General features: G+C 41.3%; 5 protein-coding genes and 1 non-coding gene across 25 annotated transcripts in view; 3 read left to right on the forward strand and 3 right to left on the reverse strand.

Annotated features, from left to right (window-relative positions):
* Positions 1-3059, reverse strand: part of osbpl5 (oxysterol binding protein-like 5) — a 56771-nt gene extending 53712 nt beyond the window's left edge. For 4 of the 6 annotated variants that reach the window (XM_044191869.1, XM_044191867.1, XM_044191868.1 and 1 more), the window contains exon 1: positions 2860-3059. Coding sequence is in view for 2 of the 6 variants with exons in the window: in XM_044191863.1 (XP_044047798.1) it covers positions 2414-2453 (40 nt within the window). In the remaining 4 variants the exon portion in view is untranslated. Of the gene's footprint in view, positions 1-2413; positions 2469-2859 lie in introns of those variants that run through there. The other 2 variants (XM_044191864.1, XM_044191863.1) reach the window with 2 other exon arrangements.
* A 2297-nt stretch (positions 3060-5356) lies between these two features.
* LOC122874263 (receptor-type tyrosine-protein phosphatase eta-like) lies at positions 5357-38961 on the reverse strand. 8 transcript variants are annotated; one of them, XM_044191870.1, is made up of 31 exons: positions 38477-38954; positions 22445-22466; positions 22028-22222; positions 21513-21773; positions 21058-21318; positions 20603-20863; positions 19837-20097; positions 19352-19612; positions 18206-18478; positions 17735-17995; positions 16614-16868; positions 15689-15952; positions 15189-15449; positions 14843-15097; positions 13686-13955; positions 13323-13586; positions 12643-12918; positions 11991-12140; positions 11563-11764; positions 10912-11027; positions 10708-10795; positions 10578-10622; positions 10466-10474; positions 10245-10332; positions 9685-9775; positions 9311-9387; positions 8943-9077; positions 7911-8027; positions 7325-7485; positions 7029-7164; positions 5357-6934 (listed from the first exon to the last, which is right to left on the reverse strand). In XM_044191870.1, exons 1-31 carry the CDS (start codon positions 38540-38542, stop codon positions 6788-6790), a joined length of 5529 nt encoding a protein of 1842 aa, XP_044047805.1. In that variant the 5' UTR covers positions 38543-38954; the 3' UTR covers positions 5357-6787. The 8 variants fall into 8 exon arrangements, with proteins under 8 accessions (XP_044047805.1, XP_044047807.1, XP_044047808.1 ...); XM_044191872.1 differs by lacking the exon at positions 38477-38954 and adding an exon at positions 28123-28282; XM_044191873.1 differs by lacking the exon at positions 38477-38954 and adding an exon at positions 26838-26853.
* A 14726-nt stretch (positions 38962-53687) lies between these two features.
* ptpn5 (protein tyrosine phosphatase non-receptor type 5) lies at positions 53688-68837 on the forward strand. Of its 4 annotated transcripts, none has more exons than XM_044191880.1 (14): positions 53688-54205; positions 57649-57757; positions 58963-59236; positions 59887-60009; positions 60139-60234; positions 60530-60780; positions 60930-61122; positions 61608-61692; positions 62019-62098; positions 62279-62416; positions 62552-62662; positions 64583-64743; positions 65077-65190; positions 66352-68837. In XM_044191880.1, the coding sequence occupies exons 3-14, from the start codon at positions 58970-58972 to the stop codon at positions 66443-66445; spliced, it is 1713 nt and encodes a 570-aa protein (XP_044047815.1). In that variant the 5' UTR covers positions 53688-54205; positions 57649-57757; positions 58963-58969; the 3' UTR covers positions 66446-68837. The 4 variants fall into 4 exon arrangements, with proteins under 4 accessions (XP_044047815.1, XP_044047814.1, XP_044047816.1 ...); XM_044191879.1 differs by having other exon boundaries at positions 53688-54041; XM_044191881.1 differs by lacking the exon at positions 53688-54205 and adding an exon at positions 54684-57502.
* A 1625-nt stretch (positions 68838-70462) lies between these two features.
* Positions 70463-114037, forward strand: dusp8a (dual specificity phosphatase 8a). 5 transcript variants are annotated; one of them, XM_044191883.1, is made up of 7 exons: positions 70463-70749; positions 77016-77406; positions 87435-87573; positions 109037-109203; positions 109324-109483; positions 109828-109951; positions 110317-114037. In XM_044191883.1, the coding sequence occupies exons 2-7, from the start codon at positions 77170-77172 to the stop codon at positions 111566-111568; spliced, it is 2079 nt and encodes a 692-aa protein (XP_044047818.1). In that variant the 5' UTR covers positions 70463-70749; positions 77016-77169; the 3' UTR covers positions 111569-114037. The 5 variants fall into 5 exon arrangements, with proteins under 5 accessions (XP_044047818.1, XP_044047820.1, XP_044047821.1 ...); XM_044191885.1 differs by lacking the exon at positions 70463-70749 and adding an exon at positions 70857-71009; XM_044191886.1 differs by lacking the exon at positions 70463-70749 and adding an exon at positions 74575-74719.
* A 1281-nt stretch (positions 114038-115318) lies between these two features.
* Positions 115319-115389, reverse strand: trnag-gcc. The gene has a single exon. It is a non-coding gene; the product is annotated as a tRNA-Gly (tRNA).
* Positions 115390-126234: 10845 nt separating this feature from the next.
* mob2a (MOB kinase activator 2a) overlaps positions 126235-144179 on the forward strand; it is a 65495-nt gene continuing 47550 nt past the window's right edge. Inside the window, exon 1 of the mRNA XM_044191893.1 lies at positions 126235-126793. Coding sequence (XP_044047828.1) covers positions 126777-126793 — 17 coding nt within the window. The 5' untranslated portion in view covers positions 126235-126776. The remainder of the gene's footprint in view (positions 126794-144179) is intronic.

Genomic DNA, 144179 nt, shown 5'->3' on the forward strand with positions numbered 1-144179 from the left:
GAGACTGGAAATGAGGGGAGCAAGAGGAGAGATGATGTGTAACAAAGGTCCCCAGCTGGACTCAAACCAGGGACACTGCAATTACACAGTCAGTGTCTTAAAGCCCTAGGCCACCAGGACGCCCTTGGGTGGCTTCTCCTATGGAGTCAGATCTACAGTATGTGGTTGGACTTGTATTCCTCACAGCACAGCATGGAAGTTGGGACATCTGTTGCTGTGTCTTCCTGCTAGAAAAAGCAGTGATAAAAAAAACAGCACTAACCACCCACAGAAACAGCTCCTCACATTCTCACCACCCTTTTCTCTTTCGTTCATTCACGACTACTCTCTCCCCATTTGTCATTCACGGCAGGGCAAAGCCACAGTTCTAGTTGATAGGCTTAGGGACCAACACCATTAAATATTCCCCCCCTGATTAGTGCAAGGTAGATTGTCACATGGCATGACCAGGCTTTGGGTGTTAACAGATCAGCACAGAAAACCTACCATCATCATAAAAGCTAAGTTAGAAAAATGGAATAGATGTTGATTTGTTTGGTTATAGAGGATTAAGACACAATCTAATGAAGGGCATTAAACAGAGTATTTAAAGCAACACAGACTTGATCAAAACCACATATGCAAATAGGAGTAGAGCCTGTTGTTATTGATCTCATGACCTATTTCCAATGGCCATGCAGTATTAATGACCTTCAAATGCCTGATATGTTACCATCCCTGCTACTGACACCACTTGCAGTTTGACATTTTGCGGTCATTCAATATGAGATCAATTTTTTGTCCAGTACCAGTCTGACAGAGAATCCTAATACTGGATATCAGGCCTTTATTATTCTGTATAACCCACTCTGAAAGATTCAAGAGTCAACTGAAAGTGCATACAGATCAAAGAAAGACTGAGACAACAAAGTAAATAAGGACTTAGCAGAACTTTGACAAAAAGAGAAAGTGGGCAACAAGAGACAGACTGTTAAACTGTCTTTTCTCACTCTGCTGCAATTTCCCAAATATCACCCGACATTTCACTTTGAGCACTCTGGTAATCATTTCCTCTTGTGCTTAGATTGCCTTCACTTGAGATTATTTTTTCCAGTATTTTAAGCGACACATTCTAGTAACCCTTTTAACTATTAACTAAAGTGCACTTCTGTGTTATTCTTGTCTCTAGCAAAGCCTAACTCTGCATAATACCACACGATTAAAGATGATGAGCTCTTCTATCTTTGTCTGCACTGGGAATAGACAGAGATGGATGAGGCAAAGTGGCACTGTAAAATCTCCACATTTAGTCATTTTCTCATCAAGATAAAATATCACAAGTATAGCCTGACCCACACTGGATTTTTGAGGCTGAAACCAGGCTGAGAGTTTAACAAATCTGATAATGCTATGTTTGGTCGACAGTCTTTTTTTCCCATAAAGACATAACATAAACAAACATTTTTGATTGGGATCCCTTAAATTTAAGTTGTGACCTAGATATGTACTGAGCAGGTCTTAACTTAAAGAAGGTCAAGGCAACACCCCTACATAGCTGTGCGGCTGTGTGGTCCTCCACTTACTGTAATAAGGCACAAATCCTCATTTATGTTTTTTTATATTTTCAAAGACAGCTAAAAAAACAACAACTATTATCACTTCAATCAGAAGCTGCAACTTCTTAGTGCTCTCTGGTAGACAAGCTATGTAATGTTAACACTGTTTTTAAATTACCTCAAACATATTTTGGCATTTCCATACTGCAATTTCTTGTTTCTTATCAGCTGACATATACTCTAGTAGCAATATGTCTGCAACAAGCCAATATTGGCAGATTTATCGGTCTAGTTCTAATCACAAGAACACGTCATTTCTAGTCAAGAAAGGTAAACTCACATTATAAAAGGCTGTGTCATGAAAAGAATAAAATAGGTTGCATTTTGTATAAATCACTCAACATTACCTAACATGCTCTAAATATTAATTAACAGAGGTTTCTGCAGAAAAGACTGTTGACAGTCATAATGTACTGGTAGTGAACGCATGTTCAGGTTACAGCTTTGACATTACTCCAGCAACACTGGACTTAAACCATGCTGAAGAGGTCTTGGCCTGCACTGCATACAGTTGACATTTAAATGTCTACCTTCCTTTGAATCATCTACAGTGCCACATTGCATTATGTCTTAACGTTACATACTGCATGCAACACGTCTTTCCGACCATGTACTGAGTATTATTATTGATTTGAGTAATGGAGGTTGTTTGGAAGTACCATTAAATGCTATGGTTATTCCTCCGATGACTGCTCTGCCACCTTCGCTGTTATATAGGATACCGTTATCCATTTTTTATTGGTCCAATTTACCAATCCATTACACTTGAAGCAGGTGATAGCAGGAAGGTAACACGACTAAATATGAAGAAATCATACCGATGTACTTGCCCTTGTTTGTCACCGCCACCCTCGACATCGGCTAGGTTCATGGTTGCTATGCAAACGGGTGACAGCCAAGCCGCTGCCGCATGAGGCATGGTCTGCTAACGTGGTGGTGAGGGTTTACTATATGTAGCTAGCTTGTAACGTTAGCCGCACCCCAGCCAGACGACACAACAAGCACACACAGATAACGTTACTACCACCACTGAGCAAAATTCCTCCAAATATTGCAACGTTATGATGCTCAAAACTACCGTCTGGATCCTGGGAAAAGCAAATCCTCCTCATTCTACCAGTTCATGCTATCTGAGCTCCGCTAGCTAACGTAAGTTAGCACATAAAACATACGTTAGTTGAAGAAACACAAGAAACGTTCGCTCAAGATAGCAAGTTATCTTTTTGGCGTTGTATAGTAAGACAGCAGTTAAATGTAAACTTACTCTGTGTCGACCAGCGTGGCGCTCATACAGTTGTTCCCGAGCTTTCTTCCCAGTCCAACGTCATAGCACGGGGCTGTGTGAGACAGCTGGGTTGTGGGGAACAGCGGACGGTTTGAGTCGGCTGGAGGAGAAGTTGCTCCGTTTTAACATGGAGAGTGTGGAGTGGACTGGATCCTGCGGTTCATCTGGCTGCTGCTGCTGCTACACAGCAGGGAGCCCTGGCGACACCTGTGGCCACAGCAGCATACAACACCTGCTGCATGGTACTGTATTGCAGATATCAACCATGGTGGAAATGAAGTTTTTTTTGTTTGTTTGTTTTAAAGTAAAAGTACATAAATATTATCAGCAAAATATATGTCAAGTATCAAAAGTAAAAGTACTCATTAGTCAGTACAATGGCCCCTGTCAGTGTTACATATCATTTTATTGGAACATATAGCCTAAATAGCATTTTACTGTTGTAGCTGGTTGAGGTGGAGCCAAGTATTTTATGTATTGTTGGTTAGTTTAATCTATAACAATGCATCATATTTCATAAGCTTATCATATGTTTCATTTGAAAAATCTTAATGTGTAAAGTAATTAGTAACTTGACCTGTCAGATACATGTAATGGATTGAGAGGACAATATTTTTTCTGAAAAGTAGTGTAGTAGTAGTGGAAGAAAATGGATATACTTAAATAAGTATAAGTGCCTCAAAATTATATTTAAGTACAGTACTTGAGTAGTTGTACTTAGTTACTTCCCATCACTGTCTGCTAGAGCAAACAGCATCATACATTTTTCATTGTCACAATAAATATGTGAGCCCTATTGTTCACAGAGAAATGGCCAAGCATTTACAACTTGTCAAGATAAACTAATTGTTCAAAATGTCAACCCCTCCAACTAGAACAAGAAAACTTCAAGCTGTTTAGCCGAAGTGTTCTTCAGAAAGTATTGGACTTGGTAAAGTACAAGAACCTTAAAACTCCAGTTAAGAACAGTACTTGAGTAAATTTACCTAGTTACTTTTTACCTCTGGTATTTCATTGTTTCGGCTCTACTTCAGCACACTCCTTCTGATAGCAATTTGATGATGGGTATTTGTCCTTGTCTTTTTTATTTAATTTACTGGGCCTTTGTGTTTTGTCTTTTTACAAACTTAATGTCCATTATAGCGTTACTGACCTAAACATACTTTTCAAATGATGTTCAGCCAAGTGAGAGACAAGCATGCTAATACTGCACCACAGGCCAGATATCAACAGCTACATGTAGAATAGAGTCCCTGCAGTGTCAAGTCTGAAAGTCTTCATGCAGCTACAGTATAAACTTAACAGGTCTTAACTTAAAGAAGGTCAAGGCAACACCCCTACATAGCTGTGCGGCTGTGTGGTCCTCCACTTACTGTAATAAGGCACAAATCCTCATTTACGTTTTTTTATATTTTCAAAGACAGTTAAAAAAACAACAACTATTATCACTTCAATCAGAAGCTGAAATATCCTGGTGCAATCCATTATGGTGGATTTACTGTCACATAATTATTTGAGCTCATCATTAAATTTGGATCACCTATTTTAATTTTGTGATTGTGGATTGCTGTGATAACGGCTCCAGCTCTCTGTATACTGTTTATTGCAACTCAGAGCATAGGAAACTACAAAGAGGCATTAAAATGCCAAATCTATTTTTAGATCCAACTTTTGGATCTGAGAGACATGAAACAAGAATGATGAGGAGGAGTGGAGGGGAGAGATGGAGAAATGGGGGAAAGGGGGAGGATATACTGTATAAGACGTGTGAAATATCAAGGCTTATTGAAGCCTACATGTTGACTAAATCTTTTATTACCACCATGCCAGGAGTGCCCTGTATTGTGTGAAAATGATTGCCCTTAAAAACATATTGTACAAAATCCCCCGAGTGTAGGCCTGATGTGAGCTGTAAAATTAGAACTTTTTGAAGTCTCTGTGTAAAAGCTTTTTCCTCGTGAAGTAAGAAACAGAAATGGCATTATTTATTAATCCTTTGATGGTGCACTTAGCTTAAAACACTCTTGACAAAGGTCCAGAGGGGCCGAAACATTAGTATGATTAATAAATAGTGATGCTGAGCAAGAACAGTGTGCAGGATTTTCCAACGCACCTGCATCAAAAGCAGTTGGATGTGCGAATATTTTTTTTTTATCTCAGGGTGCACTTAGCTACCTGCAACCTCAAAGTTGCTCTGAATAATGCAGAGGTGTGCAAGCTCAGTCCTCCTCTGCAGCATGCAGCATATTCTGTTTGCTTCTTTTCATCTTTCCATTTGACTGAAACAATTCAGAAACTATTTGCATACAGGATTTATTAGCTATGCAGTGTTTAGTGTAGTTGTCACACATATTATGCATGGTATGTTTTTAATGATATTAGCTTGTGAGATGTTACACAACACAAAGACCAGCATATTCTGAGTGACATCAGTTTGGAGATTTGTAACATTATCAAAGATCATGATTGTAACAGATAACATTTTGGTTCATCTTTAATCCCATTTTGTTTTACAGACTGAAGGGCATACAAATATTAAATCCTTGCTCCTTTTACATCTTTGCATTGTAACAGCAAGCATCTCATAAAGCATCTCAAAAAACATGTGCTTTCAATCATTACAAGTACATTATGATGCAATAAAAATAAAACATGGACTTAAAAAATAAAAATATCTACAGACTAACCACACACATCAATTCACTTTAAAAACAAAAAAACGTACCTGCCTCATGCCCTTTAGAAACTGAAAATAAAGCTTGTGCTCCTCTGGTGATTTTAACGTCACAGGAAATGTCCATAGACAGACCAGATATGCAGCAGGAAGCGACATAATATTGCTGTTTCTCTGAGGAATGTACAATGTAGAGATGACAGACATTAACAAAACAATGGATGTGACCTCTAAGATCTTCAAAGTACACACTGGCACAGTATGGATTTTCTAAAAACATACCTCCCAGTAAAATGTTCAGTTTTCATTGTTTGAGTTCCTGAGGTTGTGTTTAATGCGACCCATCTCATCTCTTTAATCTCAAAACAATAATCAAAGTAAAACTGCAACAATCACATGCGGGCTGAATAGCAAAATGTTCCAAACAGTTTCACAAAGCACTGGCCAAAATGTAATCAGCGATACTGATAAAAATACATCTCTATAGTTTAAAAAAGTGGACAGTGTAGAAAGACAAATGCATCCAGTGCATTATTCACTACAGTGCATACAAGTACAAACGTCTCTACAACAAACAACAAAACTCCCTCAAGAAAAGGCATTGCACAGTTCAAACTGGCTTAAGAGGTGCAAAACAAATTGGTTGGATGATCTGACAAACTTCAATAAAATATGATATATTGAGAAACTTAATCTTAAGGTTCCTGTAGCAAGGTAATATCATAACATTTCCCTGTTTGTCTTTTTCAGTTTGAAACAAAAATAAAGGAGTGCCACCTATTGGTAATAAAGCATACAGGTTTGGAAAAGGCACACAGTATTCATACCAGCATTTCCAAGGCAATTCCAAGGTCCAAAGTTTTTCAAAAGTGCCTGTAATAATACCTATACAGCTTCCAACATATTACCTGAGCAAAAAACGTAATCATCAGTAAGTCGTATACAGTAGTAAACAAGCAGAAAAAAACAACAACTGAGCAATACAAAAATCTGCAGTTATAAGAGAGAATCCAATTTTATATTTGACCAAAGTTTACATATAGAGTATACTGTAATCCAAATATTCTTGGTCAGTGATGATGTCCACAGTTCCCTCCATCATCAAATATTGAACATTTTTAACAAATAAATACCACAAAATAGAGGTTTAAATCCAGAAAGCTACAACAAAAGCGTGACAGCCAGGTATAAAAAATAAATACAGCACAATCTGTTCCCTTTACAAATGTCTGCTCAGTTTCTTTTGGGGTAACCTTTTTTTGGTTCTACATTCTCGTAAATAGATAGTGCAGCCGTGTTTTGGTATATTAGATCCACATTGGTTCCAGTTCTTGATCTGATGATGTCCATGGAACACTGGTTTAAGAACACATACTGGTCCTGCAGGGACATCAAATGCAAACGTTCACTGAGCTTCAGCATTTTAAACAACATGTACAGTTAGAACAACAGTGTATAAGTGACTGTGTCCTACCTCTGTCTGCACCATAAGGGGCCGGTGCATGCGCAGATCATAGACAATGCCATACACGTCCACAATATTTTCCCTTTCAATCTGGAAGATCAAATGATCAATGGTAATGAAGGTACCTGTGCGACCCACTCCAGCACTGAGTGCAGACAATGTAGACACACAGACAAGGGAGGGAGGAGAGAAAGACAGAATACCAGATGAATTGATTTATTTATTTCCGAAACAGTTATATACAATTGAAGGCAAAAGTGTGTGTCAATGTGTGTGTGTGTGTGTGTGTGTGTGTTTTGTCGGACCTGCAGTGGACCACAGTAGGGGAGTGTCTGGAGTATTGGTTCATGTGCTCTCTGACCAAATGTCTGAAGCTGATGAGGAGCTCGGTGGTTTCTGGTACCCCGTGATCTGGCCAGGCTGTGAAGTGGAAGTGACGCACTGAACGGGTCTCTGCTGTTTTCACCTGGAGGACAAACACGCACACAAACTCAGAATAGTTGTGACTGAGAAATCAACACATATGAACATAAAAAAAATGTATGATGTGTATGATTTAATTAAATCACAGACAGAGGTTGTGATGCCATGAAAGACATTTTCACAATTATTGACAAGTTAGATCACAGTTCCTTGGCTCAGAAGATAACTGGATCAGTCCATAGGTGAAGTGCAAAGTATTTATGGTGTTGTATGATTACTGCACATTCATTAGATTTTTGGCAAGTATTGATATAGCTGTAGGAGTATGGCTAAAGTAGGGCTGTAGTGTTCCAAACTAAAGGTGTTAAATAAGCACTGATGGGTGATGACTTTTATTGACACACAGTGTTGATTTTTACCCTCCTTAAAAGATGTTTTCCTCGGCATATGCAACATCTTGCCACTTACATTTTTAATGTCAAAGTCCCTGATGGTCCAGTCTTCAAATGGTATGTCAGAGGTTGTTGTCACAGTGATGTTGTCAAAGCGCTTGGTGCCAGAATTCCAGTATTGTTCACATTTTACCTGGAAAAGAAAGACAATCGTTCAGTTGTGCAAATATTCGGAATTCATATTCAGAATATAGAAATGATCCATATTCAAGTTACATAATATTTAGAAGCACCAGTATTTACAGTTCAAGGAGTTCTAACATTTTAAGGCGAAAACTCTTGTTTTTTATTTTATGAGCTATTTTCTAACCAGCAAGGCTACACTTCCTCCTGGTGATTGTCACATCGTCTGTAGAGTGCAGCAGGAGGCTCATTAATAGCTGAGCCGTACACTGTACATACATAATGATGGACCACACTCTGAGATCACAGCAGAGTTAGGTGCCTTCAGATCATGGAGATATCGATATTTTAAATATAAATCATGTAAAGGGAAGAGTTTTACAGTGCTTTATATGTAATATAAAGCAGCTTGTGTCAATCAGATATACTGTTTATTTTAGTTTTTATTTAAAATGACTAATTTTAGCATACTTCTGTAAACATTAGTAGGTAAATTCTGGTTGAGCAATGCTCTGCTTATGCATTGACTTGACAATTTTTGCTTCAACCCATGTAAAATGTTTAAGAATAGACTGTGTGAGATGTATTATACTTCTGATATAATTTTTTCTATTATCTGGTCTAACTTTTCAGTGGTCAGACCATACATGTTTATGTTGTTCATTCCATGACTAGAGGTTAATCTTTTTACATTAATTAAGCAATTAATGTAATGCATTAACTAGCCACAACATCTTTACTTAAAGAAGGTAGACAAGTAGTAAGTAAAAACAAATAGGCAACAAATGTTGATGATAGTGCAAAATTGTTTTAACATGGAGGATGCATTCATGGAATATGTTACTGAAAACATTTAGGATGAGATATTCAGTGTTCAGGCATAACAGTATTTGCTGCTAGGCGTTGTGTTTGTGTTTCTACTCACTCGTCCCTGTTCATTGCAGCGTGTCAGCATGACCAGAGTCTGTACATTCATCTCCCAGATCATCCTCCAGAACTCGTTCACTGTGGTGGGCAAAGGACCCTGAGCTGCAATAAACTCCTTTCTGGAGTTGTAACCCTGCCAAAAAAAAAACATCAGCCCAGCCACAGAACACAAACATCCATCCTGTTCAGTTTTCTAGGAGATTTTCAAGTGTTTCAAACATCAATGTGGATGAAGGTGGAATAGTTTAAATAGTATGATGGCATTATGCAAAAGAATGAGCAGTTATGTTGTCCAGAAGGATGTTACTGATACTGATACTGAAGCAATGACTGAGGCAGAGAGCAGCAAAGAGTGTCAGTACGCACCGGCATGTAGTTAGCATTGATATAGTCGTCATATGGACTCCCATGGATAATAGAGAGTTTCACCCTAGAAGAGTCATCTAGGAGGCAAGAAAAGAGGGTAAATGAAATAAAAAAATTGCTATGTGTGGAAATGGTGTGGCTGCACTGACGCTCACTTTTCTGCAATATGAAAGAATTCAAATGAATTGAATAACTGCAGTGTATTTCCCTATACTGTGTTACTGCATTGAAAGATGTATGATCATTTTGATTCAATGTCTAATTCAAAATGGGATAATGGTAGTAGATACAGTATGAGAGGTAAAGATATAGTTTAAAGAATGAGGAGTGTTATTGTTGAAAGCAGCAGAGGTGGGTTTATTAAGGTGACTCACAGGGAAGCACGTTGTTGTAGCGGTTCTTGGGCTTGTTCTCCACAGTCAGAGCATGTGTTTTCGACTGACCTGTACCAACAAGCTTCAGGTCCTTTAAAAGAAAGAAAAAACATGTGATTGATGATTGATTGATGATTGGATGACTCGATGTATGCCCAAAATCTATGCATGTGCATGTGCAGTACAACAAAAAAAAACAATAATCATTTTTGTACCAGTCTTGGTTTATTTCTAAACATTCCACCGTTAAAGTGTCTGACGTGTCTGACATGTCTGAAGGAGATGAGCACAAATTACATAAAACCTCTTATTTATATTGTCAATTATGCTTTTTTTGCCTTTTTGTTTTCTACCGCAATTGAATCCTTGCAAGCTTCTCTATAAACTAATGCTGACTCTAACACACAAAATTAGATGATTCAATCTATCTAGAATAAACTGCATAATATATTGGACATTGTTTTGATATTAGTCCCAATGACAATTAAATATTTTTTAGCAATAACTGCCTGCTATGAATAGGCTATCAGGAGCCCTTGAATATTAAGCTTATGTTTCACCTCAAACTCTTCGGCAAAGCCACAGTTGGAGTCAGCTTTCTGCTTCCTGTAGTAAGCCTCGTAGTCCTCCACCCTCACAGCCACACTTCTGCTCAAATGGATACCAGAGGTCAGACATGAGTTTTGTTCAAAATTTCTGTACTTTTCAGTCTGTTCCTGTCATAATGTGTAACATTTGATAGATTTGATCGTACATCATGATATAAAGCATTTATACTTACACTTTGGCTCTGGGAAAAGAAAGAGGAAAAAGCAATGTTGACCCAGTTATAGAAACAGTTGTTGTCCATTTACTTTAAACTTATAATAACATGGTAAAAATGAAAACCTTACCTCATGGACTGAATCTGTATGTCTGGCGATTCTTTGTTGGATAATCTAGGATAAAAGTGCATAAATAGTGAGTTTAGAGATTAGTACTATACACACAGAGTCATTTTTATCAATGATGATGATGACAAACCTTTTCCAGTAGATAATGAAGCTGATGAGGATAATGAAGAGAACGCAAAAAATTCCCAATGTTGCTCCAATAGCAATGCCAGCATAAGCTAAAATGTTGACAATGATTACGACAGAAAGACAAAGAAAGAGGCCAGTGAGCATTTTCTCACATTATGGGAGCTTTTCGTGGCAAAATTAAAAAATGACTTTTTCAATATGGTACCTGGGTTGTTTGGGAGTTCAATAACACTAAAGACGCTTGTAATTGAGACCAGTGATTTTTGACCATTCACAAGGTTATTTTGCAGAACCAGACTGGTGAACAACACAATACCATACCTGCAGGATTAAACAAATCAGTTAAGAGATCATTTTTTTATACACATCTTACACTTATTTGTTCATACTCACTAAATATCTAGAAATAACTAATGCTGTAATATTTGCTGGATAATGTAATGATTTGTCAAAGTATGAATGCGGTGTCAATCTAGGTTAATGTATCTGCTTGTAAAACACAAGTAACTGGATTTTGTACTACAAGTTAAATGACGACGACTGACATCCTCCATAACGTAACCTGTTCAAATACAATTAAAATAAAATCATTATTTAACACACTGTGAATGTAAAAGCAATATTTACAGTAACACATTAGTCATTTTAATGACTGCTGATAACATACATTATTAGACCACATAAGAAGTAATAGTTGGTTGTTCATGTACTAATGATTTTACATAATACAGCAATAACCCATAAAGAAAGTAATCTTATTATATTTTCAAAAGTTATTCATAGACATGTTACTACTGTATATTATATGCTGCTGCACATCTATTTATACACTATATAATATGGTTAGTGTTCTTACTGGTATTTTCCACTGGCTTCCAGAGCACCATTAGTGTAGCCCTCCCATTTGGTTTCATCTCCTACTTCTATGCTCAGATGGTTTTCTCCACTGCGTGACTGGAAGGTGTTCTTTGTGACTGTTGCCAGGTATACATTAGTAGCCCCTGCCTTCCACAGATCATAAGTGTTCTCCAAGTAATTTGTCAAATTAGAAGTGCCATCTGGAGGGACAGGAATTACCGAAAACAGTAACTGGAATGAATAAATTAATTAATAATTGAAAGTTCTTGTCATGAGTCCAATTTATTTATCATGTGAAAAAATAAAGAAAACAGTAAGAAATACATATATTGATGTCATGCACAACAAATGGTCACTTCAGCGCTAATGGATTATGATAGCGTGACATAACACTCCCTGACATTAAGAAGAGAAAAAGAAACCAACCAAAGAGGTCCCTTTTCACTAGCACCCCAACATGTGTGATTGGCCCATTAGTGTTGTTCAGCAGGCTGGAGTCAATATGAAGGGAGAACCTGTTGTATAGCAATTTATTCACCACCACCAGTGACTGATAGTTATCTGGAATGGGTGGATCTGCGAAAAAATATGAAAGAGAAAAGATTCGATTTTGAGAGGTTTTGTACTCAGATATTGCAAATATATATATATATATATATATATATATATATATATATATATATATAACAACATTACAAAATAAACAGTACAGGATGTTTTGAACTTACTACCTTAACCATTCTGCGAATATATCAATTTCTACATTGATGGTTTCTTTTTTTTAATGATGCCCACCATCCATGCTAAACAACACAAGGCAACCTGTTGTACTTGTACCGGAGATACTGTCAACCACAGATCAATCAAGGAAACTAACCACAGATACAGCATATGAATTAAATGGCATGAGCATCTGAAATGATTGGACGTCTTTGAGCATTCATCTGCAAAAAGGTTCTCTTTAGTAACAGACATATAAAACTTGCTGTATGTTTCTCACACTTATGTTTGAACATATTATCAGTGTTTACATTCTACAATTATGTAATTATAATGTTAACAAAGCATAATGTCCTACTTGTGATGCCTGTACTGCAGAGAAGAGACACAGGAGTGCTGGAGTGTCCACAGCTCTGAGTCTTCACAGTCAGATTGTATTCAGTATAGTGACGAAGGTATGAGACATTATGACCACAACAGGTGCTTGATGATGACAAGTGGATGAACTTGTCATCATTTATTACAGTGAACTGGAAGTCAGAGTAATTGCCAGTGGGCTTGGTCCAGGACAGGATGATTTCTGCGTCTGTTGTGTTCGGACCTGTACATTGAATGTTTTTCACGGGGCTTGCATCTGCAGCATCGAACAGAAATCAATGTTAGGAAAAATACAACATGAATAAAAGTTATATAAAGGTATATTATTTTTAGTGTCTTAAGGTGATCTAAGTATTGGGAATACTGACCAAAAATATCATTGCTATTTAATTTATCGTGACTGACTTCCTTTCCATTACTTAAAAAATTGGGACCAGCTGTCATCAACCTAGGTTTGTTTAACTGTACAAAGGATTCCCTTTATGATCAACAAAAAGTTACTAAATACTTATTAGATAAAATCTTAAAACTCATAATGCAACATCAACCTAAAATCATTCCTAAAATAAGCTTGCTTTTCACAATTTTCACACATGCACAGCTGAATGACAAAATTATTTGAAAATTTCTGATTGCAATAAGTCTATATGAAATGAATACTTGTGCAGCTGGACATCCAACTTGGAGCACCCTGTGTTCCATCAGAGGTCTTTGTGGTGACACTAATGTTATAGTGACTGCCAGGAACCAGGTCTTCAATATTATACTCAGTTTCTTCAGTTATGGCATTATTAATAGACCCATTTAAGCTTTGCCAGGTCAAATTGTAACGATAGCTTTCCTTGTATTCGTCAGGTTTGTCCCACTTGACTGTGATGTTCTCCTCTTCTGTAGAAATGTTAAGATACTTCACACTGAACGGTCCTGATAGTTTGAGAGATGTAAATGTTATTAGATAGTAAAGCTGAAACAGTAAAGTGCTTGAGCTTGTACATTGCTTGGGTACAGAAATAAAACCCTTACTTGTGGTGACCATGTGGATCTGAACCTTCTCACTCTCAAAATCCATGGCACCCACTGTTGCCACAGAGATGTTGTAGGAAGTCCCAGAAAGCAGGGAAGCAAAAGTTTGACTGGTGTTTGTGGTAGTGATGTATGTGCCTCCTAGGTGTGATGTGAAAGTCAGCTGGTAGTGGAATGATGCACCGGTCATCAGAGGAGCTTCCTTCCACCTAATGTTGATGGAGCTGGTTGTCTTCGTCAGGATCTCAATCGGCCCGGGAGGGTTAGGGACTTGGAGGGGTGGAATTGCAGAATGTGAACAACAGAGTAACATCATTCTAAAAAATCTTCAATTGCTCACTAAAATATGAATGCTTAAAAGGGCCATACTGATAGTGTTGCATGTTTTCTATTACGTATAAAACACAGCAATGTTACATTACTGCAAGCCATTTTCCAAAGCATACCATAACTTTTTAGCTGTCCTCACTTCCACTTCACTACCGAATAAATATCAACTTGCAGAAATTTCAAATTAGCTTGAGACAGGTAAAACATCACAGTAAGCATTTCATTGCCTTTAATTTTTGGGAGAAGCTTTGTCACCAGCATGTGATGATGCAGGTGTGGGCACACCCTTTTTTAAAATAAAGGAAGCTCTGATATGTGAGATTTAAGAGTTGGCTGATGGTTGCTGAAGAGCAATCTTATTCATTCATGAAATGGCCACACAGTCACATTATCCTGTTTACTTTATCCATGTCTTTTTGTTTGTCCATTTGATTTGTCTAAAACACAGATCGTCAAGTAGCCACGTAGTGCTGTTCTCAACTGACAAAATATTACGATATAGTCATAGTATTTCTTTTGCCAGTCAATAGCAGCTGACTCTATTGAAAAATGTGTCAAAATATTTCAGCTGTGCTCACAACTGCAGCACCACATGGTGACACATGTAAATCTGATTGTAAAAAATAAAAGTACAATATTTCACTGTTGTGGATTCCCAATGTCACACAAGTTTCAAGTCAGGTAAATTGAATATAAAAACCATTGGATGCCTGGAAGATACGCAATCCTAAAAAGACAAAAAACTAAAAACATCTTAAAAACTTAACAGTATGCTTTGGAAAACTTCAACAATGATGTAAAGTATATGAAAACTTTATCACACTTACAAGTTGCATTAGTAATCAATCCAGATGATGCATTGAAGGGTCCACTATATGTGGTTACCACGGCAGAGTAAAGCCTTCCAGCGGACAGGTTCTTAAACAGACAGTAGGTATTGGTAGAGTTCAGCTCTGAAGCTGTGGAAGTGCTGTTTAGATAAACCTTATAATACTCCACTTTCCCAGGAGGTGTGGTCCATGACACCAGGACTGAACTATTGGAGCCCTGGCTGGAGATACTGGGTTGCACTGTCTCAGGCTCTGTTAATGTGTGGGGGAGGAAGGATTAAAGCTGATAAACCACACTCACAATTTGAAATAAAGAAACAGAAATGACAGGTAAGAGTCTTACTAGTGTACAGAGAGGTGCAGTTTTTTTGCCCTTCGATGCCATCTGCTGCCCTGACGAAAACACAGAAGGTGCAGTTGGTCCCAGGGGTGAGCTCTGAGATCTGCGTTTCTTCTCCTGCGAGGGTTTTGTTTTGGGAGCCACAGCCTGTAGTCTCAACCGTATATGTATATTCATTCTTGTACTCCAGCGGTTTCTTCCAAACCAGATATACAGCAGTTGTGTTTAATGTTTCAGCCTTCGACCATCTAATACTATATGGCCCTATAAACAGAGCACAAAGCGTTTCTTATGAATCAACATAAATCACATAATTTTCTTTCATATTCTGTTAATCTATCAAATAAGCAGCACACCCCTCAGTACAAAGGCTACAGAGACTAAACTCAACTTGTTTAATTGTTATTTACTTTGGTTGTTTTGCTCATTTAGTGTAGGAATTTAATACTGCCTCTACACTTGCCAGGTGTAGAGGCAGTATCTTGGATAGGATATATACATACGTGTAAAGTAGGACACTGTCACAGGAGCTGCCAGAGTGCCATCTGCTGTCTGTGTAGTGACAGTGAAGCTGTAGTTGCTCCCAGAGAGAAGTCCAGAGATTGTGCTTGTTGTGGTTTTAAAGACTTCCTTAGATAGAACAAAGGAGCCGTTGGAGGCCTGCAGCAGATATGAGTAGTGAGATTTGCTCTCTAGCTGCTCCCACACCAAGGTCACTGTATTTGTGGTGATTTGTGCCTGTCTCAGCATCGTAACATTATATGGTCCTGAGAAAATGAGACAGATGAGATACAGTGGATATACAGAACAGGTATTTGTTTTTACATGTCGGATTTGGGCAAAATAGTGTAAATAGTGTCTGTGGTTCGCCACAGGGGTTAACAGTTAACAGTTTTTACAAATAAGCATTTGGAAATCAATATGCTGTAGTAATTATGTGCTCAATTGTCACGTGGTGCTTCTGAATGGCCTTGATATGATAAAACCCATCCACCTGTCTCACAAAGTACCTTGTTAACTTTTTTGAACATTTAACTTTCTTACTTAATGCTAATTGAGAAATTGTATGTAAATATACAGTAGTACAGTACAAAGCCTTATCATTTTTGGCAAATACTTTTTCTTGCAAACATATACAAAATATCTCTTTGGAACCTGTCACTGTAACTATATGTAAAATAGTAATAATGATAACCAGTAACAGAGAAAAATATATAATATATATAAAGTATACCAGTAAACCAATAAGAGCATTACTCAAACATCACATTTGCAGATATATTCATAAATAAACTAGAAACCCATTCTAAAAACTGGTTGAAACAAGACTGAAATAGAAGTATAAAAGTATAAAAAATCCTGAAGTTTAGCTACTTGGGTCCACAATAATAACCCTGGTGTGATCGGGTGTGTGTTAATGACACTCACTGGTATAGTTTTCTGCTGTCACTTCTGTGCTCTTATAGTTCCCCACACTTACAGTAACAACAGAGATATTGTAGGGGCTTCCAGACTGGAGATTGTCCAGCAGGAACCAGTTGTTTTCAATCACAATTGAGCCTTTAAAACTGGACACACTGAAGTTGCACTGATTTTGGTCCATGTCCTCTGGAAAGGGCCAGGTAAAGTTGATGGACTGCACAGACTGAAACTCCACCATGATGGGACCAGGAGGATTGGGAACTGAACAGGAGAAGGAATACCATTTCATTAGTGCTCGATTCAAACACTACAGGCATTTGTAAAATAAGTATTTTAAAAATACATACAGTACATATATATTGTACATATAGTATGCACAGGTTTATAAGGCATGATGTCGATGTAACTCACAAGTGGCGTTGCAAACTTTCAAACCGTTACTTTCTAAACCTCCACTTTTGGTGACCACCACCACACAGTAAAGCACTCCTGGTTTCAGTTTGTGAAACGTAATGTTTCTAGTAGTGTTGCTCAGATCCTCCCTAATAATCAGCAGCGAGTCTTTGTACAGCAGGACAGTGTAGGAGGCCACCTGTCCAGAAGATAGTGTCCAGCTCACTGACATGCTATTTGTGCTTCCTATGGCTATGATGTCAGAAACGTCTTCAGGCTGAGAGAATTACTTCTGGGAGTTAATGTGACAGCACAGAGAAATCCTAAGATACATTTTCTAAAATTGTAATATTTCCACTTTCATTATCTGTGCAGTAACGTCACACCTCAAATTTGGCAAGTTATTCTCAAAGGGGAACTCCACCGATTTTACACATGAAGCTCAGTTTAATATGGAGGTTTCCATACCATGGCTAGACTTAGTATCACCATACACCCTCAAAGATATTCTGTTTTTCAGTCTTTCAAAACACTTTTGTTTGACTAACTTTGGACCAATTATTGTACATTCAGGTAATATATGGAAACAAGTTGACTTAATGAAAGTGCAATACTAAATTGCTGGCAAACCACTTTAAATAACTACTGATTTTGATTTTTGATAAGGTAAATTAATCTTTCTAGCCATCAACAACATATATAAAAAACACATTTTCAAAGCTTTGAAGACCTACTTGTGTAACTTGATGTGCTTTCCACTGTGGAAGTGACCCCTTCTACTACTGTAAATACATTAAAAGTGTAAAATCCTCCAGGGACCAGGTCGCAGAAGGTGTAAGCCTCAGTCTTAGTTGACTCTTTCTTAACCCCGGCATTACGGAGCGCTATCACCTGGTAGGAGTAGGAAGGCTTATAATCATTTGGTCTAAGCCAAGTCAGCTGGATGGCCGTTGTGTTCACAACTCCCACTGTGAGGTTGGTCACTGCATTGGGCACTGCAGCAAATACAGCAGGAAATGTTAATTAATAAGTAATTAAATAACATTTTCGTCACATTTATAATGTGTTATGTAATATACAGTGTTCTAAGGAGATCGCCAGACAAAACACTTGGTTGTTTTACAAATATAGCAAAAAGTACAAAAAGAATTTAATCACTCCAAGCGACACTTCGGAATCCTTTGGTGTCTCCCTGTTGTACTTACGGGTGAAAGTAGAATTATGGACAGCCACGCTCCTTAAATTTTGGGGTCCAACTGTTTCTACAGTTATATTGTAGGAAGTTCCAGAGGAAAGCGAAGACAGCTCTGTGTTATTGACTGAGGAGGTTTTATTTTGTACTTTGCCACCCATAGGCTGGTAGGTGATATGGTAGCTGATGTTTGGAGCACCCGCCATCAAATCAGGAGTCGCCCAAATCAGATGGAGCGAAGAGTTTGTCCTCTGACTGATGATGATGGGACCAGGAGGTGTGGGAACTAAGAGGTATGAATAACAGGTACAGGCACACACTAACTTATTACTTTATATTTTTCTATAATTGCTATGTCAAACAAAACAACAAAATATACACTCAGACTATAATTTGAGGTGCACTAGTACTGACGAATGGTTGGCAATTAAGTTTCTGTTGATCAAGTAATCGATCAATCAATTAACTGTTGCAGCTCCACATGCATCATAACTGTTTGTTGGTACTTCTGTTTTTAGCTGCCTTTTATGAACACCATTTCCACAAACCCAATGCAATCACGCTTAGTGAGAGCAACACTTTACTCCCCCTATTTAGCATTTATAAAACTATTAATACTAACTGGTTTATAATACACTATAATGTGGTTGTAAGCAAATTTAAGTGTTTATTAATGTACTTGTCAACAACTCTTAAGTTCTTCTGTGGGCACCCGTAAGTGGAGACTGGTGTATAAACAGATAATGAATGACAGTATAGTAAAAAAAACAAACAGTGGTAATAATATGAAATATGTCTTCATAAGAGAAGTTATAATTGTTGACAAATACTGAACATTAATAAACACATTCTGCTTACAACTACTTTATAGTGTGTTATAAACTAATTCTTAAATGTTTATATACTACTTGTAAATGAAAAATAGGGGACTTAAAGTAAAGTGTTACAAACGTCAGCAGCTTGGCAGACTGAGCCCAGTCAAGTGACGAGAAAAACTCATTGACAGATTGAGATTTGGATTGCACTGAGTTAGAGAAGTGACATCGGGATTTTCATTTTGAATTGAATTTTATCTTCTAGCTTTTCCTTTTTGTTTGCTGAATCTTGTAGGTTTTGCTTATTATCACAAAAAAAAGATTTTGTCAAAATATGGACCTACTTGTGAAGGTAGTTATTAAGGTTCCTTCTCCTTTGTTTGATTGTTTTACAGAAACAGCAGCCACTGTAATGTTGTACTGGAATCCAGGGATTAAATCTTTGATGGTAAATGAGGTTTCAGTCGTGGTGTTTTCAAAGGTCCCTCTTCCTGAAGCCCACTGAACTGTGTACGAGGTAGCATTGCCCTCTGGTTTAGTCCATTTCAGAGACACAGACGATGTTGTGACTTCAGTGACACTGAGATTCCTGACCACAGCAGGTTCTACGAATGCAAGAAAAACACAAGATGATAATATAATAATAATTCCTCGCTAGGCAAAGCAAAGCATTAAAGCACAGAACATGGTATAAGCACCATCATCAGCAAAAATGTTAGTTCTGAGCCAGAACCCTGATCCAGCACACACACCTCTATGTTAAGAGTTGAAATCATTGCAGAGAGTCTTCTCTGAAAGGTGTCCCCAGCACATTTAAGTGCTTACTTACTTGTGTATTGGGAAACAGTGGTACTCTCTCCTTCAGTGCGGTCATCATCTGCCACTGCAGTGACAGTTATATTGTACTTGACCCCAGCAGTCAGGTTATCAATGGTCTTAAATGTCTGAGACACATTTACAGTCTTCATTTTTTCTCCATCAGTCCACTGTACGCTATAGAAAGAGCTCTTTCCCTCTGGTTCAGTCCAGTTCAGAGACACAGAGGAAGTTGTAAAACCAGTGACAGTGAGATTCCTGACTACTTCAGGCTCTGTGGGAGCAGGATAAATACAGAAAAAGAAAGAAAATTAAAAGAAACTACTGACTGTGTCAAGTACAGAACCTACAACTGAGTGTGTTTCATGACAGGGGAGCACAGTTGCCCATCTAAAAAGCGACAAAAAGATGTTATTTAAAATGAAACAAAATGCTGTTAAATCTGTAGCACTGTGATGTGCCTGCTGATTTTAAAAATCCACTGTACGCTATAGAAAGAGATCTTTCCCTCTGGTTCAGTCCAGTTCAGAGACACAGAGGAAGTTGTAAAACCAGTGACAGTGAGATTCCTGACTACTTCAGGCTCTGTGAGTGACAGAGAGGTGAACGCAATGAAGAAAAGATGACAGTAAAACATAAGTTATCTATGACAAAGCACAGGAATAATACTACACAGGAAAACCACCAGGTCTTTACACTTTCCCCTGTCATATGGAGTTTGACATTAACAATATAACTGATCATCTTACAATGTCAGCCAAAATTAAAAGTGTACTTACTTGTGTACAGAGAAACAGCGGCTTTCGCTCCTTCAGTACGGCCATCATCTGAAACTGCAGTGACAGTTATATTGTACTTGACCCCAGCAGTCAGGTTATAAATGGTCTTAAATGTCTGAGACACATTTACAGTCTTTTTTATTTCTCCATCAGTCCACTGTACGCTATAGAAAGAGCTCTTTCCCTCTGGTTCAGTCCAGTTCAGAGACACAGAGGAAGTTGTAAAACCAGTGACAGTGAGATTCCTGACGACATCAGGCTCTGTGAGTGACAGAGAGGTGAAGACAATGAAGAAAAGATTACAGTAAAACATAAGTTATCTATGAGAAATCACAGGAATAATACTACACAGGAAAACCACCAGGTCTTCACACTTTCCCCTGTCATATGGAGTTTGACATTAACAATATAACTGATCATCTTACAATGTCAGCCAAAATTAAAAGTGTACTTACTTGTGTACAGAGAAACAGCGGCTTTCGCTCCTTCAGTACGGCCATCATCTGCCACTGCAGTGACAGTTACATTGTACTGCACTCCAGCAGTCAGGTTATCAATGGTCTTAAATGTCTGAGACACATTTACAGTCTTCATTTTTTCTCCATCAGTCCACTGTACGCTATAGAAAGAGCTCTTTCCCTCTGGTTCAGTCCAGTTCAGAGACACAGAGGAAGTTGTAAAACCAGTGACAGTGAGATTCCTGACTACTTCAGGCTCTGTGAGTGACAGAGAGGTGAACGCAATGAAGAAAAGATGACAGTAAAACATAAGTTATCTATGACAAAGCACAGGAATAATACTACACAGGAAAACCACCAGGTCTTTACACTTTCCCCTGTCATATGGAGTTTGACATTAACAATATAACTGATCATTTTACAATGTAAGCCAAATTTAAAAGTGTACTTACTTGTGTACAGAGAAACAGCGGCTTTCGCTCCTTCAGTACGGCCATCATCTGCCACTGCAGTGACAGTTACATTGTACTGCACTCCAGCAGTCAGGTTATCAATGGTCTTAAATGTCTGAGACACATTTACAGTCTTCATTTTTTCTCCATCAGTCCACTGTACGCTATAGAAAGAGCTCTTTCCCTCTGGTTCAGTCCAGTTCAGAGACACAGAGGAAGTTGTAAAACCAGTGACAGTGAGATTCCTGACTACTTCAGGCTCTGTGAATGAGAGAGAGGTCGGTGTTGGAAAGAATTAATATTTTATGCTCTCATCACTCATCATTAGTAGTATTATCTGTATATTTGATATCTCTGGTTTATTCATACTGAGAGCACTTTGTTTGCAATCATACAAACTACTGTCAGACATGCTGAATCTGCAGCAATGCTGTGGGTATTTTACTTTTACTTTTTTGTTGTAGACATGGTTAAGGTCTGGAATATAAATGATTCAACAATGAAAACAGACTTACTTGTTGTGGCCTCTTTGCAGCAGTTCAAACAATTAAGGACAATTTGATAGACTGTTCCAGGAATCAAACCATTTATCGAACCGATTCCAGAGGTATTGTTCCCAATGGATAAGGTGCAGTTTGGTCTAGATCCAATCATGATATTTGTTGTTGTTGTTGTTAATGTTTCTGTCTGATTGCTGTCACATTCATTATCTAAGATATAAAAACAAGAAAAAAAACAAGACCAACAAGGAGAATTGAGAAATGACAAATAGATTTTTTTGTAAGAAAAATTTGTGCAAAAAACTTCTTAGTGCCTATATTAAACACAAAATACGGCTTTGTGTGAGAACTTCTATTTCTTTAACTATATAGAGACAAATTAACAGAAATGTAGTACAAAAAACAAAATAAAGAAACAGCACGTGTACTCACTGGCACATTCTGCTTGGGAGATCTGTGGAGACGAGGACAGAGATAAGTAAAGTAAATGATGTTGCACCAGCAGAGGTCAGCATTGAGTTTAAAACAGCTCTAAACCATCAACTGTAAACACAACCAACAGTTCAGTGTCACAGAGCATCGGTAAATTTAGCAACAACAGATAGTACAAGCATGTTGAATTACAATTCTTAAACTATTGTTAAATAGGTAATGTTTCCTCGGTTTCTTAAACACCAGCCTTTTGTAACCCTAGGTCATAGATATAGGCACAGATATTGATATCTAGCCCTAGTTCTTTTTTAATTCATATTGTTAGCCCAAAAGTAGTCATAAATATATTAAGTCTAAACATACTGGAATCAGCCTGTAATATAACCACCATGTGTATGTTTTTAATTAGAAAATCTAAACTTCTAATAAATAATAATAAACTTGTATTTCATATAGCTATAAAGAGAGCTTTGGTTTATTCATCAAGGCACTTCCCTTTCACTTGTGCAAATGTTCAATATTATGAGATAAAGTCCCATTGTAACTGATGAAAAGATCATGTTTGAGTGCCAGTTAGTACAAACAAGGAAGTAGATTAAGAATAATCCCCAATGGTCAGGTATTACCTAAATATAATCATTCTGTGGCCTCAGGTAATGTTATGTGGGGGGCTGCTGTTGAAAACACTGTTCTTCCTCCTTGTAGGATTACATCTGGATGTCTCGTTGATCACAACAAACACTAATATCACACACTCACGCATGTGGATATATTCAACTTCATGTTCACACAACTCCAACTCTGTATTTCTACTGTGGTTATTATCTGTATCCTCCACAGCTCTGATTCCACATTACTTATTAGCTGAAACTTAAACAGCCCAGAGTCACTCACTAACATGTTGCCTTTCCATCTGTTTACCACAAAGCTAAATATTAAACACAGGACATCATAGCTCAAACCTGCATCATGCTCTCCCCCACAAAGGTTCCAGATAGGGTCAATCATTAACTCCGAACACCAACAGAATAGACTTTAGCAGTCCTGCATCACACATGATCTAATCAGGTTATACTTTAAAATGAAATGCAATATGACAATGTTGGGCTGTACAGGACACAGTGAGTATTATTAGGGAAAAAGCTGTACTCGCTCAGTATACAGCATCTCTGACTTGAGACCAGTTGAGCCTAGTCACATTCATACAAGTAAAACTAAACAACAGCAGTCTAATACAACAACCCTACAATTAATCCTACCATCATGAAGGTAATAATGTTCAGTTTTTGTTGAGGTGTTTATTCAACTGTATGATTGTTTTGGAAGCTGTAGTTTGTGGTGCTGTTGAATTGCACTGTGTTGTTGTACTTGTCCACCAAATTTTTATCATGAGTAATGAGTAATAAAAGTAATATTAGAAACACCGCTTTGTATTGACGCAATACAGTTCAACAAAACCACAAACCACAAAAATGACCATAATGTTGAATGTTGTAGGAACATTAAAAGTAAGGCTGCAACTAGCAATTGTTTTCATGATTAATTCATCTTCTAATTAATCTGTCAATGATTTTCTCGAGTAATTGACTAATAATTTTGTCTATAAAAAGTTCAGAAAATTGTGGAAAATGTCACATCATAGTTTCCTAGAGCCCAAGGTGACCTCCTCAAATGTCATGTTTTGTCTCACTAACAGTCCAAAAACCCTAAGATATTGAGTTTGTATGTTATAAAACAGAGAAAAACAGAAAATCATTAGTCATTAAATCATTAAATAATTGGCTGAAATGTTTGGTATTTTTGCTTAATGAATGATATGAACGATTAATCAGTTATTTTTCTGAAAATCGACTAATCGATTAATCAACTACTCATTTCAGCTCAAATTACAACTATCACAAAGGTAGGTTTTATTACACAGAGTTGTTATATTTAGTAGGAATAAAAAAACTAATTATTGTGACGGGATTAGTGCCTAAGTAGGATGTAAAAGATTTTAGAGAACGATTAGATATATTAAGCACTTTTCACACTTTATTCTATTTCTTGCATTAATATTATTAGATTAATAATTCTGTTTTGTTTTTTATTTCAGATACTGACTGGAAAACAAATCAGGAGCTTAGATTGTCTCCTTCCCATTGTGTTAGACTGCATTAGTTTTACCTGGGTTTACCTAATAAACTATAATAAGCAGCTGAATGTATTTTTTATGTAGAGAATAGGCCTAACAACTCAAAAATGGTCAGAACAGGAATCTGAGAAAGAAAAAGTCCATTCTGCATTAAATGTTGCCCCTTTTCGCCAACCGGAGACATGCCTTGCCGTAATTTTTCTTTGTAACAGTGACCCTTCCCTTCCTTCCAGTCCTCTATTCTTGTTTCTGAAGTACAACGGTGCCACACAGTGGTCCATGAGGAGTTCAAGGGTTCAGTAGTTTGAGAATCTGGTGAAGGGTGTTTACATAGTGTATGAGAAGGTTAGTACAATAGAAGATATTGTGTGTTGAGACACATTATCATCCATACAAGTATAACATACATCTCAGTGAAATATAATTCATATGTGTGTGTTTTTCCTTTTACGAAAGTCAGTATTTGATTCTCAAAAGCCTTTTTGAAACCTAAAACATGAACCAACCAACCAACCATTACTATTGGGGTTATGGGGAAAAAAATCCTGTCACTTCAGGTGGGTTTTGTAAATTAACAGAAGGAACAGCCTATATGAGGAAGTATACATCTGCATGACTGTACTTCTGCTGTTTGTGCAGTGTGTTACGTGCGTGAGCTCCACACTAATGTCCTGTCAGAGAGAGAGAGTGAATGGTTGTTTCTCACAATTTCTCACTAAACGTAATTTAGCGACACTTATACTTCCCCCCTATAGCAGATGGTTTTCAAGTGATGAAAGAGCATTCCCCACAGTGGTAAAGTTTCTTTGTGGCATTTTCAACATTTTACTGTAATCTATTTTCTGTTTTGTCTCTGCAAATCCAACATTTAGCAAATATTGCAAAGAAATACAAACATCATCATTACACTAATGTGGGTGAAGCTATTGAGTGAACAGAGACAAACGTTCCCTAAAATTATACAAATCTGCAGAGTGAAGAGTGACCTTGTGCCAACTTGGAGAGTGATAGAGATAGATAGATTGGAGAGTTCAAGTCTGTAATCTCAGATTTCAAAGAGCTAAATGACCTCTCAAAATTAAAAATACTCCTAGGAGAAGGAGACAGGGCAGATCTTGCTGCCCAATATATATCAACATGCCACAATCTGAGGGACAGTGAGTGACCTAGACAGACAGACACACACACACACACATTCATAAAAAGAAAATGTTGCAGTGTTTATGTAGTTTTCACTTATTTATATTTTTAACTGCAAGTCCACAATTCTTTTATTATTATTATAATTATGATCATTATTATTATTATCTTATCTTACTTATCCGTATATATTTTAATAGCACATTTCTTTTGTTTATGTAAATGTTTTTATTTTATTTCACACATGCTCTGGCAAAGTTAACATCTGTTTCCCATGCCAATAAAGCCCAGTTGAATTGAATTGAATTGATGACAGTTTGTGCTAAAATATACTTATAATGCTGTGGAGAACTGTATTTAGTCACTCAAATCCATCTGTACATAAAGAATAAGCCTGGTAATAACTATATTTTTCTTATTGTCAGCAAATCCACTGAAAAGACCAAAAACAAAAAAGAACTGATCCTACTAACAAGTATTTCCCATGTAGCGTATCCCTCTGTGTTATAGAGATCCTTTAGCCTGTGAACCAGACGGATCCCCTGAGCTCATGTTTCATTTGCTCTGGCAGATACGTCTGACCCCTCGCCATTCAAACAGATTTCCACCCATTCTGGATCTGGTCGGGCCAATCACAGGCGTTTATCTAATATGGGGTGGGTTTGATATGATGACTGACAGAGGAGCATTACCAGTCCAGATTTGAAATTACACGTCACACGTTTTGCTGCTCTGATTGGTTGATACAGCGCAAGGCACCAGGCTCACGAAACTCAGATCAAACTGTCAAACTAGGCAGTGCTGATCAAATATGAATCAAGATTCTGTTACTGCATTGTCTATTTCCTACCTCAAATGTTTTCAGAAACACATTTTAGTGTCCTGTTTAGCTGTAATTTGAGAAAGTTTGTGACCAGGCTGCCATTTTTTTCCTGCTTGAAAACGGAGCGCCCAACTTGCATATGTCGCTCAGCACGTTTCGTTGCTCTGATTGGTTGTAGGCTAGGTCTTTCCAATAGAGCTCAGCAGTGAGGTTCCGGAAGTGAAAATCCCATTAATATTCTGAATAGAGATTTTGATTATTAGCCATAATGTCATAACCATCCACTGTAGACTTACCACTTACACTTTACACTTTACTACCCACAAGTGTTAAAGCGACATCTCGGATTGGTGGAGCTAGCTGTTACCATGGAAATGTTTACCGCACCCATGACCGCACCTGCAAACATGCAAACGGCTAATGAGCTTTTTTTTTTACTTTCAATGGTTTATGTGATGCATATTTCCTTCACTCTTAAAATAATTATGTACGCAAACCTTTGCCTTTTCTTCCATTTTCCAATCTTCAAATGTTTTATGATCACGATTCATTTCGTAGTTGGTTGGCTTGGTTCCAGGCTTAAAGCTCTTTATACAAGGATTTTCTAAAACGTCAATGTCATGAATGAATGGAAAATCTAGTTCCAGAACCGGAGCCGTTAAAATAGTGGGTGTTCACTGCTGTATTGCGTCCACAGGCATTTTGCACTGCGCCCGTTGATAACGCTCCTTGAAAATCAAAAATTAACTGAGAGGTTCCAGACTAATATGCATTTGCAAATCTAGAAATCCATTGATGTCCAAAAACTATTGAAAACGCATACTGTTAAATCAGCCACACCTTTGTCATGGGGTTCATTGACAATCTAAAAATACGCCTTATCCTTTAAGTGAGATTTTTTGAAAGTATGTTCAAGCAAGTCACTGAAGTAGAGGCTGCATTAAAGTCTCCAACAGCTAACTGTCCCAGGCAGAGATACAGCCATGCTAATTCCCATCACCGGAAATGGGACTGCACCAGCTAAGAAACAAAAAAAGTTCATAATGTTAAGTTCTTTTAACTACCTAGTTTCTATTGACTAAGTTGGATTTAATGAATGTTAACCAGTAAAGCTCTTTGTGTCAAACTGTTACTGTTAGAAACAACAGGCAAAAAAGGAGGTTGCCGAAGCTTCACATGCTAACCTAACTAAACTTCAAAAACGTGACACTTTCAAAAGATAAAATGGTTATGATTTAAAATGGTTTAAATTAGTATTTGTAATGACAGAGGTCACTTGCCTTCATGACCCCACAGAAAATTATCACCAAGCTCGGCAGTTCTTGCCTTTAGCTAACCAACCCTGTCATTAGCTTAGTTTGGGTTTTATGGCCTGCTGAAAAAACATTTTCAGTTCAAAATATTGATAAACACAAGTGTGTATGTAGGCCTACTAAATGTCCAGCACCAAATGGCAGATAGACAAGCTAGACAGAAGGCTGAAGCTAACTAGAAAGTCAAACATGTAGCTGCTAAAGACCAAGATATTTTTTTTGGTGTGAACCAAAACATCCAAAGGAGAAGAGTAAATATTGGACTTACATTCATCTGGTGGTGAGTGAGCTTGTATTCCACAAATGGAAATAAAACACTAAAGGAGGTGGATGATTACAGTAATGTTCTTTGTTAAATTTGTGCTTTTCCTGCTATGGCAAGTTGAGATGCCATGAAAAGGTCTGTATGCTAGGCAGCGTGTCTGTCAGTTTGTTTTTGGATTCTTTTGTCCCCAAGTCACCAAAAGGTTTTCATGCAGTTTAGATCAAGAGTGTAGTGGGGGGAGACAAACAGTGGAGCTTACTGAGTCTATCTGACTTTAAAACATTAAGAGTCAATGTTTCAAGTTGGATCAGAGATTTTTTATTGGTAACCAGTTAACTACACAACAACTGATACTTTGATACTTGTACCTCAAATTTTAAGCCAACATGGATGAGAAGTCCTTGAGTGAATTTAAAGAGAACTCGGCAAACTCCATCTACTGATGAAGATCATGTGATATGATCAAAAGCTCCAGAACAGCTACCAATAGGACCTTGTGGTGAGATTGTTTTCTCAACTGCTGTTTCCGAGGTCAAGAATGAACTCTAAACCTCCACAACAGATATGTTTAGTATCTGGTAGGTGGATATATTTAGTAAGCTCTATTTAACAGTTTGTGTGGTGGAAGACATTTTAATTCAGTGGTACATAAACTTTGAATTTACGAACAGCTGTGGCTGGCTCCAGATAGAAAACCGCTTGCTGTCTGTGTCTGAACAGAATCTGACAAACTAAAACCTCTTCAAGCTCCACAAGAATATGATAAAGGTCACATACCATTATGTGAAAGCTGGGTCTTAATCTCATGTTTTACAAATATTCATGTCAAACTGACCTCTGGGGATGTGACTTTCTCTGAGCTATGATTCTCAAATGTTTTATTTCCCTTGGCACTCGTCCTAAGTATCCCTTATTTTCTCCTTACTAAACAAACAAAACAACGTCTCAAGCCATTACGCCTTGGCACTGACTCAGAGAGCAGAAATAATCCAAGCTCCCATTTGGGGAATACTGCCTTAGAAATACTGAAGTTCAAATAATGGATGTCATTTTTTTATGCATTCCACTGGGACTCAGCCCCACCCATGTGCACATCCTAGTCTCAGTCTCATGCTTTTGCAGGACCTTATAGGATCACTTGGATTATTGGGCAATTCAATATGGTTGTTATTTTTTCTAACTGATATGTGTTAGATATACTGTATGTTCTAATGTATGTATGTTCTTTATGTAAAACCACTAATAGTAGCAGCTTATTATAGTATTGAGTCTGAAGATATACAATTCTTAGAAGCTTTCACCATCACCATCAGACTTTCACTTGAGGAGCAATATTTATTTTTCATTGTGAAACCTACTTGGCTGGGACTTTGTCCTATGTAGTATATCACTGCCCTTTGACTGGGCCCATCTGCAGGAGGAGGAGGAAATGGCTGTACTGACCACTATATAAACATTACATCAACCCTAAAGGCAGCCCGCCTGCTACTCTCTGATTCCTTGCCTTTAAGCTGCTCCTGATAACACCCCAGTTCCTTCCTCCGTTATAACACTCAGACCCAAAAACAATCAAGAAATCACCTTAAAAGCTGTTTGCTCAGGGATCAGCCCATTTAACCTTAGCTCCTCATAATCTGATAATTTGGAACAAAAAACATGAAGAAAAAAGGAATGCATAACACGTAACATTCCTGCTTCTTGAATTACGCAAAGCTGCGTAATGTAAAAGAGTTGCTGGTGGTGCCCTTGTTGACTTGCTGAGTGGAGAAAGTGGATTCCTCTACAGTTGTAATTTCTGCAAAATCGTGTTATCTGATTCAACATTTCTGTGTGTGTGTGTGTGTTTGTGTGTCTTGATGATTAGCAACACAAAGCAAGCAAGGTTCACAAGGAAGAAATGCATAATGTTGTCGATAGTATTCTTCTCCTTTCCTTTATTGATTTTTCCTTTCCTTCTTCTATTTGACCTTTTCCGGAATAGCTTTTTGGGTGCATATGGACTGTGCTTGATTGACAGTTCTTTTAGCTCTGTTACTTGTTAGCTTTGTCACCTGTATCACTATTATTAGTTCATAAAGTTTGTTGTTGTCATGTGATTCCCAGCATAGCTTCACCGAACTTCAACCTGACTAGAGGTCTAACTGGGGGAGTAATTGAAATCACCTGTGTGGATGTGCAGGGCCATTAAACGTTTTGACATATATACTATTTCATCACTAATATTGCATATTTTCAACTAACATTTCTCCTTGTGTTTAACGATTTGAGTCAGCCACAGTCATAGTGAGATCACAGTGTGAGTAAACAAAATATTTCATAAAAGAAAATGACTTTTGTCTGCGTATTCAGCTTTAAAGACTGCTTGTGTGTGTCTGTATCTGTGTGTGTACATATAGTATATTCAAAAGCACATCACAAGCCAAATCCTCTCTACTAACTTTCCAATTCAAAATGCTAAAGTTCATCTCCTGATGCAAACATCACATATAATGTGTAGTGAGATTAATGAAAGTTGCAATTCTCACTTTCTTCTGTCAGCTTCTAATAAACTGGTAGCTTGTTCTCTATTTAAAGTTCATTGCCTCAGTAGCTCATGAGCGACCTACTCATTGTTTCTGTTCTAAGATAACTTCCTGGCACTTCCTGAACCCACCCAGAGACTCCTGATAACAGATGTGAACAACATAAAGGATTTTTAAGTTAAGCACTATGCTGTACTTCATATCTCCAGCTCATTAAGGTCAAATAAAGGACGACAAGAGCCACACGGCATTAGCTAATATATCAACGGTTGTCTCACTTAAACTGGTCTCGGTTTTCTTAAAGACATTTTAGAGCATTGCTGCTGCCAAAACATCCCTTGACAGACTGTACTGTTCCTTCCTCTGTAGTGTGCAATGTGTAATTCTCTCACGCCAATGTTGTATTGCAGGCTAATTTACATTCAGTCAGAGAGTTTATTAAAGGAATACACTTGATTTTAACTAAAAAGTAAATATCACAATTGGTCGTGTACAGTATTAAAGTTTGTTTGTAAGTGTATCAATGACTGATTCTGCCTTGCAACATTGAGATCTTTGCCTCCGATTAATTCACAATTTCAGGGGAACCCATGACCTTTGACCTCTCTTAAGCTACAAAGCTATGAGCAGTTGACACCACAGAGCACTACAAAAGAACCCATGCTGCAGTTTTAAAGGGTCAGTTCACCCACATAACAAAACCATTTTCTCATATACCTCCAGTGATCAGTACTTCTCTTTCAGTAGTCTATATTTATAAATAAAAAGGCCCAAACCATTGCTAATTAACCTATATTCAATACCACAACGCATGGGTCAAAATCTGGATCCTTAATGATCTGTGGACATTGGAGTTTTTTGAAAATGGTGATACTAGTATATACTACCCTATTAAGCAATGACTACTGATGAAGATAAAATATTAAATTAATGTACATTATAAACTACTTAACCCTAAGATCTAACTTATTATCTGCAGTGGCAGTTGTAACACTGATTTTGATGAAATAGGAGTTTTTAGGTACAGAAAATAAAAAAATAAAAAAGTCTTGGTTCCTGTAATTTGGACCACATCTACTGCTGATATATTATTTTTCTACATGATCCTTTTAGGGTGTGTGTTTTTTACATATTTTGCATTCTGTATTATATATGATACAGCATTTGCAAGTGATAGCATTTCTGTGAAAATACAAAACTTTGCAAGAGAAATTCAATATGAGTGTCCTCCTGTGAAATACTATAGGAACATGAATCATAAAAAAATGCCGAAAGCAATGTCTAAAAATATCCACTGCTTCCAAAAACTCCCCGCGCATGACGGCTTTAGCAAGTGTGAGTGTGTTTGTCTCCAGGTACAGTATCAGCCTCCCACACCACAGTCCTGCCGCTGCTATCGCGGGCCATCAGAGGCTATGGAAATGAGTGACGTACTATTTTCTGTCCTCAGCATTGTGCTGCGCTGTTCAGAGTGCTGAGCTGCTGGCTGCAGATACCCATCTGAGTATAACACACTTGCCATTAGAGCTTCCTCCTAACACTGCTGGCCATGCAACAGGAGGAACATGTGCATGAATGCATAAGTACCCACAGGCTCAGATTCTGGATACAGAGGGCTAGGCCATTACGCTAATCATAGAAGTGTGATCAGCATAAAAGTGTTAAAGTGGAGCGTGGGGTGTGATGCGTCTGCGGCAAAGGAAGAGCAGAGAAAGCATACTGTATGTTTTGTATTATTAACTGGCTTCTTTGTGCTGTAATTTAGGGTGGGATTACTGCCTTTAAATTATTAAAAAACTATAACTATACATGTCCTTTCCCTTTTAAAATATAGATTCTAAAGAACAATGTATGCTGGGATAGGCTCCTGTCCCATGTGACCCTGGACCATTGATAAAGATTAATTCATACATGTACTGAACATCTCTACATTGTCATCCTTGTGCTGTGCCTCTAGCATGGCAAAGAACAGCGTACTTTTAGTTTTTAAAACCAGAGATTTCAGCACCTGGTTGTCATTGGTATACTGAGAAATAACCCTATCAAACTGCCAAAGATAGCCTGTAATATGGTCATTTTGTACTATAATATGGTCATTTTGTACTATAATGGGGCATTAAAAATCTTACTTGAAGCACTCTAGCACTCAATCTGGAAATGCAGTGTGACCGTGTGATAGAGAGACAAGTGAAACGAGAAAAACAGTAATTTTTCATCCCCACTACAGCCTTGCCTAGCCATGATTTGCTCAGAGGCCACTGGTAAAATTATAGCTATCTGCTGACAATAAGGCCTTTGAGGCTGAGAGAGGAGCCTGTGTCTCATTTACATGGACTGGGGAACTGTGACTCTTTGTAATTCGTTTTGTAAATGCTGAGCTTCCAGTCGCAACCCTGGTCGAAGGCAGCATGTTTGGGGATGTTAATTTGAAACTGGACTGTCTTGATACAGTTGAAGGGGCGTTGGGAGTGGGTGGAGGGTGCAGCATTCCACAAAAGAGAACTTGACTTGTGACTTTTGCACTTTAGATCAATAATGGGATGCAAGACACAAGGAGGCTTATGCTTTCTAATTTGGATACAGTGAGAAGAATACATTTTGGAGAGGGACACTCGTGTTCAGATGCACATCACACATCATTAAGTCATCACACGTCATCCACATTTTACAGTAGTGCAAGGTATCAGAATAGCAGATAGCCAGAAAGACAGTGTTCATCACACAGAGCCCATAGCCACATACGGGACAGTTCTTGTAAGCGTCACATTTCTTTGTTCCAAGATGTTTCCCATAGATAGCAACGTCACCATTCTCTCATTTCTGCATGTTGCAAGGAGGCCACAGACAAAGATAGAGAAACAGACACAGTGGATGGGAACAGAGAAAGGCTGCATACCAAAACTAATGCAAAGTATTGTACTTTTCCTGGGTCATTTGCTAATGAGTGTCAAGCTTTGCATGCACTCTCTCTTGCCTATAAACCACGCTTTATTTTTTGGCCTATTTTTAATCCCTTTTCAAGCAATAATATAAATAACTGCGAATTTATGCATGTGTCAATCTACAAACTACAGTATGTACACTGTAGAAAAGTGGGGGAGGGGCATCAATTGCTAAAACAGCAACAAAAACAGATCAGTTCATCATGTTTTAACAAAAAACTTTTCTCCATAAGACTATTTTGCACATCTTTAGAAAAAGAAATTATTATATGTCGTTATAACGAGTAAATGATCAAGTCAAGGCTACAAGGCGCTATAACCTACTCCACCTCAGGTAAACTGACACTGACTTGTTAATGACAAATTAATTAAGTTTAATTTCATGTCAGGAATGACAAGGTGAGACTTTACTATCTGAACCACAGGCTGCACAACTGACCACATCAGATGGTTTTGTCTTAAAGGCCCTACAAACCCTGCACACGTGTTTTCAATTATTTTGCCTTATTATACCTCTTCAGAGACAGTAGTGTTATATGTGACTGATCAGCTGGAGGGACAAAAGGCTGCATGAATTATATTAAGTCCTGGATGAGGCTGATCTGTGATCAACTCCAATAGGTTTAACTGGACATGGAACAAGAGATAGAAATAATACTGTATCACTGTACAAACAATGACATCTTTTACAACACATTCATGACAGACAAGGAAGGCAATATAAGCCTAGTCGGCCTACGAGATACACAGACTACTGACAAGCATCATGGTGTTGACATGTTTATCAATCTCTGACAGCTGCATGAATATAAGGTCAAAAATCTAAAATTATCTTTTTTTAAAAGGGGAACTCAAATTTAAACTAAACAGAACACCTTACCAGAAACATTCACTTTAAACAGGTAGTTAACATACAGACTGTGTTAACATATTGACGTGTAGTTAGGTGGATTATTAACTTTATTAACGGTGGGAATACGACATGTACAGTATGGAAAATGTCAGTACGCAAAAACTTTCCATTAAGGGAAGCATAACATTTCCCCTTTTTCTACTGTAACTTCCTTTGTGCTTTTAGCCAGACTATGTTTCCAAATGTAGTTTTTTTTAAATCTGACTGCTAGAAACTAAATTTAACATCTGATTCATTCTAAAGACTACTGAGAATAATCCAGATGATGACCCAAATGCATACCTGTACTGTTTTCGAAAGCAAAGACATGTGGTTGTCCCTAAATTGCTCTGGTATTAAGTATAATTAATTAAGTTATGATTTACAACTCATCCTCTCTGGAAAAGAGAAGAATCACAATATGTTTGGTCCCTTTGAACTTTGGGTTTTGTGTTGCTCCGTATAGCCATCATCAACAACATCTGACCACTAAAAGATTCTCTCTCTCTCTCTCTCTCTCTCTCTCTCTCTCAATTCAATGTTCAAATCAATTGGGCTTTATTGGCATGGGAAACAGACGTTAACATTGCCAAAGCATGGGTGAAATAACAACATACCCCTGATCATAGCTTCAGGCTCCGGGACCTCAAATTTAAAGTGAAACAATACTGGATTCTTTTCTTACCTTAACAACATTTATTACAAAAGAAAATGGGTTCTCATAACAAGTAATAATTTCTTAACATTAAATGAGAACAAAACTCAAATCCTACTAGTCGGCTATAAAAGAAAAAGAGAAATGCTGTTTAATATTCTTGGGAAACTGACTCCCTGGATTAAATCTGAGGTTAGTCCTGTAACATTTAGAAGTGATTTTAAGGTCCTCCTCCTTACATACAAAGCCCTTAACGGGCTAGGACCAAGCTACATTGCTAACGCCCTTGTTAACTATATGACTTCAAGAACACTGCGATCATCTGCTGCTGGTTTATTGGAGGTTCCCAGAAAAAGCCGAAAGAAAATCGGGGATGCAGCCTTTGTCAATTTTGCCCCAAAGCTCTGGAACACACTACCTGTAGATATCAGGGAAGCCAGCTCGCTAAAATTTTTAAAAGAAAACAAAAAATGTATCTCTTCACTTTCACTTTCCTGATACAGGCCAGAAACTGCACTTTGCTTAGCACTTATGCAGTGCTGCACTTCTTTTAAAATGCTGTATTTTGTTATACATTCTATGTATTCTATTTTTTACTTTATTTTTATTATTATTCAGTGGTTTTATTTTCCAATTCTATGTATTCTATTTTCATCTTTATTTTATTTTTATTATTATTATCAAGTGGGTTTTATTTTCCAAGTCACACATTTTATCCTTTGTACACCTAAATATCCACCCAAACCCCCTCCCTTAGAGGTTATGCGGTATAAAACCATCATATCACTTAGAGAAAGGATAGTCTAGAAAGTGGTTGTTTTCTAGTTAGGACACACTCCACATTATTGATGCCACTAGAAAATCTATCTAGACAAAATACCTTGCACCGATCCCATTCCCTATATCGATATCTGTGCCAATACTATTTTGTGGATGCCGACATACTGTACATTAAAAACTGTTTCTTTTTCAATATAATACTCTGTCCTGTTCCTACCAGCCACCCAATGAGTTCCACTCAGTGAGGTTTACAGGTGTTAAATGTGGATATTGGGAGAGAAAAAGTTGAATCTGTGCATCCCTGAAAAGGACTTCCTGATGTAATGCACTTTGGCTATGGCCAAGTGTGTGGAGTAAAAGTCTAGAATCAGCCAATTGGCAGCACCAGACCTCATTAGGAACAGATTATTATACATTATATTGTACTCTTTTTGAACTTTTTAAACTTTTATTAGAACTTCTCACTGTAGTTATCAATACAATGCATCTACTAATTACTTTAAAATTACAAGAGGTCATGACACACACCTCTCTCTGTCTGTTGTATTCCATCAGACTGTAGTTGCACCTAATAAACTGGTAAGTTAGTGTGAGTCCCTGGTCAATAACTGCAACTGCTTGAATCTGTCGCTACGAGTCTCAAATGCTGTTTTTTCGCTCACAAATGACAAATGTTCTGCGTGCTCTCACTTTTGTACCACATATCTCAGTGAAATGTGGAGCAAAAGTGAGTTGTGAACCTGTAGATCCAGAGGCGGGCACTGTTCAGAGATCCCTTTTGGCCAATCAAAGGAGCTCGTTTGGACGCCTTTTGTCTATCGTTTTTTCCACCCAGTTTAAATGAAACCACGTCCACTTCCGTGTAGCTTGGAAAATAGCGACGTGGGGCCCTGAATTTGATGAATTTACTGTTTATCAGATTGCTGAGTAATGGGAAACGTTCATTCTGAAGGACTATGAGTTAACAATTTGATCAAGCATACAGGCTATATTATGTGTAGCTCTGGTTGTGTCTGTATTTTTGTTGACACCCGGCCTGTTCATTCTGTGTGGCATTCTGCAGCTGCATCTATATATTTATATATAGAGATTATATGTTATATTATATTAACATATAATGTCCAGTTATTCATTGTAATTATTCATTGATCCTAAGTGAATAACGCTTCATGCTGATTTTTACAATTGAAACTGATATTATACATTATGTGCAATAAACATTTTAGTGGAACTGCTCTACTGACAGCTGGAATTGTGTGCAGTCACAGTGTTAGCCTATTAAAAAAAAGAACTTCCACTCGCAAAAATAAGGACATGCAGAGGTTATATTCTGAGGCGACCTCATGCTGTGTAATATTTGAATGTGAAGGTAAAACCGTTGTTCCAAGAAATGACTGAAAGCGCATAAAAGCAGTTTAGATAGTCCTGAGTAACAAACTAATATCCCATCAGGATTTCTGACAGTAAACCTCTGCTAATTAATGACTTCACATTTTTTGATATGGGGTGCGTGAATGCGTTTTGCACCATATTCACTGCAGCAACTGTAGCAAAAATGTGAGCTTATGGGTTTCTTGATTTGTGATTCGTAGCATAGGACTTGTGCACCTGCAATAAAGAATGTGAGATGGTGTAACTGTTGTGATTGTGTTTGTGGGAGAGAAAAAAAATTCTACAAGTTTGCAACTCCTCCGTGACTTCAAATTTACTGATACACATGTGACTATTTTCTACAAATACAGATTCCACTGTGCTCAGTTGTTTTGCTCCAGTAATACCTTCATACCTGACCCCTTTGTGTTGGCCCCACACATCCACACATGCCATTCTCAACCTCTATCTGTCTCTGTCTCTGTCTCTCCAGAAAAACCAGTGGGACAAGGACAGGTGGGTCTGGTGTTCTGTTAGGTATCCATACATTTTAACACATTTCACACTACAGGCCAGGTCACTGGATACCAACCTGTGCAATCCTGAGTAAATAATTGACCAATAAAGAGATTCAAAATATAGAATAAGTATGGCATTAGAGTACTTGCATGAATTATTACAAAATAATTAAGTACCCAAAAAAAATTTTTTTTATTTTTTTTATTTTAATTTTTAATTCTATAAATAAATCCAACATCGTTAGACCTAATATATTCTCTCCACGTCTTCCAAAAAATAGCCCACCATTGTTAAACCTCGCCAGCTGAAGGTCGGTGTATTAATTACTTGCTGACATAAATTTAAATCCAATTAAAACTCTCAAAGGACCATCATTCATCTTATTGTGTGCCGTGACAGTCTCCAAACCTTCTTTGCTGACACCAGGATGAAATAGTTTTGGAATTTATATTTTTCATGAACTTTTCTCATGCAGTCTGCTGCACCAACTTTGGAGTAAGTAAATGACCTTACAGCATAGCAGCTACCTGCGCAACAGGTGCAGTCACACGCCTGTGGTAAAGAAAAAACTGACCTTCATCATCCAAACAAAGCGCCCTGTTGTCGTTTCCCATGAACCAAACTGTACCACCTGGTTTAATTCTGTGCTAAATGTAAATGAATGAAAGCCTTCTACCTTGAGCAAAGCGCAGAAGACCAGAAGAGTCCACAGTGAGACGCTGAAGCGCAGCAGTGGCTTCATGATGCCGCAAGCTTGGGGAAAAGATTCAAGTGACTTTTCTACCAGTTGAGTGCTTTCATGTCCAGACTTCTTTCTGGCTTGAAATGACAAACCCTTGAATTTATCTCTCAGTCCTAACGCACTCCGCCAAGCTATCGCTTCATCAGGAGAAATTGAGAGTGCGAAACTTTTTTGCGTTGCTGTTAACAGGGAGGAGCCGCGGCCGGGCGCGTCACTCGGGGAAGTTTTAGTTTGCCACTTCTCTCATCATCAGTTCACCCCCTTCTGCTTCTGTATCACCGCCGATGTGTCACAGCTTCAACCCGGCCGACATAGCCTGATCTGTGGACTATGAGGAGAAATGAAAAACAGTCATCCCACATTATTGCCATAGCTGGCCAAGCAGAGTAAAGGAATGCGTCAGCGGGGTCCCTTTACTAACACCGCACAAAGCCGAGCAGCCAATGCAAATGTTTGTTGGAAACTTCCCTGAAGTTACTGGCCTAGTTTCACTGCCACAAACAAGTGATGCCAGTAATGGCCAGGGGCGTAGCTAGGAATTATGGGCTCTTGATTAGGAGAGGGGACTTCAGGCAGAAGGACACAAACCAGCTATTTGAATGTTTGAAATGTTTGAGGCGAGGGTATTCAAATGGTTGCAAACTGCAAATTCACTGCTAGATGCCACTAATTCTTACACACCGCTTCTTTAAGTCAGTAATACACATACTGGATATTCCGCGTGCATGTTACCTGACTACCCACAACAAGGTGAAATAACGTCACAAATGTTGCACTAAGCTTTGCCATCTTTACTGTACTTTGAACCTACAAGAAATTCATGTGGCTTTATGGCTGCTACTTAGTTGAGCTGATTAGACCTCTTTTCAGGACTGTGTGTACAGATTGTGTTTGATTGATCTCCTCCTCCCTCTTTTAGCTTTGTTGCAAATGTTTTGAAGGGACAACTTATACCCAGTGTTGGACAATAATGCATTTCTTAGTAGCCTAATATGTTATAGTAATCTGATCACTACATAGAAATATAAAATATATCTTCAGGAAAGAGTAGTGTAAGGTGTAGTTCAATCTAGTTGAACTTTGGCGCAAGCGAAAGCCGTCGTGGTGCGGCCTGTGTAGACATCTGTAACTGTTCCGTTAGACGTGTGTGAGATGAGAAATGAAAAATGTGATTGCCTCCTGTATAGACACGCCATTGTTACAGGGAGTTATTTGGAGGAGTCTGGTGCATGTTAGCTTGGCGCAGGGGCTGGAGGTGTGGGGAGGCAGTTAGCCTCTACCGAAAGAAGAGAAATGCGTCTTGGTAACTCTAAAGTTGTCGTATTTATGTGTTGTGAATTCTTAACTGGCTTGCCAATCAGGAATCAGCTGGTTTTGTTCAGAGTTGGCGGGTATCTGACGGGCTGACGATAAGATAGCTGTTGATGGTCATGGAATATGTGACATGTGGGTGTGGAGTAACGAGAACTATAAGTATTCACTTTTGCTGTGGGGTAATTAGTAAAGTAATGTAATTACTTTTCCAATGAGTAATATGTAATGAGCAATTAATTACACTTTTAAAGAAACTTGCCCAACACCTTTATGATTTTTTTGGTGACTTCAGCAAACAGATAAAACCAATGGAAAAATGATGTAAAGGACACTGACGCCTACAGTTCTGCTGAAATAGTTTTAATTTTATTCAGAGTTCAGACTCATTTGCAGAACAGTAGTGCTGGAGCTGGTAAAGATTCAGTTTTCTATTAAAGGACTAAAAGGACACCTCAGTGTAGTTGAAGGGTGGTTTTGAACCTGCTCGCCTACATTTCTGCACTTCCTCTCTGTTCAGTAAAGAATCGGGAATAAAATAAAATATGGTAGTGTGTATGATATGGGCTAGTAATCTTTATCAGCTTTGCCACAGAGCGCTGTACAGGAAACAGCAAATAACAGACAGCTCTTGTGCATGGCTCTCTATAAAAACAGCAAGCAATCCACCTTGTGACAATATGTAGAAGAAAAGAATACCATTTTAAGCAATTGTGGTGATACTTCAATATTATAAATCAATACTTGAACATTAAACTGATCGAGTGCAACATGTCATTTAAAATGTATGGATTATGGCACTAAATATTCCAGCATCTCCTTCTTTCGCCCATTATTCTGTTTTTGTTTCTTGCCTTCATCTCCCATGCTTAATTCAGCTTTCGTAAGTACGTTTTTTGTTTTTGTTTGTTTTATTAAATTTATGAGTCTGTGTTAAAGCTTTAAATGTTCACACCATAGCCCCCCTCCAGCACTGCTCAAAAGTGAATTTAAAACTTCATCAGTCTTCAGTTTGGGTGTGCTGTTAATCTATCACTGCAGAGCCACAGCTGCTACAACAAGGAAGTGATTAACATGTTGAAAACACGATTATTACTTGAGCATTTGACACTTGGGACTAGCCTTCCATTTTCCCATCAGCATTTGCATTTTGAAGCTACATTTGAATTCCTTACATTTGACAATATTTAAGTCTCTGCATGATAGATGTTTAGCTCTTGGGAACGATGAAAGTGAACTTGTGTGATGCTGCACTTTCTTTAAACAACACACAACATGGCTGAATAGAAGTTTGATATGACTTTTTTTGTTTTAAGGAATGCCCTGTTCACATTCACAGAGTTGCACACGCTTACACCTGGAAGCTGCCCACTACAACCACAGCCTGACCTGACAGCCACAAAGTAGCTCGACTGGACCAGTTGGGGATTAAAGGGCTATGCTTTCAACAAACGACTAAATATTTACTAAAATATTTGCGTGAAGAAAGAAAAAAGAATTTGAGAGAGAAGTTCAAACCCTAGTTACTTTCTCACCTCGACACACCTGGCCAACCACTATGTGAAGTGGGCGTGGATGTTTGATTGTCGGTTTCAGAAAGTTGCTACATTTGTCGAACACGGCCCCCCAATTCTGTCATCGGAAACGTAGTGGTTGATAGCTATCTCCTCCTGCCAGAAGGAACTGGCCACCTTTTGGCATTAGTGTTTACAGCAGAGACTTGGATTAGCTGTAATAATACTTTGAAAGAGTTTTTATAGATGTTTTGATTCTTGGTCTCCACTGGAATCCATTCCAGCAGGCTGTATTCAAGTTGAGTACAACCTCTTTTAATATGCAAGCAACACACAATCACGAGCGCTTGATACTCAAAAGACAGATTTTGGGTAAAATATTGAATAAAATTGGAAAACCATTGTAATTACCAGTACTTTAAAGTAGCGGGACAGCTTATCTAGCTGTGAATTGCTCTGATGTGTTCATGCAACATTAACATCTCTTAATACATGTGTTGCATTGCTAAAGATGTGCTGTGTTGAGTGGGTGATTTTCTGACCTCTTAATAGTGCCCTGGAATGCCGAAGCTGCCACCGCTTTGTGACAGAGTTTTAAAATGGATGTTGTAAGAGGCCTACTGATGATGACTAATGGAGATAGAGATAATATGAACTGGTAACTGTGAGCCACCATTCCCAAGGAAACGTTATGTAGTCATCTGGGGATTGTTGCAGCATGTTTGTCTGCAGGCCTGCTCTCTCCATTTGTGCTTTTGTTGCCATATACAGTACATGTTTTTTTTTCTCTGTGTTTTTTCTAATGTTTGTTTCCTCCTATCTCCCCACCTTCCTCTGTCAAGAGATCAAGAGTCAAGTAGTTTCATGTGTGAGATGATGCTGCTAGTGTGCAGGCAGAGGTTTCTCGGAAGGAATGCTAATGTATGCTATCTGCCTGAATTCATAAACATGCACACATCATTTAGACCTTAGACCTCCGCCTGAGTGTATTGAAGTTACACTGTGGTCATACATACAGTGTTACTCATACAGCAGCAGCTGTATATTATATTGTTGTAAGCAGTGTGCTTTTATTCTACCCTGATTGCTTTAAGTCAAATAGTGCAGTACATCAACCTGAGACACATTACCCCACATTCAGCATAATATGGTCAATATCAATGCTTCATTTCCATGCTTTACAAGTCTACACTGCAAATTACTGGCATGATGTGGACGTTGTAAAGGACACAGAGTACAGGGCTTTTTCTAGTCTGTTCTAGTTGTAAATTTGTCTTCACAAGTTCCCTTTACACCACTGGTGTTTGTCTCAACATTTAGCAACATATGCAATATTTTTAAAACTTGATGACAAGCACATACATTGTGAACTTTACCTCCTTTCCCTGGAGAGTGTCAGAATTGGTTTTGCAAGTTTTTGTAAAAGAACTTAACTAAACATTCACTATTCACTAGGTTTGCTTTTGTTGACCTTTTGAACATTTGCAGAAACAAACACAGAGGTCTACTCTCCATGCCACTACACTATCAAGCTCTGGCAACCCTTGTTCCCACAGTACTCTCCAAAATGTCAATGGTCTATTTCAAATAATGGAGAGCATCATTTGTAACTGCCGCATCACAAACTCCACTCATCCTGGTGGCATTTTATCCTCACTTGTATCCCTCACTTCTGTCTCTTTCTCCTTTTCTCTTTTACTTTTTTTGTCCTCATTGTCATTTATTCATGCACTGATTAATGTAGAATTTAGATATGCATGAGATTGTGTTAATTCATGTACATTCCCAATAATTAATGAAGCACTACAGTCATGAAATAATAATTCTTCATGCATGGGTCCTTATAAAAGCACTGAAATACCTTCATAGCTGACATGTTGAATCTCCAGTATTAATATGGATGCAACCACTTTAAATAAACCAGAAATCAATAACTCTATTTAGGTAATATACTTAACAATTCTATAGCTGCTGGAAAGAGCTTTAGTGATGTATTTGAAACATTTAAATAAGGCAGAACCAGAATATGGTGAATTTACACTTTGCTGAACATCAGCATCTGCTAACATCAGCATGCTAACATGGTCACAGTGGCGATGCTGACATGCCGATGTTTTGCAGGTATAAAGTTTACAATGTTCACCATCTTACTTTAGCATGTCAGCACGGTAACGTTTCCTAATCTGCATTAAAGACAGAGTACAGCTGAGGCTGGTGGGATTAGTTTTGCAGGTATTTAGTCATAAACCAAAATACTGGACAAAAAAAAAAATCACCTGATGATGGCGCTAGATGAAAAGGATCGCCAAACTCAGTAGGATTCATCCTGTTGGGACCATGAATGTCTTTAAAAAATTTCATGGCAATCCATTCGGGTTGTTGTTGAGATTTTTAAGTCTGAACCAAAGTGGTAGACAGACCGACATTGCTATACCTAGAGCCACACTGCTGCTAGCATGGTTAAAAAGAGAGCAAGTGCTATCCATGTTAAAGGAAGTTCGACATTTTTGAAAATACTGTCATTCACTTTCTTGCTTATAGTTAGATGTGAAGATTAATATCACTTTCATATGAGTCCACTGAATATAAAGCTACGGCCAGCAGCTGGTTAGGTTAGTTTAGCACAAAGACTGGAAACAGGGAGACAGCAAGCCTGGCTCATCTAACTCTCAGCAAGCAAGACAATAAGTGTACTGTGTTTCTCAAAATGTTGAACTATTCCTTTAACGTTCAGCCAGGTAAAACAGCTATCAAGTTTGCATGACTGCTTTACTTGGAATAGGTGTACACGTTTGTCATGTTATCATGTTTGTATTTCATTTGCCCATAGCTCACAATGTGAAGTGCAAACACAGATACAACAGAAAATGCCGAATTGCCAAATGCAAATGAATGTTGTATTTGATCTTTTCCTGTATTTTACACCCCTGATTCTCCATTCTTATCCATAAATAAAGAAGTGCAAGCTCCAATGTGTGACGTTGACATACTCTAAACAAGACATAATGCAAATCAGACACAGTCATTACATTTCCATGAAGAGATGAGGTGCAGTTTTTATGTAAATTTTGTTTTCAGGTTACTTATAAACATCACAGCCAGTAACATTTTATGGGACAGTGTCTATAACCGCTGTTAAATTGTCTGAACAGACTCACTACCTGTTGATGGATTTTCATATTCATGGCCATTTTGCCATGTTAGATTCTGTATTGTAATAATCAAAGAACAAACAGAAAGAAAAGAAGGAAAGGGAGAAAAGAAAAGGGGCCTGATTAAAGTAGATGGTGTCATTATGATGATTGACTGTATATTTTGATTACACATTTTATCAGAGCAGCTGGAAAGAGCTTCAAAGAACATCACCAGCAGACAAAAAGTGACCCGGTTCAAGTTTAAACATCAGTCTAAAAAGGCTTTGAATGTTTGCTCTCCTTGAAAAAAGTTATAAGCAGGAAAGAAACCAAAGCATTTCTAGTTCCAGACCAAATAATAAAGACAATGGAGGAATTTCCTAATTAAGCCAGAATGGTTATATACATTGGCTGTCAGCCACAAACTCAAACTGAAGGTGATTATCAGAGATAAGTGTACCAGTTGAAGAATGCAGCAATCACTTCTGCAATAAGTAGAAGTGATTGCTGGCTGTAAAAGGTCACATACACAAAAAAATCAATATGAAGACATCTTTCACAAGCATCACTTTTTGTTGACCCAATACACATTTTATGTACATATAAGCTAGCACAGTTTTTAATAAGGGTAGTTCAAGAGGTCATTCACACAACATGAGAAAGAAGTAAGTTAAGTTTTCCTTTATGAGTCATCGATTATATATCTAAAGGTGCTGAGACAATCTCTTAACATCAGATACACAAACAGGTTTTTCTTGACTTTTATTCGCAGTTTGGGAGGATGTTTTTAAATTGTTCCAATCCAAGTGAAACCAACCTTTTCCTCAGCTATCATGTGTAATAACATGGTAATTCTCTGATATGAATGATCACCACCTTTGAAAATGGCCTGAAACTTGCAGGAATAAAGAAAAAAAAAAGATTCAGTGTTTGAAGTTTGCTCATACAATCTGCTGCCAATTGAGATAAGTTTTTACTTTGGTTCCAAGGGAAACACCCAAGGAAATAGCCAATTAATTCTCTTCTCTCCATATATACTACATGCTAGACTTATTCAATTACAAGTCCTAACACTTTGTGGCTTTGGTGACAGCACTGTTTAGAAACCTTTCAAAGTTTGTTGAAAAATGTTGCAATATAACCCATTCCTAGGGCAGATACAAGAGAGCAATGGAGGAGTAGCATAAGGTGGGATGAGCAAATAGCACCACAGCTGACTGCGATGTGCCCGAGACACTTGTCAATAAATGCATACAGTACAGTACTTCCTTTTAAGCATTAATATTTCCTTAGTGAGACAATGATTCTCAAAATTACCACAAAGATTCACATTAAAACAAGTGAAATTAAACATTGAGAAAATAACTTCTTGCTGAAAAAGTACACTTTGTATCAAGAGAGCATTTGGATAAGTTGCCATTTATGTTAGGGCACACAGAGATTCTGGACCCAAAAGCACGACTGACACCGAGATAGTTGGAATAATTAGTTTAAATTTATTGTAACCACGAGTAGACACCAGGTGTGTGGAGGGGAACGCCAGGAGCCGGTGGACCAGGGGGTGATGGCTGGCCTGCGAGTGGTTGGTAAGAGCAGGCAGGTGGAACAAGAACAGCAGGTTGAGGTGGAGGTGGAGCGGTGGAGAGTCCATGGTGAGGAGATGGTGGCTGAGGTGAGCCTGGACACAGGAATTCAAAGGGTTAGTCAGAGTCTTAGATATACAAACAACATACTCTATTGTAGATCATGGTTAGAGGCTGAAGAGTATAGATAAACAGACAATCTCGTGAAGTCTGGATGGAAGAGCAGGGTATATATACTGTCAGGTGTTGATTAGTGGATGGAGATCAGGTGAGTAACAGCAGGAATGTAGCAGGTGTGTCAGTTCTTGATTGGAGGTTCCTGGGAGACCATGCCCCGCCAGCCACACACACACACACACAGACAAACACAGAGGAAGAACCAAAAGGGCACAAACAGACACTAGGAGTGGTATGCACACACATACACACTTGTAGATCACAACTTTTTTTTACTCTATTATTTCCCCCTGAAGAACTGTCCATCAATCCTTTCCCTTTTTCATTTTCTCTTCTTCTCCACCTTGTAAACTCAGAATGGTTTATGCATCTCCGAATGTAGACGTAGACCTAGACAAAGTCTTTCCCCCCTCTATCTGCTTAGCTGCCTACTTCCCAAAAGGTCTTCTCTTTTTCTTACCTCTCTTTTTAAAGGTTTTGAATATTTCTAAATTCAACCCACTCTGTCCTTCAGTTGCAAGATGTTTAAATCTAGTCTTTAAGTCTGTACATATGTATTTGTAATGGTTTTTTTCTACTTTAGGTTGTTGGTAACTCAAAACTTCATAACTTTCAACTCTGACTGGCTTTAAGTAATAGCCAGGGAGGGAGGAGGGAGCTTCACTCTGGTTGTATTTTAATCAAGAGGCCACGACCCAGTCAGACAGGATCCATACTGTGAGTTATGGAGAGTTGTGAGGGAGCTTCCATGCATTCCATCCACTGCGTGCAGACTGCTTGTCATGGTTAAAATAACAGGGATTAACACGGCCGTATTTCTTTTATGGTCCCTGTCTGCAGGCTAAAATGTGAAATTCAGACCTATTTAACAACACAAACAGTACAGCACAGACATTAACACAGTTAATCATATCATCTCCAACAGTGAATCCCAACCACTGCTTCTGCAGTTACCACGGGGTACGTGGAAAAATAGAAATAAACACCTGATTGAGAGTGCATGAAAACTAGTTAACACGCTGGCAGAGAAGTCTCAACAGTTAGCTAAGAGTAAAAGTAAACAAAGCTGAAATATATAGCTAAATTAACATATAAACATTTGAAATGGTTTGCTAAAAGTGACAGATAAATAGTTGAAACAGTTAACGCTAAATGTATCGGACAAATGGTGGAAATATAGTTAAAGGTCAGGATTAAGTGGTTGAAAGGTCCAGCTTCTGTTACTTTTGATTGATCAAACTGACCTAAACTTTGGTTCAAATGTATGAAAACATTATTGCTTTATAAAAGTATTAGTGGTAAATAACATCCAGTTTAAAATCAATTCCAAATGAACATCTCTGGAACATGATGTTCTGACAGGACTGTGGGGGTATATGTCAGGTAAAAAAAAGTTGGGAACCACTGATCTGCAGTACTGTCCACGTTGCTGCTGTCCCATCACTGACCTCACTCCTCCTGATGCATCTGTACTTCTGCACGTCCCCACTCCCACCCACCCTCCCTCTTTCTGTCTTCTTCTCAATCTCACAAACCAAACATACTCTTCTAACTCTTAATTCCCCAGGACCACAGAGACTTTACACTTTACAGAAGCATGGATCACACCCCCTCTGTATGACAGTACACAGTAAAGGGTGTACAAGGGATGTTTCCCTTTAAATTTTGTTTAGATTTGGGGAAAACAGAAAGTTCCTAGTTATGCTTGTGCAAAGAAAATTGTTCACAGCAACTATCAGAGTAGGATATTCCTACTGCAACTCTGCTCTCCATCTCTCCATCTGCATGGCTGTCTCTTATTTGTTTATTTATGTTGAGAAAATGGTCATAATTGCTGCTATGACTCATCAACATGTGTGTTTACATCTTCACTGTCAGAGCTTGTTGTTTAGATTTGAACACTGGAGTAAACAGGGACTCCTAATCTAGCGTTTGAAACTGTCCAATCTGACATCTTGTCCCTCGATGGGATTGTACAATGTTGAAAAGAGGTTGCCACAACAGTGGGATGGTGAGGTTGCTGTGACAGAGCCCTGCAGCAAGGGCGGAGATGCACTGGAAAGACATTATCTCTGCACACTCCATTAAAAAGTCTATTAAAGACATCAGATTTGTCAGTATTTTCTTGCCAGCCTCGGATAGACTCATGCTCTTCTTTCTCTGTCAAAAAAAACCCCACATGCATTCATGACAGTAGGATACATATACTGCTCATTACCCACTTTCTATACACACTCTTGGTCTGAAAAGCACACAGACTCACACTCGCTCATTCACAGATAAACACAAACTATTGTGTCACTTCCAATACAACATCACATAAACAAAGGCAAACTGAGATCCTGTTATTAATCCACTCATGTCATCACACACACACACGTAACCACCCTGTGTTCTAGTTTTACTGTATATAACACAATAGTTTTGGGTCAGACAACTGATGATGTTTTATTGTCTTCCCTTCATAACTGTGACGGTCTAGTAAATACAAAAACATTTTACATAACGACACAGGAACCAGGAGGAGGTGTTTCTGACTACTTATGTCATTTTAGTTCAAGAAGAGAGTGCAAAGACCTCAAACAATTATTTTCCTGGTGAAGTCCTGAGAATGATCTCATTTGCTTTTAAAGGTTACATTTGATCATGAGGGCCACAAAATCTGGAGTGTTTTCCAAGACATGAGTGACGAGTAAATCAGGAACTAATTACTGAAGTGTCAAAGTTACTGAATAACTCTGAATCAAGGACTACATACAGTAATCATTCATCATAAGTTACTTAAGAGCAGATGTCTCGATACTGTATTAATGAACCAGTGTCTACTGTGGTAATGAACACTTTTAACTTTTAACCAATAACTTTCTTAAATTATTAGCACCGTCTTACATATTACTTATTATTTTGTCTCCACTTAAGCTCATCCTAACACACTGACCAGCAGCTACTACTGTGAATGGGATCATTACTTATTCAGGAACTACTTGTCAACTAATACATTAAAGGGGTACTACAGCAATTTAGTATTGCACTTCCATGAAGGTGAAGGACTCATATGAGACAGATTTAAAATAGAAATCAAAGAAGCAGAAGCCAAGATTTCCTGACTATTAGTCCCTATACAGATCAAGTGCCAAAAATGCTGGATCCTACATTTCCCATAATGCAATGAATAGCATCTGTTTGTTAGATCCTCCTTGCTTATAGAAGCCCCCATTAATAAACACATGCTATCTACATTTGTAGTCTTCAGGTCCAAACTGTGATACACATAAGGGGTTTTAGTCTCAGATTTTAGAAAGCTCTCTCCAGTGCAACTTTACTATACAACTGTTTCACAGGCTCAGTAGTACTTCCCATGACCAGATCAGTAAACTGATCATTAAATCTTTAATTAGTTTCTAATATGTTTCATTTCAACTCGCAAATAGACATGTATTTGTGTACCTTACTGTACCGTGTTACCATTTTATCAGTAACAATTTTCCCTTTAATTTTGATGCCTGATGTGTGTTTTGTTTGAACCTGTGACTGACTATATCTCACTACATTTTCATTTAGCACTGTTTCCCCACAGATCTAACACTCTGTACTATCACAGTGTGTCTACAGGAAACAAGCTGACTGCAGCAGCCTGCAGTCATCAGATGAACACTTAACAGCTCCCTGATTCTCTGCGATGCAAATGTGCAGCAAGATTAGCCTCCTGTCTGTGTTAGACTGTGTTTTATGGCTCCAGATAGGGAGGCTGGAAGCTGCCATCTTTATCTGGATGTGAGATGATGAGTCACAGTCAAATCTGAGATTGGCATCAGTTTAGTAACAGACAGGAAAGCTTCAAGCCCAATTAGCGTGTTAAAACTCACTACACTAAATATCACTTGGCTAAACACTCCAGAGGTATGTAGTAATGAGACAGATTTGGCTAGTCATTCATAAAGATACCAGCAGTGAGCAATTAGGACCACTAGATGCCTCCATTTGTTACCAGTGGAATGCTGCTCCTCCATCGTCTCATTGAAATACACTGAGATTTTTTTATTATTAACATTTATATTTTGACAAATTACAGTAATGGTGATTTTGATACAATAATTGCATATGTACTGTTTCTTATTTACTCGAATTTTACAGGAAGTAACTATTTTTAAAGTGCTGTTGCCTCCCCCTATGAAACTTATAAATTCATACACCACATGGCTGTGAAAAATGTGGTGTCAATGTGTATCGAGAAAATGATGTAACAGTTTGATGTTTCAGCGTAGCTTCTAGAGAACCAGATAGCTAAAGGCCACCGGATATCAGCCTCTTTTCCTGTATCATTAATTGGGTTAGATGCTGCTTTCACATTTACTGTTTACACTGTGTGACAGTGACCTTGTGTGTGTCTGTGTGTGTGTGTGTGTGTGTGTGTGTGTGTGTGTGTGTGTGTGTGGCAGTGAGGTCATATTAAAAAGGGATGAGGAGGAGAAGATAAGGAAGGACAGAGGAGTTCGTTTAGTTGATTGGAGAGGGGGATGGTGGGGACGTGTGGGAGAGATATATGGACGGAGAGGAGAGGACTCTGAAGTGGGTCATAAATAGTGAAGAAAGAGAGAGACAGAAAGTGTGTTCAATAAAATGAGATGTAGTTTAACAATGGACTGTGACTGATGGTGTAAATAATAAACAAAGAGATACATTTAAAAAATCAAAAATAGGATTTTTAAGGAGCTCAGTACAGTTTCAAGATGTTATGTGCACATCCACAAAACCTGAGCGGAATAGGTGCTGGATACCAAAACATTAACGCGAATGCAATAGAAAAATACCCATACACTGAAACCAGAGCTCCCTTAAGCTTTTATTAGCAATGTTTTAACCCAAAATCTTTGTGCATATTTGCCTGAGGAAGACCTATGTTGGGTATAGTCTGTACCATAAACATGAAGCTAGCACCAGCAGCCATTTAGCTTAGCTTAGTATGAAGACAGGGGCAAACAGCCAGCCTGCCTCTGTCCACAGACTACAAAATTTGCCTACCTGCACCTGTAACACCTTACATTTCGTTTGAAAAAGTGTAAAACAATACGTTTTTTTACAGGGGGTTATGTGCCAGACTATTTCTTGGCTGGGCGCAGGAACTGTGGATTTTGTTACCTTGGGACAGAGCCAGGCTAGCTGCTTCCCACCAGTTTTTGTGCTAAGCTAAGCTTACTGGCTGCTGGCGCTAGCTTCATATTTACCATGCAGATTTAGTGGTATCAATTCTCTCATCTAACTTTCAGCAAGAAAAGGATGTTTCCCAAAATGTCGAACTATTCCTTTAGGGTAGCTCTGATTCAGTGTGTGAGTACTTTTCTTTTTTGCATGCAGTGTCTGTTTTTTCCCAAACACATATTGAATTTTGTTTTGGTCTGAGAGTTTGTCATATTTTTGGTATATATGTTTTATTTTAATAAAGAACTTAGCTCTTCTGTTTTTATACAGCCTGCAGTGTAGCAGGAAGTTGTTAGCAGAACTGACATAGTCTGTCTTGCCAGGTTTCTCTGTGTCAACCAGTCTCAGTGGTCAGATTGCGGTCACTCGCTCTGTGTTTAGTTAATGTCTTAGCATGTTAATGCTAATTAGCATTGACGTTTACTTTGAGGTGCTTGCAGTGACTAACCCACAGAGAATTGTCACCTAACTCTACAGTTCCCCTCAGCTCTACGGAGCTTTTTAGTATCTTTCAGCTCATTGTTTTTCAGGCTGAAACTTCAGTGTTTGGTGCACTCTCATCAGCCCCATTTTGACACAGCAGGCACCAAAAAAGCTTTAAAATCCAGCTGCACACTACCTGCCCACCAAACACCAAAAACAGAGACTCGCCAGGTGACGACCAGAAACACAACTCCAAATTAATGCTAATGTTGGTCTGTGTCCATTCGATGTGTAAATAAGCAATCTTTTCTCCACATTAACTCAAAAGCTATATTTACAGCTATATTTACAGCTTGTTTCAGCTTGCCCCCAAGTGGCCAAATTCAGCTTTAAATGATTTGTTTGCAAAGATTTGAGCTATAGTATACTATGTATAGCCTACATGCTTTGGCAATGCTGTTTGGTCATGCCTCATAAAGAAAATGTGAATTTGAAAAAAAAAAATTGACATAATGTTTTCCACCCAGTATTTGTGTTGATCAGAGAGAGGCTGTTTTCTGCTGGTCAGTTCAGAGAGCTGACAGGGAAAAGCTACCATATGGCAAGACAGGAAGGAGGGAGAGAGAGAGAGCACAACACACTGAAGGGAGGAGTGACAAGAAATGACATGGGGTTGTAAGGAATGAGAGAGAGAATAGAGAGAGAGCAACAGAGGGGGAGGAGAGCGTAGGAAGGGAGAGGGACTGCGCGAGAGGATAAGCAAGAGCAGTGAGAGCAGGGGGTCGACAAAAACGATGGCGACTGGAAAAAGAGTAAAGAACTGGGTGATGATGTGTTTCTCACTCAAGATGAGTGTGAAACAGAGTGAGAGAGGGTGGAAGAGCCTACAACTTGGAAGCAGAGGAGGTGACAATGGGGGGTGTTCACTGCTCAGTGATGTGTTATGAGCCCCCTTCCCCACACACACACACACACAAACATGTCTTTGTCACTTAGGAGGACATCACATTCACTTACATTCACACATGGAGACTTACCCTAAAAGATAAGGCTAGAAATATGATATATTTTTCTTATTTTCAGCAAATCCCATGCCACCAATGCATTATTCTGTCTCTTAATACTCCGACTTCCCTACCCTGTCTGTGGCTCTCATCGCCAAACTTATTCGTTCCTACTGAAGTAGGACTAGTGACAAATAAAGATACTGTTTCATTTTAAAAATAGGCTAAATAATTTCCTAGAACAGCTGGGCACTGTAGTTTTTAGCAAGCATTTCTCTAACAGGAGTAAATTGTGCATTTGTTGGGACTATTTTCAGCTGCGTATTAATACATATTTGATGATCTAATGAGTATTTATGGCAGCAGGATGGTGTTTGTGGGATTGACTCAAAATAAACTACAATGCCCATGTTCATGGTAATGAAGGGACGTTTCACCCAGTGCAATGATGTGGCTCATTGATGTGTTTTTATTAGTTTTTGGGTAATAATTGAGGTTTATGGCACAGAGGAATAAGCTATACCAGGCTTTAGTGATGCAATACTTGTTAGTAGAATACGTTTGCTGTAGGTTTGTTGACAATAATTATAATATAGAATATCACCAGCCTTATCCTTTAACCCTAAAATGTAATCGTTTACCATGTGGGAACCATCTTTTGGAGGTGAGTCCCTGTAACATGACTGTATGAACAGATTCATGTGCCCACAATGTGATTAACACATACACACAAACACACACAGTGAGTCGCTCTCTCTCTCGCTCTCCCGCATGCTCTCTTGCTCTCTCTCTTTCTGGCTCAGTTGCCAAGGCTACCGTACAGCCTCTTGCTGCATATACCTAGACGAAGCTGCCGCCTGTGGATCTCTCTCTCCTCCAGGATACAAACAAAAGAAAACCCATCAGACTTTTATACCTCCATCTCTCTTTCACACACAGACACACACACCCACATTCGTAGATTCTGCCTCTCCTAACCTCACACACGTCCTCTGCCTCTCACTGTCGCTGTCTCCTTACATGCAAACACACTCCTTCTTCTCCCAGACAGAGGAGCAGTAAAGGGATTGGCGTGGTTCTTGGTTTTTGGCTCCTGGTCCTTGGCTCAAAGGGAGCAGAGCGCCAGATGGCGATGTGAAGACGGGCTCAGCCAGGTAAGAGGACTTATCCTAACCAGACTTAAGGCTGGGTGAGTGACTGTTCTAGCCCTCCTCTACTCCCTCTGTCTTTCCCCCCTGTGCGACATGAGATGAATACCAATTCCTCAGCAAAACCCCCACGGTTCGTATGGCTGCTGCGCTTCCCTGGCTGTAAAAAGGTAGGGATCTGTGATGTAGCATCTGTATGCATGTTTATTTTCAGATTATTAAAATTGATAATTTGCCAACAGGTTGGTTTTTTGATAGTGTTATAACTGTGTGTTTCCTCTCTCATGTATTATCATTCAAAGCTTGATTTCCTCTGTGTTGTATCACGTCTATGTGACAATGTGGGAGTTACCAGAGAGAGATGCAACAGTCCACCTCCCTGGGTGATTCATTACTAATCCATCCAGCTCTGCACTGTGTGGTCGCTCTAGCTCACCGTAGCCATGTACGTGATATGAATGGTGTTTTGTCTTAGTATGAATGACTGCCAGAGAATGGCATTCCTGCACTGGTGTTTTGATGCAGTGCAATCATGTAACACAATCCTTTGTCACTGCGAATCCAAATTTATCTCCAGCAGCCTGGAAATCAATTCGCTATGCAGCACATTTAAATTATTCATACAGTATAGCATAGGCTGAATTGTACGTTTATACTTTAATGAAATTTCTCTTTGAAATGCCCGTGGAGCTGCTGAGATTGTAGGAGTGTATGTAAACAATAGAGCTGACTGATTATCTGTCTCTGTGATATACAGGAGGAAGCTGCAGGCTTGCTGAGTATTTAATTTTAAGCTCATTGTGAGCTTATGTGTGGATTGATATCAAGATTTTATCAAGTGCAATGCGTGTGTGTGTGTGTGTGTGTGTGTGTGTGTGTGTGTGAGACAGAGAAAGGTTGATGAGCCAGGTCTTGGCCCTTGCGACTTTATCTCATGTTACCATCCCATCATCACTTTCAGTAAGAACTTTCTCTTACCTCGTCTCCCTGCCACATTCAGCACTTCAACGACAAGCTCGATACTTCACGTGCTTTTGATTCACCTGGAACAAGGAAATGCTGCTGTACCTGAGATATTGCTGTAATGATGGGGGCACATCAGACAAAGCAAAACAAATCCTTACCATTTAAAAAAAATAGAGTAGAAAAGTAGATGTGAACACATTATTTTTCCAGACAGAGACACTGGGAGCATCAGGAATGTCTATTAAAACACGAGCCAGCTGTCACCAAAAGAAAAGAAAAAATGAGACCCTTTTAATTCCCCTTGTTCCTGGTTGCAGGAAACGAGCTTTACACAGCTGTCAGCAGACCTGGCTCCGTGGTACTCCTGTGACAGAGGCCACAGGCTTATTGTATGGCTCCGTTTAGACCCAGCTGGATGTTGGGTGCTTTGAATGGATGCAGATCAATGGAAACACTACACACATACTCTATTTGAAGACTGAGGGGGTGGTGTTTGTAAGGACCCAAAGACAGTAGACCTTCAGTGAGGCTGCCAGGTTTGACTTATTTACCATGTATCCACTTTGCCTGGTTGTACATTTTTCTCAGAATACTGTGTATAAATAGTGGTTTTATTGCGTATTGGAGTTTAGTGATCATTAGACTGTGAATGGTGTTTTATTTAAGTTAAAATACTTCCCTGTACTAGAATATTCAGCTTGTTATTGCAACTTGGTATCGTCGTTCACGCTCTGATTTTGTGTCATTTTGAAGAACAACTTTAATTTGTGTTGTTATCTCCCCAACAATCAACAGGAACACTGTGTATAAGCTAGAAACAGACAGACAGCACTTTCTGAGTATTAATAACAACCATCATCATTGTTCAAACCTACAGAACTTTTAGTGTGGATCCGAGAGTTTTCAAAGATGCCAGATATGTACTTTAAATTAGGCTGAATTTTTGGAGAAACATGTATAAAATGATGCACAAGACATCTAGAATATTTCTATTTGAGGAAGGGTGTGGCCATAAAAACAAAGGAGTCATGGTTTGATGTGTTAACATCATATAACTTCAATGAAGAGCTGTAACAAGCCGAGACAAAATATACATGAAACAGACACTTATAGGTAATTTTAACTATCTCAAAGCTCAAAGGGGAAAAAAATATAAAAGGGTTAAAGGGTTGAATTCAGGGCCAAACTTAACATTGAGGACACTTACTTACTTACTTCTATGTTCTGATTCCAGTATTTTCTATTTACTATATATACATTCTGCTACCTTTAGGCCAATAAATAAAACATGTTTTAGTATTTTCCCAACAGAATTCCTGTCAGTGAGAAAAGGCATGTTGGGAAATGAAATACAGATAGTATCAGTGATACATTTTTAAAGAATTTGAGACTTTATTTTTGGTGTCTGGTCAAACATTTCTGAGGGGTGGGGGGACTCATGACCTCAGTATTTCTAAAATCCCAGCTACAGCCCTGGTTAAATGTACCAGACAATTCACCAAGCAAGCACTCAGCAGCCAAAGCAAGTGACTGAAAAACATGAATGTTTGACTCAAAGAATAAAACCAAAGCAAGGCAGAATCTTTTTAGACAAGCAGGAATATTTTCACTGCTCTCCTAGTGCAGATGTATGTTTGTGTTTTTCATTTTTCATGCGGTGTGTCTGCCAAAGTGTGTGTGTGTGCATGCTACAGTATGTTGGTTGCCACAGTTACCAAAACGCCAACCTCACTGCGTCATTGCTTCAGACAACCTTCAGACAAAAAAGAGTCGCTTTTCCTCCCATTCATCCCTCCATCCACTCATCCACCTGTCCATCCATTGTTTAAAAACGGAAGCAGTTTCTCTTATACAACAAAATCTATTTGTGTCTATATGTGTGTGTGTGTGTGTGTGTGTGTGTGTGCATGCGCGTGTGTATACTTTAAATGTGTGTGTACATTGTATATATGTATGCCCGTTGCCATGACTACGGGCCGGGCTAACTGGCGTCATCACTTCAAACCACCTTCGCAGCAAGCAAAGAGAGACAGAAAAGGACTCACAGAAGCTCCCCTCTGTTGAACACCTGCACTCTCTCTCACATGCACACACACACACACGCACACAAACAGACACACGCAGACATAGCGCCTGCTACTGGTGTGGTCTCATATTCCGCTGAGCTCACCTCATTCGTTCAACAGGGTCCAGTGGCACAGAAGGAGAGAAGGGGAGATGAGAGAGAGGAGAACAGAGAAGGCTCGACTTCATGCATACTGATTCGACTGGAGCAATCTGAATATATTTCTGAGGGTGTCTGCTTAGTCTGGCTCGAATCATCCCTGCCTCTTAGGGAGGGAGAGAGAGGCAGAGAACGAAAGACAGGGGAAGAAATATTGACAGTTTACTGTGTCACCTTACATCGCCATCCTCCGCTCATGAAAGCACAGCTGGGAGCTGACAAGGGTGCTACTCTACCAAACCTGTCTTAGCGTGACCAGTTGAGTTTGAGTCACAAGGTGTCTCTACTGTATATGTAACATTTTGGGACATGATTGGGAATGTGTTTAAGTGACCTGTAACCTGTTTTCTTTCTCTGTCCTCTATTTTTTAATTTTGAACACATGAGGTGTACAATGTTTGGCTGTTGTCTTCTGTCCCTCAGGTTTGACTCTGCCTTTTAATGGCTGACAACGGTTGGTTGCCACAGGATACAGGATTTACCTTGATCATGTGATCTGACTCCCTCCCCAGTGCCCTGCCATCTATCATAGGTAAGTCCCGTGACAGGCTGTATAGTTGTTATTTTTTTTGATATTCCAGTAAGCCAACTGGGAAATCATTTTCTTTTGCATTGTTGGTTTGATATTCATTGACAAAAACTCCAAACTCACTTGTGACAAATATAGCCATCAGCAACACATTCAGACAAAAGTGATATGTGCGCAAACAGTAGGCTACACCACCACTCTCACAGGCCCCCGCATTCACACATCCACACAAACCACGTGGCAGTAATCAGCCAGATGTACAAAACACCTTTATTAATGGTTGAAGGACAAAAGAGCAGGGTGGAAAAGGGCTTTGAATACACTGCTGACTGATACAGAGAGGCTGTGTGTGTGTGTGTGTGTGTTGTCAGTAGATGATAATGCTCAGGACGGATGAGAGGGATGAGAGCCACTCTGTTGCCAAGGCGACGGACAGGGCTGTAAACACGCTACCCCTGACTCATTTCTCCACAATAGAGCCTCTCTCTTTCAATCTCTCTCTCTCATTCTCTCTCACACAAACACACACACACATTCACACAATAGACTCCAATCTGAGGGAGACAAGAGGATCCGGAGATGAGAGACACTCCAAGCCGCTTAGCTATACATCTGAATAGGCCTGTGGAATAAACGTAACCCTTTCTGTCATGTACACGCTCATTTAAAAACACACAACCTGAAAAACACAGCTAGCACGTAATTGAACTGGAAATCAATGAATTTTCTTCTGTGCATGTGTATTATTAATAAAGCAAGAAAGACAAAAAGCATTAAAATGTGATTACTTACCAAGACATTTTAATGCTAACCCCATTTTGTGAAGTTTGAAGTATAGGCTATGTCTGCATGTTAAATGTTGTTCACACAGGGTGTCTTATCATCTAACACCATGTCAAAGGTCTCAAAAACAATATAAAACCATAAAACAGCACTACCCACATTGACCTTTTTTGTGTTTATAAGGGGTTAAAGCAACAACTAAAGCACATACTGTATTTATTTCATTTAAATAATGTTTTTGGACATTCTTGGAGATCACACACTCATCAGTCTTTCATTATTTTGTTAGATTTTCAGATAGCGTGCATAGGAAATACATAATAAATATGTCAAAAAACAGAGTCAGAATCCAGCGTTAAAAGCTTAATGATCACAGATGAAAGACTTGTCAAATACCTTTAATACAAAGGAGCCTCATTCAACAGGGGGATCATGACCCGCCGGCTGAGCAGCTCCACCCGTTCTCACACTGAGGACTCCATCTTCCTGAGGCCCGACGAGGACCCCGTCTGGCTGGATGAGCCCACAAAGACTGAAAAAATAGGCGACGGAGCCAAACAAGACGGCCTCCCAAAATGCAAAGATGGACCCACTGGGGGCCAAAGCCCACAGGGAGCGGAAGTGTTTATGCACAAGGTGTACGCGCTGGTAATTGAGATCCACTGCTGGGCTGCACTGTTTGTCGTCTCCCAAGTCACGGTATGTGAATGGACGTCAGAATCACAAAGAATCACCAGAAAAATTAAGTAAAAGTGGATAAAATCTTAACTTGTTTATAGATTTTTGCACAAGCTTTGGTTGTCAGCTCAGCATGTAGTGTAGACCAGTATGAAAAATCCACAGTAGTGTAATTGCAACATTAGCGATGCAAATGGCACTTACTGTAACACTTGAACACAAGGTATTCTCTCAACTTGACCATTATTTTTCCACAAAGATTTTCTTATCATATGCGTCATTACGTTGTCATATTAAGTGCTTTAGTCGACAGTGGACTTTATTCTGGCAAACGTTTTGGGCTAAAATTGGACACCTCTTTAGTATTCATTCCCTCTTCCCATCTCTGTCTCTGTTGACTTCATGTTTGATTCATTCATGAAAAAAAGGACAGGTGCAACATTATCATATGTAAAGAAATAAATCATTTAAAAAGAGCCTTGTAAATGAGGCCATGATTATGACACCAGACTGCATGTGGTCAATTTACATATTTTTTATGCCTGCGTAACAGGCCATCTTCTTTTCTTCTCTGTTCGCTTTTCACCTGAGAGCAGTCACAGCGCTGCCTGATTACCAGTGCATGAATAACTAGAGAGTGCACAGTGACAATCTGCCTTCTCTCCTCCCAGGGGTACTGGGTGTTTTTTGTGGTGGAAGGAAATGGACCGCTCTCTTCCATCTACAAAGCCCTGCAGGTCATCGACTTCTACCTTAGCTTCTTCTTACCCTGCCACCCAATTTTTGGAATGGACGTAAGTGTCGGATCTGACCTAGAGCTGTTTGTTTTGGATAGAGGCAAAACCTTGTAGATATGCTGAATCTAGTGTTGGTTGTGTCTAACTGCCTCTTCCCCTGTCTCTCTCTCTCTCTGCACTGGCCAGTCCATGGTGTTGATGAGGGAGGTAGTAAACACCAAACAGCACAATTGGATTTTCCACGGAACTGCAGGCATCGGTGTGGCCATCTGTGTTATCCTGGTAAAACAATGGACGGACCATTCAATTCCTACCCAAAACTTGTTTTCCATTTCCAATATTTGGACATTTCTGCCTGAATATGAGATTATGGTGGATGCTGAATAATTGTCATTTACATTGAAGGAACACGACAGTCTTTAAAAGAAACTGGATTGACTGGATCATTCATATCTTCATTTGCAGATTGGCTAGTTTCTTGCTTGCTTGATTTGTTTATTGACTGATAAATGGATTCACATTTGAAGGGGGGGAAATGCTGTTCACTGCTTCCTTCCTCCCACTAACCTCTCCCCAGGTCGTCCGCATTGTGTGTAAGTACGGCACTGGCTTGTGGTCGTCAAGAACAGTGTCCTGGGACATTGGTGATCGGCGTCAGTCTGTGAGCCGGCAGCCCTCCTTCACCTTGTCAGAGTGGACGGACGCTCAGGAGGATCTGCTGGACATGGACCCTGTGCCCCAGACGCCGGTCTTTGAATTGGGCACTGACACCAGGACGGAGGGAGACGCCGCTACCCTCACTGTCACACCAGTGGGGCTTCAGGAGAGGTTAGAGTTTGCAGAGTGGGGAGTGTTTTTGGAAATAAGAGAACTGGGTTTATTTGTTTGCATTTTAAATCCATATTTTCACATAGCAGATAGGTAAACACATACTGTATGTCTATATGTATTTGTATGATTTAATATGTATCACACAGGAGGGGCTCCAATGTTTCCCTAACCTTGGACATGTGTACACCGGGATGCACTGAGCCCTACGGCTACGGAGCCCAGCTCTCCCCCAGAGACCAGTCGGCCCAGGAGTACCTCCGACAGGGAACACACACCCTGACCCCTGCCATGCTACACACACGGGCCATGGATGACCAGACCCTGCAGGCTGAGTTTTATGTGAGCACAGCAGCAGCAGCAGCAGTAGCAGCAGCAGCTCACCCACCTACACGCTTTAGATTAACAGGGATGAACAGAGACTCACCGGAAAAGACGTACACTGACAAACACACACAGACGCAGGCACAAATGCTCACACCCACACACCCAGCAGAGCGCTGCTCACACCCGTGAGCTTTTCCACTGTCTGTTAGTGGGCGAAGGAAGGATAGATACAGGCATATTTGCATACGAAACCCACAGAGGATTCCAGTGTCTGCTGGGCAGAAAGATATGGGTTCAAGATCATACACAAGTTGTCTGTAGAATTTCAATCATGTACAATTAGACAACAAGTGTGAAGTGTGAAGGGCAGTGGATGACTTAATGTTGGATATTATTTTCTTGTTGTTTTGTTGCCTTGTAGAAGGCAAGGCTAGGACTTCCCCTCCATTTTCTGCAAGGACTGATTGTTGTTGCACCCATTGTTCTGTGTCCATTGGCAGGAAACTCCCATGAACTTTGTGGACCCTAAGGAGTACAACTACCCAGGGCTGGTGAGAAAGAACCGCTACAAAACCATCTTACCCAGTGAGTACAGCTGCAACAGTGACTAAAAAGAGATAATGCAATTGTAAATTTTGTAAAAGCTGCTTTTTTGTCTTGCTTCACTTTAATAATTTCACATACTCATCAACTGTTTAGCTCAGATGTGTTTGTGAAGGTCTGTCTCCGCACCAGAAAACTGATCCTCACACTGAGACACAGCACACAAAAAGACAATAAAACTGAGCTGTAAGATGTAATCCAGTATGTACGCATAAATCTTATCTCCCATCTTCTTCCGCTGTTATCTCTTTGAATTACAACCCATCTGTCTCTCTTTCTCATGATAATGTCATACTGTCCACCTCCAGACACACACAGCAGAGTGATCTTGAAGTCACAGGATGAAGATGATTTCCTCACTACCTACATAAATGCTAACTATCTCAAAGTAAGTGAAAATATGTGTATTTATAAGCATAATCTTGCCCCAGCACATCTCTGTGATGTAGCGTCTGTAACTTTATTCGTTCTCCATGGATGTGACCTTGTATTCTCAGTGTCTCCTACTCGCAGTTAGTAGAAACAGATAACTGTACATAACCGGGCGTGTGTGTGTGTGTGTGTGCAGGGTTATGGGGGTGAGGAGCGTGCATACATTGCCACCCAGGGTCCCACCGTAAACACAGTGGGGGACTTCTGGAGGATGGTATGGCAGGAGAGAAGCCCAATCATAGTGATGATCACCAACCTGGAGGAGAAAAACGAGGTCAGTGTGGCAAAATAAAGGATGATGACGACGATGATGATGATGATGATGTTGGATGCATTAATGGATAAATACAGATATGTTGATAATGGGATGGGTAAAAATATCCATTTAAGTGTTCATTGTGTCTTGCAGAAATGTGCGGAGTACTGGCCCGAGGACACTGTGGCCCATGAGGGCATCGAGATCACTGTTGTCACGGTAACCCAGGAGGATGACTACAGTCTGAGGGTGTTTACTTTAAAGGTAAGACACAGACAGACCGTTAATAGGTCACACAAGAAGGGTGAATACAGTGCACAGCATTACTTAAAACAGTAAGTAACAGTAAGTAAGCAACAGCAAATTGAAGGGTCAGTTCGAACTAATTGCAAAAAACTCTATTTTCACAATTATCTCCAGTGGTATCTAGCCAGATACCTTTAGTTTTATTTATGAATATAATGGAGGTGGATGGAATTTAATTTCTGGTGCTCACAGCACTCTGTGAGGCTGTACTCAGGCACAGCGGTGCTTTGCTAACTGGTAACACATCAGAATGTTAACATGCAACTGTTTAGCAGATATAATGTTCAACATTTTAGTTTAGCGTGTTAGCATGCTGACATACCCTGACAACAACACTGATGGGAATGTCATTAGTTTTGCAAGTATTGGACGTAATTTTGACCAGATGATGGAGCTAGATGAAAAGTTATGGGATGACGAAAGTTATTACATCCTGAGGGGGGACAAGGAATGTACCACATTTCATGGCAATTCATCCAATAGTTTTTGAGATATTTCAGTGTGGACCAAAGTGGTGTACCGACAGGCAGATAGTGTCATAGAGCCATGCGGCCAGTGTGGCCAACAGCAATTATTCTGGATAATTCACAAAGCTCACAGTGAACAATTTTCATTGGAACGTCTTTCTACCAATATATTAATATATTACTATATATATAAATATATTAATATAAATATCATATACTCCCTAGGAAAAAACACTGAAAGTGTGTTCTGTGCATTATCCAGAGTAGCAAGGACATTGTTTCTGGAATGAAAATTTTTTTAATGTAATTTTTGAAAGCTGTTAGCAACACAAATGAAATTCCTTTCCCATCCATTGTATTGGTGTGGCAGTAAAAATCTCAAAACCTGGACCAAAACTATTTTTTTTTCGCTGTTGCCTACAGTATATCTGTTGACAGCTGGCTGAGTGTGTGTTGAAATTCTTTTTTCAGATGATTGGTTGTGTCCACACATCTGATCTCAAAATTAATATTAGACCATGTAATAAAAACATGAAGCACTGCATTGTGTAGACATCACGCCAGATTGTGATCCTGGCTTCCCAACATACTAAGCAAACACTACCCACTACTACTAGCTTACTTTCTGCCAAAGTAAATGTTTTTTTTTTTTTTATCAGACAGTTTCATCAGACTGTCAAGGTGTATACAGACTCGGGGCGCCCCAGTAGCTCACCTGGTCATCCCCTCTCTCTCTCTCCCCCCCTCCCCTTTGTTGTCTATCTTCAGCTGCTCCACTATCAAATAAAAATGGCAAAAAAGGTGTATACAGACTCAACACAGATGTGTGTGTTGGGCGGTGGTTTACTCAGCGTTCCTGATGTAGCCATACTTTTCACTTCCATTCATGTGTTCATGATGGGTGCTTCATATTTAATTTGGGGTCATGGTGGCATTGGCACTTAGCAAGCCAGACATGATAATTCAGTAAATGCAGCCTGTATCTGATTACTAAGCACCAGGGGATCATTTTATAACTGGGCTCTGAGTTAAAAGCTTGTTGATATGTTTATTCAACTCCTCTCGTTTATGTTATCTATCTATGTTGGATTAATGATCGTTGTCAGACTGACACTAAGGGAACAGAGGCAGCTGATGGATTTAATTATGTTACAATATAGGCAAGGGAGGAATAGACTATGTAAGCTTTTTTTACAACCCTCACTCTTTTTTTGCTGCCTTGCTCTGCGTTCATTGTTGTTGTAGCAACAAACACCAAGATAAAAATTTGGATATACATGAAAGCAACAGGCTGATCAGAAATCATTGTCAGTCTCACGTACATGTGTGCACAACATGATCACATGCGTATTTTATGCCTGAATGCCCATCTGTGTGTTTGTGTGTCGATGTGTCTGCATGCGTGTACTAGTGTGGGGATGAGGAGCGCAGTCTGCGGCAGTACTGGTACACCTCGTGGCCTGATCAGAAGACTCCAGACAAGGCTCCACCTCTTCTGGAACTGGTGCAGGAAGTGGAAAGGGCCCGAGAGGAAGCACCGCCCTCCACTGGCCCTATAATTGTCCACTGCAGGTACAAAAGTAGCTTGTTTGTGATATAGGGACAAATAAGGAGTTCACATTAAACACAAAGGCCTATTATAAACCCATGTCGATAATATATACGCATAGGGGAAATTGCCCAATTTCACATTAGAGAACCCTTTTTATTGCTGTTTTTTACTATAGAAACCACTTGGCAGATCAGAGCATTTGCCTTCTTCCAATCCTCCGCTGTCTGATTTCTCCAAGGAGGATTTGGCATGATTCAAATTAGTGGGATCAGTGCAGATCAATACACTGATCCATCTATTTCTCCTTCTCCACCCTCCTCCGCCCCTTTACCCCTCCAACTTTTTGTCCGCAGTGCTGGAATTGGTCGAACTGGCTGCTTCATCGCCACCTCCATTCTGTGCAAGCAGCTGAGGACTGAGGGTGTGGTTGACATCCTGAGAACCACCTGCCAGCTCCGTCTGGACAGGTGAGATATTCTTAGCCCTTATCCATGCTTATATCTATCTTTAGTTTTTGGCATCAAATCTTTGTTTGTTGTGGAAAGAGAGCCTAGTTGACTTTTGACAGTTGATCTCGTTCCGAATGATGAGCTATAGTAAGTTGCTGTGAGCTTAAGTTTGAATAGGTTACCCCAAAATGAAAATTTAGAGTTTATGCCTAGGACTACCAACCTGTTACGCTACTAAAGTCAATCATACTCTACTTGTGATATACTGAAATTATAATTGAGTTAATCTTTTCACACTTCCAAAAACAAAAAAATGGCCACCTAATTTCATAGTGTAATTTAAATGTAAAAGTAAAGTAGTCGTGAGGTTGCCCTTGAAGTGAGTTAACCAGAGTATTAATGAGACAAATGTGACCACAAAATGTTTTTAACTTTAAAGCACTTTAATAGATCTCTCTTTCACAAGAAGCAATTAACTTGTCATAGCAGGAAAAGCACAGATGTAACTACTAACTAATTACTTATGGCCCTGTTCCATTTAAGTGTCCCAGTATGCCATGCTAGATATTCTACATGCACAAACGCTTTGCCCTGACCCAGGCACACCTAAGAAGAATGCAGCCATTATTAGTGTTATAAGTTACATCTGTTTTTGACTAGTCAAAATGTCACGGCCCATTGTGTTGCATGGGCTGTTTGAGAAAATGTGATGAACATTTTAGTCTTTGCTAGAGCTGTTAAAAGGTGACCCAGTTTTTAATTAAAGTAAAAAATAAAGCTGAAATGAAAATATGAGGGCTAATTCAATGTGTGAGACATCAACACAGTTTTGACTAATATTGAGATAAGCAGCTACAGTAACTACACATTTTTTATAGAAACAAAAGGGAGAGGATCACTAAAATCATTAGGATATATTTTCTGGGAAACATGAATGTACAAAACTTTGCGCCAATCTGTCTTGTAGACTGGATAAGAGTACACTTTGACCTTTTTTGGATCATGAATTTCTGCACAACATTTCATGGCAAACCATCCAATAGTTATTGAGATATCTCAGTCTGGACCAAAGTGGTGGGCCGACTGACCAACCAACCAACAATGTGATCCTAAAGAAATTGCAAAACAGTTTCTTTCTATCTGAATCATTATGCTTGTCGTTCTGTGTGTGTTTCTCAGGGGTGGGATGATCCAGACGTGCGAGCAGTACCAGTTTGTGCATCATGTTCTCAGCCTGTATGAGAAGCAGCTGTCTCACACTGCTGAGGAGTAGAGTGAGCGCTACAGCTCCACCCAGACCGAGACACACCACTGTACACTGTACCGCCTCAGGTGGTATGCACCACTGTACTTAGCATCATCTCAATCTCACCCTTTAACAAGTTCTCACCATTTTAATCTCTTCACCCAAGGCAGGCTCGCTCAGACAGGACTGAATGGTTGACATGAAATCTGTGCTTATTGCATGTCTTTGGGCAGAACAAATATAGGGAGGTGGGATTTGAGATAGCCCCCAAAAATCCTGAACAGACACTTTAGTGTCATTGATCCACACGGTCCTGGAGAGTTGTAACAGTCAGGCCCGAAATAATCCAAGCCCGCACTCCTGACATAATTTAATTTGCACTGCTGAGGTTTTTATCACGTTACTGTACACAAGTCTCTGTCATCAAGGCCTCATTTAGTACTTGGCCTGAAATAGCCCCCTCACATACTGTATGTACAGTTATCAAAAGGTTAACGTTAATCAGATCACCTGCAGTGGTGTCAGTTTGCTGTTAGGAGGAAATTCCCAAAGTTAGTGTCAATAATAAGGGCCCTTTACAGTATAAATGCCAGCATAATTTAAATCTACAGAAGTGATCAAATGCCAGCCTAATGTTAAACACTATATAGATGTAAAAGTTCACATGAAACTTAAGTTAACTAACATCTTTTCTCTTTGACTCTCATTGACTCTCACTTTTGATGTAAAGAATCATTACAGAAGGCCTGTTAAACTTTTGATGCGTTCAGGAGCCACCTCATCTTCAGGTTGCATGGTGCTAAGTGTTCATTAAAGGCATGTGCAATGTTATGGAACATAGGAATGTATAACAATTAGGTTATTAATTAACTAATTAGGATTTCTGTGCAATCTACAGTATTACAGTTTTACTATGCTGCCTGTGCAGTCATCATGGCCCATGATGTTTACAGTAAACAACTCCTACATTAAGGCCACATAGACGTACACTTAGAGGCGTCACAGAGCCGGCGACACTGAGGGGACAGAGGCCAGAAATAGAATCAGACTGTCAGAAAAATCAATGCAAAGCCCAATCAAAGCTCTGGAGAATGTGACATATACACACAGGGAAATGTAATGCAGAGGAAGGCAAAAAATTGCATTAAAAAATGCACCAATGGATAATATTCTTGTAAATGTCCCATTACTATCATGAAGCTTGTCGCCCTGAGAGTGTGATGCTCTGTGATGCCTCTGCTATCAACAGTAGCTTGAACACATCCGTGAAGTAAGAAGCCCATGATTGTTGTATAGACAGGCCAGGCCTAATCTGTATGAAGCACAATAGACCAACTAAGGTTGTCTCTGATGTTCAGCTGTAAAAGTTGTTGTTTTTTTTTTCCCGTATTGTGTTTTGATTGTGTTGAGTTTAATGGATTGCATGTGCTGTATGGGACTCCATAAGTCCACAATCAAAGCGACGTGATTGGTTGTCCTGCTTTTTGTTGTGTAAAAGGGTTTAAGCCTATTATATTGCTTGCTCTCGGCCAATGCTTTTGATACAGTTTGCTTTTGTGAAACCAACCAGAGATATTTTTAGAACATTTTGATACAATCCTTTCGAGTAGATGCCTTGTGTATATTTCCGTTTACACCATGATGGAATGTAGCTCATACTGTGGATCAAACCATCGGTTTATATTGCAAGATTTGACAGAACAAAATGTGACAACTACCTAAGTTACCTTACAGTACAGAAAATAAATAGATTATGTTCCGTCCTCAGTATTATTACTTTATGCCTTTAGGCTTTGCTTTAATATGCTTTGCTCTCTGTGTATGTTTTTATCGTTTTCTTGGAGAATTTTACCTCAGACTGAGTTTTTACGCAGTCCCCATTTGATTCCATCTGTGACTCTAGGCCACTCTCAGTTGACAACATGAGAGGTAATTGCTATGTGTAAGGCAGCTAAAACAGTGAAGACAGTTTTCTATGTAACAAAAATCACACTCAAACAACTTCTATCTTGACTTAATGCATCAGATCAACAGTCATGAACATTATCAGAGGATGGAATTAACTGTGTGAGCTCGGACCAATTTATAAACATCAAATCAACTAGCAAATTAAACTGCCAAAATGACCTTTTACAGTAAACTAGGACTGAGATTGATAAGAAAAGCTACAATCTATTGTCAGACTTTTGACATAATCCTCTGAATCTGATAATGTCCAGTGTATTTGACTGAAAAGCTTTTATTTTGAGTGCTTGTTTTCAATGCTTACCTGGTCCTCTTCTGATGATCAAAATGGGGATGATGAAATAGCTAAACAGTCAGACATCCAACTAACCAGCAATCAGTATTCCTCTCCTCTGGTACAGTATCGCTTTAAGTTGTGAGTTTTTGCATCCAAATAAAGGTAGATTTTCATGAATCTGTGTTGCTGTCTTTCTGACTCTCTCTGACACTCTACCTCTCAATCACACACAGACACACAAACCTCCCTTCAAACCAGAGCATCAGTAAAGCTAATTACTGTGGGTGCAATGCAATCTGAATTCAGAATGTAAAAGTTACTGAAACATAGATTAGAGATTAAAAGCACCGGGGGCAATTATGTCAAAGCTGAGATGTGACATCTACTCATATTACCTTGACAAAAATTCTCTCTTGCACCAAAGAGTGCAGTTCAATGTCTGTACCACAAGGTGTCAGTATATACAATGTAGCTGCACATGCTGCCAATAGCTCTATCACCCTGCATTCATCTGCTTACTCACTAACACAGAGGTGGCAGAGGAACAGAACAAAAGGCTTTCAGTCAAACAAAAGAGAATTCATAATACTGAATTCAAACACCCGACACCTGCTTATTACAACTGTTTTATTCAGTGGTTAGTGAGAATGCGATACTGTGGATAAATCAATGTTAATTTCAGTAAACCAGAATATATATATATTTGACATATTTCTCTTAAAGCCCCTATATACATGTACCAATAATACACCCACACAGGTGTTTTGACTTATGTTCCCTGATTAGAGATCTTCTCAGGATTGTGTGAGCTGTACAGACTGTGCATGATTGACATCTCCCTCACTCTCCTGTTAGTTGTGTTGTTACAGATTACACCTCTATCATTCTTTTTAGTTCACAGAGTTTGGTGACATCATGTAATTCCCAGCATAACTTAAATAATTATGAAAAATGTTGATCCGTGTCAGCGTGTGTGCCTCAACTAGCAAATCCATAGTCTGGGACAAGCAATGATTCTCAAGTAGCTACTTTATCAGAATATTGGTATTATTGTGCTCATGTATTATTTAGCATTTTGCTATATGCCACATTTAAACTGTGCAACAGTCTGTGGTGCAAACATTATGCAATTGTAATGTACATTTTTACAAGGTTTTGTAAATATGATTAGTATGATCTGTTTGTAGTTCGGTTTCTGATGAAGACCACGTGGTGTAACAGGCTAAATAACAATTTTAGAAAAAAGACTGCTAATTATTTTCTCTGCTCAAATATTCATGGTTTGTTACACAAAACCATATAAGTCTATGTAAAACAAATGATTTCGCCTGTGTTACTTTCATCTTGAACATGTTACCACAGGTATGAAAGCAGCATTGTGCTACTCAGTTCTGTGTCAAAAGGTTTTACCTATACTTTATTTTTAGAAAAAGACCTAAATGCTTGGCATTCACAATAACAATTTGCATGTGCATCTTTTTAACCACTAAGTGACTGATCTGCAAGCGTTTTGCGTTAGCACAATATGACGCAGATTTTGTTGTTGTCCTCGTGGTCATCTTTTCATCACTGGCACATTGCATCAAGACTGCACTCTTCATGAGCGCGTCTCCTTTAAAAATCCGGACTGTCCCTTTAATCCGCAGATCAGAACGTTGACGTCACCCATGCCATGAGCCGTCTGCGCTGATTGGCTGGAGGTGACGTCAACCTCATTTTTTTTTTCTTCTCCCTACTGAACCATGACCTCATCGCTTTAGTTCAAGAAAGTGCTAAAGTGCACCTTCTGTAACTACCCCCAACACACACTTACACACTACCCGTTTTAGCTATTACCTAGCAAAGCTAATCTATCCCTCCACGAGCTGACCACGTATCCTGGTCATTTAAACGGCTGAAGAAGCGGTTTGCAGCGAATCACCGCGCTTTCATGTCTCGTTTGTTCCTGGCGCTGTCACCCTCTGTCACCAGTACTGTCCCCCGCCACACAGCCAGGTAAACACCGGCCAGCCCCATGAAGACACCGCCACTGTCCCCTCACACATGGAGGCCAGTTGAATAACACAGAGGAGCCGCGTGGAGCCCCGAGGTGAGTGTTTGTGTGTATCAATTAGTAGAAACGATATGCTGTTATAAGTGCGTTGCTACCCACAGAGCTAGCTTACGTTAGCAGCGCTTGCTCGCTATCTGTGCTCGTGCCCCCCGCTGCTGCGGCTAGTCCGTCAGCGCGCACTCCCCCCTATATGTGCGCGCTCGACTTATAATGGGAATTAAACCCCGTGCAGGCTGAAGATATCGATTCTTTTATTTTGACAAACATCTGATCCCTTACCGTGCCACCATTTCAAGGTAGGTAGAATAAGTGGTTTGCTATATTATCTGTTTAATTTGCGCGCTGCTGCTTTACAATCATCTCAGCCTGTCTCATCAGTGGGGTGGTTTATTTTCGCATGCGGACATATCCACGCGTCATAACAACACAGGGCAGGTTTCCCACTCAAAACAACGCGCAGTGAACCGTTCCATAAACGTGTAGTTTAACATTACTTGACGCTAATTATGCAACGTTTTTAAAGGCAATGACCGCTGCCCGCGTTGTGTTCTATTCTTATTTCTAATCTAGGTCGGTTTATTATAGTGCGCTACGACCGCTCACCCTCCATCATTGTTATTAACGTTATCAAACAGGCCACAATGTCCCGTCTATTTCACCCCATTGCTTTATTGGTCAAAATGTCTGAAGATATGCAGTTTTTAAGAAACGATTTTCCACATTTTTATTTATATACTATTTATAGGCCATACAGTGTATTTCATGTCAGGTATTCTTGGTATTATTTGCATCAGTATCCATGTCGTGGTGATTGTTATGGTAGATTCCGGGGTTATCCCAGTTTATTATAGGAGCCCGCAATTTGCAGCACCCCACTAGGAGAGTATTAATTAAAGGGCACCAGCTTTATACCAGGTTATGTTGTTTACAGTGTGAATAAGATGCTTCTGCTCCACCAGGGCCAACCAGAAATTGATTTTTCCAAATTACATGATCACTGTAACAGCACCACTCATGTTGCACAGTTTTTTTTTTCCATTTCTGTATTACTAACCCCAGGCTTGTGACTCTACTAACCCTATGTGTTATGAACACATTCATTATTTGTATCCAGATGCTCAAATATGTTGAAGAGGTATTATCTGATTGTTGTACCTGCTCTGAAGATGTAGGACGGGATAGGGCAGTTGATATCAGGATCATAGTTATGTTTTAGTCAGGGAATCAAAACACTCAAGCAGAGCTGAAACAAGTAATTGATTAGTCTAATGACAGAAAATTAATTTGCAATAATGTTGATAATTGATTAACCATTTGTCATTTGTTTCTAAAAAAATTACCAAACACACAGTTCCAGCTTCTCACTTGATGATTTGCTGCTTGTCTTTGTCCTATGTGATAATACACTATATATCTTTGGGATTTAGACTGTTAGTCAGACAAAACAGGCAATTTTAACATAGCACCTTGGGTTTGAGGAAATTTAGACATTTTTCACTATTTTCTGACATTTTATGGACCAAGTGATTAATCCAATAGTCAAAAAACAATTAACAGATTAAATGACAATACAAATAATTTTTAGTTGCAGCCCTACACTCAAGGTATTTTTCCTTTATTTCAAAGAAATATTATCTAATTAGTCTCAGAAATAAGCTGATGTAACGAAAAACTGTCAGGAAGTAGATTAGAAATACTCTTATCAGACTAGTTATCTAATAACTAATAACTAATCCAGCAGTGTTTTGAAGGCATGTCAGCATACCCAAACATGATCTCTAATTCTTGTTGCTAAATTCTCCACTATAAACTAGTGGCCCTATAATCCTCCAGCTGCACTGTGTTGATGGTGTTGGCCTGAATACCTGCAGAGTCTCTTGGTGTAGTTGCATTTCAAAGTGTAAATGACACATACACTCAAAAGAGACCGTGTGTAAACACACACAGATGCAAACTTTTAGTTCATGAGTGAGCCTGTGCCACAGAGTAAAGGGCATGAGACGCTCTGATGATGTAACTGTTTGATACAATGAGAAACATGAGTTGTTTGTTTAGGCCACAAACTCAGAGCCAGTCTACTCGAGGCTCTGGCCACTGGTGACGTTATGCAGGGAGTTAATGAATAACCTGGATGGTATTACATCAGCGTTGGTTGCCCTCCAGTTGCTCTCTTTGTGCTTGCCTCTCTTGCCGATGTCTGATATGGCATTATTGATCTAGCCAATCATGCTGGTTTTGTATGAAGGGCCTGTGAACATGTTGGCATGGATTATCCATTTTATGGAGATGAAGTTACTTCCCCAACTTTGTTTTATTTACCTATTACAAAGAAGCTTTTTTATAATCAGTCTTTTGTTATCAGCTGTAAAGAGAGTAGCAGTAAAGTCTGTTGATGATTTGTGTGACTGTATTCTACTTGACAAGCCAGGGGGAAATGTATGGATCTCTGGGATTTCCTCTTTTCTCTCTAGCTGTTGAGTAGTGTATGATTAATAATTTAATCAGTTAGTGTTAAAAAAGTCATTAAGAAAAAGTTTTGTACCTGTTTTGTACAATTTTGAAGAATGTCAAGGTTATGCTTGCTTCATACTTTTTCTGTGGTTAGGGTTGATAGGCGTGTAAGCTCTGTATAAATGTAGCTTTGTCATCCATGTACCTTAGCATTCATGGTTCTCATGCTTTTAATGACAGTTCCAGTACTTCAGAGGCACTGTAGATAAATATATATGTATATAGATATTCAAATTCCCCAACAAGATAAAAAAAATCTTTCAGAGTGGATCAGTTGATCTGGTTCTTCTGCCTTCAGCCTGTAGTCAGGGTGTAACTGCATGGCTTCAACTTTAAGGAGGTGCACAGTCTTGTTCGCCTGCATCTTTTGACCATGTGCACTTGTTTGCACGTGGACTATGTTTTTTGAAAAGCAGTCAGAAGGATGTTGTTTTTCAACCAGCTCAGGACAGATATAGATAAAAAAAAATTAAAAACTTTATGCTAAACTTGCTGATCATACTAGAGTAGAATTGCTCAGACTAAACCAGCAGAGAACAAATCAGAGAGAACAAATCTCAGAAATATTTTAAATCAGCAGCTTGTAGACTACCTCCCTGTAAAATCTCATCATTAGTTATTTAAGGGAACATGATAACGTAGTCGTACAGCTAAATTTGGGAGAATCTATTTTACAAGTGTTTGTAGCACTGTCAGTTTTAGCTCTCTCCCCTCCTGTATCCCGATCCAGCGTCAGCAGCAGTAGCATCCCATCACCATCACCCTCCCCGTGCCCCCTGCTCACCCCAACCGGGCTGTTTCTATGGCAACAACAGAATCTGCTCCAGGCCTGTACACGCTGTCTCTGTCTCTGTCTCTGCGCTTTCTCTCCTCTCGGCTTGTTTTCTTCTGTTCAGCCAGAGCCTCACAGCAAGCTCCTGGCTGCTGCCTATTTTAGTTTGAGGAGCATGTTTGTTTTTGCTCCTTATTGTTCCTGCCTGGATGCAAGATGGTGGAAGAAAGATGGTTTTGGATAAGGGGTCGGGTTGCTCCCTCTCTGTATCATTCATCATCATATTTCTCTCCCTTTCCATATTCTGATATTTTCCTGTCTCTCTTTCTCTCTGTTTCCCTTTACTTTCTCCTGTTATCTCCTCTCTTCATTCCCTTTCTTGTCTACACAAACAGGGTCCACTGAGAGTGACGTTACCGTAGGATGACTGTCTAGCGGAGTGTCTCCCTCTCGCAACCGTCACACATGTAAACCTGCACACTCCTCCCCTCCCTGTCCCCGTTCACTGCACAAGAGCAAGAAAGAGAGTGATAGAGGAGGAAGGAGGGATTCGGAGAGAAAAAGTGAGAGAGGCTGGGGGGTTGGGAGAGCGGGCGCCATTAGACATATGCAGCGTCAGATGTTGTGCTCAGCAGCAGGGAAACAGAAAAAGGGAGAGAAAGATTCACACCCCTGGAAGCTGTGTTGTTAGCTGCTCAGCTAAAGGGCTTCGCGCCATATAAGGTATGGTATAACAAGTGATGGGGCAGGTCATTATCAGGGCTGTTTGTGGTAGTGGACACTGGCATTACAGCTAGGCTTAGTATTTCTGCAGAATGGCTGCTGGGGTGCACATCATTGGAAAAGTGTGCAAATGTCACTATATCAGTGTGCTTATGTGCTGTGTTGCTGCAGGTCACAAAATTGATTAGATATAGATTGGAGAATAGACTGGATTAGATTTATTTGTCTGTGTTGCTTTCTTAAGATACAATATAAGCTGCATTATGTTTGTGCAGAGTACTGTGTGTACTACCTTCAGTCTTCGTTGACTGACTTGACTATTCTATATTTTATTTAACCAATATTTGTTATGGCATGCAACAGTATGAGTACATACTACGTATGTTCAGGCTTGGCTAGCAGTCTGTAGGACACAGGCTTTAGTGTAGGTGACAGAAAATTAATATTTTGTGGATCCATAGAGGAATGATGCATGACCTTTGCTGTTATGAGCGACACTGCAACGCGTTTGTCACATCTCATGTGATTACATTATCTACTCCACATCCACATCTTAAGTTTGCTGCAAGTTAGTTTATGAGAATGTTAGCAATTTCTCTTCCCCGTCTCTCTCTTAACACTCAGCTTCTCCCTTTATGTTTCCCCCTCTTTCAAGCAGTCTCTTTCTCGTCATCTCTTTCCTTCCCTGCTCCATCCTCACGTTTGTCCCCTCCCTTACCTTGAGCTGGCGGAGTTGCTAGGCTGGAGAGATTCTCACTGAATAACATCTTCCGTTACCTCTCCCCTCCTCTCTCCTCTCTCCTCTCTCCCCTCCCTTCCTCCACGGCAGTGGTGTCAGAACAAGTGTGAAAAGTTGCAGAGCAGAGCTGCCTGGACGTCTTCCCAAGACACAGTTTCTCCATATCTCCTCTCTCTCTGTCTCTGTTTTCTCGCCCACCTTCTCACCACTGTTCTGGTGTGCAAAATGTTTTTCTTTTTCTGCTTCTGTTTCTTGTAGCCTACATAAAGTGTTATTATCATAACATGACACATTATTTTTTGCTTGCTAGTTTGCCATTTCCCCCTGTCGTTTCCCCTCTTTTATATTTTCTTTATGAAGTGGACATATGCGTTGCTGATATGATTATTTTGATAGTGTCTTTCTGCTGTTAAATTATGCTAAGGCTTTTGTGCTTTTCTACTTTATCTCTCTCCACTACTACCTGTTTCTACACATCTATCTGTTGCACTCTCCCTTTTCAACCGAGGTTTAAACCTCCATTTAGGCTTTGGGGTAAATGAGAGGAGGCCCATTCATTTTTCATGACACCATGTGCCTGTAGATGAATAAAACAGCATTCACATTCGGACCTTCTCACTTGTCTCATGACACCTGGTTGACCAAGGAAATGGTCCTCAACCTACACAGGGTTTCTATTTATATGTTCTCTCCAACAAATGGCACTGTGGTTTTTGTAATGGTCACAGCCTAGCACACTTTTTCTCACACACATGTGCAGTCATCGATCTTTCAACCCTGATAAATGATTGTGTGTGTGCGTGTGTCTCACGATAAATGTACAAGCGCTGTGGTGAACATGAGCAGGTAGGAGATCCGAGTGATTAGTAGTGATAGGTAGGAGAAGGCAGTTCATCAAGTTTACAGACGGCTTTCTGTAACACACACACATTGACACGCACACATACACAGGATGTCACACAGTTTGGATCTGCTCTCTGAATTCCCCTGGCTTAATTTATCTCACACCCTCAGTTTCCTGTTTCATGAGCTACTGCACAAGAGACCCTTGATCAACAACAACCAACCTTCACACACACTTTATACAGCCACGCACACACACCCACGTTGTGCATGTCTAACTTAAGTCTTTGGTTTTGTATTTGGATGTGTGATATTCCTTCAGATCTCAGGACTGATAAATCCAGTTGGCTTTTAAGCCTTTAAATAACTTTTATATTCATGATTAGCATTGTGGCTATTTTTAATATTCAATGTGCTCAAAGTCTGCCAATAAAAGATAATACAAATGCACAAAAATACAATGTGCGCTTGACTGTGGTTTGGAAATTAATGCGAAATGAATCGCTTTCTAGCAGTGGGGTTAGCATGAGTGGACTGAAGCTCAGGATGAGAGGTGATCATGCCCTTGATGTCTAATCATCTCCGAACTGACAGTGGCAGTTATGAATGTCACTGCTGGCCAATAACAGCATTGAAATAAACCATTGAATGCCATGCTTCCTTACACCATTGTGATTCTTTTGTAACTGTTACAATTTCTTCTCTCTTTTGCAGGCACCATGTATCTCTTAGCACCTGCTCCAGTGGTAGCCCTCATCCACTGACCTCACCTCCTCCCCATCTCTTCCTCCACCTTTCCCTGTCTCATCTAACCCTCTTCCTCCACACCCCATCCTTTACTACCTCACGTCTCCGCCCCTCCTACATCATGGCAGGGGAGAAAGGGCCGACTAAGCGAAGTGCCATGGACATCAAGCGCCTGGCGAGCCTCATCCAGAGAGGAACGGGCCGTTTGCTGGTGATTGACAGCAGGACATTTTCTGAGTACAATGCGTCGCATGTGCAAGGTGCGGTCAACGTCTGCTGCTCCAAGCTGGTGAAGAGGCGACTGCAGCAGGACAAGGTGTCTGTCACTGAGCTACTGCAACCAAACGGCAAGGTCAAGGTAAGTTAAAGCTCAGCAGACCTGACAGTTGGTGCTTTTTGGGTAGTAGGATGTGATGCCAGTGATTTGAGAGCCTTTCTTTTAAGTGCCAGACTGGATTTCAAGTGTCTGTGTGGCAAGCTTCCACCTTGCTGATAAGGACAAGGCACTGGATCCCTACCACCTTAATAATCCAGCACATAATCCCTGTAAAACTGTGAATTGTTGTTTTTAATTAAACAACATAGATATAACTTAAGAAATGCATGGGTACTAAGTAGACTTTTGGGATTTACAAGATTTTCCTGTGAGATACAAAGAAAAGCCTTGACTCTTCTTGCAAATGAGGGTTGGGAATTGAAATGGTGCGTTTACAGTACAGTGCATTGGGACAAGTCATAAACTTGCTAGTTTCAGCAGAAGCTACAGAATCAGCACAGGAATGCAAAACATGAATACAGCAGGGACTTCTGTGACAAAATATCCTGTTGAGGAATTCTTTGTTGAAATGGACATAGAGCCACAGGAAATATGTTTGTCTAGAGCTTTGTGTTTGAGGGTTAAAGTTTAAGGTGCACTCTTTACTATAATTGTAAAGCAATGTTATGTGTGTCACAATTGTAATTGAGAGAGAGTACAGTATGTGTTCTTTGTTATTCAGAGATACAGTAGATTCAACAAGTTGTGATAGTAGGAGGAAAGACTTTCTTTGAAGCAGAGGTCTCAGATTCAAGTTCCCATGTCAACAATTGTTCACCCTGCTGACTCCCTTACATCTCCATGGGTTTCTCAGAACATTTTCAACAGCCTGACCCGTGTACCGCTGTGGTTCTAGAGCCCATGCCTGCACCACATCAGTGGGTGCTATATTTGGCGGGCAGGCGGTCGTACTGTAGGTTTGTTGCTTATCAGTGGCCCTGAAATTGGATACTCGCGTTTTCCATGACTTCTATTACGTCCGAATATGACAGCCTTTTTTCCATGGCCTGTCCACCCATGGCACGCTGACTCCTGTATTTTTAGTCGCTCTGTGAAACTGAAGGAACTCTGAGAGAGTAAACCTAAGCAGGGGGGTGGGGTGAAGTTTGTGTATTTTATGTGTGTTTTGTGCCCTCATTTTGTGTGTGCACACATAACCCAACGGTTTTACACAACTGCACACAGACATTAAACAAAGCTGTGATGATGGCAGATGAAATTCTTCTTCCTGGCTGCACTCATTCTCCAAATGTTCATTTTAGTTATTTATTTAACTTTTAACCACACCCAATGCCATAAAATGCTAATTTACAGAGGTGGATGACACTGAACAGGTAATTGAAAAATGTTTTTCTTAGGTGTGACACATTAGGTTTGAATGGCAGTCCATAAAATGCTGTTGTTTTTGTTATTTTACTTTCTGGTTGCCAGGAGCAGGTCGGAGAGACCTGTAACATATCTCAGATTGTTGAACCTACTCATGAATGTGATTTATTACCTGTTCCCATTTTATCCCCCATAGATACTACCTGGAGTTGTAGCAAACAAACTGACTCTGTATTTCCATTTGGTACACAGCTAGAGAACTTTAATCACCAAAAACACGCCATGCCCACCAAATGGCAAATAATTATATATTATTGCTTTAGATTATTGCTTTGCTGCTCCTGTTGGATTACAGTTAACGCTTGTAGGTGACTGACACTTTCCTTATGGTCAGATGGTTACACGGAAGAGAACTGTGGTTTATTGTTACTTTCTCAAGTCAAATGACCTTCAGTTCAGCTAATAGCGTCTGTGTAATTGGTACATTGGCCGAGAGTCCCTGTGCGCCTGCTGTTTCTCACCAACTCTCTGTTATACCAATTAGTTTTAATTCAGCTTTATTGCAAGAGCTTCTGGCAGTCAAACCCACATGCCTTTATTCTCACTCAAAATGTACCACTATTAACTGGAAAAGGATCTTGTATAACACCTCTTGTGTTAGTGCATTCTGCCAGCCTGAGTTACATGTACCTGGATACAAAAGAAGCTGCTAAACCCGAAGGCCACATGGGAGATCCTGCATCTAAGACTGTGCGACTCATCCCGACCAAAACATCCAGTTTTGCTCAGATAATGGTTTTATTTTGGGTTGTGATGATGGATAACCTACTCTTGCAGTCTACAGATTTAAAAAAAAAAAAAACCTGAAGAGGTTGAAAAAGCTGGAGTGGAGCTGCGGAGTGTGAGAGGTTTTGGATCTAGTCAGACTTTGAGTTTCATTACTTTGGTCAGCGCAGCAAGCTTGAGTGTGTTTCTGTGCTGGGTCTGTTGGGTCCATCTCTGTGTGGGGCCCTATTGTTGGCAGGTTTCACACTGTGGCACCCCATAGAGCCATGCTTCCTCCTGATTCTCTCACATTTAATCTCATGACAGCTCTGTCTGTCTGTCTGTCTCCCACAACCATAGCCTGCAGCTCCCCACCACTGACCCATTCCTTCATCATTTATTCCTTTTTCCTCTCCTCTTCCTCTCCCTGTCTGGTGTTGCCCCATGGCTGGTTTGTTATTATCCATTCCCCACCCCCAGTAAAGAGGATAAGGCTTGCGATTAATGCTAGGCTGGATATAGCTGGAACTAGCCGTGTGAGAGAGGAGGGCCCGATGGACCCAGACTCTTTTGTTATTGGCTAAGCATGACATCATCCCTTTTGTGCGGCCACTGACAGGCCGCGGGCTGGGCACGTGCAGACTGGCTGTGTGGTGTTAAAGCTGGCTCCCAGCTAACCCCACACACACACACACACACACAATCAACATCGTCTCTACCCCCCACATGGCTCTGAGCATCGCCAGGAGCCGCCTCAGCCAGCCAAGACAGCAAAGGACACCATTGTGGCTCTTTGTTGGGGAAGTGAATGCAGGAAGCGGGAGAGCAGCACTGAGGGTATTCATGGATGGGGTGCTGCCTCCACCTCCTCCCCGGCTGCCTCCCGCCTCACATCCCATTGAGCACTAATAGCCTGCATCCCCCAAGGCGCTGCACTCATCCTCTTTCATAGAAGCTTCCAATGCTTCAGTGAACTGAGCTGAATGAACATCCATGACCAGCACAGCAGCAATCAAAATGGTGTCCTCTTTCTTCTCCCTTTCACATCCCATCCCCTCATAACCTCATTATAATGCTCTCTATTAATGTAGGTCAGAGACCGCTGGATACAGTAGGTTAGGTGGTGGTGGACCTCTGCTGGGAGAGGGATGGCACAGGCTTAGTCGGGAATGGGGCTTCCTCGTGCCTTTTCTGACAGGCTGGAGGGCAGGCGGCTGGTTTCTTGGCTTAAGTCTTACTAATCCCCACTGCTGTATTGAGGACAGCAGGCCAGGCAGGCCTGACAGATGGACCAGAGGTTTTCACTACCAGCAGCCAGCCTGGGGAAGCACCCATCCTCCTCTATGCAGACATGGAGGCCAGACCTCTGATGAATGGGACCCAGAGTAGTAGAGAGAATACAGCAGCCCAGTCATAGAGACGGACGTTACTCTTACAAGCTGTCACATGCTGGAATGTGGTGGAACTTAAATATTTATAACCACAAGCATGTTACAGGTCTTAGTTTTATAGTTTTTGTGAACAAGGACACAAATAGAGCCATACATTTGGCTGTGATCTTTGCATTTTAAACAAAAAAATCCACTAGATCAGCATACTGACCTAATTAAGTGGATCAGGTATCAGCCAGATGTTACCGATCCACATTAAAAACATTTTATTTCTTAGTGCCCTTGTAAAGTTTTGTGTTTCCGATAACAAAATCTGATTGCAATGAGTTGCACGTAATGTGGTATACAGAGATTAAATTTGGGAAAACAAGAGTATCAGATCGGAAATCAGCCCGATCCTAGGAGCAGTACTGGGAAAGAAAAAGTTGAATTGGTACATTCCTATTTCCTAGTTGGGGACTGATCTTTTTGGCCACTGACTAAAAAAAAGTAACTAAGGGTGGTGATGTAGCTTTGAAACAATTAGTCAGTGAATCAATAAGCTCATCGACAGTAAAAAAAATTAACCAACAACAATTTTTGGAAAGCAAATAATCATTTCGGTAATTTATCAAGAAAAAAAGCCAAACATTCAGTTACAAGCTCTTCAAATGTGATGGTTTGCTGCTTCTCTCTGTTTTGTCAAATTGTAAAGTGAATACTTTTGATTTACTGTACTGTTGGTCAGAATAAACAAGTAATTTGAAAACATCAACAAGGGAAACTGAGGGAAATTATGATGGGCATTTTAAATAATTTTCTGTTGTTTTTCTAAACTAAAAGATGAATTGAAAAGATAATCAGCAGATTAACAGATAAGAGGAGATAATTGTTAGTTGCAACCGTACTCTTATGCTTCGCCAGTAGTATCATGCCTTTGTGACAGTTGAATAGCACTTACATAGTTGTTTACAGTAAAGTTCTACACTTGTAATTACACTTCAGTATGTCTTCAAGTGTGGTGATTCCAACATATAAGTACATACAGTAGCCCAGTTATTGTTGCTTGGTATAATGTCCACGTAGCAATAAAGAGAGCCAGGCGATGGGTCTGTGATCTTGTTGTGTGATCTTAATTGGTAGGACTGGCTGAGTGCCCTGCTGCCTAGCAAAGGGGGAGACTGCACGTAACCAACTAATGCATTTATGCAACAAAGAAGATCTCCATCAGTTACACTTATGACTCACCATATGTTGTGTCTATCCTCCCTGGAAGGGTGCTGGCTGCAATGATACATGATGGGAAATTCATGGATAATTTAGAAGAATCCAAGTATTCTTGAGATTGTGTTATTTAAAGTTCAGACACAGGACAAAGACACTGGTAATGTATTTGGAGAACCCCGTACAGTGTCCATAACAGTGTTGTTCTGGACACAGAAATTCCTAGTAACTACAGCGCAGTATTTCAAAATGAAGGACAACACATGAGCGTTTCATGTGTTATCTGCCTTGACAGTAGCAGCAGAACTGAGAACTTAGTTGATGACTCACTGTGTGGATTGTTTCCCAGATTGCCCAGAGGGCAAACTCAGAAAAGTTTTTGTACATTTCATTCACATTTTTTCTTTTGCCAAGTTCAAACAAAGACGCTGTAGCTGGCGGCGGTTTTTCTACAGAGCAGGATATAACATGTGTTTGCTTTGATGAGGTCATGGCATGAATCATTGTTTGCTTTAGAGAGCCTACTGTTTGACATAGACACACACTCACATACTGTATAAAGTTTCAGACATAACCTACTGCACTATGAAGTAAGAGTACCATTTATGTAAAAATGTATTTTTAATTTGTGGATGTAAATTGAAAGATGGAGGGAATGATTCATACATTATTTGCAGATATGAAATGCTTTCGTTGTATACAAAGTGAGGAGGGTGACGTGGTATAACCGGATCTACAACATGCATGTGCTCTTAATAGACAACAATTTATATGTGTGTATGTGTGTGACAGAGAGCGACAAATATGTAGAGAAAATGTATACTTGTATGTAAATGTCAACAGGCATTACTGGCATCTGAATGTGTAACCTACAGTATGTGGGACCTGGTGTGTGTGTGTGTGTGTGTGTGTGTGTGTGTGTGTGTGTGTGTGTGTGTGTGTGTGTGTGTGTTAAAGGTCCCCTGACATTCAGCAGTGTGAGGGTGTGACCAGATCAAGTGACCACATCTCTGAAATGATCAGTGATGACCTCACACTGCACATTCACAGAGGCATCAGGGACTTTCACCACCCTGCCACATCTTCACATCCTTTTCTAAAACACACAGACACAGACACAAGGTTTACTACTGTACTTTTGAGGACTTTCCACTAATTATATTAATTCCCTAACCTAAACCTGTTACCTAAACCCATAACTCTAAACTACTTTGTATTTGGTCCTCATAAGGATAGAAGTGCAGGAACTCTGTGACACACACATCACACCTACACAAGCATCCATGGAAGTGGCAGCTACCTGTGCCAGTCAATGACATCATCTGGCCCCTGGGTGGTATCTTTACAGCGGCGAATGGTATATGTCACACCATGTGTGGCGGAGTCTTAAACTGACAGATCGACTGGTAGGAGAGGTCAGTGCCTGTTGCAGCAGGTCCTCTATATAAGATGCTGTATGTAGTGTCCAGTGTTGTATGTTTTGGCAGTGCCCAACCATTTAGCCAGTTTGTAGCCAGTCTGACATAATAAGCCTAGTACAAATCAAGCAATAATAAGAGAATGAAAGAGTGATACGTACAGTATTTTCTACACTTGATTAATCGATATAAGGTCTGACTCATGCACACAGTGCCATCTTGTGCCCTTGTTAAAAAAGATTTTGACATCAACATGCACAGTATATTTTATTCTCCTATTTTTTTAGCTGAGAGAGTCCATACTGCAGGGACATCCCAGAGAGGACATGCTGAGAGGACCCGGACTGGCGTCAGGAATGTGGGGCCATTTTTAGACTGTTTGTGCTGATGACAGGCCAGTTCACACACAAACACACATACTGTCCCGCTCAGCACTGACCTTGTCATTGGTCAGTAACACTGCTGAGGTCAGGGGAAACCATGTTTCACTTTCTTACACAAGCACTTACCGTAAGCCGGCGGCTGTTCCACAATTCCACAGATATCTTTTGTTGCCAAGCTACCCGTCATGTTTCGTGTGTGTGTGTGTGTGTGTGTGTGTGTGTGTGTGTGTGTGTGTGTGTGTGTGTGTACACGTACAGACTGTCCCTCGCAGCCTTGTGTCAGACCTTGTCTCTCTCCCATGCCTTTTATATTTTACAACACAGGGTCAGTAGTAAGAGACCAACACCTTCATTCTTTCTCCTGTATGCTCACATTTTCTCAGTTCACGTAATTAACACAAATGTACACACTTGTCCTACTGGCTTTCCTCCTCTCTGTCACTTGCTTTCCTTGCAATCTCTTCCTCTCTTTCTTGCTTTCTCCCTCTGCAAATGATGGGGGGGAAAATAACCTCTCCCCCTGTGACCAATCCTTGTTTATGTCCTGCTGTGATGCCAGCCTTCAGATCCTTTAGAGAAAGCTTAGGTGCAGCAGGAAAGTAGCATTTGGTCTGCCAGTGTCACCTTCTGTCCCTCTCTGCACCCTCCCCCTCCCTCTTTTCCCTCTCTCTACATCTCATCGTCCTCCTGCCGCAACTTTCCCTCTGATCCCCTTCTTGGGCTTCCCTTCCCCCTTTCTTTCCTTATATCCTCCTGGTTTTTCCCCCATTTTTCACCTCTCTTACTCCATGGCCCCTCCTTTTTCCTCCTCTCTACCAGTGGCATTCCTTGTTTACCTGCAGTGTGCCTGCGTCATAGAGCCTGGGCCAGTACAGTAGTAGTAGTGATGCTGTAGCACTGCAGAGGGATGAGAGATCTGTACTTCTGCTGCAGTCTGACAGCCAGCCCCACGCTCCCTCGGGTCGTTGACCTCTAGCACTGCAGCAAACTCTATGCATATCACATACTGAGCTGGAGGTGTAGCTTTATCATTTAAGCAGAATCTAAAGTATAGCTGATATCGTACTATTTTTACTGTCATTCATACACTTCTATTAGATATGGAGGCTGCAGTGTTTTTCCTAACTCGCAGGAACACTTTCAAATGGGATGAGTGGAGGTGTCATTTCATCCTCCTAGAAACACTGAATGAATCTTCCACGTTTACTATTGATTTTGTGAAAAATACAGATGACAACAGTATTTTAACTGTATTTTAACTGTTAACTCTGTCCTTTCCTACATGACATCTTTATGAACCCCAAGAACCTCAAGGAAGTGCTAGTTAGTAATTCCAGAGGGTGAGATAGTAGGTCTGTCTGCATGTTGAGGAAAAATACTTAATTAGTACAGAATAGTTTCAGAGACAGCATACACAGAAGACATACAGCACATCACATAATGTTAAGTTATGGAATCCTTAAGTGGGGATAAGTGACTCACTGCTTGTCTGACAGTGAGTAACAGACTGATTAACAATTCTGTTTTTGCTGCAGCATTCATTTTAAGTTTTTCGTCCTAGAAGTGAAACTTTTTGCACTGTACAGCTGACAAACAAGAACGTTGAGTATACCTTACAGTGTGTGTGTGTGTGTGTGTGTGTGTGTGTGTGTGTGTGCGCGCATTTGTGCTGTGCATGTATGTATAGTTAAAGGCCTGTAGTCCTCAGTCCTAATAGGATCAGATCTAATTTGGGAGCCTGATCTGAATGACTATTAGCCAAAATGATCCAGGGTTAGTAAAGATGGAGGGTGTAGGGGATTTAACACAAAGAAAGAGAGGCATGAAGATGAACATGTATGAAAAATAACAAATAAAAAATAAATTAATGCTTTGTACAGGTAAAGACTATAGTGAGGAAACATAGGTTAAACACTATTTTAGATTTGTAACACTGCATTGCTGCCTTTCACTGACAAATGCATGCAACTAGGCTCTACCAATTAGTGCTGTTTTATTTAATTATATCCCTTGATACAGTAATTTGGATGTGTACGTGTAGCAAAGGTCAAGTTGTTTGAAGTCACTCAAGATCGATGCCACAGATCAGGGATCGGTATTGCTGCTGGATGCAGGCAGGCAGAGCTAAGCCAGATTTCACTGGAGTTACTTGTAACCAGACTTCAGAGACTGACGTTGTCCTGTCTAAATCACCTGCAAGGCTGTCTGCCCAGGCACTGTGCTACAGCTCTGTAAGCAGAAACATAATCAGGCACACTCTATGCACACTATGTAGCTGTGTATACCATGAGCTATCATCACCAGTGTGCCTTTCAGCATACAGAGAGTGAAGAAGGGATGGGTAGCACGCTTAGAGAAAATGCAGTTTTGCCTTGAAGCTAGCGGCTATTCAGTGGCATACCGTAGATGAGGATGGTGCACTGCATGTTCAGGTAAACAAAGAAATGCAGTGGGTTGTCCTGTCTCATCCTCGCCCCCCCTCTGTCTTGTGTTTCTCTCCCACCACCTGCCCCTTTTTTCTTGCCTCAGTTTTCTCTTCTTCCCTTTCTTCGTCTTCTTTTTCCTCTTGCATCTTTCTCTATCTCATCTCCATGTTTCCCTGCCCCACTACTCCACTACCCCCACCCTCTTCATCCCTTCCTTCCGCTTGCCTTCTGTCCTCCCCCTCCTCTCCTGTCCAGTGGCGTTTCAATGATGCAGTGATTCTTAGCTGCAGTAGGCACTGCCTGATGGTCACATGACCAAAGCCTGCCCGACAACATGGGGAACAACACAGCCTGGCTGGTGTGTGTGCAGGCACATGCACATACTCACACTCTCTTACGCAAACACACACACACGCACAGGCATCACACTGGCTCATGCTCATATCCTCTCATCCTTCTCACAATCTGATACAAACAGCATCACACTGATGCATTGATGGATGCCCACACCCTTCGCAACGTATCCTGCCATCCAGTCACAGTTGCACAGTGCAACACTAAGCCCTAATGCATTATTCATAATCCTACACTTTAACCTCATAACTAACTCTAGAATCACCTGTAGTTCATCCTGCTTACTGTTGCAGTCACTGGCATCGATAAAGCCAGTGTTTATTGTCATAACTCCCAGTGATGTGTTTGTGAGTTTGTTTTATTTTCCTTATCTCTGCTTCCTGGTGTATATTAGGGCAGCAGTGTTTGGGGAAACTATCCCAGTTGCAGCAGTGTAAATTACATTGTCTAATATGCTATGTAGATTCTTATAATTCCAGTCATATTAACTAACTCTGTCTTGGGGCATCCCAGTAGCTCACCTCGTAGAGCGCGTACCATGTAAACGTACCAAGTCCTTAGCGCAGAGGCCCATGTTCGAGTCCGGCATGGGCCCTTTGCTGCATGGCATCTCCTCTCTCTCCCCTGCCTTTCCTGTCTCTCTCTACTATGACTAATAAAGCAGAAATGCCGATATAATAATCTTTAAAAAAACTAAAAAAATTACTCTGTCTTCCTTGTTGGTATTGGATGCTTGACATACTTTCCACATTAGCATTGAAAATAAACTCTCTTCTCTTCCTTGTTGTTTATCTTTTTGTGCAGGTGGAGCTGGGCAGGAAGCAGGAAGTGGTGGTTTATGACCAGAGTTCCAAAGAAGCGGGGCATCTGTCCAAAGACGGCTTTGTGCACATTCTCATGGGAAAGTTGGAGGGCACCTTCCACAAAGTTTCCCTGCTCACTGGTATGCAAGAGTGTATGGAGCATGAGTGTCATGATGGTGGTATTGTTTTTCTTCTTTTATGTGAACAAAATGATGTTCTCATTGATCCAGAATAGACAGTTCTATCTAGATTTCTTGGTGTTTCTCTATTTGTTACCCACTTCCTATTATACAGCCCGCAGGTGTGCCTCACCTCATCCTCCTGCCCAATTTTAGTCGTTTGTCGTTCCACAGTTTGGTCAGTAGATGTCACCGATGAGCACAACACGTGTTCATCTCCTCAGTCACATTATACTAGTTGTTCCTCATTTCTTAACTGACAGTAATCAGACTTTCACAGGTCCAAAGGTCTATGTGGAGGTAGAAAGGAGAGGAGGAAGTATGAAAGCATGCTGCCTGGATACAAAGCCTCTCTGATAACTCTTTGATGTTTAAGCTTCCCTGGAGTTGTTCTTTTACCCAGCATCACTGAAATAAAGCTGAAGCTTAACTTCAATCGTCTGTCCTTATTTACCACAGTTATTATCCTGTCATAGTGTCCACTAAGCACACTAAGACTTATAATTGAGCCCCAGCAAGACTTTTAATAGCCTTGTTGAGTTAATAACATCTCGATTGCGGTGGCTGCAGCTTTTTAAGGGACGACATTACACACACATCCACCAGCAGAGGCTTATGCATCTGTCCCAAATGTGTCAGCACAGAAAGGAGAGCGTAATCTGCCTCAGTCAGGATTGGAAATGAGATGGCAGAGGCATGCTGGTCGGGCAAATCTCGGCTCTCTTCTTCGCATCCCCACATCCCCATTCTTCTCCTACTCTCAGTTCTCTCCCTCCGCTAGGAGATTATCACTTTTTCCTGAGTCATTCATACATGCCGAGTATTGCCTCAAAGCACCCAGGATCCGCAATTAGTCACAGAGATGTACTGAGCACATGCTTAGACTGGGCACACCCGCATATACTGTATGCACACTCACAACCATGTTCGATATCATGCACACACGCTGATTTTCCCTGAAAGCCAGGATTTTCTTCCTCATCTTTTTTGATCAGACATCATAGCCTTCTTAATGAAAGACCTCTTGTCAGCGATTCCCTCCTTTTCCTCTTAATCGGTCTCCTCAGCTCACTCCCGCTACGTTTCTTCAGGAGAAAAAAAGAGGACTCACACTTCTTCCATTTCTGTCCCCGCTTTTCTGCTGTTTCCACGACAACAGTGGCAGAGAATATTCCCCAGAAGGACTCAGCCAATGGCGTTGGCTGTTGTTTGGGTGGTATTATTGGGGTCAGTGGAGCTAGCAGCCTGTGTCTGTGAATACTTGATGTTTATGTGTGTATGTCTGTATGTGGGTGGGCAGATGGGGGGCGTTGTGTGTACATGTAAGCATGCTTGCATTCTTCCATACATGCCTGAATGCGTTTGTGCATGATAACATGTGGATAAATGCTGCAGGATCTGTTTGTGTGTCAAAGGAAGCTGCAGAGTTTTCATGAGAGAAATTGCGTGAGAGACAAGAAGGGGATGGTTGCCAGGGAATTTCTAAGGCTTTTGAACAGTGCTTCTTAAATCATTTTAATTAATGAAACATGATGGTAATTAGAAAAAGTAAGGGGGAAGACTATTTTAATCATGGGTTTCAGTTCTTTGTTCATTCTTTGTTTTACAGTCAATGAGCGCAAGGAGCCTGTGGTCTAAAAGGGGGTAAGTCTTTCTATTTGGGGTACAAAGAATTTGTGAACTCAGCTTTAGAGCCTACAGGATTGTGTGTGTGTGTGTGTGTGTGTGTGTGTGTGTGTGTGTGTGTGTGTGTGTGTGTGTGTTTTTTGTGAACAAACTGGGGACAACATCAGCCAGCTGACAGCAGAGAGACAAGTACCGAGCAGGCTCAGAGGTCAGGGGTCATGCTGTACCATCATAAGCTCTTCACGTACCAGCCACCTCAAGCATACAAGGATAGTATTTTTTAGCATTTTACTGCTGAAATGATTAGTCAATCTACAGAGATTTATTGGCTACAATGAATTTATCATTTAAGTAATTTATAAAGCAAAAATGGCAAACAATTTGTGGTTCCAGCTTCTCAAATCTGAGAATTGGCTGCTTTTTTCTCTTTTTTCTATCATTGTAAATTGAATATATTTGGGGTTTAGACTATTGGTCAGATAAAACAAGTAATTTAAAGACGTCACCATAGGCTCTAGAAAATTTTTCGCTTTTCCTTCCTTCCTTTTTTTCCTTTCCTCTCATTCCTGGCTTTACTTGGCTTTACTCCCCCTCAGATTCAAGGTACTTTAAAACTGCAAACAGTAATCTTCCCCTCCCCCCTTCGTTCTCTGCCTTCTCTCTCCCCCTACCTCCCTCGTTTCCACCTACCTCTCCTCCTGCCCCTCTACTGAACCTCTGATTTATGATGCTAATAATTCCTGCGATGACTTCATATCTGACTGACGACTTATTTTCAGCCTCACGTATGCAGACCACACAGACACGCACAGTACACACCGTAACATTGCTGCAAATCAAGTAAGGGGTAATGCGGTGGGAGGGGGTTGGAGGGAGGGTCAGATAGAGAGATGAAAAGAAAAGAATCCATAAATGGGATGGACAGGGTGGATAAAAGAATAATTACTGAGCTTGCTGTCTGGGTGGAAGAGGATTTTCTGCCTTAACTGTTACTTATGCAGAAGCTTGCCAAAGTGAGATTAGGGCACAGTTTGCAGAGACACAAAGTGGGTTTATGATTTTCATATTTTAAAGCAAAATTTTGATGACTTCAACTTTCCATAAACTATGGAATTAATTGCAGGAAAGATGGGAGATTGGCAGATAAGCTGGCATGAATGACATGTTATACAACCTAAGTGCCTCTTATGTTTCTCTCCATTCACTAAATAATCAATAACTCAGGCTTGGAAACCACACCACATCCTATATGTGGATGATGTCATGGAGCAAGCCAAGTCCCAATAGGGCCATTGTTTTTGTGAATAAGACAAGTAATTTGGGTAGCGAATGACTCTCACCCTGTGTTTACTTTGAAATGTATATTCGCACAGGATGTGGTGTTGTTGGCAGTTGGAAATGTGTGTGTGTGCATGTGAATGCATGTGTTCGCGTGGGTTATGCTTGTGTGTGTTTGCATTATTACGTCATCTACTGTGTGAAAGTGTTTGTGAGAAACATGTCTCTCTGAGGACAGCCGTATTTTTACCACAGCAATGATCTCACCCAGTTGGAGCTCAGGCTGATGTGTCTTGCCTTTTTCAGAGTTCTGACTCTGTGTGTGTGTGTGTGTGTGTGTGTGTGTATTTGTGTATGTGTTTTTTGTAGAGGAGAAGAACATCCCTTGGTTGGAGCCAGCTGTCTCCCCAGTGGGTCTAAAGTTTGCGTGTTTCCCACCAATCTGTAGCACACAGCCAAACCAAAGACAACACTGCCTGCTAGTGTGTAGCTAGGTGGTATGTTAGCTTATGCCAACTGCGTAGCTGTGTCATGCATCACATCAGCTCTGATGTAGGCCTGCCAGGATGAAATGTATTGATGTTAGCCTCTGAACCTCGTGTTCTAGTTTTAGCAGTAGAAACTGCAGAGACACAATAGAAAGAGAATAATGATCAAAAAGGGAAAAGAGAGAGAAAGAAAGTGTGGAATATGCACTCGTGTTCTGCAGATGAAAAGAGGGTTGGATAATGGTTTAAAGAGGATGGGAGGTGGTGATAAAAATTATTCATAGCGCACACATTTTGTTGAAGTACTGTAAAAACTGACAACTGGACATTAGTACAACAGGAAAATAGAATAAATGCAAAAAAAATGGGGATTTTAGAAGGGGCTGACAGGAAAGACAGAGTTAGATCATGAAAGAGGAAATGAAGGTGTAGGGACAGAGATGCAGATTTGCAGGTGTGTATTTCATCCATCTAATGTGTGAGAAGTTTGCAGATGTGCAAGACTGCTTCTAATCTTCCCTAGCGCCATCTGCCAGTGTTTTTTGCGGGATTACTAAAACGTCACACGACTGGGTCAAAGAGAGAGCGAAAGGAGAGAAAAGGGCTGCACACGGAAGTGAGACAGAGATGAGGGATGACGACACATGCCGGACGTGTCTAGATTCTCTGCACTGGGGAGACTCGGAGGGCAGCGTGTACATGGCATCTGAGCACTGCCTTAACTTACAGTTCCTATTATCATTTGTCAAGAAGAAATGTCAAACATTTTTCTGGTTCCAAATTCCCAAATGTGAGGATTTCCTGCTTTTCTCTGTTTTATATAATTGTAAGTTGAATATCTTTTGGTTTTGCACTGTTGATCAGACAAAACATGTCATTTAAAGACATCACCTTGGGCTGTTAGAAAGTGTGTGGAGCATTTTCACTATTTGCACTTATAGACGATAAATTATTAATCATGTAATCGCAAAAATATCAACAGATTAATTGATAACGAAATTGGTTGTCAGTTACAGAACTAGCTGTTCACCAGATGAAATGTCCACAAGGTGTAATCCAGATAGGTAGGTATGTAGATCTCACCTCTGACCCCAACCTGTCGTGTCTCAGCTAAACAAGCTTGAACTGTGTCACATTCCATACTACATACTAACCAAGTCTAACCAGGTTTTGAATATGTAGTGCTGTCACAGCAAAAAGTGATAAAGTGAAATATACTCAGATTTAAGTATACGTACATACTAACTTCACTTAATTTTCTGAGTTGTTAAATTTCTTTTTACATTTTATGTATGGTGGTGAGACAAAAAACAAATATATAACTTCTTGTATAACTGAAAAATAGTACACTATGATGATTAATATATGGTACATACTGCAGTGTTAGTACGTAGTATGTAACTGGGACACAGTTTTGGTTTTTACAGGTTAGCATGCTGACTCCCACGCTGTCAGCCTGCTAGCTCAATGCAAAAGCACACAGGACGAGACATGGTGATGACAGACTGATGAGAGGTATCAGGAGATGAAAGGTGCCTCTCTCTCTTTTTCTTTCTCTCGCTTGCTCTCTCTTTCTCTCACACACACTAAAAACACACACAGGAGCTGCTGTGTACCCCGGGGCTTTGATGACATCAGGTTAGGGTGTGACTGCACAGACAGAGGTACAAAGGTCAATGCAGTTGTGTGTCATTCTGCTGTGCTGTTATACAATAGGGTAGCGGCGGCCACTGTGTGTGTGCGTGCGCATGTGGATCAGAGAGAAGCTGAAGAACTGAGGTAATCGTGGGAGGCCCAATCTCACAATGCAGCCGTTCACAGAGACATTCCAATGAGCTACATAAGGAGGTCTGTTTGTATCAGTGTGTATGTGTGTTTTTGTGTGTCTGTGCGCATGTCTGCATGAATATGTGCATATGAAGTAGTGCGTGCACGCGCATGAGGCAATGTTTGAGAGTGCACGTGTGAGAAAAAGAAAAAGACGAAACAGGAGGAGAGCTATTGAGGAGATGAGGTAATACTCCTCATTTCATCCTGAATGTGTTTGTGTGTGTGTGTGTGTGTGTGTGTGTGTGTGTGTGTGTGTGTGTGTGTGTGTGTGTGTGTGTGTGTGTGCGCAAGTGTAAAAGTGTTCATTTGGCTACATTTGTGTGCATTCGTGTGTGTGTGTGTGGTCGGAGAGCTCATTCAGTGTGACACAGGCCGTCGTGCTGACCTGTGCTGTGTTCGTCAGCCTCCTCAGAGCTGAAAGTCTTGCTTTATGGTTTTTTTTCTTCTTCTCCTTCTGGAGCCCAGCAGGAAGTCTCCACATCCTCTGAACCAGCCTGAGGAGAGAAAGCCACCAGAATCTCTGCCAGAACAAACACACACACACACACACACGTGCATGCACACCTGCAGAGTTGTAAAGTGTGTGCAGGGATGCTCCGACAGACACGGATCATTCATTTTATGGGATTAGAAACTGCCAAGCGCTTTTAGAGAAAGTGCATTCTCTTGGTGGCCCAAAGGTGATGCCTGCATCTCTAGTCGCCAACAGCGCCACCAAGTCCTTTTAGGGCTAAACAGGAACATAAATGTCAATGATAATGATCAGTCGAGCTGTGTAACCAATGTTTGAGTGACATTTATTTACCACTCTGTGCCTCCAGGTGTGTTGTGATTGGCCACAGTGCAGGTCAGAGAGGTTGCACTCTAATTATGGTTGTGTGCCTAAGGGTCCATGTTATCCCTTGCTCCGTCCTTCATCAATCATCTTTCCACCTTCTCCGTCATCCCCCTCTTAACCTCCTAACGTGCCCTCTCTGTACCTCCTCGCCCCTTTCTCCTTCTCTGCCTCCCCCTCCATCTGACCCCTCTCCATTACGCCGTGGGGAGCTCCAGCAGATCAATGATTTCATTGAGAAGGAGCCAGTGGTGCCATTAGGAGGTGAGCTCACCTTCCCCAGGGAGATCTGACACATTATTCTCAATGACCTCGCCTTCCTCTCCACCCTCCTTCCATCTCTCCTTCAGCCCCTCTACCTTTCTCCCCTATTTCTTCCTCTCTTTCCCCTCCTCCTCCTCTCTCTCTCCTCTCTTCTGTTTCACGGTGCTGAGAACAGAGCTCTATTTTTAGGCCCAGACTCCTGCGGTCGTCACATCTGGCGCCAGTGGCCTCTGTGCTCTCACCCTGGCCTGTAGATACACAAACACACAAAAACACACACAGACACACACACACACACCAGCCCCACCCCAGCCAGCACCAAGGGAGCACAAAGGTCAAAGAAAACTGCCTACAAAAATATCTATGACATCACCTCCCTGCTCTGAGAAGTGTTACAGACTTTAAGAAGCCTTGGAGCTGCACGGTGACACAATGCTGTGTTTTCTGCAGTCACCCTGCAGGTATGTAATGAGCTCCTTTTTTAGGCTCACACCTTGATGAAGTGTTGTCCAATTGCTTAACTTGCACACACTCCTGCAAGCGAGCAAATACATGCACATATGGTCAGATTCACACACACACACATAATATGGTAACAGGCCTGTACTGAGTTTTATGTAACAATGTTCTGTTTCTGCCAGTGTTCTCACCCCCTCCCTCGTCTGTCTCATTGCCCTCACATGATGAGCTTGATGTCATTTACCCCTTCTTTCCCTCAAAACCAGAGAACAAAAACAGGCCAGCATATGTGTGTGTGTGTGTGTGTGTGTGTGTGTTTATGTGAGCCGTTGCCAAATGTTTCCACCATGACGTGATCTCACTGCTCTGCTTGCCTCCTGTTCCTCTTCTCCTCCATCACTCGGAGTCCCTTGCTGGCTCGGAGGGGCCACACACACACAAACACACACACACGCACACACAAGTGAAACACAGTCATTTGTATGTACTCTAGCATGCACAGAGAAAGACATTATATCCCAGATGCACACATAGGAGATGTGCATAAATTCCAAGTAGTGCAGATAAATATTAGAGCACGTCAGTACACACACACACACACACACACGACATTTAAGCTTAGATGTGCTTAAAAGCAAAGTGACTGCCATAAATGTTCATCTCTTACTGTATTTTGTGCATACTGAATGAACAAGATGTACTATCATGTCCTCAAACAAGATTAGTGTAAAATTTGACCATAACTTAAATAAAGTAATTAAGTATAGACCTAGACAGAAAATTATATATGACATGCATAATAATCTTTAGTTTCTTTTCCTACAAGGTGCAGTTTGGCTGTTTTTTTATAATAAGTAAAGCTTGTGGAGAAATCCTGTGGGACAGCGCTTGTACCACACTGCCCTAAATACTTCTGCCATAGATGTTTAAGCTGCTTTGTGTATACAGTCCTTTCACAGTGCATACCTTCTTGCTCCTGCTGCATTTGAAATCTATCTAGAGGCCTTTTGAACATCCCGCCCCGCCCCTGTCATGCATTCATCCAGCATGGAATAAAAATAGTTTGTTTAAACTGTTACCTAGGCAGTGTCAACACATCGGGTCAACAGGAGCTGAAGTTGAACAGCACGCTAACCCAGGCCGGTTTCTCTGCGCTACACTCCCCCCATCAGCACCTCATAACTCGAACTTCACCGTGAATTTGGGCCAAGTGCTCCTTAGTTTGGTTTCTGCGCCATCAGTATACCGCTGCAGCATTTATCTTGATGACTCTGACACACATGTGGAGTGGAAATTTCCAAAGGCAGAAGAAAGGGGAAAGGAGTAGCTCAAAATTATGCTAGTTTATCCTACCCAGAGCTGGCCTGCATCCACCAGATTCCATTCATGCTTGGACTGCCCACTGCCACTCCTGTCATAGCGTCATTCCCTGGAACAATGGTGGATTCCTGTTTATCAGCATGCTGTGTTGATGCACTTTATCTCTGGCATGCCACAGTACTGCTTCCTTATTTAACTAGTTGGTTGCCATGGGGTTTTTTTTCAGCAGTTTTAATCAGATTTAGTCTGCACCTCTGCCTTGTGGATGAGGTTCTATTTCTTGGCAGCGTTTTGAAGTGTGTTACAGTATGAGAAAATCTATTTTAATGTGCAGTTTGCTAATCATTTTCCAAAAAAAGACAAGGGGATTTTCTTTTCCAGGCTCATTAGCACAGGAGTAGACTAGTTGCCTGTAGCAGAGCAGAGAGTTTAAATCCTCAGCGGTTTAACACTTTTCCTGGTATGTACACAGACTAACAGAGGTCTTATTACCGTAAATACATGCTGACCACACACAAACTTTTGGGCTGAACCTCTGGGGTTGCTGCTGCTTCCTGATAAAGGCAAGAGATTTTCCATTGCCACGGCAACAGGCTAATTTTGGAGTTCCAGGCAAGCCCAAGGCCCCAGATTGAGGAATGCAGCAGTTTGTGATCATTCCCGGTCCTCCTGATATCTTCCCCTCTGCACACACATAAACACAAACACACCCACAGAGTCACTCATACACAAACACATACACACATGCACAAATGAAGGCAGCCTACAGAGAGGCCACTTCCCCTTCTGTTGTGTAACTATTTCCTGTTTCTGATAAAGTGACATCAGGGCTCCCTATGGTGAAAAAGGGAGACGCCTAGGAAACTCAGCATGTATGTATACAAATTTGTGTCATGAGTGTTTGAGTATTTTTACTTTAACAGTGTCTTTGGATTTATGGGGGGAAAAGAGCTCAAAATCCCACCATCAGCTTTAAAAAATTATTTAAAAGGCATCACAAAGGCGTTGGCAGGGCGCACACAGAAACAGCTTGCCCAGTTCCTCTCACGACATTGCGTCATTCCTTCTCTATTGTTCTTCTGTAGCTGGTGAAGTGATGTCACTGCAGCGTTGTGGATGTGACACATTCACACACACACACACACACACACACACAGTCTCCAGGGCCTTTAATGGCAGGAAAGCCGACCCTGACTGCGGGTGTTGCGATAGCTACTGTCACCATGTCCTGTACACCCAAATACAGTCTCCATGGTGTAACGCCTTACTTCTGCTGCATGTCTGTGTGCAAGAGGACACTGCTGAATTACTAAAAGTGCAGTAATGTGTTCACTTTCTTGGAATTAATGTGCAGTTTGTCTTGTTTTTAATGTATATAATAGTTTTTTCCAAAAATCCGTTCCATAAACTCAGGAAAATGTTATCTCACTGGAACATCAGTAGAAATATTTCATTTCCATATCTGTTTGGAAAAGAATGATTTGAAAATCATTCTTTCCCTGAGCACTGATTTGAGGTCAGTGGAAAAGCTGGGACTCACATTTTTCACACATTTCACGCCTTTCACTGTGCCATGACTCATGCTGCATGTGCTGATGAGATAATAGGAGTTGTTGTATAAAAGAATATAGGGGGAAAACTGATCATACCACTCAGCGACTGGCACAGACAGACACTGGATAGACTACAGAGAAACACCCTGCTACAGTCTGAGACTGTCTAAGCTAATTGTGAGACAGGTAGACAAGACGCTGGCAGAAAGTGAGGAGTGTGTGTGTGTGTGTGTGTGTGTGTGTGTGTGTGTGTAACCAACAGAGGACCAGATGGCGTGGCTTCCAGCACTGGTGTCAGAACAGTATGTCTGTCAGCCTGCCTGCTGCGCTGATAGGAGCTAATTAACACTGAACTGATCTGAGGCCTGCCTGTCAGTCTGCATGTAGCAGTGGTGCAAGCTCATTAAAAACAAACTGATCTGCTGTCAGCTCCTCTCTGTCGGAGCAGCGCGGCTATTATGCTGCTACCGTGTGTGTGTGTGTGTGTGTGTGTGTGTGTGTGTGTGTGTGTCTGTCTGTCTGTCTGTCTGTCTGTCTGTCAGACGGTCCTACGTGCGAGAGACAGTGAGTGAGAGAGAGAGAGAGAGAGAGGTGAGGTGTGTTTTCAGCATGTTATTGCCTTCAAGTGCTGCAAGGAAAGCCTGTGCATCCCAGCTCAGGCCATTAGCATTTAGAATGAAATAACCATCAGTAATGCTCAAGTGAACCTGTGTAGACAAATTCACCTCTTGGGAAATCAGACAAGAGCAGAGTGTGCACTCTCTTTTTACACATACACATTCTTCAGCTTTTCATTCCTGCACACTATGCTTCCTGCACATATTTAGCTTTTATTCTCACTCTCACGCACACACACACACACACACACACATGCGTTACTCATCTATACTGTATACAACCTCAGAAAACAGCTGTGAGCCATCTCACTCTCAGCTAAAATTAACATTCACTTTGTACTCTCACACTTTTACACAAAGTGAATACACAGGATTTATATGCATGCAAACACACTGTAAGCACATGTCTGCGGTGGCCAGCAGCATTTCATATTGAGGCTTAACAGCCCCTCTTTTTCTCTGCACACACCACTGAACATCTCCAACTGGGATTTTTAAGTAGTTCATCTGGTTTATGAGGGCCCGTCTGGTCCTGAAAGCCCCCCTTGGTGTGTTTGATAGCTTACCCTCTTCTCTCCTTTGTGTGTGTGCGTCTTTTGTATATGTGCTCACTTGTGTCTATATATCTGTGTGTGTAATTTCTTGCCAGTGATATAGATTTACTGGTGCAGTAGCCCTGGGTGCTGAGCTCCTCCAGGGGGTTAAGTTGTTTGGAGGGCAGGGGGTCTGCTGCATGACTGATGCGAGCAGGCCTCCCTCCAGGCTGCACAAATAGAGATGAAACTACCTCATGCATGAGCACACACACATTGCTAAGTAGTGCATCAGTGTTCCCTTAATCTCATACACCCTCCTCCCACCTGCTCTTCTACATCTAAGAAGCACTTTCCTCCATCTTCCTCTGGTTTCCTCCTCGTTTTCACCTCCTCAGCCTTTCTTTTTAAAGTTATCAGCTCCCATTATCTGTCTTAAAAAAGGGGGGGGTGTAAGCTGAGGAAGGGAGTTCTAATAAATATAGGTGGGCAGGCACATGGATTAGGAGAGAATAGTCACAGACACACACTTAGAGTAGTGCTGGGTATCGTTTGAATATTTTGATATCGGTGCAATACAATAGCTGAGTTTCAATATAATATAATTTAAATATAAACATGTTTTAAGCTTTTTTTGTCTATCAAAAAGTATGCCAAACAGCTCAATGCATCAGTGTTAAATTAAGACATTTGCCTAAATAAAATATAGTCTTAAATTGGAAAACATCTCCCGATTTAGATCAAGAAATACCTAATTAAAGAATAAAATAACCTAGCCTTAGAATCAGTAGAGGCTTTCGATGACCACTTTCAATACTTAACACTTTTTGATACTTGATGCTACGAACACATTTCAGTCAGTACTCAAAAAGTATTGAGGTTCGATACTGAGCCCCTAACACACACACACACACACACACACACACTTACACCATTACCCACTGCACCACTAATTTCCCTTTGCGATATGACCAGATCATTTCAGCTACCATCTCCCTATGGATTCAACCCCCCCCCCCATCATTTCCAACACCCCCAACTACCTAATCTCCCCCTCTCCTCCTCCTGCCCCTCCTCCACCCTCAATTGCTCCATCTATCCTCCCATCTTCCTCCCTTGGTGACTACCTCACCCCCCAGGCATGGCAGCTGTGTTCTCCTGTAGGCATTACATCACTGCAAGAGCAGCCTTGTTACTGATCCCCTGACAACCAGCACTATCAACACACACACACAAACACACCAATACACATGCACATACAGATACACACACACACTTGTGCACGGGCACATATGCTTGTGTTTGCGCATATTGGAGCAAATAACTGTCTAACCCATCCAGAACCCCTGCAGCAATGTCCTCTCTGTCTTCCTCTCACCTTGCTCAGTTCATCCTTGTCACACATGGTTGCAACACACGCACACACAAAGATGAACTCACACACACGTAAACTCACAGTCTTCATCACCCTAACCTGCCCTATCCGGGGAATGACGTCTCTCTTTCCTGTGATATCCTGACAGATGATCTGTGGTGTAGGGTGACGCTTCTGTCACTGCCTGTCTCACCGGGGAGGGAAGGGTTTACGGACGCTGACAAAATATTTTAAATAAAAAATATTTTATTTATATTATGATACATAAGTACAAACTTACATGGAACACTTTTCCATTGAATATAATATAAATCTAGACAGACTTTTTAGGAATTATTGTTTGCATTGGTCATTTTAGACTGAAAAATAAGCCTACAATAATAATAAACAATATAAAGCAATATTTTACAATATTAAGTTAATAATGTACAAAATGTATAATATTTAGTATATTAAGTTAAAGATTTGCATAATATATATAATATATATATATATAATATATCCACAATAGCTGTGGAAGCAATAGATTATAATGTGAAAAACACTAAATCCAAATGTGTATTTCCTTGTTTTCGCTACAGTAGTCAGGTGCAGATAAAGTCTTTTGTATGTTCATCTACCATCTAATAGTCTTAACACTCATTGCTTGTACATGAGCTACATTCGTTCTCCATTTCTGTTTGCACCATTCACAACACACTTTGTGGCTTCCCGTGCAGAGAGACTGTGCAGTGTTGCTCTGGTCTCCAAGGCCCCTTTGGCCTTTACGCACCTTCTCTCTTTCTGCCTTACACCACTATCTCATACTCATCTCCACTTCTCTCCCTGTCTGTTTTGGCTGGTCTCTATGTGTGCATGTAAACTGTGCGTTGTCCCAGTAACAAGCCCTCTACCATAAAAGCATGCTCTAAATCTAAGAGATGTCAGAGGAGGGGGGTGCCCGGAGTGACCGTCCTACCTATTTCTGTCGCAGCAGGGCACACATGTGCAGTCAATAAAGAAGGCCTGGCTGTCATTTATAGCGTCTTGGCTGTAATCCTCTAATTAACACACCTACTATTCTGAGCCTTGTTACCCTGCTGAGGACTAGAGGAGGGTGAGATGGGTATAAAGAGAGTGAGGGCAATGTGTTTGCTTTAGGAACTCAAAAGGGTTTGACCATGAAAACATCTGCGCCTACTTTGTTTTGTTGCTGCTTGCTTCGACTGCTTTGGGTTTGCAGGTGTTAGGAAGTTGTGTGTTTCAAAGCTGGTTTTATGGCTTCGAGCCACACAGACAGAACAACCAAACCGAGGTGTGCCTTAAAACCGGGGTGATGATCGGTGTGTTTTAAGTGCAGTGATCCCAGTTGACCACTGTGGAGTGCCACACCTGCTCCAACCAGCTGCAGATGAGGAACAAAGTGTGTGTGTGTGTGTGTGTGTGTGTGTGTGTGTATTCTGAATTTGTGTTTGTTCGTGGTTCGACATCCTCCCAAAACCAATGTCTGCATTTTTCACAAAGCTCATCATCACCAAGTGACCTATTTCCTCTCCCGCCCTGTCTCTCAGTGACCCGCAGTTGAACAGAGGGTGACGTAAGGCTGTTCTCAGCCGTGTGTGATCATTCAGGGGTCTACAGTGATGAGATGAAGTCAGTCAGTCAGCATGCAGCTGCCCCCCTAACTAGACAGCTTGTATAAGCTTATTTGCCTTTTTTTTTTGGAGCTGGGCTCACTGTGGTGATGACTAAATGTACTTGAAGCCCATCTGACCTGGTTTGAATGTAATCAGTGCACCGCGATGTCTCAACCAGAGACTGAGTAGACAGTCAGACAGGACATTTGACTGGCCTTCTCATGGCAGGTACTGTTTTAAGGAATCTGTGCTATTACCAGCAAGAAGCTGAATGACAGATGAAATGGCAGCCAAAAAGAACTGCCATTTTAAATTGATCAGTTTTACAAACCAAAATAAATTGGTCTCCTATGTTAACATGCATAATATTGCATTTTGTGCTTTAATGTGCTTTATGTATTTAAAACAGCTGTTAACTTTCAGTTAATATTCAGTCTCCTCCAGCGGTTATGTTAAGTCTTGTGCTGCTTTGTTTCCATAGCTGGACTTGTGGCCTACATGTTTGTCATTCCATAGTAAAGTACTGGGAGTCTGTGGCCTGTCAAATGGATGATGGCTGCCAACCACAAGCTTGTTTGGTCTTCTCATCACCTCTAGTCGTCCCTTCCTCTTTTGTCTGCTTTCGTTTCTTTTTTTTCCCTACTCCCCCCATCTCTACAGCTTCGCTTTCTTTTTCTCTCCTCTCCTCTCCTCCTTTTCATCCTCAAACACGGGCACACCTTGTCCAAACACAGGCGCGTTAGACATGAACCAGCGCAGGAAGCATGTTGAAGTCACACACATTCCCTCACCTTCAGAGACAAATCAGCTTCCAACACACTGACACAATCTTAATCCCCTCTGCACTTTACAGCTACAGTACATTTAAGGCAATCAACCTAATGTAGGTATTCAGCTACTGCTTACTGATATACTCTGAACAGCTTTATTACAAGTGCAGAAGCTTTAGTTTTGAAAATCATCTTTGGCATTTATTATGAAAACAAAATAGGACATTTGAAAAGCATAATTCTGCACCTCATGTATTTATTATTGCTTTGAAACTGTCAAGTTCACAAACCCTCAGCAAACATCGTCTTTCATATTAAGAAGCACGTTGTCATGCACATCAACACAAGCCTCTTTATATAAGCCAAACATTTTCCTCTCTTCCCTGTAATCAACAACATAGAGACCAGTCACTCTTGTAGCAATGTGTAAGCATCTGCTAAACAGCCCGATAGCTGTGTCTTAGCCTCCATCCTTCCCTGATAGAGCCCTGCTCCCAGCTAGGCCCCTGAGGTGGCCGCATATTTGTTGGGTGAGTAAGGAATGTGGTTACATGCCTTAGACATTAGCTATGACGGAGCGCTGGCTCCACTAGAGAGGGAGGGTGCAAGGGAGGTAGCAGAGGAGGAGGAGAAGGGAGGGAGGGTAGAGTCTGAGCTCACGGCAAGTGAGCTCATTCACCCCCGGAGCTCGAGGAGAGAGTGCAGCTCCGTCATTCTCTTTGCAGATAGAGAGAGAGAGAGAGAGGAGGGAGGAGTATAAGCCAACTGAGCGAATGAGAGACAGGGAGAGTGGAGGAGCACAACAATAGTGGGCTGCTATTCTGGCTGTGGACTCACAGATACAGAGAGCGCGCTCAAAGAGACACACAGACGCTCTGTAAACCAGCTGCAGGCTGATTACAGCTGGCTTAAACGTACAGGCGATACTTTTCTTTTTCCTCTTGCTCTCTGTGTGGCGAACATTCTTCAAAAAACCACAAAATTACTCAATATTGATGCAGGAGCATTTTAGGAATTTTTGTGGTCATTGCATGGGATTTTGACCAAAGGTGGACTTGAGCGTGTGCACAGACATTTTGGACTAGTTTTTGTTGTACTGGGTCTGTTCTCTGAGGATCAGCACCTGGACACTGGAACAGTGGACTTGAGCACCAGCAGGAGTTTTGTCTACTTGGGATTTTTACACTGTGGGCTCACCGTAATTAGCCCTCTAAGGAGAACACTTCTGTTTGTTCTGACATTTTTGTGTGGCGAGGGCTCACTCCAACCCTGAAGGAAGGAGCACCAGAACATTTCCATTTCTGTTTGTGTGTGTGTGTGTGTGAGACAGTGTGTGTTCTGGGGGATGCCTCTGGATGTGGTGATTACCCCAGCGGAGGACTGTTTTTGGCCGGACCTGCAGGACACAGACATGAGGCTGAAGATACGGGTCCGCCGAATGAAGGAGGGGAGAGAGCTACGAGGTGTGTATCCACCTGGACTCAGAGTAGGAGAAGTGATGTGTGTGTGTTTGTGTGTGTGTGTGTGTGTTAATAAGGGTATGAGAACATCCCTTTCTGGCAAGTAACATGAGGATGTAGGCATTTGTGTACAGAAGTTACCGAGCTATCATCCATAGTGAAGATGCAAAGAATATGGAGTATGATTTAATGTGATATAAACACAGAAGTTGCCGGGGATTTGGCTGTAGCATATACCACTGTTGTACACAGTTTAAGAAGATGTGTATGAGGGGAAATGATAATATAATAATGGTTTGTGCACTGCAGATGAGTACAAAGGCAGAGTGAGCTCTCAGGTATTGAGGTATTCCAGTCCAGGCATGCTGCAAATGAAAGATAGATGTGAATTGAATTTTAAGGACGTGTACTTGATCTGTAGTGAGATTTACTGCTACAGCAGGCTAAAAGAATACAATGCGGGGACCCAGCCAAACCCGCTAATTGTTTTCCCACCTTTTTGTTTGCGCAGTTAATGTGTTTAGAGAGACAGAATAGGAAGAAGGAGGATTAAGAGGATGACATTATGAAGACGAGAAACGATGAAGAGGAAAGAGAGGAGAGAAAAAGGGCTTGGGGGGGTGAGAGCGAGAGCTGTGACCCGCGGTATGACATAGTGCTCATGCTCTCTCAGCCTGTGGTCATTGAGATGTAAACTATCACAAAGGCTCTTTCTCTTTCTTCTCCTCTGCTCTTGGCTTTTCTCTCGCTCCTGCTCACTCTCTCTCTGCAGAATGGTGTCTTGTGGAGATTATGTTATCAATATGTGTGCAGTGTGCACTGCAGGTGTTTAACATAACACCTTTCACACAGAGCGATGAGGCAATGCAGAGCAATGGTACTGTGAAAGAATTCTTTTTATATGCACACAAAACACTAACATGCATATTGCACAACATTTGTTAGTGTTACCGTTGGATCCTTTGGGTCATAAATGTATGAGAATATGAGTTTATGAAAGTTTGTATGCAAATGTAGATGCTATGTGCATATCAGGGCATATCAGAAAGCTGGTTCAAAGCAGTTAGCACAGCAGCTCTCTACACCTGCCACACTTCACACTGTTAGGTGTGTGTTTCTTTGTGTGTGTGTCCACATGTGTGTGTGCAGTTCATATCAGCCAGGTTTTGCTGCTGGAAGTGTCAAACTCGTTAGCTCAGAAAAAGCCAGCAAAAAAAAACACACGTTTGCCATCAGCAGGTGAAAATAGAATTGTGTCAGTCACAGGTTATTTTGAGGCACTTCGACCCATCTCTGTGGAAATAGATGTGTGACCTCAACCTGACGCCCTGCTTGAAAAACGATGACCTCATCCCACTAGCTCATCTATGCTCTGTCAATCTACACATTTCTGACAGACGTGGCCTACTCTACCCCCCCTAAAACACACACACACTCCCATGGCTTCTCCAGGCTGCAGCAGTCTTTGTGGAGCTGAGTGGGACATGTGTGCAATGATGTCATGTTGGGAGGGTGAGGGATGGTGGTGGGGGGGTCACATTGAGATGCTAATGTCCCCTCATAGTGGAGGGGACAGCTGGAGGGGCACAGAGGATGGCGTCATGTCTCCCCCGATATGAACCACAGAAGAGAGCGATGGAGGGAGGGATGGAGAGGAGCGGTGTACTCATTCAGGCAGATCAATGCCCCCAGGCCATGGAGGGTTGTGTGTGTGTGTGTGTGTGTGTATGTACACGCCTGCCTTGTGTCGTCCCCCCCCTCCATTAACAGACGAGTTAAAGAGGGCAACTGAAAGCTACACAGAGACTGAAACACACACAGAAGCGAGAGGGAGGGGGTGAGCTTGTATTGACGAGGCAGTCAATTGTACCAACAGCAGTGATGTAACAGCAGAGCTCCCATTAACCATAACAGCCAGGCAGGTGTCGTGTGTCTCTGTTCGTCCGGTCAGTATCCCTGGGATTCCACATCCATTCAGCTTTCTGCATCGATTCACGCAGCAGCACAACCCCAAAAAGCCAGAATTTGATCCAAATATCTTCTGCTAAACACACACTTTTCATGGCTGTGGGATAATAACCTGCACCTTTAAATTGAAATGTGAATATTAAATTAGTTAGTAGGAAATGACTGCTACCAGCAAACAAAGGAGGCCTGAGTGCTCGGTTCTGACAGGGCAAGAGGGGAAAATAAGCAGTTGCATAAGTGATGAAGTGGGCAGAGGAAAACGGAAAAAGGAAATCACCACTGGCTAGTGTTGCAGATGGCGACACAGTGCCCTCTTTCCCTGTTGTGTGTTTTCTTTTTACCAAAAATGTCCTTTTTTTAGAGTATGTGTTCAGAACTGGGTTAGTCACATCCTGTCCAAGTACATTTTCCAGAAGTCAAAGATACATGAGGTAGCGCTGTGCAAAAGGTGATCTAGTCGCCCCAGAAAAAAAAAGTTTGAAGGCTATTTATGTGTGGCCTGACATCATCTCATCAGCATGTGACTGAAAATGACAGGTTTCCTCACAGCAGCCTTTATCTCTGTTCAACAAAAAATGTGTTTCTGTTCATTTTCAAATCAAACTGTAGGGTAGGATTCAAGCTGAGACAAGCATGAAGCCACCTCGTGATAAATATTGGAGTTACCCAAATTTTTGAAGCCAGTTAGGTTTGTCCCTTGAGTTTAATGTAGCAGCGTGTTAGTCTCTGTTAATTATCACGCTGTGCTGAAGGTGAACTCATCTCTCCCAGTTGACTTTCTGATGTCATCTTCATGGACAGCTGGGCTGGTGTGTGTCACAGGGTATTTTCAATGACCTCAGTGTGACTGTACTGTGTGTTTATGTGTATGCTTTGTGTGCTTAGATTGGAATGGACAGATGTGTCATTCTTGTCTTTTGGAGAATGTGAGGCTATGTCTCTTTGGGTTATTTGGTGCTGTGTGTGTGTGTGTGTGCGTGTGTGTCACTGTGTTCATATGCCCTTTGGACGCTCAGTTTGTGTGTTTTATTCCATCTTGACAGCGCTCAGGGGGACATGATGAGCCAACTGTCATCAACATCACTGCCCTTCTTCGTCGTCATGGCAACCTTAAATAGAGTGGGGTCAGGTGACGAGGTGACAATAACATGCTATCTCCTGTGTGACTAACGTCCATTAGCGCCAGCCATGTAAAGCTTTGACTACAAGGAAGGTGTTTGTAATTCTGTTGACGTAATGTCACTGCAATGTAATAGCCCTTAAAAAGCAGGCAGGCACACTCAGTCCTGCTCTCTTATCTCTGACTTCAGTTTTCCTTCATGCCAGTAACCCCTTATTCACTCTCCAAGTCACACTGCCAGTCTTCCTGCCGTTTTAATGTTTATTTAACACGAGATGAGTAATCATGTAATCATGGCTGTAATTATTAATCCAGACACACACAAGATCAAAGGGCAAGAATATTTTTAGAAGAGTATTTTCATTCATGTGTTCACTTCCCTTCATACACACAAACACACTTTCTCTTCAGTGTTAAACACACACAAGCACTATCTCCACTGTGGAACGTCCTGTCTTCTACCCTTCTAACAACTCTAACAATGTCCTCGCATAAAGAGGGAAATGGTTGCTGTGTGACGTGAGGCTTTTCCTGTTGATTTAACTGTCTCCAGGAACATACCACTTCCTCACACAGATACAGTATATATATGCCTGTGGTGGGGGCTATATGTAGCAGCATTTATTTACTTTGCATGTGTGTTTGTGTGTGCACAGGCTCCACACCAGCAGCTTGGGAACAGAGAAACCAGGAAGAAACCCTTCAAAGAACTACCCTTCCTCCCTCTGTTTTATCAATTAGTGACACTGTAGCACATAGGATCACTAGAAAGAGGCTCTGGTGGAAATTGTACAATGCCAGCGCAGTCTAAAGCCAAACTGTGAACTACAAATGGCTGTTTAATCTACTGTTTAGTCTAGACACATGCTAGCGCAGCAGCTATCCCTCAGTCTCTCTTTCTTTGCATTAAGCTTTTCTTCCTGTATCTTGTAAGTTATCTGATCGCTCTTTCTGCATCTATCCATCTACCCTTCCCTCCACTCCACCCCACATGTGGAGCGCTGATGTCATTGCTCCGCTGGTTGCCATTAATAGCTGTAAACAGACAACTCTTCTTCACTTTACACTTAAAGGGACAGTGCACCCAGAATAGCATTTGGTCACGATGAGGATGCACCCAGCCTCAGAAGCTGTGGTGTTGTGAAATACTAAAGCTGCTATCCTCTGACCGTTTGCACAGCTTTATTGTGCAGCTCATATCTGTTGAGTACACAGTCCATGCTGCTGACACCGTGTGCTCTGTCTGTGTGTTGGCCAGCCTTTGCTACATGAGCAGTGCAGCTGGGTGTGTGTTACAACGGAAGGCAATGTCCTGCCTGCACTCTCCTGTGCATGCTACTTTAGAACAGTGATGTCATGTCTCACTCACTCTCACTCTCACTGTGACCGTGTGTGAGTGTGTGTGTGAGTGTGTGTGTGAGTGTGTGTGTGTGTGTGTTTGTGTTTGCGCTATGTCCCAGATTGGTCAGGCAGGGCTGAACCTAGATTAGTTTGTAATCTCCTTTCTGGGGCTCTTGGTTTCCTTGAAGCACTCCCCTCCCTTCTACACACTTCTCAGCGAGGTCATTACCCATTCCTCAACACACACACTTCACCCCCACCTCTACTGGTTGGCCCCAACCCTGTAGTTATACAACCGCGGTAATGCAGAGTAATGATGAGTGTGTGTATTTGTGTGTGTGTGGAGATGTGCAGTGCTTATGTGGTGGACAGAGAATTACAGACAGTGAGAGTGAATATTGAGCATGACTGCAAAATTTTGTGATCATGTCTTAGATTGTGTCTTCTTGGAGTGTATCATTTTATTAATTTGTGTGCGTGCATATATATGACCGTGCGTGTGTGTGCAATGCGGTTGTCAGGGGGATGTTACTGGGCCTCTGTCCTGGCCCTGCACCTGTGGCCTCTCTCATTCCCTCAGCCTGACGCAATGCACTGCTACAGGACATGAGCTCATGCAGGAAACAGAGCCACACACACACATATACACATATGCCAAAAGTGGAGCCGCCTGCCTCTTAAAGGGCCAGACACACACATTCCTTGCCGCCCAGAAGTTAACCTAACTCACACATAGAAGTACAGAGAGCCTCTTCTTTGCTCCTGTTGCACTAAGCAGGACCCAGACATTGTAGCCCAGATTCACCTCTGAAAGCCTATAGAGCGTCTGTCTGCTCTACTAATGGTGGTGCGATGTTCTTAATGAGTTCATGGGAGTCTTTGCAGAGTTCCCAGTGTGTTGCATGACTGCTCTGTGGAAAAACATTAGTGTACCTAACCAGTTCTTCTCTCCTTCTCTTCTTTCTCTGCAGGAGGTTTTGCTGCTTTCTCCTCCTGTTTCCCCGGCCTGTGTGAAGGGAAACCTACCACTGCTCTACCTATGAGCTTGTCCCAGCCCTGCTTACCTGTGGCTAATGTAGGGCCCACTCGCATCCTGCCACACCTCTACCTGGGCTCACAGAAGGACGTCCTCAACAAGGTAGAATTTATTTTGCATCTTGTCACTCATTTTATCACCGTCATTGAAAGATAACTAACTTGTTATTGTTACCTGGCAACAAAACATGGCCTTGAACTCATTTTATCTCTATCTCTGCAGGATCTGATGGCTCAGAATGGTATCACCTATGTGCTGAATGCCAGCAACACCTGCCCTAAGCCAGACTTTATCAGCGAGAGCCACTTTATGCGCATCCCAGTTAACGACAACTACTGCGAGAAATTGCTTCCCTGGTTGGACAAAACTAATGAATTCATAGGTAAGAGGAGGGAAATTTTAGTAAAACAATAAAGTGTTTGGATTGAAGTTGAAGATTAGCAATACAAAGCACAAAAGCCACTAAGGGGAGGGGCTTTATAAGGAAGAGAATCCACCTTAAGTTATGTGTTGAACAATGCAACGTTATTCAATACAACATGTCCGCACATTGTCACAATTAATAAACATTCACGTGCAGCTTAGGTAACAGTAGCATCAGGTATAACACGTCCGTTCAGATGTACTCTTCCAGGAAATGTCAGTTTGCTTTCAATAGACATTGATTGTCTCCAGAGACTTTGTGCTAAAGATGTGTATTCATACCTGTTCGTTACCCCCCAACAGACAAAGCTAAGGTGTCAAACTGCAGAGTCATCGTGCACTGCCTGGCTGGAATCTCGCGTTCAGCAACCATCGCCATTGCATACATCATGAAGACAATGGGCTTGTCATCAGATGATGCCTACAGGTATGCTTGCTTCTCCCATCCAACACCAGCTGAGCTAAGGTGTCAGCCTCAGTTAAACGGCAACTTACTGTTGAAAACAATGCTAGATGCCCCCCCCCATTCGTGAGAAATTAAATTGTTAGAGGGAACCGAGTGTGTACAAAAGGCTTTGCTTTGCCTTGTCTGGACAACACTGGCACAGGATTATGTATTGTGCATCAGTAAAACTTATGCCCAGGGTAATTCTGACCTTAAAAAGTTTCTCATTATGTCTCATGAATGATTTACAGTAAAACCTTGGCCACAGATAGTAAGCAAACTGAGAGTGGCCTTGTCAAAACTGCTTTCCTGTGACTAATATTTTCCAACTCTTTTCCTCCTTACAGGTTTGTAAAGGACCGAAGACCGTCCATATCCCCCAACTTCAACTTCCTGGGTCAGCTTCTGGAGTTTGAGAAGGGCCTGAGATTATTGCAAGCTTTAACTTCAACCTCTGATGACAAGATCTCTGAAAACAACACTAAGCAAAGCTCAGACATTAATGGAGTCAGCACAGGTTTTGAGATGAACGGTCACCGCAGCAACTATGACTCATCTGTGGCAGAGCCACACATCACACCAGAACCCAAGCTGCCGTCACCCACCTCCCTCCAGCAAGGCTTCAACGGCCTACACCTCTCCGCAGAGAGGATCATGGACACTAACCGGCTTAAACGCTCCTTCTCCCTGGACATTAAGTCTGTCTACTCTCCTAACAGTCCCCACTGCCCCGGCCTGGCACCCACACACTCTGAAGACGTCCCCAAGCTGTGCAAGCTTGACAGCCCTGGAAGAGGCACCTCCAATGGTGTCTGCTCCCAGTCTCCCGTCCTAGACAGCCCCAGTCCCTCTGATTCACCGTTCCCCTCACCAGGCAGCGGGGGCAGCATTGGAGGTTTGGGGCTCGGAGGAAGTGAAGGAGTCCATCGGTCTGGTTCTTCCTCATCCAGACCCAGGAGAAAACTCAAGCACTGCTCTGGCAGTTCCCCAATCTATTCACAACCATACCAACCTCCACAGTCCCTCAGCTTGTCACTGGACCACAGGAGCCCCAGTCTGGACGAGAACCTAAAGGGCTCCCTACTCCTGTCACTACCATCCCTGCCCACCGTGGGGTCTGGGGCCATGTGGACCAAACACAGAGACACTGTCCAGGCCACCACTCCCGTCACTCCTGTCACCCCTACCACAGATGCCCCTTGGCACTTTGGGGCAGAGGAGGGCGGTAAGGGAGAGATAGAGCTGGGAGGAGGGGGGGTTGGACGGGGAGAAGAGTCATCGGTGAGATTTGGGAGCAGCTCGGCGTATATGGCGTTTGGGTGCAGCGAAGGTGTGCGGTTACGAGACAAATCCCAGAGGGAGAAGCCCTCAGCATCACAGTCACAGAGAGACCACCGGGACTCCATGTCGTCGTCCACAGTGACCATGTCCAACAGTGCGAACAACAGCGGGCCTGCATCAGAGAAGCAATTCAAGCGTCGCAGCTGTCAGATGGAGTTCGAGGACGGCATCTCCGAGACGCGGTCCCGAGAAGAACTGGGGAAAATCGGGAAGCAGTCGAGTTTCTCTGGGAGCATGGAGATCATTGAGGTATCCTGACAGATAATGGACATGATCAGAGCTGTCCCTTGGGGGCAAAAATGGACCTGATCAGAGGGAGTGCAAGAAGAGGATATATGACGGGAAGCAGAAGAGGCTTTTTTTGTGTGCTCCCCTCACAGACAGTGTTAAAGACTCCAACTGAGAGAAGGACAAATAGATACACAAGCAGAGCATTAATGTGAAAAGGTTAGCAAGTGACCTAGCATTCGCACCTGGACAGATGTGGTGCTTAGCAGACCACAACCATCCTGAACTTTCATACAAATCTGAAGAAAAGTCTGCTTAGGGGGGTAAAGGGGGTGATTGTAGGTACTGAAACTCTTCATTTTTCTGAGCTCTGTCGCAGATAAAAAGAAACAACCCATGGCAAGTGTCATGTTGCATCCTTACTATATAGAATATACTTATTTTGACAGAGTTCTGACACAAACTGCTTGCCTGCGGTCAAATGTAGTGTGCTTCAGTGGATGTATAGCTTGTGATTTGAACCAAGTCCCATGTTTCCTCCCAGAGTTTCACCCCAGTGTCAGAAAGCCTCAGAACCTCTCACGGCTACGTCCGCCCCCCTTTCCAGTGGCTCTGCCTGCTACAGACTCTGCATAACAACATCAACAACAATAACAGACTCCTTAACAGCACCGTCTCCTCACATCATCACAGCACAAGGCAGAGAGACTTAATCTAAAGGCGGTACTGTATCCAAACAATGAAGGATCCCCAGCATTTTATTGCTGAAAAGACTTATGGGCAGCACCCCCACACACACACACCCCCCCCACCCCTAAAAAAAGCACAGTGTGTCTTTCCTCGTTCCCTTGTTTCCAGTGTTAACAGCGTGATGGGACTGAGGTTTCGGGATGGTGGCGAGGGTTGGTCCTTCAGCTCCTTTATAGACCCCCCCAACCCGCTCCCACTGCTCCCATGCACCAGAAAGGCTGACTACAGACAGACAAATACTATATATACAATATAAATATATATATAGCAATTTTAATGGACTTCTAATTGACTTTTTTGTTCAGTTATAGTTTTAATTTATTGTATTGGTTCATTCTGGTAATGAGAAATAATATAATGTTTTGTGGATTTATTTCTTTTTTCTTTTGTTGAATTATTATTATTATTATTATTATTATTATTATTATTATTATTATTATTATTATTATTATTATTATTTGCTGTATGGTATTTATGAACACACTCAAACAAATACACACATTCAGCAAATTCAAGCAAGCAATATGTGCTGTTCCTTCTTTGGGGAGAGTGATGTATGACTTTGAAATGCACTTTTCCGCTTTCTTTCCCTCACACCTTGGCAACATGATACTCTGAAAGCCAAGTCTTTTGAGTTTTGATATAGTACAAGTATAGAGCCTCTATTTTGTGTTTGAATCTGCAGTCTGTATTCATGGATTTATCACAATTGAGGGCTCAAGCGTTAACTATAAAATAATTGTTTTGTTAGACTGTGTGCAGAGGAAGTAGGCACACACATTCTGATGACTCGCATACAGTAAACATTTTCTGCCAGTGTGATGAGGGCTTGCATAACAACAACTATATTCAAACAGACGCACACTCTTTCACAAGTTTGAGATTTAAAGACTTCCACCACCGAGTGTCTTCTCCGAGCCAGCACCAGTTCATCATCATCATAGCGTGTCCCACCAAAGCTGAAACCAACACACACACCCTATACTGTATGCACTTACACATATTTTCACATATGTAAATCATAGGCCCTACACACACCCTTTTGTTCATTCTCAGGGGATCTTTCAGTGAGCCAAGCCCGGCACAGGGTACACAGCTGCTGGTACATCAGCACAAAGCTCCCTCGCTTTCTCTCTCTCTCTCTGTCTTTTTTTGCTCTTATTTCTTATTTTCCAAAGCTTTGATAAAAACAACATAACAAAATGGAAAGGAAAAAAGAGGATCTTCATATCTTGAGGTTAAAGAAATGAAAACTTTGCTCTCCTGGTGCGAGATAGTTATTTATTTATAATGTAAAATGTGTTTGTTTTTCCTTTGACCCTTGATTAGCTTTTCTCTCTTGTGATCTCTGACTTTTGACCTTGGGCTGCTGCAGCTAAAGTAAGTTCAGATAGATTCCTATGTTCCCCTGAGGCTCAAGCAACCTCTCCTCTCCTCACCCTCCTCCCTATATTTTTAAGAAATGTTGTTAGAATTATTTATGATATGTAACAAAGATGATGCAGGCTGTCCCATTTGCTAAAATTGTCGTTATCGAATAATAATAATAATTATTATTATTATTATTATGTTGTGTAAATAGCAATGCATCTAAGAACACTGATGAATTTAGATGAGTTTTTAAAAGAAAATCCTGATACCTTAGGCTGCTTGATGCAAAAATACCTCAGGTTCTATTGAAAGGCTTTTCCTTCCCCTGTACATGTTTTGTGAAAATGAGACAAAAATACAGACATGACAAAATACAAACTCTTCTCTGCTTCTTCTTGTGTGCCTGCATGGGGGCTGAACGGGGCTGGGAAGGGAATTCCACAGAACAGATGAACAACATATTATGACATCCAGAGTCCTGGAGTCTTATTATTGATGTTCTGTTTAACCAACTCCACTCTGACCACACAACACAGCTTCATTGATTTTTTTTTACTCAGAATGTGCCACATGCTTCTATATGCTGATGGGATGGTGAATTATTTAATAGAGAAGATGTGTTCAAAATAACTTTTAAAAAAGGCAGACCCACCTTATTATGTTTACACCAAATTATTGTTTATAGTGTAATAAGATTGGAAGACAATTCAACATAAATGTTAACAGTGGTGGAAGAAAAGAGGAAAGTAAAAGTAGCTATACCACAATGTAAAAATACTATGTTACAAGTAAAGTCTCTGCAGTCAAAATCATACTTTATGTCATCATCTAAATGTACTAAAATATGAAGCTACAACTAGGAGAAGGTTAGCTTAGTTTAGCTTAGTGTAAGGACTGGAAACTGGGGGAAACAGCTAGCCTAGCTCTGTTGTGTGCAAAAGTAACAAAATCTGCCTACCACCAGCACCTCTGAGGCTCACTAATTAGCTGTTGTCTGTTTATTTTGTACAAAAACTAAAGTGAAAAAGTTGGGATTTTTCCGGGGGTTTGGACAGAGCCAGGGCAGTTTCCTTCCTTCTTTCAGTTTTGTAGCTAAGCTAAGCTAACCTGCTGCTGGTTATAGCTCCATATTTGCCGTACAAACATGAGAGTGGTATCAATCTGATTGTCTCTTTCTTGGCAAGAAAGCAAATAAGCATATTATTATTATTATTAACAACATACAATATTTCCCTCTGAAAAGTGGAGTACATGTACAAAGTTTTGAAATTTTGTACAGACATTCATGGTCCCCAGAACTTGACTGACTTTGATAACTTTGGTGGTCCCCTGACTTTTCCTCTCTGCCCACAATTAGGTCAGAACGATGTTTTATTTTGGGCAAGAGTGAAATTATGGCTCAGAAAATGCAACCATCTGAAAGATGTCAGCATGGCCTGCCAATTTAAGGTGTTACTTTCTGGTCGCAGTCTCCTCTTGCGGTGTGGATTGGAATCCCACTTCTAACAGGAAACCTTTTTATTGGATGTTGTTATTATCACAATGCACACATTTAAGGAATAAATCAATGATCAGTTGTTAAGGTATTATGTCCTACAGTGTAGAGGTTTGTCCAGCTGAGTAGTCTGTAGCTGCACAGTTTCTATGATAAAGTGTCTCTGCATTGGCCGGGAATCAAACCCAGGCCTCCTGCGTGGCAGGCGAGAATTCTACGACTGAACCACCAATGCTTGAAAAAAACAATTATTAGTGATACAGTCCCACAAGAGAAAAGGAGACCCCGAGACCCACCTTCACAAGAGAAAAACAGAAGAACATAGATATGTGTGTGTCTGAAAATAAGGGACCTGTTAACCACACCTCTGAGGAACATCACCCTGTTCCCTGTCTTCTCTCAGATTAACTCAACGTTTGGTATTATCCCTCTGCTTCCTCTTCTCACGCCCACCACGCATACACATGACTGGTTTTCAGGTCTTCACCCCCCTGTTTACCCTGTTCCACCTATTCCTTATCCGACCGTCTGTGGGCACAGGAGAGGGAGGGTGGCTGGTGAGGGTGCAAGGTTTGCCAATGATGTGATGTGTTTGAACAGTGCTTACCTCCAGGGGATGAGAGAATGAGGTAAGGCTAGTGGTGTGTGTAAGAAAGACAAAGACAAAGAGAGGTATTTGCCCTCAGAGGACACAGAGTACACCGATGTTACAAAAAATAGCGTCCAAATCCAGCAGGGGGCCAATTCATCGACGCCCCTCAATGGGGGCTTGACTACAAAGGCAGTTTTGGTTTCATGATGTCATGGTGGAATTTTACCATGTGCAATCAAACAACATCTCTCCACAAACAAAGCATCCCTCCCAAAGCTCCAACATTTGGTTCAGTCTAGCCAGCACAACCAGTGTGTTGTTCTAGGACTGATGGGTGAGGTAAGGAGGAGCAGCAAAGAAGATGGAGCAAATCCTTTCAACACACACAAACACACACACTCACACACACCAAAACCTGATGGCCCTTGGCCTTTTTCAGAGAGCACAATGCCATCTTAATGAGCAAATCACTGAGTCCAATAGGGAACAGGCAGAGGTAATGACATTACCAGCATCTCCAGCTGAGTCTCTCTGCTCTTCCATGCATGTGTGTCTTTATTTTCTGGCCATCATGGGAATTCCCCATGACAAGACCAACGCGTAATGGAATACTCAGTAAATCCCAGATTCTCTCATGTGCAGCCTGCCCGGCATGTTGATGTGTGTATTTATCACCTGGATCATAACAGATAATCCTTTCACAACATGCTTCCTCTGTATGTGTGTGTGTGTGTGTTGCCCTCAGCTTGTATTATATGGAGCTACATCTCGGGTAACCTGCCCGTCTCCCCCTCCGCTGTGCTGAAGTCTGCACTTCAGTGTAGGTTTATTGTTGCCAATGTACTGTCCTCCTTCAGTGACCTGAAATAGCTTTCTGATTTTTCTAGTTATCACTTTTTTTAGTTTTCATTTATATCTTAACTGACTTTAGTGCTTCTTTACTTCACATATGTTTACTTAGACAAATATATGGGAAGGTTAAAGCCAGACAGTCGGCAAATGCAAATGCAAATGTGTGCATGTGGATACAAAGTAGGTGTGTGTGTGTGTGTGTGTGTGTGTGTGTGTGTGTGTGTGTGCATTCATTGACAACATACTGTATATTTGCATGTGTATTTTTATGCATGCATATGAAATGTTCATATGTAACTGTATATGCATTTGTGTATATATAAATGTGTGATTCATATACAGATGGGTGACAAAGGAAAACCCAACCAATGAAGTGTCTTATTTTCATTATCGGTTAATGTGCTGATTATTTCCTCGATCAATCGTCTGGTCTATCAAACGTCAGAAAATAAAGAAAAATGCCTGCCACAATGTCCTAAAGCCCAAGGTGACGCCTTCAAATGACTTGCATTGTCCAAAACCCAAAGATATTCAATGTACAATGATACAAAACAGAGAAAAGCAGCAAATTCTCACATTGGATAAGCTGAAACAAGAGAATGTTTGGCATTTGTGCCAGAAAAAAAGAATATAAACGATTAATCGTTTAGAAAATTAGTTGCCAATTAATTTTTTTGCCGATCAATTAAGCAATTAATGATAAATCTACATTCACTATGTTCTCATTTTGTTGGGTTTTTCCTTTAATTTGTCACCTGTCTGTATGTGTGTGTTTGTATGAATACTGTTTGCTGCTTGTCCATAAAGTACGTGTGTGTTTACATGTATGTGTATATGCGTTTGTGTGTATGTGAATGAATGAATGGTCATGTTTTGCGTTGGCATGTCGATGTTTCATGCCAGTAAAGCTCATTTAAATTGAACTGAAAGTCTGCTGCATTTGTATGTGCATGAATGTACGTTGCGTGTGTGTACGCAGGCACGCGCGTGTGTGTGAGTGTGTATCGACTCTCTCACATCGGCTGATGGGTACCAGACGTATCCATGCTGAGGGGCTGCCTGGCGCCTGGTCCCAGGCCTTCTATATGGAAACAGTTAGGAACTGTTACGTCAGCAGGCTACGGCTTTCTCTTTCTCTTTCTCTCTCTCTCTCTCCGCTTTTCCACTCGCACACGTGCACTCACATCCAAAGTGCACTTATACACACACATATTTTCACAGAACATGCCCACGTTCTCTTTCTTCTCCCTCTGTTGCCCCTTTTCGTACTCTTTCATCTCAGACACACACTCATTACACACGTTCAGTGCTCGAAAGTTGCGTCAGCACAGCATTCCACACTTTTCCACGCGTCACCAAGGATGACTGACTCCAAACAGCATTTCTTGCCCTTTTTCTTCCATGGAAAACTCTTGTCCTTATATAACCCTGTAGTCTGGCAGCCTGCTCGTCCTACTATTTCTCTCTGTCTGTCTCCCTCTCTCTAACCTCTCTCTCATCCCTATCCATCTCTCACGCAAGCGGGCAAAAACTTGAGCTCTGTGGGCTGGGAGGCCGGGAGGCCAGGCAGCCTGTGGTAGCTCCCCTCTTCCCTATGCCAGGCCAACAAGAGCCTTGGTACAACCATATGTGTCCAATATTCTCTTCCTGCTGCTGCCCCCGTGCAGTCATGAGCACATTCATGAGTCCATCTTAATTTCAACATGAATTACAACTCACCACAGCAAAATGAGCTAAATAAATGAACGCAGGGAGTTCATTAGTGCATTTTCTGCAGCAGCAGGCCAGAGTTTGTGTGTGTGTGTGTGTGTGTGTGTGTGTGTCTGAGGCCTGTGGTGAGGAGGAATCCCTGGCTGGCTCTGATGCTCAGCAGGCCTCAGGTAATCCAGCCTAATGCAGTTAGCGTTGTCATGGCCACCTATGTATTACACACCACAGTGTTACAGCAAGACAAGAGGGGGTGTCTAGACTGGCAAATCACTGGAAAAAACAAAGAAAGGCTGCGAGCGGCACACTGTGCTGTCTGGAGTCTTTGATATGAACAACAACAAAAGTACTCCCAGAAGTGGTTCAAAGTAACAATCAAGGATCCGCCTGGTTGATTTTATAAACCACAGAGACAGGTTCAATATCATTTGGAGTATTTAGGGGTTCGATTTGTGCAGAGAGCAGCACCAGAAAGTAGACAGACAGTCATTCTGATTACTCAGGCTGGTGTTGTGTAACTGACTGCTGCCACCTACTGCTGGCTCCCAGTCAAACTCAGCAGCTCCTGTTTGTCCCCTGACAGGAAGGTGAGAGGCGATCAATACTTTTGTTCCATGAGTTGAGCCAGCAGCAGATTGAATGTGCATCAGTCTGTCAGTCCTCGGGTTTCACTTAGCTTCTGTTTGCAGCAACGAAACTAAATGATTGGACAAAGAGAAAGACAGAGAAAGTGTGTGTGTATCTTCATTTCCTCTCTGAGTACTGTATGTGTAACAACGAGCCCCCCCCCCTTCACTGTCAGTGAGTGTGTGTGTATGTATGTTCAAAGTGCTGACTAAAGCAGCTGGTGGTGCTGACATCTGTCTCTGTCTTTCTAACGGTGGAACAAACTGCAACTCTCTCTCTCTCTCTCTCTCCCAGCACCAGCCCCATCAGCACTCTCTGCTCAGGTCCAAACCCCATCAATGCGTCAACACACACACACACACACACACACACACACACACACACACACACACACACACACACACACACCTGTAGTCGGCAACACACAGCACACAGCAGTGCATATCCCATATCTCAGCGTCTGCACCTTCAAAACCACATCCCGGACCACCACTGATGCTTCAGGTGGATGTGGTCCTGCACAAGGTCAGACACTGCCTCATCTCTCTGAATGATCATGGCCAGTATGAAAACTAGACTATCGTAATCAAAGGTTTGGCTTTGACACATACATAAGTGTTAATAGTTTCCCCTCAGGTTGCAAAAAGAGTTTATGAACCAACCATTTAAAAACCAGGCATGGTACTTAACTGGTTTTTAAATGGTTGGTTCATAGGTTCACGTGTTTGGGTCCTCTGGGAAAGCCTGCAACTATTGCATTGTACTCTTGATTAATACTCTCCTTTTCTTACTGCCTTAAATCCATTGGAATGATCAGTTGATCATAATCATGAGCTATTTAAAACATGTTTCTTTGGTGGCACTGGCATTGACCATGAATTTATTCCTAACTGAATCAATAATGTAGAACTGTAATTTGTGGATACTTTGAATGGAGCATTGCACGCATTTTTGTCTGTAGATTTATACACACAGCTTCAGGGGTCAAACTTTGCTTCCGATAAGGTACAGTACCTGAAGTGAGAGGGATTTTCCCCCCTTTTCATCTTAAGTATCTTAGTAATGAAACTTGACACAGATAAACAGCAATAATTAATTGTAATATGGCAGTTACTTACATTGTCATATTTGATAACATTTTCATTAAAATGCACCTATTTGTATATTTATTCAATCATGAATTAAAAGTTAGTAAACTACACAGGGATTTGTCTTTTTTTTAATGAAATATATGGCAGTTTTTACATGGAAGATATAATGATATGATAGAATGATCAAAAGATCAAATAAGCCTCTGTAAAGTACCAGCAATGTGTGTTAGAAAGCACCACGCCCATTTGGTGGCCATACAGTATCCACAACCCATTTTTAAAACGGCATTTTGAAGTTACAGACACAAAATATTATAATACCTTAAAACAGACCTATTGTGGAAAACCATTTCCACTGTAAACACTTGTCCATAATTAGGTCTGGTGGACTGGTGTAACAATCACAAAGACATGATGACTTGTATGTTGCTAAGACAAAGACTGAATCTTACACACAGCAGACTGCTTGCTGCTGACACACAGTGTCTGTGGCTGCTGCTCTGTTATCATTTCTCCTCTCTCTGCCCATGACCTCAGAGCCACATGCAAGCTATTTCTGTTGAGTTGCTTCTGGCTAAAAATGACTTCATGTCTGATTTGCTTGAAACACAAAAGGGGAGGGGGACTGTTCTGTAGACAGTGTTGTTGATTTGCGTTTGATGCACCAGAGGCAAGACTCTTCTCCTACTTCTGCTTCTGAAAATCTCAAATGGTTCTCAGTGCCTTTGGTCTACCAATCCTTCTGGTTTCACTTCTCTCCTTTGCTTAAATCTGTTACATTTCTTCTCAGCTCCCCTCGTCTCTCTCCTTCACCCCACAAGCTTCCCATCTTTCGCACTACAACACTGAATTTACTCTCCATCTGGAGTTTCAAATCTGTCCCCTTCTTTCCTCCACCTCTCTCCTTCTTTCTAGGATGGGAGCACTGGAGCCAGGTAGGTCTGCAGACATGAGTAATGTGGCTGAGACTGACTCATACACCAAGACATCAGCCGTCAGCGTGGAGCCAGCAATGACACAAGCACAAGAACACACACACATTATATACTGAATCAACACACAGGCAGACAGACTTGGTGGTGCCGACAGTATGAAAACAAGTCATGCAAGTGGCCATTATCATCACCTTATATTATGTGATCATTATTGAGAAACTGAAAATGCATCCATCAGTGATGAGATCAGACTGCTAACAGTAAACATGTCTATGACACACACACACATACACACACACACACACACACACACACACACACACAAATCTGCCTGAGTGCATGAAGCCAGTTAGGTTAATGCACTTGTGTTTTATTTTTCAACAGACAAATTACTTTAATGATATTTAATTGTGATCATGATCACCCACTTATTTAGGTAACATGCTGATCGTGAGCTTTGTTTTCAGGTTGTTGTCTAAACATTTTTTGAAAATAACATTAGTAGGATTTTGGAATCAGACATAATTTTAGTTTTATGAGGACATAAAAATTGTCCTTTTAAAGCTACAAAACAAATGTCACATCTAGTTACTGTGTAATTTATGTAAACACATAAACACACATGCGCACACACTCCTCATTGCGTCTGTTAAACATTTATTATTCATACAAGAGTAATGTGAGGTGTCTCCGTTTTAATGCCTCCTAATGGCTTTTTGAGTTACTGCTGCCAGCTATGAATAAATCATATCAGTCATAGCACAGCCATAACCTCACTCACCCTGGCAGCACTGAGCTGATCTATAGGTATGTGGTGTGTGTGTGTGTGGTTTTCACTGAATCCTTCCGATTCTAAAAAAGGTTAAAAAGATTTACACAAAGAAATATCTTGAGGTCTGTTTTTTTCTTATAACACAACAAATGTGTAGCGTGTGTGTGTGTGTGTGTGTGTGTGAGGGGGAGTGTGTGTGTCCCAGTGACACTCAGCAGGTTGTAAGTCACTCTCCATACAAAGACTGAAGCTCATGTGTCGAGATAGTGGCTTAATAGACCTAATTCTGCCAACATCGTAAGTGTGGCAGGAATGTGTATATACAGATAACGAAGGTCACACTCTTCTCTACCGTTCTGTAGAAATTCTTTACAGAAGACTTAATTAAGCCATCATTAAGGTTATTGGCTACACCTCTGCTATGTATGCTATGAAAAAGGCCTATTACTGTGTATCATCATACTGTAAGGTGTAATATTTTGCTCTCCCCATGCCTCCATTACATAAAATAGAGTTTATAATATGCAATCCATAACAATGCCAGATTGCATTACATTGTTGTTTTTATTGCGTCTCTCAAGTTAGGTAGGAACATGAAGCAGATCTCTCTCATGCGCTGCTCTGGCTGGGATGATGTGGAATGGGAACATATCGACCCATGGGTGGCTCAGTATTGACGGGTGGATGGATTTCAGGAAGTGACCTTGGCTAACTCAGACGAGCACCTGACCAGAGCCCAGCTCGTTTTCCCACAGAGCACATCACTGGCACCAGCCGGACCTCTGAAAACACACTGCGGGACATTTCCTTGTGAGAGGTAAACAAAGTTCACTGGACTGAAATGCTGTCATAAAAGTGGTAAAGGGAGTGTGTCATAAAGGAGTTGATGGAGAGGGTGGAGGAGATTTCTAACTTCTGACAGTAATAGGCCGTAACAATGGCTCCGTTCTATTCAAATGTCCCAGTCAGCCATGACAGTGTGACAGTGAAGACAGCTAAATGGAATTCAGCCATCATTCATTTAATTATTTACACCTGTGCTTTTTCTACTGTGACATGCCAAAATGTCTTCTACTACTGAAGAGACCATAACTGCTAATGTACATTGGTAAAAAGCCATATAGATTCTAACTGCTCATGAGCAAGGCACAAAACTAGCGATGCACAGATATAATATACTGGATTGTTATCAGTACCAGTACTGACCTAATCTGCAAGATATCAATTCACATTAAAGGGGAGGTTCACCTAAATTATAAGAACTTTTTTCTCTGCCATGCAAATAGTTTTGTTTTCACTAGCTTTGAGATATCAGTCTCTGAGATGTCTGCTTCCACCCCAGAATACTTTGTCAATAGTTTTCATGGGGACTATTTCTTTTGTAGAAAGTAGTTCTCATGAAAACCGTTCACAGTGAGCGGATAGCTACGGAGCCCCCTAAAAGTCACGGTGAGAATTTTGCAATATTTTGCATTCCCTCGCAATACTTTTCTTCTTCCATTCCTTCAGAGCCATATGTCTATTTCCGCTCATCTGCTCCCTGCGCAACGCCCTAGTATGTCAGCACATTAAATTTTGCTTTGAACTGGGCACTAAGTATGCTGATATAGTACTACTGCTCAATAGGCATGCATGGTTATGTAATTAGTGAAAGTAAAATGAAATAAATTCTTAGATCAAGAGGCTGTCAGTTTAATTTGTGAACAGTTACTGTACTGTACTCCAGAGGGGTTTCACTGAGGAAAAGGAGACGTCTCCAGAGGCGGAACTACAGATGTGCAGTTGAATCTACCTCATAAAGCGAATGTGCTGTATTTGTATGAGTCAAAAAAAGCAACAAACAAGAGGGTGACTGGTTGTGGTTGTGGTTCTGTCACAGAAAGAGCAGACAGCACTGAACCACTTGCAGAGATACATCAGGAATGCAGACCAAGGCAAGTTGGAAAGCTTTTTGCGTTTTTGCACAGGGTCCTCTGTTCTTTGCACAAAACAGATTAAAGTAACCTTCAATGCTGAAACAGGTTTTGGTAGAAGGCCTGTTGCTCTAAGTGTGGAGCAATAATTGGTGTTCCTTATACATACAGCTCCTACCCAGAAATTTGATAATGTTCTATCTGATAACTTCTTTGCATTGGACATCATATAAGGTGAGATGTCCATAAACAATGCTTAATGCATAAACTTGAGAATCTCCACACTTCCTTCCACTACAAATAGACATACTGCTCAGAAGGAATGGAAGAAGAAAAGTATTGCGAGGGAACGCAAAAGTAGTCCTCAAAAGAATTCTTGCCATGACCTTTAGGGGGCTCCGTCATTATGAAATAATAATAAGAATCCAATTTTCTAAACTGTCTTGAGTAATATAATTAAAATTTAAACAAGCCAAAAAAGAAGGTTGGTGTCTTCTGCCAGAGATCCTGGGCCAGCTGATTCCTCCAGTATTTACAACATAACTTTATTAGAACTGTAAAACAGACTTGATGCAGTGTGGTGTCCGCACAGCCCTGTGTCAACAAACAGTCCACACCGCCCTCCTTTGGCTGTTAACAGCATTACTCCAGGTTTGAACGCTCCACCAGCTTCCTGTCAATCATCACTGTAACTCCGCCTCTCAATGAACTGATTGGAGGCCAGCAGGGCGCTGGAGTGTCAACCAGCCAATCCTGTGGCTCTTCTTAAGGGGGCTCCTATTCTGAATGCCCTCTCTGTCACCTGTGCGCTACTGTTATTTATAGAAGCCTGAGGATGCAGCGTGGAGCATGGAAGAGGAAGGGAAGGAGGAGAAATTAGGGAGGAGAGGGTGAGACAGAAAAAGAAGCAGGAGGAGAGGAGTGTTGGGACATGATGATGATCACACCGCTGGCTCTAATGGTCTCTCAGAGAGAGGAAGACAAAGAAGAGAGGAGACCAGTCATTTTTGCAGGGCAAAGTATATATTGATCCCATCTTTGCAAACTGCATCTGATTGCGTCTGATTGATGGTTTTCTTAAAGAGGAAAATAAGTGAAAAGAGACGAGGGAATAGGAGAATGGAAAGAGCTATTAAAAGCTATATAGAGTAAATGGTCAAGGGTTGAGGTTAAGGCAGGTGTACATGATGAATTATGTAATTAAATATATTCCTGTACCATAATAGAACATCCAAATTGAAAAAAAGAAGGCAAATGATGAAGACCAATGTGTGGTCACTAAATCACATTTTGTATTTTTTAATTTGCTGATATTATGTCTTGTAAAAAAAAAGGTTCATACTTCTCTGTAGGGCTGGAACTAAAAATTACTTTCATTACTGATTAATCTGTCAATTATGTTTTTGACCCATCGCTTAGTCAATAAAACGTCATAAAATGTACGTCACTTCATTTATCAGAGCTGAAGGTGTCTTCAAATGTCTTGTTTTGTTCAACCAACGGTCCAAATCTTTAACATTTTTAATTTACAATGATATAAAACAGAGAAAAGCAGAAAATCCTCACTTTTGATGAGCTGGCTGAAACCAGCACTGTTAAATTAATCAATTGTCAAAGTAGTTGGAAAATAATTTTCTCTTGATCGATTAATCAACTTGTTCAGCACTATTTCTCTGTATACATGGTGGCTGATAAAGTGTCTTAAAAACTCTTCTTCTCTCTATTCTATATGTTATAATGATGAAAACTACAGGAAGCTCACTAAAGGCAAAGACATAGACAGATTAACTGGTGGGCCCCGGTGCCCCTATTGAGCCCCAACCCATCACCTTCTGTACATTGTGTCATCTCAGATTCCCATCAAGTACAGTGGCACACAGCAGACTCTACATGGCAGCTTCATTATATGCCCACAGACCCTGAGACACCAACTGTAGTTTTATGCTGGAGTAAAACTACTTGACCCCAAGCTTTCGGTTGGTCATTTAGTTTGTGGTAATGAGTGGACCGATTACAACTTTATTTAGGAATCACGTGAGCACAATAAAAACTAAAAATAATAAAGCTCTTAAAACTAGATTTGGACAGATGGTCCCTCTATAAGACAGGGCACGAACATTGTTGTAGCTAATACTGTAAGATCTGCCTTTGTTGGTATTGTGCGTTTGTGGTGCAAATTCCCAAACAAATTTGCAGTCAATCAAAATTGCCAAACACCCACTGACATTTGAGGCCCCTTGGGGTCTGTGGCTCCAGGGCAGGTGCCTGCATTTTCTGGTTGGTCAAGCCTAGGGTAAAAAGTATTTCAGCACTAAAATCTTCATTTCTATGCCCACTGGCCTAGAATAAGATCACACGTGTTATGACTAATGCGCTTCAACAGTTAAACTCAATAGTATGTCAACAGCAGATGTAGTCATCTTCCCATTAAAGTCTTTAGTAGTAGATGTCTACAATTGCGTGGACAGTCAAAAATGACCTTTTTACCTTTTTATAACTTGCTTACTACATTTCCCATTGCATCCATGTTCACACAGCCCTGCGTGACACGCATTTTACGCACAGGAGAGACAGAGTGGGTCGGGTCTGTGTTTACTTCCGGACTCCGATTTAGACCTCGCTCAGACAGCAGCAGCTCCAGTGGAGGTTCAGGCTGTCAGCTAGCACGGTAGCCATACAAGGCTTCATGACAGAGGTTACCGGGTTTGACCAGCGGCATCCCAACAGACAAGCCTCACTCGGCGCCACTGCACACCGGACACCGCGACCTCAGGCAGCCCCACACCGCTGCCCTGCTCTCCTCCGCTCGCCTTCGTGCTCAAAGTCACTCAATGCTGCACTCCCGCTACCAGCTAACGGACTGATCCGACTGTGTTACTGCCACTTCATGATCCGAGCTAGCTGAGGATCAAAACAAGGACAATCGCTCAAAGTTTAAGCGGCGTTTGGAATTTGACCGGCCGGGATCCAGCAGCTGGGAGAGACACGGGCCCCGGAGAGAGCTACTGGACTCAGGGGCCAGGCAGCCAGGGCAGCGAGGGTGGTGGCTGGATAAACTCGGGGGTCGCCTCCAGCTCCTGGTGGATTTATCCCCTGTCAGCTAACGTTAGCTAAGCTAGCTACAAACAGCGCCATGGATTGGTTAATGGGGTGAGTACAGACAGCTAACTTGCCTAGCCAGCTTACTCTCCTCTGTCAGGTCAACTGCGCAGTCTTTCTGGTGCTGCCTGCAAATCCACTGCACAGCAGCTGACACCACCTGAGTCAGCATTAGACAGGTGCACTGTCCTGTTGAATACTGTTACGATTCCACTTAAACACATTAATCTAACCACAAGCGGGTAGCATGTTGCCTAGCCTAGCTTAGCTTAGCTAAGCTTGGTAGCAAAGCTGGCTGGCAACGGTCTCATCCTGCAACGGCAACCAGCCTAATGTTACCCAGGTCCAGGCGGTGTTTTTGGGCATGTCTATGGCCTGCAGCTATCTAGCCAGCGATGGCAGCGCCTAGATTAGGTCGTGAGAATATCTGTGTAGAGGCCAGTTTGCTGTACAGGGAGCTTATTTATAGGAATGATTAGCACAGCAAACGGGCTAACGTTAGCAGCCTGTCAGTCTTGCTAACGCAGCTGTGCCCGGTTTTAGTTTATTTCCTTTGCAAGGTGCGCTGGCCGCTTTTACGAGAACTACCGTTAGCAGTCATGCTAAATTCACGTTACCTAATGTGCTGCCTTTGGGACACAACAGCGGTTCCGGTGTCAACGAGCTCACTGATGGAGAATATAGCTGTCATACTTGTGAGATGAGGTACACTGGAGAAGGTTAAATAAACATTACGCAGATGTTGGTTGATGGCAGTGAGTCATTTAACTGAAACACAACATATATTTGTCACTAACGCGAGCTGCACAGTACTGTAGTTTAAGGTGTTACAAGCTTTGTGTACTGTTTTGAATTGTAGCAGGTGACACCTGACAGAAGTTGATGATGCTGATTTCTGAGTCCTGGGTTTGGGTGAGAGCTGGTGGTCAGTAACGTTACCACTGAATGAGATACATCTGTCTCCATCTGGCACCTGCTATACAGCTAAAGTTCAAGGCCACAATCGTTGTATTCAGGATGAACCTATGACATCAGTGTAAGTGATAGAGTAACTTCACAAAGCTTACCAGCCCAGTCTATCGTAGTTGCATTTGCTATGCAAACTTAAAGGCACTAGATTGTCGGTCAAGTCATATTTTCCTGTAAGTAAAGGATGGATGCAATGAAGTAATAGTCCAAGGTGTGTTTGCAATTTCTTTCTTATATTAACACATCTTCATGCACATGGATAAGCTTAAATTTCAACCCTTTGATGCTTAAGTCTGAAACACAGTGGGATCTTGGTTTATAGGTTTGGACTTGCACAGTAAGGTGTGTCGCTGTGAGGTTATTCTTTTTGCTGACTGGTTATCAGGTTGGCTGGCTTGCCAGCTGCAACACTTTGTGAGCAGATCAGGGCTGAGGAAGGGTGGAGACATGTTCTCAGGGGTGTTTCTTCAAATTGTGACATTTTGGCTGAGAGATAACGATGCAGTCCCTCTGTAGCCCCAACCAGAATACCAGTGTTTACTATTACCTCTACCAAGGAGGTTTTTGTCCAACTGGTCTGTCTATCTGTCAGTCGGTTAGTTAGCAGGATATCTGAGAACTTATAATATAATAACAGACTTATATGAAATTTGACAGATAGTTAGGCCATGGGCAAAAGAAGATCTGATGAGTTTTGGGTGCCTGTTGACTGTTAACATTCCCAGTCATAACTCCTGAACTGTGAGGTGTATGAGCAAAAATAATTTTCCTGGCACTGCTTGGTTCAACATGTATTTATCCATCCTGGTGTTGCTCATATTTGCTGCCAGAAATTTTCCATCATTTTTACAAATCAGGCTTTTTTTCTGTTCTTTTATTTATTTATTTATTTTTACCACAAATTACATTCAATCTTGGTAAACGGTATTTGGTTATCATTGCGTTTTTGGTATTTCATGCAGTTTTTCTATGCATGGCCTATTTCACACAAACTGCTGTAATTCTTGAACACACTGTGCAGTTTTGGTTGAGGTGTTCACTCTCTGAGAGCTTTCTTGTAGTTTTTATTTTTAAAGTTTTTTCCCCCCTCCTTCTGACACTTGTTTTCCTGGTTTTGGTAACTGGTTCTCGCGTCAAGTTGCATCAGGTCTCTCAGTTGTAAATGTGATTTGTACGTCTTAACCTCCTCTTCCTTTTTCCCTCAGTCACTCACATGAAATAATGATCAATTTCTGCCCCAACAGTTGGTACTGTACTAAACTGGTTTGCTTAGTGATCTGTTAGGAATTCAAAAGCAACACCCAGTTACATCTTGGCGTTAGAGGAGGTGAGGAAAGCAAAGAACCACATACAAGTAAAAGAGAAGGCCTCTGCCTGCCGTTACTCATGGACGTTACTAAATGTAGTTGGTATTAATACACATTCTCCATCTTAGGAAAGTTTCTTTTTTGTGGAGTGACGTTTTAAATGTCTTTAAATCTCATTGTATCATGTTCTAAATACTCACAGAAAAATTAGTCATGCTTATATATGAACAAATTTTTTTTTGATGACAAGTGAAGTAGGGTATCTTCAATGTGTTATTACAGTCGGCTCTCTGTTTAGCTGTAATACCCACTGACCTAGACTGATGGCATTTCCACGTTGAGAGTTTGTTTACCTGCATGTTAAAGCCGCACATTGTCTGCTGTTTATGTATGTGTATAAGGTGTGTATGTGAGCTGAATGCATTGGAAGCGAGCATCACTGACAGAGTGGAGTCCATGAATGAGTTAACCAAGCAGGAAATCACTCAGACCCAGAATACAGACCCAGGGTGAAGGACGCCAGGGCCGAGAGAGAGAGAGAGCTCAGGGATGATGGAGGAAAGAGAGATGGAGTGGTGATAGCAGCTGATTTGGGGAGAGATGTGCAGATGAGGAGAAAGAGAAAAAGGAAGGAAGAAGCGTGATAAATGAAAGAGGCGAGACTGATGAGGGAAAGGCAGGGGGATCTAAAAGGATGAAGGGATGGGAGACGGCACATTTTTGACCGAGGGACGCGAAGGGAAGGGTGGAGGAAGGGGATATGAATGCTTTTGATGGAATTGTTGAACAGGGAGAAAAATAGAAGAAATTTAGCAGGTGGGGGGAAAGGGTGGAGTAGTTGATAGGAATGATGAAGCTCCACGGGGAATCAAATGGAGGGCTGTAGCAGATGACAAGCATATGACGGCCTACTAATGGTGGATAGATTGAGGAAAAGGGATATAGAGACAATGATATGAGGGTTTACAGTGGGGGACACATTTGCAAGAACAGAATCTTTTTTCTGTTGTTTCAGCAGGCTACAAATAACACCTCTTGGCATTACTGTGTGTATCACCTGCGTGCTTGCCTGAAAATGTAAGCCAAAATACAAACTACATTCAGTGTATCTGTGTGCTGTGTATTTATTTTGGATAGAGCGCATTATTTCAGAGCTGAATGAGCTCATCTGTCCGGATTCAGAGTCAGACAGCACGTTAAATCACCGGGGACATGTGCGACGCCTAAATGTGTCTTTTCCTGCTGTGTGAAAGGGGCAGCCTCTGACAGATGTTTAATCCCCTTTGCTTTTGAGGGATGGATTGGTAATGCTGAACGAAGAGCGAGGGAGTGGAAACTACAGCAGCTAAGTGGAGCACAATTTAGTTCATTATATATGGACTATTTTGACATTTCTAGCAAAGGTCTTGTAAGACACCATTAAACACTATGTTTGGTCTGTTTTGTCGAGAAAAAGTGTATATATTACTCAAAATAAGGTATTGAAAAGGCCTTTTTGTGTGGGTGATGAAATATAGGTATATTGGCACCAGTATCGAAAAACTTCAGACGACACCACATACAACTTCGATCAGAGGGCATTTTGTGTGGAGAAATATGAGGTCTGTTCTGGAAAACGCGTCAAAATGCCTTTGAACCAGGCACTGCTGCAGTTGAGCTGCTCACCCTTCAAGACTCTGTGTGTAATCCTCTCTTCCTCTTCAACCTTTCTCGTTAGTCAACTTGTCAGCTAAAATTGTTACAAATAAAAAAAAAAGCCGAGAGTGAAGACAATGTGAGGTGATTAGTCCGATGGCAGATAGAGAAGGGGGAATTTACAAGAACCACTTACAGGCTGAACTTCCTCTACAGTGGGAAGAGTCTGTCTATTAGTGATGTTCTGTCTCATCGCTGTGGCTCACGTCCAAAAAAAAGAACTATGTTGTTGTGGTGTCTAGCAGTAGCTATTTACTGGTGTGATGTTACTGACTGTGCTTCAATTCTTTTGCTGTAATTTTTTTATTTTAAATGTGTAACTTTTGTAATTTTGGATCAATTTGCTATCTATTAAGCAATCGCAATGCAGGATTTTATTTCTGATTCCTGAACAAAGTGCCCTGACTATGTGTATGAGCTTTGATGTGACTGTTTCCGGCTGGGGTCTTCTCCATAACAGCAGCCAATGACGCTCAAGGTTATTGTAGTATTTAGGGGCACTCCATACCAAACTCCAGTGGGGAAAAAGTTAATTGCCAGGTACAAAGATGAAACATTTAAGATGACTGACGACCATAAGTCATTAAGTTATGCAGCAGCCTCCTGTGTCTCCATGTTGAGGTTGTCATTAACTTTCAAATGTGAATTTACAGTGGGGGAAAAACACTTCGGTACTCCATATCTGACAGGAAGTACAGTGGCTCTACCCAAGCAGATTCCTTGCAACCATATTCCAGTGGTCTACAAAAATGAATTTCTTAATGAAATTCTTAAAGAAAAAACAAAAACAAAAAATGTCTATATATCAACCCCACAAATAGAATAAATATACCAATCTCAGAAATCTCTCTATTTGCATATCAACCGATCTCTACATGCATGAGAAACTCTGTGGTAACATTTTGGGTGATGGTGGTGGTAGTTTCAGAGTCTGCGTGTCTAAGTAATATCCCTTTTGTGCTTCTGCTCTGTGAACATGCGGACATGCTCTGTGTGTGTGTGTGTGTGTGTGTGTGTGTGTGTGTGTGTGTAGATGTTTCCAATGGGGATTTTGCACACTGCAACCCTGTCCTCCTTCAACCCCACTGCCTTATTTCCATCTCCACCCCACACACACACACACACACACACATTATTGCACACACTATTGCACACAGTCTCAGCCCAGGTGGTTGTTTCCGCTGCTCGCACCGCAGATGTGGTGCTGATAATAGGCTGTGACAGATGTGCAGACATCATCTCAAAGCAGTAACCTGCTCTAGAATAGAAACTAACCAACGCTGTCACCTCTGTTGCTTGGTGTAGACTATGATGGAGTCTAATTTTGCTGCCTTTAAATCATCCGCAGGGTTTCTCTGGTACCTGAGGGCAGTGTAGCAGTCAGCTTACTAGAAGATCTCTGTGTGTGCCTGGGAGAGAGCTCTTAACTAGCTTGTTACTGTTACAGTGAAGAGAGCTTCTGTTGGCTTTCTGTGTGTCAGAGCCCGCTCTATTAAGAATCAATTTATTGTCTGGCACTAAAGTTGCTTTACGACTACACATCCAAGGCAGCCACAGACAAGACTTCTTGAGACCACGTAAGCCAGCCAATGACAGTGACATGGTGTAGTTTTACAAATTCACCTCGTGTTGTTCGCCCAGTATCTCAACACACATCGGCTCTCCACACCACCCAACCCTGAGAAAAACGACTCTATAGTTCACATCAGTTGTTTTGTAAAAGTGACTTCCTTTGACTGATGGTGGAGTCGAGCTCTTTATCAAGCTGGAATCGTGATCAGAAAAATAAGAACCCCTGTTAAATGCAATGCAATCCAGTTTTGTAGTACTGCAAAAAACTACAACTGTACCTTTTTGTGACACTCGTAATGTTCTCATAGTGTCTCAGAAAAATATAAGACCATCAGATAGGTGTTGACCCAAGTCTGTTAGAGTGGATTCTGATGCATTGCATACATTGAAATACTAATTTGTAATTTGACCACCCCTCAATACAGCACACAGTGCAGCACCACCAAAAACTAGAGCCTCAAACATCACCATACATTTGGTTCAACACCCTTTTCGACAAGTTTCAATCAGCATTTATTGCAGGGCATTTCTATTGGATTACAATCAATCGTACAGAGATGAATGTTTCCCTCATCACTGGTGTATGTGCCTCAGTTCCCAGTTGAAGCTAAGATCAACTCAGCCCTGCTTTTATGGAGCTGGGCTCAGCGGCAGGCTTCGGCAGGGATCGGCTGGATGACAAGAAGACTAGTTGGCTTGTTTACTTCGCAGAAAGGGCATTTTAGTCACTTTCAACCTCCCAACACACACACACACACACACACACACACACACACACACACACACACACACACACACTCTCTCTCTCTCTCGCTCTCGCTCTCGCTCTCTCTCTCTCTCTCTCTCTCTCTCTCTCTCTCTCGGGATGCTGATGTGCAGAGACGTTTGCGTGCTAGACTGTTGCCTGAGCAGGACTGTTCAGCCGCAGAGAACAAGGCAGCTTTGAACAGGCCCAGGGCAGCCTCAGCCCTCTCCGAGAAATGTTTAACAGCAAAAGCTAGCTAGAATGTTAGCTGTATCCAGAGCTGAGCTTGTAGGAGGATAGCCTATATGCAGAGTAATATTGTACAAGCTCTGTCATGCTGTTTTTGTGTGCTGGCTTCATGTGTCTGGGACAGAGGAAGGGAAACAGGAGAAAGAAGAGTTTGAAGCGGAGTCTAAACAAACAAGTCCTCAGCTTCCCTCTCTGACATCAGTTCCCTTCTTCTACTTTTGGCGGTGTTCGCTGCTCATCAAGGCTGTGTCGTTATTTTGGGGCAACAGTAGCAGATTCCTCCTCTTCCCCAGTAACACAACAGTGCGAAAAGTGAGCAGCGGGATGCTCGCCACGCGGTAAAAGCTCAGCTGTCATAGTTCAGGTGTCAATGACTTCGGGTTTCACAGGAAGGTGACACCTGGAGCAAGTAGTTGATCTAGCAGCTCCAGAACACCAGAGAGACGTGTTTAGCAGTCAATATAGAAAGAACTACTGTTAGTCTTCCCTTCAGTGACGTAAAACTTCAAATCTAACACAACTAGTTTAAGGTTGGTTGGTGGTAAAATATGGTGCCATTGTGTTTTTAAGTTAGCTGGTGCCTGGAGAAAAGGTCTGAGTGAATGTTAAGTGAGCCTTCCCCTTGAAGACACAACACTGTATCATGGAGTGTTTTTAGGACATCAGTGTGCATCATTGAGCGAGATATAAAGGCTCAATTGAATGCCTTTTTGAGAAAGCAAATAGCCTAGGTACAAGAGCACACATATACATAGACACACTCCTGAGTAAATAATACTGCTGTACTCTCTGGTTTGTCTCTTGAGACACCTCTCTACTTCCCTGTCTTCCCCTCCCTTTCTCAGAGGCAGGGACATAGAGAGGCCCAGAAATGAACGTGATAGCAGAATGACTCGGCAGTTTGCCTTTCACTGAATATGCACAAGTGGATAATTGGAGAATCCACACGCTTGCACGGCTGTATTAAGCCCTTTCGCGAGCGCTTGAGATGGAAACTCTTGCTAGGTGTGGTGTTTTGGGATTTCAAAAGCCTGAGGACATTACATCCTGTGAGAGTATGGTGCAACCTAATGCTGTGATGGATGAAGAGGTTGCAAATGTAACCTACCTCGCTGTGCATGTGAAGCTTCTCCACCAACTCAAATGGGTCCTGACCTGTTCAAAACAGAACAGGATGCATTTCACAATGTCAGCTGCACAGTTTGCTGACATTTAACCAGCAGCCTCTGATGCATAAACATAACCACTTAGGTGCACAGTAGACCTCCTTTTTATATAATGTGCCTGTATATTTGGAGATATATTGATCTTCATATCCATTTTGTTATGGCTTTCATTTTGAAGATGTTCTGCTCATTTGGGCCACACTGTTGTGTTGCTCCTGGCTTGGCCTGGGGTGTCAGTGTCTGTGTGTGTGTTTCCTCTATTTCACTTGGCAGCAGAGTGGCACCATGCTGTGACTGTGTTTACTCTTTCGTAATGCTCTGTGCAGCCCAGCCCAGTGCACACAACTGACACTGCCATCGGAGAGGGAGAGACCGGGCAAAAGAAAAGACTGACAGAGTGCAGGAACAGTCATGCCTAATCAGCTGCTTTCGCTCCCCTTCTATCTCTTGTTATTGGTCAAAAGAGGACATTTTCTCTCAAAACATGTTGTTTCCTTTCAAGCCAACATTGCCACACAGATCCTGGACTTAACAGGGTTCTCCAGTTGCAGGACTGCCACAGGCCTGGGAGCAGCTACTGTTCTGTCAGAGTATCATAGTCATGGACCGCTGCCAGCTAGAGCTGTCTTAAGATCAGCTAAAATAAGTTGAACCCCCCTGTAGCAGGATTTAGGGTTGTTGTTGCCATCCACCCACGAGGGATACCCTGCAGAACTGTTTGCTGCATTTATTTCAGGACTGGTTGCAGTCTCTCAGATTCAGTTCTGGTTATAAATTACATTTAATGATTCTTCTTTGGGTAGAAGCACATTTAATCTATTAATTTGCACTTGTTTTTTTTTTTTAAGTAATCAGACAAGTATGAGATTTCTGTGTCATTATTGTCATCATAAGCAGGCGGCTTCTGAATGTTTTGATGTAAATGTGGTGGTAATACCAGTATCAGTAGGCACACATATAATCCTTGTCAATAAACAAGCCTCATTACTCTACAGAGTAACAATGTGGTGTCTAACCTATTGATCGACCCTACAGTTTTGGGTTCATGAGCAAAACTTGAGCTGCTAATACAACTTTAACTTAATGTGACTAGAGTGTAGTTGGTGATTATCTTAACTACCTTTTTAGTCTGGTGTTTCACTGGCAATGCAGTTTTTCTCTTACATCCCCAACCTTTGCTTTTCCTACTTAAAACTGATGTACGTACAATGTGATGAATCAATCAGTGTCACTTGAGTCTGCATCAGACAGATTCTTGATGCATCTTGTCTCATGATCAATTTAGTGAAAAACTAAACAGATGGCTCTTCCCTTTAAATATGTGGAATTTGCTCTGTGATTAGTGACTGTGCTTGTTTTTCTATAAGCTTAATATACCTCATAAAAGCTGAATAATTTCTTCTGGCTTCAGTGGAGACACTTTCTATTACAGGCGAGGTGGGGCACCTCCAATATATTACTTTGTGGGCATGGAACAAGTGAAGTGTTGGATCTGCAACAAAACCTAATCGCATCATGTCTAATATTCCACCAAACTGAATTAAAATCTGATCAGAAGTCTTTCAATAGTCCCGCTAACTAACAGACAAACTGGACCAACAGCATCCTTGACTTAGGCAACAAGATGGAGAGTTGGGATGTGAAATTTTGAGACAAAAATGGGAAAGATTGGGTATTAGGGCTGTGCAAATTGAAAGCACCAGAAAAAAAGAAAGGGGACAGAGAAAGAGAGGGCAGCTGATAAGGAGGAGAGCAGCAGGAGAATATAGAAAGTGTGGGTAAAGAGCGAAGGAAGGAGGGGAAACGATAGTGGCTATGGGTGAGATATGGAGATAAATGGGAAGCGGAAAGAGCTAGATTAGAAACAGCAGAGGTCTGCAATAGAGGACCGAAAGGGAAATTTAACAGCAAGGGCCCGAGCCACCAGTGACAGAGTGAGAAATGGAGTTTGGAGCCGTGTGCAGGTCAGAAAGGGAGGGAAGGCCAATAGAAGGATGGAGAAATAAAAATGCATTGGACACCTTCACTGGATCTTGCCAGATTGGTGTGATTCCCAAAACCTTAAAACCAAGATTTTGAGCGTTTGCCCAGTAGAACAGTCGGTCCTCCTTCAACCAGCGAGATAAGACACCTAATTTGTCTTAGAGGAGGAAGCCTTTAATTCTGGGTGATTTTATTTATTTTGCACTAAGATGTGGTCAGCACCCTCGGGCGAGGCTTCAGCTGAGCGGTGTGCTGCCAAATCTGTGCAGAGCCGGTGGGCTGCTAGTGTTGGTGTAAGCTTGCTAGGTTTGTCGTTGGTGGCTGAGGCTAGGCCGCTAGGCTGGTCTGAACTGTAATTGGATTAGAGATCTGTGTTGCATCAGGCGAGGCAAGTCGAGTATATACACACACACACACACACTTTAAAAGCACACACGCCTCAGGGAGCCAAGTTCATCTGAGTACTCGAGGCTGAACTCCTCCGCCTCATTTTTTCCTCTCAAACTTTCTTCTTTCCTCAGCATCCTGCTATTTTCTTTATCCCCCTTTAATCAACAACCCACCCCTTCCCCCCGGCTGTTATGTGTATGCTTAGGTGTGTGCAATCATGCTTTTTGTGTATGAGCATGTTAGTGTTTGTGTGCATGTATATGGATCAGCCCTGTGCCATGGATACCCTCCCTCAAGGAAATTACAGGAGTTGCAGCAGAGCCCATGCTGAGAACACCCAGTACAATAAAGGACAGGAAAAAGAAAGGAAAAGTGTAGATAATAATGTGAATCCTCATACTGAACATGATAGATGTGAAGACATCCTACTGTACTTGGAGAAATGAGGGAGAGAGCTGCTCTTGACCTTTTTTTTCAATTGTGAACTTCCTTTTTAGCAGCTTTGGACAGGAAGTATAAGGTGATGTCATGGGTGGTGTGCATCCTGATTGCTTCGTTTACCCTTCTTAACATTTTGGTGTGCAATGACTTAATCTGTGAAGAGTTTCCTTCACTTAACGAACTGGTAAGAACTGGAATTGAGCTCATGATAAGTTGTAGTAATTTATTTAAACTGAGTTAAAGGTTAACTGGGTACAGTGCGTCTCTTATTCTATCCATTTATTGTCTGTCTCACTTTGTGGCTCATGTGATGCATGTGTCATGAAGGTGTAGTGTTTTCTTGGCCCATTTTTAGTAATTTAGCTGATGTTCCTATCTTTGAGAGGCTTGCAGTGAATGAATTAGTAGGGGAAAGGTAAACTCCCAGGTCATCATTACCAGTAAACATTACAGTAATCATGCTCCTCACTATCAGTAAGGAGGGTGCAGTAATCTTGCACAACAATGCAGGTGCCAGGAAACAAAATAAAACAAAAGCCAAGAAGAAAAATGGACTTTATCTCACTGCCTGACCTGCTAAGGAAGAAACTGTGCACTAAAAGGTGTCAGGTGTTACTGATCACTGTAATACATGAGCAGGGTGTGGTGAGGTGTGCTGTTTTTGAGGTTTGTTGGACAGGTTTAAATAAGAGGCTGGTATCACTGAAGAGGAGGCATGAAGTAAGGGAAGAGACCAAAATTCAGCAGCCCAGGAAGAGATACATTACACGAGAAAAATGATTTCCCTTCCCTCAGTGGTCCCACCTTTTTATCTTTGTGTGTGTGTTTGTACATGCATACGTGCGTTAACACTCGTATACCACATGTGGATGTGGTTGAGGCAAGAAATTAAACAGCAGCGAGACAGGCAGTAAGATTAGAGGGAGATGGCGATAGAACAGGCTTAATGGCTGACAGGCCAGCACTAGCAGCCATATGTTTCATATGTGTCCACTGACATCCCTGCCATATGGCTCTGATCTGCATATATGGCCTGTACATCTCCTCAACTTCCTGCCACCATGACAGCCAAGCGAGGGAGGGAGCGGACAGCGTGTGGATAGAGATAGAGGGAGGGGGAGGAGGGTGTAGCTCTGTTGTGGGATGATGATCTCAAATCTGTTCCCTAAAACAAATACACACCTTGTTTTTAATGTAATGGATGAAAAACACCCATATCCCCCCCAGCTGATATCATTCGGTGCCAAGGTTTCAAACCTGGCCCACCTATCAGCAAGGAAAATAACAGCGGCAGCAGTTTAGACTTGCAGTCTATTTGATCATTTAAAATCAAAGTTTTCACAGAGGTGTTTACAGCAGAGGTGGGCCGTCTCCCCTAAACTAATGATCACCTCCACTCACAGCAGATGAAATTAGTGCTGAAGACTTGGCTGCACCTAATGATCACTTTCATTATTCACTAATCAGACAGTTATTTGTTAGATAAATCAATTAATCATTTAGTCAGTCAAATGTGAAAAAATAGTTGACAAAGCCCATTACATTTCTCTAGAGTCCAAGGAGATGGCTTCAGATTTCTTGTTTTGTCCGATCAACAGTCCAAAACCCGCAGATGTTTAATTTACAGTGATATAAAACAGAGAAAAGCAGCTGGTGTTTACAGTTCAGAAGCTTAAACCAGTAATGTTCTGGCATTTTTGCTTAAAAAATTACTTGAGAAATGAATAATCGATTATCTAAAAAGTAGTTGATTAATTTTCTATTAATCGACTATTTGTTTCAACACTACTGAAGACATATATTTTTTAGGTAAAGCTGTGAGACAAGATTTTAATGACAAAATAATACATTTAGGTGGTGTAAGTCTTAAATATAATACCTAAAAACATAAACACAAAAAAAACAGCGAAAGAATAAAAGTAGCTGTAACACGCATTGCCTGAAAGTGGCGTAAATGTTAAAATTGCAGCAGCTGTTTCTTTCTTTGCTTGTACGACGCAACAACAACATCCCTACATCTGCTGATCTAGCACAGGCTACCTTGTGGACAGCCTGCTGCAGCCTGCTAAACATGAATGCGTGAGTTTGTGAGGGTGTCACAAGCCGGCTCCATGAGGTGCTTCACATCTAAAAAAGGATGTGGAGGAGGGAGATGTTTTTGAGGGAAGAGTTTGACTTGGAATGAAGGCAAAGGGATAACAGAGAGGGAGCTGGTGTTCAGGGTCGTCTGATTTCCGCTGCTGGGTTAGGGTCACTGTAAGGGAGCTGCTGACTGGGCCTCCCAGAAGTGAGGTAGAACAGCTCAAGGCTGAACACGACACAAAAACACAAGACACACAACAGAGGATTTGACCCCTATAAGGCCTCTGATATCCCCTTGAGGACGTGTGCGTGTGTAAACACGGATAAGTCTGACTGACTGAGGGCTTACAGAGGGCCACGCTGGGGAACATGCTCTGTCAGTTAGAATTGTCCCATTCATACACACACTCACACAGTACACTGTACTTCATTATAACGCAGTCAAGGTCTGGCGTGATGTCACAACACTGTCCTTTTCTTCTCTGTTGTGTGCCGTAGACCTGCTAAACGTGACCTTTCGAAAAGCCTTTTTAATCACCGGTGGTCTCTGAGCTGGGTGGCTCGTGGAAACCTTTTTCTAACTTTGGACTGTATTCATTTAGGCAAAGTTTTTATTCAACACTGGTGCATTGGACAGGTTGGCATATCTTGTTCAATTAAGAAAAAAAAAGGTTAAAACATGTTTATACTTCCCAAACCAAGATATTGATGAAACAGACAAAATGGGAGATCTTAAGTCTGTTCTGCCTTCCCTTTCTTTCCAGTTTCATCCTTTTATCTCCAATTTTATCTACACATTCTCGTCTTCTGCTTGCTGTCTGACCCGTACTCCCAGCAGAGGTTTTCTACCTACAGTAGCTGCCTCCCACTGGAAGCCAGAGTGGACTGAGTCATATATCAGGGGGGAGTGTGCAGAGCAGAACAGGCTACTACAGATTAGAGGTGAGAGGAGTGTGCTGCTGATTTATTATCGGCTGTTAGCTGGTTAAATGAGGCTAAGTGAGCTGGCCAGCTCAGGGAGGTGAGGTGGAGGAGATTAGCCTACATAAAGAGTGATGGAGGGAGAAGATCTGTGAAGCCAACAGTGACTCCTGACCTCCTGCCTTTTGCATACTGTTTCTCTTTATCTTCTCCCTCGTCCCTCCTCTGCTCTGCTACTCTGCCCTTCTCTTCATCCTCGGGTCCTCCCTGCAAGTATCTCATGTTGCCTCTGCAAAGCAGTGCTGGTTATGTTAGGCTTGATGAGAAGTGGCCAACAATGTTCTCTGTGTTGTCTAATTATTATGCAACAAGTTAGTGCTTGTCATTGTCACTGACAGTGTTGCTTGTTCTTTGTGCAGCATTGCAGCCCTAAACTTGGCTTGGTCACATTCACATATCTAATATACCACATGTCAAAACATATCTATTCTATATCTAACATCCATATCTAATATATTTTTTAAAAGTGCAGGAGGCTGCAACGATTAATTGTAAATGGAAAAAATGGCCTAAGTTCAAAACAGGAGACAAAAAATGAGCTTAAGTATATGGTGTTCTTTTGGCAGTATGCAGTAACAATAGATAGCCTGACACCCAGGGACACCAGGAAATAACACGGAAATTTTTTTACAATGAAAATGTGAGGTTTCACTGACAAACCAGCTCTTAAAGGAGAACTCCAGCCATTTAGTATTGCACTACCAATATTTTTGTTGTTGTTGTTGTTTTTAGCTGGTGGTATTGTTATTGTGTTCCTATATGTCCATGTGTGCGTTTGTGCTTGAATAATAATTAAATAAACTAAAGAAATGGTCAAAATTGAAACAGCAATGGTGAAGTTATCCTAATTTTACTCCCCAGTAAGCATCAAGCTCTGAAAACTCTGGATCCTACATTTCCCATAAGGCGACTCAATTGCATCTTTCATTGGACTTCCCCTGCCTGATAAATGCCCATGTCTTTCAAAAGCCATGCCCCAGTTGGCAATGCACGCCTTCTGTCATAAATTTCTAGTCTCAAACCCTAAGCCAAGATAGGTGGAATTCCCCTTTAATCATGAAATTCCGTTTAATGCATTCAATACGGAGTCATCGTGACCTTCCTGACAAGAGTGACAGATAGAAATAGTAAAGGTCTATATATGGCTCTGGATGAGGCTATATGTTTACTCTGGTGTGCTGGATATCAGCTGTGAAAGCTGTTTCTGTCCTCAACCTTTGGATGATGTGTTAGTTTGCACGTTTGCGTCGTGTGTGAGAGAGAGAGAGAGAGTGAGTGAGATACGTTCCCCACATCCGTTTCCTCTCATGGAGGAACAGTAGGTCAGGGGTTTTGGTCCGTTCTGGGGAGTTAATGTGTTGCTCAGAGAGGAGGGGAGGGGGCAGAAATACAGTGCACGCAGATGGGACACTTCTCATACTCACTGGGGAGTTCATGTAACCTCGGTGAGGTGGTGGTGGTGACTCTTTCATGTTTAGGAAATTTTAGCCTTGTTGCATTGTGTTTAATATTTTTTTTAAGTGAGGTTTGGTGCAGTCTGCCACTGCCTGAATGAAAGGAAGCTTACATTTTGTTTTCCCTGTGTCCATCTGTCTTTTTTTGGTCTCTGTATTTCCCCTTTTTCATGTGGTACTTGACATTATTACAGTTATCTGTGCTCTGACTGCATGTTTGCTTGTTTGGCCTGGGTGTGTGTCTTCATGTACACTTGTATCCTCACCTCTGTTTGCATATGGCCTTGTGTTTGGTTCTTGTGTCTGTGTGTGTGTGTGTGTGTGTGTGTTATTCCTTATCTCCCTCTCTGCCCCACCCTGTACTGTAACATGCTCTCCTTTCCTCCTCATTGTTCTGCCTCTCCACCGGGTCAGAGAGTCTGGTGCAGTAGCTCGCAGGAAGTCTTCGCCGTTGTGCTGAAGGGAAGGAGACAAACAGTGAGATGCACAAACACAGGAAGTGCTGCTTTCCTCATGCGACCTCCAGCTGGGCGTCTGGCAATGTGCTCGGTTTGTCACAAAGCGGCAACGCGAGCTCCGTCTCTAACCGCACGTGTCTTTCTCTGTGTTTCGGTCTCCTCCATCTTGCTTAGTTGACATCTCCCCTCCACTGTCAATGATAACCACTCTGGCTCTGTGCAGCTGCACTGCATGCCTGAATACTAGTAATTAGCCTTTGTGCCATCTGCCATATTTTATATTTGTTAATTCAACAGTGTAGTGAAGTGGCTTCTGGGAAATAGATGTGTTGTCATGCCACGTACTGTTACAGTTTGGGCAGTTATCAACAGGAATGATAAAAATACTCAAAAAAGAAGGACCAGGAAATGTACAAAACATCTCTGTTAACAGTGATCACGATTTAAGGTGGATTTTTCCTTTTAATACTTTTCTTGCAGTTTCCTTATCTTATCTATCCCAGAAACTTTAATAACGTGCAATAATTCTTCATTTTGCTGCTTCTCTGTTTTGCTCGGAGCAGCTGACCATGCCATATTACTTCCTTTTGCCTTATATTGCAGTGAGACCTTCACTGAAGCTGGTATATTAGTTATTTATTTGAAGTGCATCTCTAACAGCTGAAAGGTGAGCAGCTGTGGTCAAAGGTGGTTAGAGGTCACTGGTGTCTTCAAAGACTGTGCAGAGGCTGGATAATGTAGGCTTTCTCACACACACACACCACTGTACATAACAGCTGTTACATAACCGCTGGCAGCTGTGGTCACTTCAGCAACGTGTGTTTGTGTGTGTATGCATGGATGTAAGAAACAGTTTTCAGTGGGGCAGTGTCCAATGAAATATTTTTTTCCCCCACTGGCCCACTTGGCCAGTAGATCAGAGTTTTACTGGCCCCTAGTATATTTTAGCCCCTTTTTCTTTTCGTAGCCGTGCGTGTTTCTTTCGCAGACCTTTTTTTCAAGTACCGGTACATATGACTATGTGCAGTATATAGTGCTGCGCACTTAAACTGATGTGATGAAATAAGTTACTGATGTGGATGCAGAGTAACACAAGGTGTGCTTCGTCCGGTTGGCTTTCTGCCAGAAAAGCCTGAAGGCAAACTTCTCCCACACAACACAGAGTGCAGGTAAGGTGTGTCTTCAATAAAGCGTTGAGCACATGCAGTTAAAGTCAAGTCTCTGGATGTTCGTCTTATATACCAAGTCCTCTGGTCATATGAAGTTATAACAGTATGTATGATGGATAAAAGAAGCTAGAGCGGGAAAGACTGTGTATGACTCTGATTCAATCAACTTCATAAACTTTTACTGGGCCATTGGGCCATTGGTTATGTCAGATGCCTGTGGGGATTAGCTACCTGGGCAAGGTCTTTTTCTAGCATCAGCTCAGAGCTGCTGGGGCATGCTCCATGTGCTCAACGCATGCATCCTGTGGCGTTTTCACACAACCACGAGTCTGGAGATTTGAATACATTAAAAGGGATGTCAGCGCACATTTTCCAGTCTTTTGGATTTGGATCTAAGTCATTCACAGCCTGCTGCTGTCAGGCCACAGCTCAGTGTTTAGTAATGCGGCTCAGGATGGGTCTCGTTAACACTGCTGTACAAATAGTGTTGTTGTGTGTGTTTTTTCTGCATCTGTCATTTGGGGAAATGACTGCAGACAGCTCTGTGTATTTGTCAAAAAGAACACTTCTGAAAATGAATGAAGAGCCATGAAACTACTTCCTTAAAAAAATATTAAAACTACTTAGAATATTAATGACACCAACTCTATTAATACACCTCGATGCTGTGAACCTCTGATGGAGATCTGCATTGACAATTTCAACGATGAGTAAAACAATCAGGCCTCTGTGAAAGCTAATGAGGCTAATGGGTATCCCAATAAATTAAATAAAAT

Source organism: Siniperca chuatsi, linkage group LG4, assembly GCF_020085105.1.
Source record: "Siniperca chuatsi isolate FFG_IHB_CAS linkage group LG4, ASM2008510v1, whole genome shotgun sequence".
Taxonomy (NCBI): Eukaryota; Metazoa; Chordata; class Actinopteri; order Centrarchiformes; family Sinipercidae; genus Siniperca; species Siniperca chuatsi.

Coding starts and splice junctions, on each gene's coding strand:
- LOC122874263 (XM_044191870.1), bottom strand. CDS start 38,542: ATGAAGCCACTGCTGCGCTTCAGCGTCTCACTGTGGACTCTTCTGGTC. Junction 15,098..15,188: donor CTGCACCTCTCTGTACACTA/GTAAGACTCTTA, acceptor ACACATTAACAG/AGCCTGAGACAGTGCAACCC. Junction 7,165..7,324: donor CCTACTGTGGTCCACTGCAG/GTCCGACAAAAC, acceptor GTCTGCACTCAG/TGCTGGAGTGGGTCGCACAG.
- ptpn5 (XM_044191880.1), top strand. CDS start 58,970: ATGACCCGCCGGCTGAGCAGCTCCACCCGTTCTCACACTGAGGACTCC. Junction 59,237..59,886: donor TTGTCGTCTCCCAAGTCACG/GTATGTGAATGG, acceptor CTCTCCTCCCAG/GGGTACTGGGTGTTTTTTGT. Junction 61,123..61,607: donor CCCTGCAGGCTGAGTTTTAT/GTGAGCACAGCA, acceptor GTCCATTGGCAG/GAAACTCCCATGAACTTTGT.
- dusp8a (XM_044191883.1), top strand. CDS start 77,170: ATGGCAGGGGAGAAAGGGCCGACTAAGCGAAGTGCCATGGACATCAAG. Junction 77,407..87,434: donor AACCAAACGGCAAGGTCAAG/GTAAGTTAAAGC, acceptor CTTTTTGTGCAG/GTGGAGCTGGGCAGGAAGCA. Junction 109,484..109,827: donor CAAAACTAATGAATTCATAG/GTAAGAGGAGGG, acceptor ACCCCCCAACAG/ACAAAGCTAAGGTGTCAAAC.